The 104,741-nt window shown below is 51.7% G+C and overlaps 2 protein-coding genes and 2 long non-coding RNA genes across 17 annotated transcripts; 1 reads left to right on the top strand and 3 right to left on the bottom strand.

The window, feature by feature from the left end:
• Positions 1 to 11,640: 11,640 nt before the first annotated feature.
• On the bottom strand, positions 11,641 to 13,191 carry LOC144331937 (uncharacterized). The gene is made up of 2 exons (XR_013399556.1): positions 12,673 to 13,191; positions 11,641 to 11,795 (listed from the first exon to the last, which is right to left on the bottom strand). It is a non-coding gene; the product is annotated as an uncharacterized LOC144331937 (long non-coding RNA).
• Positions 13,192 to 39,710: 26,519 nt separating this feature from the next.
• Positions 39,711 to 73,039, bottom strand: PPM1F (protein phosphatase, Mg2+/Mn2+ dependent 1F). 2 transcript variants are annotated; one of them, XM_001089477.5, is made up of 8 exons: positions 72,983 to 73,039; positions 65,781 to 66,046; positions 59,415 to 59,566; positions 53,992 to 54,194; positions 53,359 to 53,547; positions 50,711 to 50,854; positions 45,904 to 45,997; positions 39,711 to 43,797 (listed from the first exon to the last, which is right to left on the bottom strand). In XM_001089477.5, exons 2-8 carry the CDS (start codon positions 65,984 to 65,986, stop codon positions 43,418 to 43,420), a joined length of 1,368 nt encoding a protein of 455 aa, XP_001089477.2. In that variant the 5' UTR covers positions 65,987 to 66,046; positions 72,983 to 73,039; the 3' UTR covers positions 39,711 to 43,417. The 2 variants fall into 2 exon arrangements, with proteins under 2 accessions (XP_001089477.2, XP_077806865.1); XM_077950739.1 differs by lacking the exon at positions 59,415 to 59,566.
• A 4,425-nt stretch (positions 73,040 to 77,464) lies between these two features.
• TOP3B (DNA topoisomerase III beta) lies at positions 77,465 to 104,134 on the bottom strand. 13 transcript variants are annotated; one of them, XM_077948207.1, is made up of 19 exons: positions 104,073 to 104,134; positions 103,757 to 103,792; positions 97,226 to 97,393; positions 95,926 to 96,057; positions 93,850 to 93,956; positions 92,798 to 92,872; positions 91,177 to 91,373; positions 89,595 to 89,751; positions 88,588 to 88,701; positions 86,250 to 86,340; positions 84,889 to 85,043; positions 84,651 to 84,756; positions 83,468 to 83,614; positions 83,148 to 83,321; positions 81,054 to 81,182; positions 80,320 to 80,469; positions 79,578 to 79,678; positions 78,938 to 79,139; positions 77,467 to 78,035 (listed from the first exon to the last, which is right to left on the bottom strand). In XM_077948207.1, the coding sequence occupies exons 3-19, from the start codon at positions 97,293 to 97,295 to the stop codon at positions 77,554 to 77,556; spliced, it is 2,589 nt and encodes an 862-aa protein (XP_077804333.1). In that variant the 5' UTR covers positions 97,296 to 97,393; positions 103,757 to 103,792; positions 104,073 to 104,134; the 3' UTR covers positions 77,467 to 77,553.
• Positions 78,981 to 82,262, top strand: LOC144331926 (uncharacterized). The gene is made up of 2 exons (XR_013399526.1): positions 78,981 to 79,757; positions 80,101 to 82,262. It is a non-coding gene; the product is annotated as an uncharacterized LOC144331926 (long non-coding RNA).
• Positions 104,135 to 104,741: the final 607 nt, after the last annotated feature.

The raw sequence follows: 104,741 nt of genomic DNA, 5'->3' as shown, positions 1-104,741 counted from the left end.
ATGTGACCTGATTCAAGCCAATGATATTCAGCTCAGACTTTTGCAGAAACTATTAGGAAAAAGGTGTTCCCTTTCTGCTGGGGTGGTGGACAGTGAATGTGAGTCTGTGGCCAGACATGCCATGATGCAAGAAACACACTCCGAGAGGAAGACAGAGATGAAGACAATTAATTCATGCCACAGTTTGAGGCTGGATATAGCTAAGCCTGAACTTTAGGTTTCTGTTACTTAAAACCATAAGAGTTCTGACTAATGCACTACCGAATTAACTCATTTTTCTGCAGAAACTGCTCAGAACTGTGCAATAAATCACTGAGACATGAATCAGAAACTCATGAATGATGAAATGAGAGAAAAGAACTGGCAATGAGCCTTGAAACTAGCTAAAGATAGAGAGATAACTGAATAAAAACACCACTCAGTAGAGACTGATACTGATAAGTTGAAATAATTGTTGTTGCTATGGTAACAAAATGCAAAAGAAAAAGTTGAGAACGAAGATAGGGTTTTAAACCTCAGATTATGCACTGAAAACCAGGGGAGAAGAAAGAGGGTAGAAAAGCCGGAGACTATGTCTTTGTTTTATGTAACATGAGGATAAAAGTTATTTTAAAAAATATATAAGTTCATGTAATTTTTCTGTGTAAAAAGCCTTATAATTCATTACATGAGATGAAAGGAACAACATAATTCATAGAGCAAAAATCAAGAGTCTTAGGAAGTATACTAGATACTTTGCTCACATTTGTAAATTAAAAAAGAAATGGCAAGGAATTATAAACAAGAATATCAAAACACCAGAAAATTAGAAAATTAGATGAGCAAAGGTTGAATTAGGTATAATAAGCCAGATGTAAACAAGTAAAAATGTAAATTTCTAAAATTACTATTTAAAATATTAAAACCTCAGATCACATCAAAAAGCAAACTGAATGTATACTGTTGTTTAAAAAGATATGCCTATTTATATGTGTGTGTATGTATATAGTATGTATATGTATATATACACATATTATATAATAGTATATATATATTAATAATATATATAATATAAAAAGGCTTTGTTACTGGGCATGGTGGCTCACACCTATAATCCCAGTGCTTTGAGAGGCTGAGGTGGGAGGATTACTTGAGGCCAGGAGTTCAAGACCAGCCAGATCAACGTAGCAAGACTCTGTCTCTATAAAAATAAAAATAAGGCCGGGCACGGTGGCTCATGCCTGTAATCCCAGCACTTTGGGAGGCCAAGGCGGGGGGATCACGAGGTCAGGAGATCAAGACCATCCTGGCTAACACGGTGAAACCCCGTCCCTACTAAAAAATACAAAAAATTAGCCGGGCATGGTGGCGGGTGCCTGTAGTCCCAGCTACTCGGGAGCTGAGGCAGGAGAATGGCGTGAACCCGGAAGGCAGAGCATGCAGTGAGCCAAGACCGAGCCACTGCACTCCAGCCTGGGTGACAGAGCGAGACTGTCTCAAAAAACAAAACAAAACAAAACAAGCAAAAATAAAAATAAAAAAATTAACTGAATGTGGTGACACATACTTGTAGTACCAGCTACACAGGAGGCTGAGGCAGGAGAATCCCTTAAGTTCAGGAGTTAGAGGCTGCAGTAAGCTATGATCACATCATTGCACTCCAGCCTGGCCAACAGAGCAAAATCCTATCTCAAAAAAAAAAAAAAAAAAAAGACATTGTGAAACTAAAGGCACCAAATAACATAACAACACACAAAACAAGAAGCAGAGCTGGGTGTGGTGGCACATACCTATCGTCCCAGCTACTCAGGAGACAGAGGCTGGAGGATCACTTAAGACTATCAAGACTAGAAGTTTGAAGCTGTAGTGCCATATGATCATGCTTGTGAATACGCACTGCATTCCAGCCTCGGCAACATAGCAAGATCTTGTCTCTTAAAAAAGAAAAAAAAAGTCTATAGGAACACAACTAATAGAAACACAGTTATAGGCTGGGCTCAGAGGCTCACACGTGTAATGCCAATGCTTTGGGAGGCCAAAGCAGGAGGATTTCTTGAGGCCAGGAGTTACAGATCATCCTGGGCAATCTAGCGAAGCCCCCCTCTAAAAAAGAAAAAGTTTTAAAAATTAGCCACATGTGGTGGCATGCATCTGCAGTCCTATCTACTTGGGAGACTGACATGGAAGGATGGCTTGAGCTCAGGAGTTCGAGGCTGCAGTGAACTATAATTATAATAAAATATTATGATATACCATTATTAGACTGTGACATATAAACAAAAATAAAGATGAGTTAAACAGCAGAACTAGTAAGGTATAAAAACTTATGCTGTGTCCTCCACCTACATAAAATACATGACCACCACTCCCGGTATCTCTGGAACGTTTACAACAATTTATCTCTTATTGGACCACAAAATTTTTTTTTTTTTTTTTTTGAGATGGAATTTTGCTCTCTCACCCAGGCTGGAGTGTAGTGGCATGGTCTCAGCTCACTGCAACCTCTACCTCCCTGGTTCAAGCAATTCTCCTGCCTCAGCCTCCCAAGTAGCCGTGAACACAGGTGCCCGCTGCCACGCCTGGCTAATTTTTGTATTTTTAGTAGAGATCAGGTTTCACCATGTTGGCCAGGCTGGTCTCGAACTCCAGCCCTCAGGTGATCTGCCCACTTTGGCCTCCCAAAGTGCTGGGATTACAGGCATGAGCCACCATGCCCGGCCCACAAAATTTTTTTTTTTTTTTTTTTGAGGCGGAGTCTCACTCTGTCGCCCAGGCTGGAGTGCAGTGGCCGGATCTCAGCTCACTGCAAGCTCCACCTCCCGGGTTCACGCCATTCTCCTGCCTCAGACTCCCGAGTAGCTGGGACTATAGGCGCCCGCCACCTCGCCCGCCTAGTTTTTTGTATTTTTTAGTAGAGACGGGGTTTCACCGTGTTAGCCAGGATGGTCTCGATCTCCTGACCTCATGATCCGCCCGTCTCGGCCTCCCAAAGTGCTGGGATTACAGGCTTGAGCCACCGCGCCCGGCCACAAAATTTTTTAATAAATCCAAATAAGCAAAAATTGTTGAGGTCAAATCCTCTGATCACAGCACAGTTTAACAAATGAATAGTCATACAAAGTTTAAAATTAACGAACATCCTACTAAGTGCTTTATTGGAACGTTAGCAGACATTCTACTGACTAAGATTTCAGTCAGATGGCTGGGCACGGTGGCTTACACCTGTAATCCCAGCACTTTGGGAGGCTGAGGAGGGCGGATCAGCTGAAGTCAGGAGTTTAAGACCAGCCTGGCCAACATGGTGAAACCCTGTCTCTACTAAAAATACAAAAATTAGCTGGGCGTGGTGGTGCATCCCTGTAATTCCAGCTACTTGGGAGGCTGAGCAAGGAGAATCACTTGAACCTGGGAGGCAGAGGTTGCAGTGAGCTGAAATCATGTCATTGCACTCCAGCCTGGGTGATGAGAGTGAGACTCCATTTAAAAAAAAAAAAAAAGGTTTCAGTTGGGAAGCCAGGCATGGTGGCTGATCCCTATAATCCCAGCACTTTGGGAGGCGGAGGCAGGTGGATCACTTGAGGTCAGCAGTTCAAGATTAGCCTGGCCAATATGGTGAAACCCTGTCTCTACTAAAAATACAAAAATTAGCCGGGCATGGTGGCAGGTGCCTGTAATCACAGCTACTTGGGAGGCTGAGGCAGGAGAATCGCTTGAGCCTAGGAGGCGGAGGTTGCAGTGAGCCGAGATTGGGCCGTTGCACTCCATCTTGGGCAACAGAGTGAGACTCTGTCTCTCAAAAAAAAAAAAAAAAAAGGTTTCAACCAGAAAGGAAATAATACAGTAACAGGCCAGGAGCATGATGGCTAACACCTGCAATCTCAGCACTTTGGGAAGCAGAGGTGAGAAGATTGCCTGAGGCCAGGAGTTTGAGACCAGCCTGGGCAACAGAGTGAGACCTTGTCTCTAAAAAATTCAAAAAATAGGCTGGGCACGGTGACTCACGCCTGTAATCCCAGCACTTTGGGAGGCTGTTGTAGGCAGATCACAAGGTCAAGAGATCGAGACCATCCTGGCCAACATGGCGAAACCCTGTCTCTACTCAAAATACAAAAATTAGTTGGGCATGGTGGTGTGCACCTGTAGTCCCAGCTACTCGGGAGGCTGAGGCAGGATAATTGCTTGAACCCAGGAGGCGGAGGTTGCAGTGAGCCGAGATCATGCCACTGCACTCCAGCCTGGCAACAGAGAGACTCCATCTCAAAAAGAAAAAAAAAAAAAGAGAAAAAAATTTTAAAAACCCTACAGAATATACAAAGAAACATGAATGTATGGCCCATTGAAAGGAAAAAATAATTTGATGGAAACCATCCCTGAGAAAGCCCAGACATCAAAATTATTAGTGAAATACATTAAACCAACTGTCTTTAGTATGTTCAGTGAGCTAACGGAGGATATGGAAAAGAACCAAAGTAAAAAAAAAAAAACTGTTGTCTGAACAAAATGAGAGTATCAATAAAGAGATAGAAATTAGCAAAAGTGACCAAAACGAAATTGTGAAATGAAAAGTGTAAAAACTGAAGTGAAAAACTCACTGGAGAGATTTAACAGCAGATTTGAGCAGGCAGAAGAAAGAAACGGTGAATGTGAAGACATTTGAAATTATCTAATCAGAGGAACAGAAAGAAAAAAGAATTAAAAAGACTAAATAGGCTTAGGGAACTGTGGGACATCATTAAGTGGGTAAACATATGCTTTATAAGCATCCCAGGAGGAGAAGAGAGAGAGAGAAAAAGGGGCGGAAAAATACTTTGGGGAAATAATGGCTAAAAACTTCCAAAATCTGATGACAGACATGAAGATACACACCCAAGAAGCTCAAAGATTTTCAAGCAGGCTATCTCAAGAAAAATCCACACTGAAATATTATGTTCAAATTGTGGAAACTGAAGGCCAAAGAGAGAATTTTGAAAGCAGCAAGAGAGAAGCAACTCATCATGTACAAGTGATCTTCAATAAAATGAACAGCTAGTCTCTTGTTAGAAGGCATGGAGGCCAGAAGGTAGGGAATGGCATAAAGTCCTGAAAAAAAAAAAATGTCAACCAAGAATTCGATTTCCAGCAGAATTATTATTATTATTATTATTATTTGAGATGGCGTCTCACTCTGTCGCCCAGGGTGGAGTGCAGTGGCACGATCTCAGCATCTCAGCTCACTGCAAGCTCCACTTCCTGGGTTCCCACCATTCTCCTGCCTCAGCCTCCCAAGTAGCTGGGACTATAGGCTCCCGCCACCAGGCCCGGCTAATTTTTTGTATTTTTGGTAGAGATGGGGTTTAACCGTGTTAGCCAGGATGGTCTGGATCTCTTGACCTCACAATCTGCCCACCTCGGCCTCCCAAAGTGCTGGGATTACAGGCGTGAGCCACTGCACTCGGCCCCAGCAGAATTTTTCTTAAGGAATGAGAGAGAAATTAAAATATTTCAAGATAAACAAAAGTTGAGCGAATTTATTACCAGTAGACCTGCCCTACAAGAAATGCCAATGGTAGTTCTTTGTGCTAAAATAAAGATGCTAGGCCTGGCATGGTGGCTTACACCTGTAATCTCAGCACTTTGGGAGGCTGAGGCAGGCGGATCACTTGAGGTCAGAAGTTCAAGACCAGCCTGGCCAACATGGCAAAACCCTGTCTCTACTAAAAAAATACAAAAATTAGCCAGGTGTGGTGGCATGCGCCTGTAATAATCCCAGCTAATCAGGAGGCTGAGGCAAGAGAATCGCTTGAACCCAGGAAGTGGAGGTTGCAGTGAGCCAAGATTGTGCCACTGCACTACAACCTGGGAGACAGAGCTAGACTCTGTCTCAAAACAAATAAATAGATAAAACAATAAATAAAAAATAACTGCCAGGCACGGTGGCTCACGCCTGTAATCCCAGCACTTTGGGAGGCCGAGGTAGGCAGATCACAAGGTCAGGAGTTCGAGACCAGCCTGGCCAATATGGTGAAACCCCATCTCTACTAAAAATACAAAAATTAGCCGGGCTTGGTGGGGCATGCGCCTGCAGTCCTAGCTACTTGAGAGGCTGAGGCAGGAGAATCGCTTGAACCCAAGAGGTATAGGTTGCAGTGAGCTGAGATTGTGCTACTGCACTCCAGCCTGGCCGACAGAGTGAGACTCCGTCAAAAAAGAAAAAAAAAATTGAAATCATTCAGAACATATTTTCTAACCACAATGGCATGAAACTAGAAATAAATAACATGCAACACCAAAAAAACTCACAAATATGTGGAACTTTAACAACCAACTTTAAAAAAAAGCAACAGGTCAATGAAGAAATCACAAGGGAAATTAGAAAATACCTTGAGAGGAATGAAAATGAAAATACAATACAGTTGACCCTTGAACAACACAAGTTTGAACTGCACAAGTCCATCCATGTGCGGATATTTTTCAAACATGGATCAAAAATGCAGTATTGAAGGGGATACAAAACCTTCATATACAGAGGGTCAACTTTTCTTTTCACTTATTTATTTTTTTCAAGATCTCAGCTCTTTTTTCCCCCAAAGAACCAACTTTAGGTTTCATTGTTTTTCTCTAGTTTTTCTATCCCCTGTTTCATTTACCCGCACTTTAGTTACTATTACTATTATTATTATTCTTGAGGTGGGGTCTCACTCTGTCGCCCAGGCTGGTGGTGCAGTCTCCACTCATGTCAACCTCTGCCTCCCAGGTTCAAGCGATTCTCCTGCCTCAGCCTCCAGAGTAGCTGGGATTACAGGCGTGCACAACCACGCCCAGCTAATTTTTGCACCTTTAGTAGAGACAGGGTTTCACCGTGTTGGTCAGGCTGGTCTCAAACTCCTGACCTCAGGTGATCCTCCCGCCTTGGCCTCCCAAAGTGCTGGGACTACAGGCGTGAGCCACGATGCCCAGGCTCTAGTTATTATTTACTTACTTCTACAAGCTTTGGGTTTTCTAGCTCATTAAGACGTCTAGTTAGGTTACTTATTTCAGATCCTTTTTTTTTTTTTAATGTAGGCATTTACAGCTATACATCTCCTGAGGACTGCCACATCCCTTCAGTTTCAGTATACAGTCTTCCCTTGGTATACTTGGGGGATTGGTTCCAGGATCCCTGCATATACCCAAATCTGAGTACACTCAAGTCCTGCAGTTGGCCTTAAGAAAGCACCGGAACCCTTGTGTATGAAAAGTTGGCCCTCGTTGGGTGCGGCAGCTCACGCCTGTAATCCCAGCAATCTGGGAGGCCGAGGCGGGCGGATCACCTGAGGTCAGGAGTTCAAGACCAGCCTGGCCAACATGGTGAAACCCCATCTCTACTAGAAATACAAAAATTAGCCGGGTGTGGTGGCACGTGTCTTTAATCCCAGCTACTCGGGAGGCTGTGGCAGGAGAATCGCTTGAATCTGGGAGGCAGAGATTGCAGTGAGTCAAGATCACGCCATTGCACTCCAGCCTGGGCAACAGAGCGAGACTCTGCCTCAAAAAAAGAAAAGAAAAATAAAAAAAGAGAGAAGACACAAATCAACCAGAAATTGCTACCATCTTTAAAGAGATAAAAAGGATTATGAAAGAATACTATGAAGTTGTATGCCAACGAATTAGATAACGTAGAAGAAATGAACCTTGAAACACACATATTATCTAAACCAACACAAGAAGAAATAGAAAATCTCAGCAAGTCTATAGCATGTCAAGAGACTGAATCATCAACCAAAACATCCCAACAAAGAAAACTCTTGGACCAGATAGCCTCCCTGGTAAATTTTATCAACATCTAAAGAATAATAAATAGCTTTTTTTGTTTGTTTGTTTTTTTGAGATGGAGTCTCTGCCTGTCGCCAGGCTGGAGTGCAGTGGCGTGATCTTGGCTCACTGCAACCTTTGCATCCTGGGTTCAAGCAATTCTCCTGTCTCAGCCTCCCGAGTAGCTAGGACTACAGGCACATGCCACCACGCCCAGCTAATTTTTTTGTATTTTTAGTAGAGACAGGGTTTCACCATGTTTGCCAGGGTGGTCTCGATCTCTTGATCTCGTGATCCGCCTGCCTTGGTCTCCCAAAATGCTCTGATTACAAGCATGATCCACCGCACCCCACCCCCCCTTTTTTTGAGACGGAGTTTTGGTCTTGTTGCCCAGGCTGGAGTGCAGTGGTGCAATCTCAGCTCACTGCAACTTCTGCCTCCCAGGTTCAAGTGATTCTCCTGCCTCAGCTTCCCGAGTAGCTGGGATTACAGGCATCTGCCACTATGCCTGGCTAATTTTTGTATTTTTAGTAGAGATGGGGTTTTACCATGTTTGTCAGGCTGGTCTCAAATTCCTGACCTCAGGTGACCCGCCCACCTTGGCCTCTCAAGGTGCTGGGATTACAGCAGTGAGCTACTGCGCCCGGCCCCAGCTAATTTTTTTAAAAAACACTTTCTTTTTCTTTTTTTTGAGACGGAGTTTCGCTCTTGTTGCCCAGGCTGGAGTGCAATGGCACAATCTTGGCTTCCTGCAACCTCTGCCTCCCAGGTTCAAGCCACTCTCCTGCCTCAGCCTCCGGAGTAGCTGGGATTACAGGCATGAGCCACCAACCACATCGGGCTAATTTTGTATTTTTAGTAGAGACGAGGTTTCTCCATGTTGGTCAGCCTAGTCTCAAACACATGACCTCAGGTAATCCACCTGCTCGGCCTCCCAAAGTTTTGGGATTACAGGCACGAGCCACCGCGCCCAGTCTAAAAAACTTTTTCTATACGGGGTTTTGCTATGTTTCCCAGGCTAGTCTTGAACTCCTGGCCTCAACTGAGCCTCCCACCTCCGCTTCCCGAAGTACTGCGATTACAGGCATGAATCACTGCACTGGCTCTGATTTTAAGATTTACTATAAGGCCAGGTGCGGTGGCTCACACCTGTAATTCCAGCACTTTGGAAGGCCGAGGCGGACGGATCACCTGAGGTCGAGAGTTCCAGACCAGCCTGACTAACATGGAGAAACCCGATCTCTCCTAAAAATACAAAAAAATTAGCCGGGCGTGGTGGCGCATGCCTGTAATCCCAGCTACTCGGGATACTAAGGCGGGAGAATCACTTGAACCCGGGAGGCGGAGGTTGCAGAGAGCCGAGATTGCGCCATTGCACTCCAGCCTGGGCAACAAGAGCGAAACTCCATCTCAAAGAAAAAAAAAAGGCCGGGCACAGGGGCCCACGCCTGTAATCCGTACACTTTGGGAGGCCGAGGCGGGCGGATCGCGAAGTCAGGAGTTGGAGACCATCTCTACTAAAAATACAAAAATTAGCTGGGTGTGGTGGCCTGCACCTGTAATCCCAGCTACTCGGGAGGCTAAGGCAGGAGAATCGCTTCAACCCGGGAGGCGGAGATTGCAGTGAGCCGAGATTGCACCACTGCACTCCAGCCTGATAACAGAGTGAGACTCCATCTCGGAAAGCAAACAAACAACAACAAACTTACTGCAAAACAACAGTAATCAAAACCATGGGTACTGGCATGAAGGCAGACATAGACAAATGAAATTGAATAGAGAGCCTGGAAATAAACTCATATATGATTAAATGATTTTTGACAAATATAACAAGACCATTCAATGGAAAGGACAGTCCCTATAACAAATGTCACTGGGAAAACTGGATAGCCATAGTCAAAAGAATAAGATTGGACTCCTACCTCACAGCATGTACAAATATTAGTTCAAAATGAATTAAAAACCTGAATATGAGTTAGAACTATAAAACTTTTAGGAGAAAGCATAGAAGAGAGGCTTCATGACACACCAAAAGCATAAGCAACAAGAATAAACAAATAAATAGATTGGACTTGAGCAAAATTAGAATCCTTTGTGTACCAAAGGATACTATTAAGAGAGTAAAAAGGCAACCCACAGAATGGGAGAAAATGTTTGCAAATCATATATCTGAAAAGGGGTTAATGTACAGAATATATAGAGAGAATTCCTACAACTGAACAACAACAAAACAACCCAATTTAAAAACGGACAAAAAATCTGCCTGGCGTGGTGGCACGCACCTGTAGTCCCAGCTACTCAGGAGGCTGAGGCACAAGAATCACTTGAACCCGGTAGGCAGAGACTGCAGTTAGCTGAGATCCTGCTACTGCACTCCAGCCTGGGCAACAGAGCGAGATTCTGTACCAAAAAAAAAAAAAAAAAGGCAAAAAAATGGACAAAATACTTGAGTAGGTATTTCTCCAAAGAAGACATATGAATGGCAAATAAACACATAAAATTATACGGAGATATATTGGAACCTTGATACATTGCTGGTGGGAATACAAAATTATGCAGCCACTATGGAAAACAGTTTTAATGGTTCCTTAAAAAGTTAAACATAGGGCCGGGCGCGGTGGCTCAAGCCTGTAATCCCAGCACTTTGGGAGGCCGAGATGGGCGGATCACGAGGTCAGGAGATCGAGACCATCCTGGCTAACACGGTGAAACCCCGTCTCTACTAAAAAAATACAAAAAACTAGCCGGGCGAGGTGGCGGGCGCCTGTAGTCCCAGCTACTCGGGAGGCTGAGGCAGGAGAATGGTCTAAACCCGGGAGGCGGAGCTTGCAGTGAGCTGAGATCCGGCCACTGCACCCCAGCCTGGGCGACAGAGCAAGACTCCGTCTCAAAAAAAAAAAAAAAAAAAAAAAAAAAAAAGTTAAACATAGAATTACCATATGGCTCAGCAATTTCACTCCTATTTGTATACCCCAAATATTTGATAAAAGGGACTCAATGTTCATAGCACAGTATTCATAATAGCCAAAAGATGCAAACAACTCCAATGCTGATCAACAAATGAATGGATAAACAAAATGTGCATACAGATACAGTGGAATATTATTCATCTAAAAAGGAATGAATTGTTATAATTCTTTTTTTGTGTTTTTTTTTGAGACGGAGTCTTGCACTGTCGCCCAGGCTGGAGTGCAGTGGCTTGATCTCTGCTCACTGCAAGCTCCGCCTCCTGGGTTCAGGCCATTCTCCTGCCTCAGCCTCCCGAGTAGCTGGGACCACAGGTGCCGGCCACCACGCCCGGCTAATTTTTTGTATTTTTAGTAGAGACAGGGTTTCACCATGTTAGCCAGGATGGCCTCGATCTTCTGGCTTTGTGATCTGCCTGCCCCGGCCTCCCAAAGTGCTGGGATTACAGGCGTGAGCCACTGTGCCTGGCCGAATTGTTATAATATTATGCTAAGTGAAATAAGCTAGTCACAGGCCAGGTGCGGTGACTCATGCCTGTTATCCCAGCACTTTGTGGGGTCGAGGCGGGTGGATCACCTGAGGTCAAGAGTTCAAGACCAGCCTGACCAACATGGAGAAACCCAGTCTCTACTAAAAATAAAAATCAGCCGGGCGTGGTGACACATGCCTGTAATCCCAGCTACTCGGGAGGCTGAGGCAGAAGAATCGCTTGAACCCGGGAGGTGGAGGTTGCAGTGAGCCGAGATCATGCCATTGCACTCTAGCCTGGGCAACAAGAGCAAAACTGTCTCAAAAAAAAAAAAAACCAGAAATAAGCTAGTCACAAAAGAACAGTTTATGATTCCACTTATATGAGGTATCTAGAATAGGAAAGAAAATTCTAGAGACAGTCAATTAGAGGTTACAGGTGTTGAGGGCAGGGGATAGAAGGGAGTTACTGTCTAATGGGTAAACTTTCTGTTTGGGATGATGAAAAAAGTTTTGAACATAGACAGTTTGCTCAACATTGTGAATGTATTTAATATCACTGAATTCTACACTTAGGAATGGTTAAGTGGGCCAGGCGCGGTGGCTCATGCCTGTAATCCCAACACTTTGGGAGGCCGAGGTGGGCAGATCACCTGAGGTCAGGAGTGCAAGACCAGCCTGGCCAACATGGTGAAACCACATCTCTACTAAAAAATACAAAAATTAGCTAGGCATGGTAGAGCACATCTGTAATCCTAGCTACTTTGGAGACTGAGGCAGGAGAATCACTTGAACCCGGGAGGTGGAGGTTGCAGTGAGCTGAGATTATGTCACTGCACTCCAGCCTGGGGGATAAAGTGAGACTCCGTCTCAAAAAAAAGCAACAAATGGTAAGTGGTAAGTTTTACGTTATGTATATTTTGCCACAAAAAAAATACTAAAAACTGGTTACAATGGGAAAGTATGTTGTAGTGTATATTTCATTTTTTATTCTATTTCATAGTTTTTTGTTGTTGTTGTTTTGAGACAGTCTCGCTGTACCAAGTAGCTGGGATTACAGATGTGTACCACCACGACTGGCTAAGCTTTGTATTTTTAGTAGAGATGGGGTTTCATCATGTCGGCCAGGCTGGTCTTGAACTCCTGGCCTCATGTGATCCTCCCATCTTGGCCTCCTAAAGTACTGGGATTACAGGCGTGAGCCACTGTGCCTGGCCTACAGTATATATTTTAACACAAACAAATCAATTAGCTATAGTAGTGGGAGTCTATTTTTGGACTCTTTTCAGTTCCATTGATCTGTGTCTACCTTGTGGCAGCACCACATTGTCTTGATTATAGCAGCTGTATGGTAAGAATTAAAATCAGGTAGTGTCAGTTCTCAACCTTTATTCTTCTTTTTCTAAATCATTTTGACTCTTCATTCCTTTGCCTTCCCATATGAATTTTAGAATCAGCTCGTCTATGTCTGAGCAAGGTGGCTAACACCTGTAATCCCAGCACTTTGGGAGGCCAAGGTGGGCCGATTGCTTGAGCTCAGGAATTTGAGACCAGCCTGGGCAACAAAATACAAAATACAAAAAAAAATTAGCCAGGCGTGGTGATGCACGCCTGTAGTCCCAGCTCCTCGGGAGGCTGAGATGGGAGAATTGCAGTGAGCCATGATCATACCACTGCACTCCAGCCTGGATGACAGAGTGATACTCTGTCTCAAAATAAGCAAATTAATTAATTTTTAAAAATTGAGAACCAGCTGGTCTATATCTTCAAAAAATTCTGCTGGGATTCTAATTGGAATTGTGTTAAAGTTGTAGGTCAATCTGGGGATAATTGACATATTTGAGTATTCCAATCCATGAAAACAGTATGTCTATCCATCTATTTAGGTCTTCTTTAATTTATTAGTTTATTTCACCAAGATTTTGTAGTGTTGTTTTTTTTTTTGTTTTTGTTTTTTTTTTTTTTTGTTTTTGAGACAGTGTCTAACTCCATAGCCCAGGCTGGAGTGCAGTGGTGCGATCTCGGCTCCCTGCAGCTTTGACCTCCCAGGCTCAAGTGATCCTCCCACCTCAGCCCTTTAAGTAGCTGGGACTACCGGCACGAACCACCATCCATGGCTAATTTTTGTAGAGACAGGGTTGGTTTCTTTCTTTCTCTTTCCTTCTTCTTTCTCTCTCTTTTCTTTTCTTTTCTTTCTTTTCTTTCTTTCCTTCCTTGACAGAGTCTTGCTCTGTTGCCCAGGCTGGAGTGCAGTGGCACAATCTCAGCTGACTGCAACCTCTACCTCCCAGGTTCAAGGGATTCTCCTGACTCAGCCTCCCAAGTAGCTGGGACTACAGGCACGTGCCACCATGCCTGGCTATTTTTTGTATTTTTAGTAGACACAGGGTTTCACCATGTTGGCCAGGCCTGTCTATATTTTGTTAGATTTATATGATATGTTTTATGTTATTGTAAATGATATTTAAAACATCTTTTGTTTCCAATTTTCAGTATATAGAAACACTGTGAATTTTCCTATATCAGCCTTGTCATTGGTTAGTTTTTTTGTTTGTTTTTTAGAGATGGGGTCTCCCTATATTACTCTAGCCTGTGCAACAGGAAAATCCCAGCTCTAAAATTCACAGGCACTGCAGTGCCTGCAGTGTTGATCTCCTGGGCTCAAGTGATCCTCCTGGCTCCACCTCACATGCCATGGCATCTGGCTAGCTCACAGAGTTTTGGAGTTTTTAGCAATCATGTCATCTGCAGATAGAGAGAAATTCATTTCTTCCTGTCCAATCTGTATTTCTTTCTTTTTCTTGCCTTATTGCACTAACTAGAACTTCCATTACAATGTTGTTTGTTTGTTTGTTTGTTTGTTTGTTTTTAGAGACAGGGTCTCATTCTGTTGTCCAGGCTGGAATGCAGTGGCCTGATTATATCTCACTGCAGCCTCAAACTCCTGGGCTTAAGCCTCAACCTCAGCCTCTCAGAGTAGCTGGGACTATAGGAATGTACCACCATGTCCAGCTAATATTTTTAAATTTTTTGTAGAGACAGGGTCTTGCTATGTTGCCCAGGCTGGTTTCAAATTCCTGGGCTCAAGCAATCCTCCTGCCTCAGTCTCTCAAAGCACCTGAATTATAGGTGTGAGCCACCACACCCTGCCTTAAAATGTTGAATAGGAGCCATAAGAGTATATCTACCTTGCTTGTTCTCAAACTTAGGGGGAAAGTATTTTGTCTTTCACTATAAATTTTAATGTTGAGAAAGTTCCCTTAAATCCATAGCTTGCAGAGAGTTTTTCTCATGAATGGATGTTGAATTTTGTCAAATTTTTTTCTGTATCAATGGATATGATCATGTGTATTTTTTTCTTTAGGATTTTAATATGGTAAATTACATTAATTTTTGAATAACAAATAAACCTTGCATTGCTAGGACAAACTCCACTTAGTAGTAGTATATATTTTTTTTATATATTGCTGGATTTGATTTTCTGATATTTTGCTGGGGGGTTTTGTATCTATCTTCATGAGGGATATAGGTTTGTGGTTTTCTTGTACTGTTTTTGACTGGATTTGGCATTAGAGTAATACTGGTCTCATTAAATGAGTTGAGGAGTGTTCTTGCCTATTTGTTTTCTGAAAGTGATTGTGTAGAATTGGAGCTATTTTTTCCTTGGTTTTTTGTTTGTTTGTTTGATTTGTTTTTTTTTTTTTTTTTTTTTTTTTGAGACTGAGTCTCACTCTGTCACCCAGGCTGGAGGGCAGTGGTGCAATCTTGGCTCATTGCAACCTCCATCTCCTGTATTCAAGCGATTCTCCTGCCTCAGCCTCTTGAGTAGCTGGGATCACAGGCATGCGCCACCACGCCCGGCTAATTTTTGTATTTTAGTAGAGATGGGGTTTCACCATATTGGCCAGGCTGGTCTTGAACTCCTGACCTCAGGTGATCCGCCCACCTTGGCCTCCCAAAGTGCTAGGATTACAGACGTGAGCCAGCGCACCTGGCCTCTATCAAACATTTAAAGAAAAAATAGTTCCTAGTTTGATAGAATTCTCCAGTGAAACCATTGGGGCCTGGAGATTTCTTTTTCAGGAAGGTTTAAACTATTAATTTAATTTTTTTTTTTTTTCTTTTTTTTGAGACGGAGTCTCGCTCTGTCACCCAGGCTGGAGTGCAGTGGCCGGATCTCAGCTCACTGCAAGCTCCTCCTCTTGGGTTCACGCCATTCTCCTGCCTCAGCCTCCCGAGTAGCTGGGACTATAGGCGCCCGCCACTTCGCCCGGCTAGTTTTTTGTATTTTTTAGTAGAGACGGGGTTTCACCGTATTAGCCAGGATGGTCTCGATCTCCTGACCTCATGATCCGCCCATCTCGGCCTCCCAAAGTGCTGGGATTACAGGCTTGAGCCACCACGCCCGGCCAATTTAATTTCTTTAATAGCTCTAGAACTACTCAGCTTATCTGTTTCATCTTGGGTGACTTTGGTACTTTGTGGGCCTTGGGGAATCGAACCATTTGATTTAATTTGTTGAATTATTATTATTATTATTATTTTTTTTTTTTTGAGACGGAGTCTCGCTCTGTCGCCCAGGCTGGAGTGCAGTGGCCGGATCTCAGCTCACTGCAAGCTCCGCCTCCCGGGTTTACGCCATTCTCCTGCCTCAGCCTCCCAAGTAGCTGGGACTACAGGCGCCCGCCACTCGCCCGGCTAGTTTTTTGTATTTTTTAGTAGAGACGGGGTTTCACCGTGTTCGCCAGGATGGTCTCGATCTCCTGACCTCGTGATCCGCCCATCTCGGCCTCCCAAAGTGCTGGGATTACAGGCTTGAGCCACCGCGCCCGGCCTAATTTGTTGAATTATTTGTGTGTGTAGAGTTGTTTGTGGTATTCCCTTATTATCCTTTTAATATCTTTAAGGTTTGTGATGATATCTTCTCTTTCATTCCTCATATTGGAAATTGGTAATTTTGTGTCTTCTCTCTCTCTTTTTTTTTTTTTTGGTTCATCTCACTAGAGGTACCATTCATTGATTTCCTCAAAGAACCAGTTTCTGGTTTCATTGATTTTTCTCTGTTGTTTTTCTGTTTTCAGTTTCATTGACTTTTGGATTTATTTTTATTTCATACATCCTGCTTGCTTTGGGCTTATTTTGCTCTTCTTTTGTCATTTCTTGAAGTAGGAACTTAGATTATTGATTTGAGACTTTTCTTTTTTTCTAATGTAAGATTTAGTGCTATAATTTTTTAAGCACTCTTTAGCTCCCATACATTTTGATATGCTGTACTTTTTTGTTCAGTTTGGTATTTCATTTGAGACTCCCTCTTTGACTACTCATGGATTATTTAATAATAAGTATAAGCTAGGCATGGTGGTGCACACCTGTAGTACCAGCTACTTGGGAGGCTGAAGTGAGAGGATCACTTGAGCCTGGGAAGTTGAGGCTGCAGTAAGCCAGGATCACATCACTGCACTCCAGTCTAGGCAATATATTGTTTAATTTCTAATAGTTTGGAAGGTTTTTTGTTCTATTTCTCTTACTGATATCAAGACTAATCAGGAAACATACTTTGTATAATTTCCATTCATATTTGTTAAGGCTTTTTTTTTTTTTTTTTTTTTTTGACGAAGTCTCACTCTGTTGCCCAGGCTGGAGTGGAGTGGTGTGGTCTTGACTCACTGCAACCTCTGCCTCCCAGGTTTTAAGCGAGTCTCCTGCCTCAGCCTCCCGAGTAGCTGGGATTATAGGCACTTGCCACCACGCCTGGCTAATATTTGTATTTTTAGTAGAGACAGGGTTTTACCATGTTGGCCAAGCCGGTCTTGAACTCCTGTCCTCAGGTGGTTCACCTGTCTCGGCCTCCCAAAGTGCTGGGATTACAGGTGTGAGCCACCACGCTCAGCTGCAAACATTCCTGTTTTTTCTTTTTTTGACATGAAGTTTCACTCTTTTTGTCCAGGCTGGAGTGCAATGGCGTGATCTCGGCTCACTGCAACCTCCGCCTCCAGGATTCAAGTGATTCTTCTGCCTCAAGTTCCTGAGTAGCTGGGATTACAGGCATGTGCCACCATGCCCGGCTAATTTTGTATTTTTAGTAGAGACGGGGTTTCTCTATGTTGGTCAGACTGGTCTTGAACTCCCAACCTCAGGCGATCCGTCCCCCTTGGCCTCCCAAAGTGCTGGGATTACAGGCGTGAGCCACCGTGCCCAACCGCAAAAATTCTTAATTTCACTTTCATTCCTTAAGGGTATTTTCACTGCATACAGAATTCTGGGTTAATAATTTTTTCTTTCTTTCAGCATTTAGTAACTATTGTTGCACTTCTGATAAGAAATCTTCTGTCACTTGAATTGTTCTCATTTAAGTAATTCATTTTTTTTAACTGCTGTTTTCAAGATTTTTTTGTCTTTAGTTTTCAAGTTTGATTATTATGTGTCTGTCTGGTCATAAGTTTATTTGAAATTATTCTATTTTTGGTTCACTGAGCTTTTTAAATTTCTGGGCTTATATCTTTTACCAAATTCAGGAAGGTTTTTTTTTTTTTTTTTTGGTTTGTTTGTTTTTTGAGATGGAGTCTCGCTCTGTCACCCAGGCTGGAGTGCAGTGGTGCAGCCTCGGCTCACTGCAACCTCTGCCTCCCGGATTCAAGTGATAAGTGATTCTCCTGCCTCAGCCTTCTGAGTAGTTGGGATTACAGGTGCGTGCCACCCTGCCTGGCTAATTTTTGTATTGTTAGTAGAGAGTGGGTTTCACTCTGTTGGCCAGGCTGGTCGCGAACTCCTGACCTCAGGTGATCCGTCGGCCTCGGCCTCCCAAAGTGCTGCAATTACAGGTGTGAGTCACTGTGGCTGGCAAAATTCAGGAAGTTTTCAACCAGTATTTTTAAAATTCTTTTTTCTGCACTGCATGCTTTTTCTTCTCCTTCTGTAATTTAAATAACACAAATACTAGACTTTTCAGCTTTGAACATGTCCCTGACACTGTGTTTTTTTTTTTTTCAGTTCATTTTTCTCTCGTTGTTCTGATTGCATAATTTCTTTTTGTCTATCCTGAAGTTCACTGGCTCTTTCCCTGTCATCTCCATTCTATTACTGAGATCATTCAGTGAGGTTCTTTTTTTCAGTTATTGTATTTTTCAGTTCTAGTTTTCACTTGGTTCTTCATTATATCTTCTATTTCTTTGCTGAAACATCTTTCCAATTGTTTCAGTAATGTTTGCCCTTATTTATTGGAGCATTTTAAAAAATAGTAGCCGCTTTAAAGCCTTTGTCAGATAATTCTATTGTCTGTGTCATGTCAGCACTGACGTCTGTTGATTTTCTTTTCCCAGGCAAGTTGAGACTTTCCTGGCCTTTTGTAAACTAAAGATTATGTTCTTGGCTGGGCATGGTGGCTCACGCCTGTAATCCCAGCACTTTGGGAGGCTGAGGCAGGTGGATCACCTGAGGTCAGGAGTTTGAGACCAGCCTGGACAACATGGTGAAACCCTGTCTCTACTAAAAAATACAAAATTAGCTGGGCGTGGTGGCGCATGCCTATAATCTCAGCTACTCGGGAGACTGAGGCAGGAGAATCACTTGAACCCGGGAGGCGGAAGTTGCAGTGAGCCGATATTGCACCACTGCATTCCAGCCTGGGCAACAAGAGCGAAACTCCATCTCCCAAAAAAAAAAAAAAAAAAAAAAAGAGAATATACTCTCATTGTTAGACATGTACTGGATTACGTTTTGTTCTGTTTGGGTTGCTATAACAAAAATATCATAGGCTGGGTGGCTTATAAACAACAGAAAGTTATTTCTCACAGTTTGGAGGTTGTAAGTCCAAGATCAAGGTGCTGGAAGCTTTAGTGTCTGACGCATGCCTGTTTCCTGGTTTGTAGATGGCCTTCTTCTTGCTGTGTCCTCACATAACAGAAATTGTGAGGTAGCTCTCTCTGGGGTGTCTATTTATTTATTTTATTTAGACAGAGTCTTGCTCTGTCGCCCAGGCTGGAGCGCAGTGGTATAATCTTGGCTCACTGCAACCTCTGCCTCCCGGGTTCAAGCAATTTTCCTGCCTCAGCCTCCTGAGTAGCTGGGACTACAGGTTCACGCCACCATGCCGAGCTAAGGTTTTATATTTTTAGTAGATTTGGGGTTACACTATGTTGGCTAGGCTGGTCTTGAACTCCTGAACTCAGGTGATCCACCCACCTCGGCCTCCCAAAGTGCAGGGATTACAGGCATGAACCACTGTGCCTGGCCAGGGTGTCTTTTATAAAGGCACTAATCCCATTCATGAGGGATCCATCTTCATGATCTAATCACTTCCCAAAGTCTCCACCTCCAGATACCCTCACGTTGTAGATTAGGTTTCAACATATGAATTTTGAGGAGACACAAACAGTCTATAGCAGATTTTATCCCGGACACTTAAAATATTATATCATGGGATTCTGGGTTCTGTTTAAATCCTATAAGAATGTGGAAATTTTTGTTTAAGCAGGCAATTGACTGGGTTGGTTTCACGCTGCAAGATTTGACCACTCCTCTGTGGGTTATGGTTTCAATGTCAGCTGTGTTTTCAAAGCCTTTGTAGAGCTATTCAGCTCTATCCCCTAGGTGCACCACCCAGCGGCCAGTATGGCACTTAGGCATGGTCAGTCCCTTAATTCAGTTCTCAAAGCCTATGGTATGCTGTTTATTTTATTTGCAACAGGGTCTCACTCTGTCGCCCAGGCTGGAGGGCAGTGGTGCAATCTCAGATCGCTGCAACCTCTGCCTCCTGGGCTCAAGCGATCCTCCCATCTTCGCCTCCCAAGTAGCTGGAACTACAGGCACGTGCACCATGCTCAGCTAAGTTTTTTATTTTTTGTAGAGACGGGGTTTCACCACGTTGCCCGGGCTGGTCTCGAACTCCTGAGCTCGAGCAATCTGCTTATCTCAGCCTCCCAAAGTGCTGGGATTACAGGTGTGAGCCACCGTGCCCGGCCTGGTTTAGAGTCAGGTCTATACATACACATCTTTGGGGTGAGTCTAGGAGTTCATAAACAACTTTTTTTTTTTTTTTTTTTGAGGCGGAGTCTCGCTCTGTCGCCCAGGCTGGAGTGCAGTGGCGCGATCTCGGCTCACTGCAAGCTCCGCCTCCCGGGTTCCCGCCATTCTCCTGCCTCAGCCTCCCGAGTAGCTGGGACTACAGGCGCCGCCACCACGCCCGGCTAATTTTTTTGTATTTTTAGTGGAGATGGGGTTTCATTGTGTTAGCCAGGATGGTCTCGATCTCCTGACCTCGTGATCCGCCCGTCTCGGCCTTCCAAAGTGCTGGGATTACAGGCTTGAGCCACCGCGCCCGGCCCATAAACAACTTTTAATCCTCCTGGTCCTTTCCAGTTTGTTGGGGTTCCCTTTTCCAGTCTTCTGTCCAGAAAGGTATGGCTTTATTTCCTCAATTTCGCCACATACTCCCCATGACTAGATCCATACTGGGAGCCAAGCAGTGGAGGACAGAGAAAAAAAGCCCCATCATCTTGGAAATAATCTCTTCTGATCAAAGATGAGGTTTCCTTCTTTCAGAAGTTTAGGCTCCCAAACTCCCCCAATGCCACTGCTATCGCTGTGGCTGCCACCAACACAAAGTTGCCTACAAGATGGTACAAGAAATACTGCGGAAAAAAAAGGAAAAAAGACTAATGGGATATTTCCCTATTAGCTCTGCATGTTAGGAGGCTCCTTCCTCATCCCTCTAGCCAGAGCTAGTGGGCTTCTCTTGAAGCTCTCTCGGTCCACAAAGATACATACTTCGGGTTTCAGGCTGCATTAAGTCTGGACTGAAGGAAAAAAAGTGGGAGGGAACTCACTATCAGGTCAGTAACGCTTAGAATTCAGTATTCTTCCTCACTGTGCCCATATCATTTGCCATTTCAAGTTCTTAGCAGGATGCCCTTGCAGCTGTCCAGGTTTTCTGGTTGCATTCGATGGGAGAGACACAGGGAAGTGTGCTGACTCCATCTTCCCTGGCATATTTTATTCTGCAGGATGTCCCCAACCCAGGGATGCATGATGCCTCTAGGCTCTATGCATTTTTGCACTTTTCCGTCCCTTCTTACACACACACACACACACACGAAAAAAAGAAACAATTTCAATACATTTCATATTGCATTGGCATGAAGATAAATATAATCAAGATTGGATTCATTATTGTTATGCTTTTTTTTTTCTGATTTCAAAATAAATTAAAACCAAAGCAGCCCGGCGCGGTGGCTTACACCAGCACTTTAGGAGGCCGAGGTGGGCGGATCACTTGAGGTCAGGAGTTTGAAACCAGCCTGGCCAATATGGTGAAACCCCATCTCTACTAAAAATACAAAAATTAGCCAGGTATGGTGGCGGGCGCCTGTAATCCCAGCTACTCGGGAGGCTGAGGTATAAGAATCACTTGAACCCCGGAGGTGGAGATTGCAGTGAGCTGAGATCGCGCCACTGCACTCCAGCCTGGGTGACAGAGCGAGACTCCATCTCAAAAAAAAAAAAAAAAAAAAAAAATCCAAAACCAAAACCAACTAAAGCATTTTTTGTGTGCCTCTGAAAGTCTCCAGGATGAGTCGGCCCGGTCTCAGTCTGGGTCTGTTCGGTGTATCCTCGTGACTCATCCCGGCCCTGCATTGCTGGTTATAATCCTACAGAAACAATGCCACATTTCCCCAGTGATTTGTGTCAGGAGGCACACGATAATGACTTGGGCATCATGGTGACCCTGGTTACACGGCGAAGTCGGCGTTCACCAGGTCTCTCCACCATGCAGCTCTCCTTGTCTCCTCTGCATTGGATAAGTATTTTGTGGAGAGATATTGGAGACTATACCAATACTCCAGTTGCCTATTTTTGCCTAATTAACTACTCCCAAATTTAGCAACATTACCAAAACCATTTTTTTTTTTTTTTTTGAGACGGAGTCTTGCTCTGTCACCCAGGCTGGAGTGCAGTGGCCGGATCTCAGCTCACTGCAAGCTCCGCCTCCCGGGTTCACGCCATTCTCCTGCCTCAGCCTCCCGAGTAGCTGGGACTACAGGTGCCCGCCACCACGCCCGGCTAGTTTTTTTTTTTTTTTTTTTTTTTTTTTTTGGTTTTTTTTTTGAGACGGAGTCTCGCTCTGTCGCCCAGGCTGGAGTGCAGTGGCCGGATCTCGGCTCACTGCAAGCTCCGCCTCCCGGGTTCACGCCATTCTCCTGCCTCAGCCTCCGGAGTAGCTGGGACTACAGGCGCCCGCCACCACGCCCGGCTAGTTTTTTGTATCTTTTAGTAGAGACGGGGTTTCATCGTGTTAGCCAGGATGGTCTCGATCTCCTGACCTCGTGATCCGCCCGTCTCGGCCTCCCAAAGTGCTGGGATTACAGGCTTGAGCCACCGCGCCCGGCCCCAAAACCATTTTATTGTGCCTGTGAGCTCTGTGGGCTAGGACTTCAGGCAAGACACAGCAGGTCCAGCTTCTCTCTGCTCCATGATGCCTGGCCCTCCACTGAAGTGACTTCAACTGCCAGAAGTGGCTCCCATGGCTGGTGGATGGGGCGTCCATTTCCCTGATGGCTCCTGGGTTGGGTGGCGGAAGGAAAGGTTCAGCAGGGATTATTTGCTGGAGCCACCATCATGTGGCCTCTCCTTGTGACTTGGGATATGGGCAGCATGGTGGCACAGCTCTGAGAGGGAACCTGTCAAGAGAGAAGAGCTCCAAGAGACAAAGGCCAAAGCTGCAAAGTCTTCTGACCTGGCCTTGGAAGTCACACAATATCATTTTCGCCATGTTGTATTGGTTATGGCCAAGTCCCTGCCGTCTGCTCAGATTCAAGGAGGGAAACCAGACTCTCCTCCTGATGGGAGCTTGGCAGGAGACCTGTGTGTGGGAGGAGATTTTTTTTTTTTTTTTTTTTTTAGATGGAGTCTCGCTCTGTTGCCAGGCTGGAATGCAGTGGCGCGATCTCAGCTCACCACAACCTCCGACTCCCTGGTTCAAGCAATTCTCCTGCCTCAGCCTCCCAAGTAGCTGGGATTACAGGCAGGCGCCACTACAACCAGCTGATTTTTGTATTTTTAGTAGAGATGGGGTTTCACCATGTTGGCCAGGATGGTCTCGATCTCCTGACCTTGTGATCAACCTACCTCGGCCTCCCAAAGTGCTGGGATTACAGGCGTGAGCCACTGTGTGTGGCCAGGAGATTTTTTTTCCTTTTTTTTTTTTTTTTTTTTGAGACAGAGTCTCGCGCTTGTCACCCAGGCTGGAATGCAGTGGCTCGATCTTGGCGCACTGCAACCTCTGCCTCCTGGGTTCAAGTGATTCTCCTGCCTCAGCCTCCCAAGTAGCTGAGATTATAGGCGCCCACCACCACACCCAGCTAATTTTTGTGTTTTTAATAGAGACGGGATTTTACCATGTTGGCCAGGCTGGTCTTGAACTTCTAACCCCAAGTGATTCGCCCACCTTGGCCTCCCAAAGTGCTGAGATTATAGGCGTGAGCCACTGCGCCCAGCCGTATTTTGCAATATTCTGTACCTCATCCACTCTGTACCCACCAGCCGGAGCCTCCCTAGGTCTGTAATCCTCCTGCTTGAATCAGCCTATCAGAATGATACTTACCAAGTGGTGGTTTATCTATTTACATCACCCCTCTCCATTCATGGATTGGCACTGTCCTGTAAGGAAAAGCCTTCCCTTAGCTTCAATCAGCACCGACTCATGGACGCCTATATTATGCAGTAGTTTGTAGTCTCTCTCTCTCTCTCTCTTTTGTGTTTTGAGACAGAGTCTTGCTCTACTGCAACCTCTATCTCCTAGGCTCAGGTGATTTTCGTGCCTCAGTCTCCTGAGTAACTGGGACTACAAGCACATGCCACCACACCTAATTAAAAAATATATATATTTCTTGTAGAGACAGGATCTCCCTATGTTACCCAGGCTGGTCTTGAACTCCTGGCCCAAACGATCCTCCTGTCTTGGCCTCCCAGAGTCCTGGGAGCACAGGTGTGAGCCACTGCACCTGGCCATCTGGTCATTTTTATTTGGATGCTCCAATTGTCCTAGACTTGGCCAATGAGAGCCCCTTCAAGCTGGCTCCCATATCTTTATATACTCATGTGTGAAGAGTCCACACTGACATCTCCAATGCCTCAGGGCTCTTTTCAGCCTTCCCTCTTTCCATATTAGTAATTCTCATCTCCAGCAGTGAGAAACCTGGCTCCCATTATCCTCAATATATTTGCTTGATTTTTTATCCACACCAGCTGCCTCCTCAGCTTCCAGCCACGTTGCCATCTCCAAGGAAAGGGATGGGGGAGGAAGAGAGGAGACAAATGTGGAGGAAGAGGGTTTTTTTTTTGTTTTTTTTTTTTTGAGACAGTGTCTCCCTCTCTCACCCAGCCTAAAGTGCAGTGGCGTGATCTCGGCTCACTGCAACCTCCACCTCCTGGGTTCAAGCAATCTCCCTGCCTCAGCCTCCCTAGTAGCTGGGACTACAGGTGGCCACCACCATGCTGGGCTAATTTTTGCATTTTTTAGTAGAGACAGGGTTTTGCCATGTTGGCCAGGCTGGTCTTCAGCTCCTGACCTTAGGTGATCCGCCCTCCTCGGCCTTCCAAAGTGCTGGGATTACAGGTTTGAGGGACCACGCCAGGCGAGGAGTGTCTTAAATACTTAGCAACCCAGCCCTCCACTCTGTCCCCATCTATTCTGCCCTGCCTGTTGCTCACCTGGCCTGTCTGTGGCAAGTAGCCCTCAGCCTCTTCCTCAGCTCACTGTCTCCATCTGAGGTTTCTTTTCTTTCTACTTTACGATTTTTTTTAAGTACAAAAACATTTCATGCTCATTTTTACAAATTCAGTAATGCAAGGCACATAAAGCACAGCATGAACGTCCTCAGCCACCCTTTCCATGCCACCTCCAAGAGCCAGTCAGAGTTCTTCCCTGTGCGCCCAAGAATGCCCCCATTGCTTGTGCCTAGGATTTGGAGGCTGCACTGAGCTATGAGTGGGTCACTGCACTCAAGCCTGGGAAACAGAGAGAGATCCTGTCTTTAAAAAAAAAGCACAAATATCACTTTATTTATTTATTTATGTATTTATTTTGAGACAGGGCCTTGATCTGTCGCCCAGGCTGAAATGCAGTGGTACGATTTTGGCTCACTGCAACCTCCACCTCCCAAGTTCAAGTATTTCTCCCACCTCAGCCTCCCCAGCGGCTAAGACTGGGTAGCATACGCCACCACGCCCAGCTAATTTTTGTATTTTTTGGTAGAGACGAGGTTTCACCATGTTGGCCAGGCTGGTCTCAAACTCCTAACCTCAGGTGATCCACCTGCGATTACATAATCACCACCTGGGATTACATAATCACCACCTGGGATTATAGGCATGAGCCTCCGCAGCCGGCCCTCAAATACATGTTTTTTGTTTTGTTTTGAGTCACGGTCTCGTAATCACAGTCTACTGCAGCCTCAGCCTCCTCGGCTCAAGTGATCCTCCTGCCTTGGCCTCCCAAAGTGCTGAGATTATAGGCGATGAGCCACCACACCTGGCCTTATCCATGTGATTTTCAAGGGACATTGTCCAGGAGGCAGCTGGAGATGTGGTCCTCACCCACCAAAGGTCACTGGGGCTGGCAACCCCTGGCTCTTGCTTTACGAGGGTCACTCAGCAGCACAGTTGAAGTATGAAGTATCTCAGCAATGCCTATGTTAGGGCATTGGTGAGTTAGGGAGAAGGGGAAGGAACATGGCAATTTCTAATCATTTGTCATGTTCGTGTCCCTGAGCTTATCACACACAGGTCTCAGATGCTCAACCCTGAAATACAATGTCCTGTAAATTGTATCTTAGTTAAAAAAAAAAAAAAAAAAGAAAGAAAAGAAAAACAGTGGGGAAAAATATGTGGACCATCTCAGCCAGAGCTCTAGCTTGATGGGATTTACCTTTTCTTCCTGTGACCCTTCTACCTGGCAGCTCTGTGGCCCATTGGTAGGGAGTTGCTGGGGGTCACCCTGCCTTGTTGACAAAGAAAAGACCTGGGGCTCAGAGAGGTGTGACCCTCAAGGTTGGGCCTGTGCAATGCACCTGAGAACTTCAGAGGTTGAGTGTGAGGACTAAACTCTGATTTTTTTTATCTTGCCCAATCTCCTATCTAAGGGGTCTGGGGAGTCAAGCCCTACAAACCACAAATTCTCATCAGAGGGGTTTTATTTAACCCTGTGTATCATGACTTATTTCCAGCCTGACTCTGGCATAGGATTATGAGACAAGGAAGCAAATAAAAATATTTTACCCCAAAACATGTATCTTTGCCATATTTTGAAATGACCCTGCAAAGCTGTTCTTTGAGGTAGAAAATTTGCATCTGTAAAGAATCTTGGTCCCGCGTGGTGGCTTACACCTGTAATCCCAGCACTTTGCGAAGCCAAGGCAAGTGGATCACCTGAGGTCGGGAGTTCCAGACCTGCCTGACCAATGTGGTAAAACCCCATCTCTACTAAAAATACAAAAATTAGCCAGGCATCATGGCACATGCCTATAATCCCAGCTACTCAGGAGGCTGAGGCAGAAGAATCACTTGAACCCAGGAGGTGGAAGTTGCAGTGAGCTGAGATCACACCACTGCACTCCAGCCTAGGCAACAAGAGCAAAATTCCGTCTCCAAAAAAAAAAAAGATCTCTATTAATATACCTAGATCTTTTTATTCCAGAACCTCCCAATCCTAAAGAGATTAACTAAGTAGGCCGGGCGCGGTGGCTCAAGCCTGTAATCCCAGCACTTTGGGAGGCCGAGACGGGCGGATCACGAGGTCAGGAGATCGAGACCATCCTGGCTGACACGGTGAAACCCCGTCTCTACTAAAAAATACAAAAAACTAGCGAGGTGGTGGGCGCCTGTAGTCCCAGCTACTTGGGAGGCTGAGGCAGGAGAATGGCGTGAACCCGGGAGGCAGAGCTTGCAGTGAGCTGAGATCCGGCCACTGCACTCCAGCCTGGGCGGCAGAGCGAGACTCTGTCTCAAAAAAAAAAAAAAAAAAAAAAGATTAACTAAGAACTAAGATCTGAGGCCAGGCCTGGTGGCTCACACCTGTAATCCTAGCACTTTGGGAGGCTGAGGCACGCGGATCACCTGAGGTCAGGAGTTCGAGATCAGCCTGGCCAACATGGTGAAACCCCGTCTCTATTTAAAATACAAAAAAATTAGCCAGGCATGGTGGTACGCACCTGTAATCCCAGATACTCGGGAGGCTGAGGCAGGAGAATCGCTTGAACTGGAGAGGCAGAGGTTGCAGTGAGCTGAGATTGTGCCATTGCACTCCAGCCCGGGGGAAAAGAGCAAGACTTTGTCTCAAAAAAAAAAAAAAAAAAAAAAAAGAGAGAGATTAAGATCTGAATAGGAAACATTTGTCATCTATTGTCTCTAAGGGCAGCCACTATAAGACTTCAAAAGAACTTTGGTCTCCACAATCTTTATCTTAACCCGAACATTCCCTTTTTTTTTTTTTTTCTTTTGAGACGGAGTCTCGCTCTGTCACCCAGGCTGGAGTGCAGTGACGCAATCTCAGCTCACTGCAAGCTCCACCTCCCAGGTTCACGCCATTCTCCTGCCTCAGCCTCCTGAGTAGCTGGGACTACAGGTGCCCGCCACCACGCCTGGCTAATTTTTTTATTTTTAGTAGAGACAGGGTTTCACCGTGTTAGCCAGGATGGTCTCGATCTCCTGACTTTGTGATCTGTCCGCCTTGGCCTGCCAAAGTGCTGGGATTTCAGGCGTGAACCACCACGCTCGGCCGCAACATTCCCTTTCTATGAATCCCAGGTTTTTAGACAAACTCAACCAATTATCAATCAGAAATTTTTTTAATTCACCTATTGCTCGGAAGAGCCCCCCCCCCCGGCATCTTTGAGTTGTCCCACCTTTCTGGACCAAACCAATGTATTTCTTAAATGTATTTGATTGATGCCTCATGCCTCTCTAAAATGTATAAAACCAAGCTGCGCTCCAACCACCTTGGGCACATGTTCTCAAAACCTCCTGAGGGCTGTGTCGTGGGCCAAGGTCACTCATATTTGGCTCAGAATAAATCTTTTCAAATATTTTGCAGAGTTCAACTCTTTTCATTGACAAGTGGAAAGAGCAGCCACCATGTCTGCATCTATTCGATGTCAGCATCCCCACCTGCAGATGAGGGGAAGGTCCCTTGCCCAAGGTTGCCGAAGTTGGCAGAGCCGAGCCTTGAGCCAGGTTTTTCCCTTCTGCCCCTCTGCCTGCCCTGCCTTGCACATGGGAGCTTCCTCCCCATCCTGCTTTTGTTGATGCTGACAGATCAACTTAGTGAATTACATCCTTCATTCAATAGACACAACAGAGTCATGTGGGCATCTACTCTGGGACCCGGCCCTGTGCTAAGGATACCGAAGATGATGAGAACATGGGCCCTGACCTGAAGGGATTATAATCCAATGGTAGACAGGTACATAAAGAAATAAAAAAACAAGGCCAAGGCAGGAGGATCGCCTTGGGTTACCGTCCAAGGGGTTAACCTTGCCCACTGCCTAGACAGAGCCGACTCATCAAGACAGGGGAATTGCAATAGAGAAAGGGTAATCCATGCAGGGCTGGCTGTGCAGGAGACCAGAGTTTTATTATAACTCAAATCAGTCTCCCTAAGCATTCCGGGAGCGGAGTTTTTAAGGATAACTTGGTGGGTGGGGGGAAGCCAGTGAGCCCGGACTGCTGACTGGTCAGAGATGAAATCATAGGGAGCTAAAGCTGTCTTCTTGTGCTGAGTCAGTTCCTGGGTAGGGGCCACAAGATCAGATGAGCCAGTTTATTGATCTGGGTGGTACTAGCTGATTCATCAAGTACACGGTCTGCAAAATATCTCAAGCACTGATTTTAGGAGCAGTTTAGGGAGGGGTTAGAATCTTGTAACCTCCAGCTGCATGACTCCTAAACCATAATTTCTAATCTGTGGCGAATGTGAGTCCTACAAAGGTAATCTAGTCACCAGGCAAGAAGGAGGTCTGCTTTGGGAAAGGGCTGTTACTGCCTTTACCATCTTTGTTTAAATTATAAACTATAAACTAAGTTTCTCCCAAAGTTAGTTCAGCCGGAATGATCAAGGACAGCTTGGAGGTTAGAAGCAAGATGGAGTCGGTTAAGTTAGATCTGTCTCACTATCTCAGTCATAAATTTGTAAAGCGATTTCACCAGGAATTCGAGACCAGCCTGGGCAACATGGCAAAACCCCGTCTCAATTAAAAAAAAAAAAAAATTAGCTGGGTGTGATGGTGTGTGCCTGTAGTCTCACCTACCTGGGAGGTTGAGGTGGGAGGATCACCTAAGCCCAGGTTCACGAGGCCACAGTAAACCATGGTCGAGCCACCGCACTCCAGCCTGGGTGACAGACAAATTTAAGATTAAGTTTGAGACTCTCTCAAAAAAAGATGAAGAAAGAGAGAAAATGAGAGAGAGAGAGAGACAGAGAGAAAGAAAGAAAACGGCGTATCTCTATTGTTCAGATGAGAAAAATGAGGCCCCAGGAGGAGGGTGACCCACCCATACCCACGTGGTTTTTTAGGGGCAGGAACAGACCTAGAGACAACTCTGTCCTCTGATCTTAAAAAATAAAAGTCGGCCGGGCGCGGTGGCTCACGCCTGTAATCCCAGCACTTTGGGAGGCCAAGACAGGAAGGTCACTTGAGATCAGGAGTTCAAGACCAGCCTACATGGTGAAAACCCATCTCTATTAAAAATACAAAAACTAGCCAGGCGAGGTGGTGGGCACCTATAGTCCCAGCTACTTGGGAGGCCAAGGCAGGAGAATCACTTGAACTCAGGAGGCGGAGGTTGCAGTGAGCCAAGATCTCGCCACTGCACTCCAGCCTGGGCGACAGAGCAAGACTCTGTCTCAAGAAAAAAAAAAAAAAAAAAAGGTCAGCTGGGTATGGTGGCTCACGCCTGTAATTCCAGCACTTTGGAGTCCAAGGTGAGAGGACTGCTTGAGCTCAGGAGTTTGAGGCCAGCCTGAGTAACAAATAAGAACTCATCATTACTTAAAAAGAAAAAGAAGCCACCCACAGCCAACACACTCACCAACTGCTCACCCTCTTGGGTAACCAAGGAAGTACCTATTGAAACCACAACACGATGCTATTTTACATTCATTACATTGACAAAAATTTAAAAGTTGGATGGTCCCAAGTGGTGGTGAGGATGAGAAACAATAGAAATGCTGTGAGCACTGACATTGGGTACAAGCCGACGCACGACCTAGACAAGTGGGAAAGAAGACTCAGGACTCAGTGCAGACTGGCCTTGTGGCTGCACACCTGTGTGGTCCTATGGGGCCTGCACCTGGTTTAATGCAATGCTGCTGTTGCTGTCCAGAAATCCCTGATATTTTATCAGGGAGTTTTTTGTTTTTGTTTTTTTTTTTTTTTTTGGAGACAGACTTGCTCTGTCGCCCAGGCTGGAGTGCAGTGGTGCCATCTCAGCTCACTGCAACCTCTGCCTCCTGGGTTCAAGCAACTCTCCTGCCTCAGCCTCCTGTGTAGCTGGGACTACAGGTGCACATCACCACACCTGGCTAATTTTTTGTATTTTAGTAGAGATGGGGTTTCACCGTGTTGCCCAGGCTGGTTTCGAACTCCTGAGCTCAGGCAATCTGCCTTCCTTGGCCTCCCAAAGTGCTAGGATTACAGATGTGAGCCACCGCACCCAGTGAGCTTAAATATATATATAAGCCACCACGCCCAGACCTAAACATTTAAATTTAAAATTGTTAAAATTGGCCCGGTGGCCAGTCGTGGTGGCTCATGCCTGTAATCCCAGCACTCTGGGAGGCCAAGGCGGGCAAATCACGAGGTCAGGAGTTCAAGACCAGCCTGACCAACATAGTGAAACCCTGTCTCTACTAAAAATACAAAAAATTACTGGGGCGTGGTGGCGGGCGCCTTGTCATCCCAGCTACTCAGGAGGCTGAGGCAGGAGAATTGCTTGAACCTGGGAGGTGGAGGTTGCAGTGAGCTGAGATCGTGCCACTGCACTCCAGCCTAGGTGACAGAATAAGACTTTGTCTCAAAAAAAATAAACAAATTAAACAAAAATGTTTAGGCCAGGTGCAGTGGTTCTCATGCCTGTAATCCCAACACTTTGGGAGGCTGAGGCAGGTGGATTACTTGAGGCCAGGAGTTCAAGACTAGCCTGGGCAACACAGTGAAACCTCATCTCGACAAAAAAGTAAAAAAAATTAGCTATGCATAGCGGTATGCACCTGTAGTCCCAGTTACTTGGGCAGCTTAGGTGGGAGGATAGATTGAACCTAGGAGGTCGAGGCTCCAGTGAGCCAATTGGACTCCAACCTGGGCAAGAGAGTGAGATCCCGCTTGTAAAACAAACAAACAAAGAAACAAACAAACAAAAGACCAGGTGCAGTGGCTCATGCCTATAATCCCAGCACTTTGGGAGGCTGAGGAAGATGGATCAGTTGAGGTCAGGAGTTTGAGACCAGTCTGGGCCGGGCGCGGTGGCTCAAGCCTGTAATCCCAGCACTTTGGGAGGCCGAGGCGGGCGGATCACGAGGTCAGGAGATCGAGACCATCCTGGCTAACATGGTGAAACCCTGTCTCTACTAAAAAAAAATACAAAAAACTAGCCGGGCGAGGTGGCAGGCGCCTGTAGTCCCAGCTACTCGGGGGACTGAGGCAGGACAATGGCGTAAACCCGGGAGGCGGAGCTTGCAGTGAGCTGAGATCTGGCCACTGCGCTCCAGCCTGGGCGATAGAGTGAGACTCTGTCTCAAAAAAAAAAAAAAAAAAAAAAAAAAAAAAGAGACCAGTCTGGCCAACATGGTAAAATGCCATCTCTACTAAAAACACAAAAATTAGTGGGGCATGGTGGCAGGCTCCTGTAATCCCAGCTACTTGGGAGGCTGAGGCAAGAGAGTCTCTTGAATCCAGGAGGCAGAGGTTTCAGTGAACTGAGAACATGCCATTGCACTTCAGCCTGGGAGACAGAGTGAGACTCCATCTTGAAAAAACAAACAAACAAACAAACAACAAAAAAAGGAAAAATTAGAATAAAAATGTAAAATTTAATTAATTTAATTTTAATGCGATTAATTTAATTTTAATTTATAAATCGTATAGCCTACTTTGCCTAGCATTTTCACTTTTTGGTGTATAGCCTAGAGAAACTCCTGTGCATGGAAACCAGGAGACCTGACAAGAATGTTTATGGCAGCTCTGTTTCTGCAAAGAGCCAGAAACCCACACAGCATGGATGAATTCAAGAAACATATGCTAAGTGACACAAACATGAAGTATAAGAAAGCAGATAGTAAAATGTCGTTTTCAGAAAGTTAAAAGACAAGCAAAACTACAGAGCAGTGTGTAGGGGTATACACACAGTGGTAAATCTATGAGGATGATTCTAACAGTTAGGATACTGGTTAGAGAGCGAGTGGTGGGGGCAGCCGAGGGCAAAGTCTAAAAGGATCTTATTATGGTCAAAGTTGTATTCATGTCGGCTGGTGGGTCTGTTTCACTGTTAGGCTTTGGAGCTGATCTGTAACATCAGTTCTCAAGGTGTTGATGTCAAAGACTTCGTGTTTTAAAAATGGAAGAAAGCCAGGCGTGGTGGCTCACACCTGTAATCCCAGCACTTTGGGAGGCCACGGTGGGCAGATTGCCTGAGCTCAGGAGTTTGAGACCAGCTTAAGCAACGTGGTGAAAACCCGTCTCTACTAAAGTACAAAATATTAGCCAGGCATGGTGGTCCACACCTTTAGTCCCAGCTACTCCGGAGGCTGAGGCGAGAGAATCGCTTGAACCTGGGAGGCAGAGGTTGCAATGAGCTGAGACCGCACCACTGCATTCCAGCCTGGGTGATAGAGCGAGACTCTGTCTCAATTAAAAAAAAAAAAAAAAAAAAGGAAGAAGATTTTTGTCTTTCGTTTACTGAAATAAAACAGCACCTGATGAACTGTTCATACAGGATTGTCAGGGCTGGATATCTGTGTCCTTATAGTCACATATGGTATAAGAAACTTTCATTATTTTCTTCTAAATGTCTGCCTACAAACTTTCCTTAGTGTGAAAATCTTTCACTTACTGAAAGAAAACAGACCATGACAAGCTGTTTGGAAAAGTCTGCTGCATTGTCGGGATCAGGCATTGAGATAGCAGGTGAGGGCTCTGCGGCCTGCCTGTGTCACCGCTGGTCAGCCCGAAGCCCTGTGGAGCAGGGCAATGTTTCCTGGTGGGGGCCAAACCCTCCTGGACATGATGTCAACAGAGGAGAATTATTGTCCAGGGAGGATGCTAAATGCACCAAATTCTAGCCTGTTTTTGTCAATAAAATATGTACATGTGGCTGGGCGCAGTGGCTGATGCCTGTAATCTCAGCACTTTGGGAGGCCGAGGCAGGTGGCTCACAAGGTCAGGAGCTCAAGACCAGCCTGGCCAACATGATGAAACCCCGTCTCTGCTAAAAATACAAAAATTAGCTGGGTGTGGTGGGCGCCTGTAATCCCAGCTACTCGGGAGGCTGAGGCAGGAGAACTGCTTGAACCCAGGAGGCAGATGTTGCAGTGAGCCAAGATCGCGCCACTGCACTCCAGCCTAGGTGACAGAGCAAGACTCAGTCTCAAAAAACAACACAACAACAACAAAAAAGTACATGTAGTTCTGACTCCAAAATTTATAGCTCTTACACTTAGTGCTTTTTCATCTTCAGTAACTAGTAACTTCTCTGTGTTATTCCTGGACAAAAAAGGGTGCCTTTTATTGCAAGAGGTTTTATTTTTTAACTGCATTTTTTTTTTCTTTTGAGACGGAGTCTTGCTTTGTCCCCCAGGCTGGAGTGCAATGGCACAATCTCAGCTCACTGAGATCTCAGCCTCCTCCTCCTGGGTTCAAGCTATTCTCATGCCTCAGCCTCCTGAGTAGCTGGGACTACAGGCGCCCACCACCATGCCTGGTTAATTTTTGTATTTTTAGTAGAGACAGGTTTCAGCATGTTGGCCAGGCTGGTCTTGAACTCCTGACCTCAAATGATCTGCCTACCTCAGCCTTCCAAAGTGCTGGGATTACAGGTGTAAGTCATCGTGCCTGGCCTTAAACTGCATTTTAAAACATCTCGGCCGGGCGCGGTGGCTCAAGCCTGTAATCCCAGCACTTTGGGAGGCCGAGACGGGCGGATCACAAGGTCAGGAGATCGAGACCATCCTGGCTAACACGGCGAAACCCCGTCTCTACTAAAAACACAAAAAATTAGCCGGGCGAGGTGGCGGCGCCTGTGGTCCCAGCTACTCGGGAGGCTGAGGCAGGAGAATGGCGTGAACCCGGGAGGCGGAGCTTGCTGTGAGCTGAGATCTGGCCACTGCACTCCAGCCTGGGCGACAGAGCGAGACTCCGTCTCAAAAAAAAATAAAAATAAAAATAAAAAATAAAATAAAATAAAATAAAATAAAACATCTCAATTATTCTGTTCCATGCTTGAAACTAAATCTTGTTTTTCTTTTTCTGTTTTCCAAGTTTTGTCATGTTTACTTTTATAATTTAAGAAATACAGAATACATTTTAATCACTCTTTATATCCTTTAAAGTTTCTATATCCATTTAACATTTTACCTGGAAATACGCATGTAATGGTAATTGTTTAGATAATAGTTTGAAGGAATGCCACATTGTGCTGGAGTGCATGTGGCTTTCATAAAAGTGAGTGTGGACAGAGGCCATCCAAAAGCTGACAATGGATGGGTACAGTGGCTCACGCCCATAATTCCAGCACTGTGGGATGCTGAGGTGGGAGGATCACTTGAGGTCAGGAATTCGAGACCAGTCTGGCCAACATGGTGAAACCCCATCTCTACTAAAAATACAAAAATTAGCTGGGCATGGTGGCATGTGCCTATAATCCCAGCTACTCTGGTGGCTGAGGCAGAAGAATCGCTTGAACCCGGGAGGCAGAGGTTGCAGTGAACCGAGATGGCACTACTGCACTCCAGCCTGGGCTACAGAGTGAGACTCTGTTTCAAATCATCATCATAATAAAAAAGAACCTGACTAGGCCAGTCTGGGCAACATAGCAAGACCTCATCTCTGAAGGAAAAAGAGAAGGAAAAACTTAGCTGGGCGTGGTGGTGCACACCTATTGTCCCAGCTGTTTGGGAGGCTGAGGTGGGAGGATCACCTGAGCCCAGGACGTTGAAGGTACAGGGAGCCGTGTTCACACCGCTTGCATTCCAGCCTGGTGACAGAGACCCTATCTCTTAAAAAAAAATAAAAAAATCTGAGTAGAAGTGAGCTGGCATTCCTTTTGTAGATAAGGTCTGGGAAGAGGGAGGAAGTGGATCCCAGAGGCGGGCCTTTTGAGCCTCCTGGGGCTGGGCAGTGTCTGAGGAAGAGGTCCCCTGACTATGGCCAGAGTGACTGCCTAGGATAGTGGTCCAAGGAGAGGCCTACCTGTGATGGGGCTCTGGTGCCACCATGGCCCCCTGCGCTGCTCCTGGAGCGAACACACCTGGCCAGGACCCTCTATGGGGGTAGGACAAATCCTCAGGACTGGCTCTTAAGGGCTTGTGCCCACTGCTTGGCTGTGGGAGGTCCAGATGTCCAGAACGCCGAAGTCCAAGTCCCAGGAAGCAGATTCAAGACAGTTTTGCGTATGGAGCACACCAGCTGAGGTCCTGTCCTCAACTGGTTCAGAGCCTGGCTCCACCCAAGACCAGCCAGGTGAGAACAGGAAGGATCTGCAGGACCAGAAGGCAGCTGGGATTCTGGGACCTTCTGAGGGAACTCTGGGGCAGGCCGGGCATCAGCCCTCCCAGCCAGGATTCTTGCCTGTTTCCCCGGCTCAGCCTCACATCACCTCTTGCCCGGGAGACCTTGGTTTTGGGCTCCCTTCCACCAGCTGAAGCCCCCACTTGGTGGGTTTGAGGCCCAGTCCCAACGTCCCGGCTCCCCACCCCTTCCCCCAGGCAGACTCCATGGCCTTAGCTATCTGTGCTGGACTTAGCTCCAGGTTTTTCCCCCTCCTGACTGAGGGGCTGGCTCACACCCCTTTCACCTCCAGCCCCACCCCCACCTGCCACACTGTGGCCTGCTCCCATGGGTGAAGGGTGAACCCCCTGTAGGTGCCAGGCAGCTCCAGCCCCTCTGCCTGCCTGTGCACCCTCCGTCCCTTGGGCCTCCCTCACCTCCACCCCGCGGTCCTGAGAGAGGGTGCTCTCCGGGATCCAAGCTCTGTGAAAGTGAGGGGCAGAGGGAGAGCACCCAGCCACCATCTGGCTGTGAAGACGAGTTTCAGACACATAAGCCGGTTCACTAGGGAACAGTCAAGACAGGAGGTATTTAGGAAGGAGATCCTGCTGGGAGTTTCAGAGGAACAGGGGTGGGGAGAGGAGGACATGGATGATTGAATAGGTGCGGTGGGGGGCCCAGGGCCTGGTCCCAGCTCTTGCATCTGGGGCTAGTTCCCCTGCTTCCCGAAGGATGCCCTCTCTGTGACACAATGGACACATAAAGCTTTCTTTTGGCCGGGCGTGGTGGCTCACGCCTATAATCCCAGCACTTTGGGAGGCTGAGGCAGGTGGATCACAAGGTCAAGAAATCAAGACCATCCTGGCCAACATGGTGAAACCCCATCTCTACACAAAAATTAGCTGGGCGTGGTGGTACAAACCCGTAGTCCCAGCTACTCGGGAGGCTGAAGCAGGGAAATTGCTTGAACCTGGGAGGCGGAGGTTGTAGTGAGCCAAGATCGCGCCACTGCACTCCAGGCTGGCAACAGAGCGAGACTCCTCTCAAAAAAAAAAAAAAAAAAAAAAAAAAAAAAGCTGCCTTTCTGGCGCTGGTCCTGGAGAGTTGGAGGCTGCAGCCCTGGACAGCAGGCACTGCGGGGTGCAGGGGGAAGGGACTGAGAGCTCTCCCAGGTGGCTTGGGAAGGACTAGGAGAAAATGCACAGACAAGGCTACAGACAGGAGAGAGGAGGCCTGCAGGCAAAGCAGGAGTGGGGAAGGCACTGGGTTCAGACAGCTCTGGGCCAGCTGCTCCCACGCGCCCACAAGCTCGAGGGCCTCCCTCCACATTTTAGGGAGAAGTTCAGGGCAGCACTTTGGGCTGTGGCTGGGCAGTGTCTGTGGGGAGGCATTTTTGATGTTTTCTGTGTGCCCTTGAAGCCTGAGCTCAGCCAGGAGCACAAGGGCGAGTCTCCCGGCCCCTGCTGCCTTGCTTTCTCTTGATTGAGAAAGGAACCAAAGATCAAAAGGCAGTGAAGAACTGGGGACTCTGAGAAGGGTGACTTTCCAAACCTTGGACCCCTTAGCAGCTTCGCGGCCTGGGGCACTTGACCCCTGTGTGATAAGCCGAATCCTCTGTCTTAGGTAGTGACATGGTGGCTGGCTCGTGGGCTGCTTCGTCATCCCTTGTCCCAGCACCTGCAGCAGCGTGGCAAACACTTGGCCAACAAGCGCTGAAGGACTGGACGACGGAGTCCCACGACTGGCTGTTTCAATACTGACCCCCTGAGGGCACTGAGAAGGCTCTGAAGTTGTCTCCAAGAGCAGTTTCATGTGTGCTAGGAGCTGCAGCCACATGGGACTGGGCCCGGGCGTGCCATCCTGTGGGTTCGGGGGAACCAGTGCTGCAGTCTGCTAAGCGACCAGCAGCAGTGCTCGGGCCAAGGCCCTGCACTCTGCTGCCGGCCGCCCTTGGGTGGGTGAGGCTACAGAGGTCTGGACTGGAGGTTGTGGTTGGGGGCCACAGGTCTAGAGCAAAGGGAGGCAGGTGGGCAGGCCTTGTTGGGGGTTCCCTAAACTCCATCAGATGTGGTGGTCCTGAGGTGGGTTCCCGGTATCTGTCCAAGCAGCCATCAGGGGCCAGTCCCTTTCACCAGGAACAGTGAGGCTTGCCCACCACTGAAGCACTGCCCCCCACCCCCTCAGGCTCACTCCTCCACCTAGTGCAGCCACCAAGGCCATTCCTGTTCTCTACCAGGACCTCAGGGCTTAGCACTGCCCACCCCAACTGCTGGTGGATCTCTCCAGGTCTTTTGTTAAGGGATTTTTATTTTATTTTTTTCCTTAAAATTCCCATGACAGATTACATAAAAGCATTTTTAAAGCATGTTTACTGTACTAAAAAAATTAGGATTTAGGCCGGGCGCAGTGGCTCAAGTCTGTAATCCCAGCACTTTGGGAGGCCGAGACGGGCGGATCACGAGGTCAGGAGATCGAGACCATCCTGGCTAACATGGTGAAACCCCGTCTCTACTAAAAAAAATACAAAAATCTAGCCGGGCGAGGTGGCAGGCGCCTGTAGTCCCAGCTACTCAGGAGGCTGAGGCAGGAGAATGGCGTGAACCCGGGAGGTGGAGCTTGCAGTGAGCTGAGATCCGGCCACTGCACTCCAGCCTGGGTGACAGAGGGAGACTCCGTCTCAAAAAAAAAAAAAAAAAAAAAAAAAAAAAAATTAGGATTTAGAAGAAAACCTAAAGCAGGGAGGAAAAAAGAACCCCCTGTAATCCTGACCCTTGGGAAGCACCAGCAGTGAACCTGCAGTGGACTTGCTTCTGGGCAGCAGCCGAGCTCCCATGTGGGACAAGTGCCACACAGGCTTTGAGGATTGGGGAGTGGCGTGGCGGGAGCGGGGTCGGGCAGAAGAAAGGCTCAGTGCTTTGTTCTTTGAGACAGGGTCTCGCTCTGTCACCCAGGATGGAGTGCAGTGGTGCAATCCTAGCTCACTGCAGCCTCAAGCTCCTCAAACTTAAGCAATCCTCCTGCCTCAGTCTCCTAAGTAGCTGGGATTACAGGCTTGTGCCCATGAGCCAGCCACCAAGTCACCCCTAAGACAAAGAGGATTCGGCTTATCACACAGGGGTCAAGTGCCCCTAGGCTGCAAGGCTTCTAAGGGGTCCAAGCCTTGGAAAGTCGCCCTTCTCAGAGTCCCCAATTCTTCACTGCCTTTTGATATTTGGTTCCTTTCTCAATCAAGAGAATTTTTTGATTATTTGTAGAGATGGGAGACTGCCTATGTAGCCCAGGCTGGTCTCAAACTCCTGAGCTCAAGAGATCCTCCTACCTCAGCCTCCCAAAGTGCTGGGATTACAGGTGTGCACCACTGCACCTGGCCTCAGGAGGTGCCAGGAGGGTATAAATGGTGGGTCTCAAGAGCCTCATGTCAGAGGGTCTCCATCCTCAGGATGGAACCACCTGGGGCACATCAGGCTCCTGGATAAAATGAGGGTCCTCAATGCTCCTGTGGCTCCCCAATGTGATGTCCAGGGGCTTAATCCCTTTCCTGTTTGTCACCTTCCTGCTGATGGTGGGATGGGCTCAGAGCCCCTCAGGGAGGAAAATAAGGCTGCCGGCCAGACCAGGGGGGTGCAGGCCACCAGGGCTCTCTCCAGAATTTGTCTGCTTGCTTCACAAGACTTGCAGATGGTCCCCAATATTAAAGCAGCTTCCAAACACATCCTGGACATCAAAGGGGATAAGATGCTCAGAAGCCAGGAAGAAGGCAGGACTCGGGCGACAGAGTTCAGAACTCGTGGTTTATTGACACTTCTGCATGGTGGGCCCTTGGGAGACTGCCTTTCTGGCATCTTGGGACTTGTCCCTAAGAACAGGGAAGACAGTCATCCTGTCCTGGAGCAAGGCTACCCCTTGCACAGGAACACAACTCCCATGCAGGACAAGCCCACCGAGACGCATGCAGATAAACCCTTGGCAAGGCCTGCACCACACTGGAATGGCAGAGCTCCGTGCATTTGGCAAAGCTATGGACTTGGCATAGCTTTTGGCAGAACGCACAGGACTCTGGGGGCCGCCCCCTTTGAGCTACAGAGGCAGAATCGAACCCAAAACACTGCTTCCTTTAACAGAGTCCAACTGGGTTACATTTAGCTTGGGGTGAGGCTAGGCCTAGGAAGGGCCAGAGCTGTCCTCCCAGCCCCGGGAACACGGCTGAGGTGGCCCGGTGCCCATGCTGGGCTCACCACGGGAGAGGAGGGGAGAGGGAGGGGGCTGCATGCTGGCCCTGCCACCCACACCCTGTCCCTTTCCCCACTAAACACACCCATTTCCTATCCTGGGTTCTGAGGTTGGGGCTGCCTCTGGGATTCTGAGGGACCGCCCCCACCCCTGCAGGCCTGGGCTCAGAGTCAGCCACACCTGTAAGGCAGGCCCCACTTCCCCAGCTTTTGTATTTCATATACAGTGCTGGTATCTGGAGCTCCATTCTTTTTCAGCCCACTTAATTTTAATAATAGACACTAATAACACTGAACCACTCCACCCCGCTGGTGCTGGTGGCGGGAGGGCCCCGTGTGCTGGCAATATCTCCCTAGGACATGCTGGCTCACCTGCACCCACAGCGTTCCAGGAGGTCACGGCCTCTGCAGACTCAGTGCAACCCCGGGGCCTTACAAAAGGGACACTCAGAGGTGCACCGCCTGCTCAGCTCACACAAGGAGCAAGTGGAGAGCCGGGCTGGAGAAAGGATTACAATTTACAGACAAGTGTCCCTGGCTAGGGGCCCTCATGGGACTGTGGCTGGAAGAGAAGGTCGCCCAGGAGGCTGGAGGCTGAAGACACCTGGTGCTTCTCGGTGCAGTCCTGGTCAAGATGGAAGAGCGCTCCTCTGTGCCCAGCTGCTGTGCGGGGGTGGATGAGGGCTCCCTCGGCCCCAAAGCAAGGACAGAGCAGCTCCCAGTGCTGGCACCAGACCTCTGCCAGGCATGGGGCATGGCCATCCTCTGGGGTCCTGGCTCAGGGGTGGGGAGCGGTGGCACTGGCACAAGCCTGGGGAAAGGGTTTCCCATACACTGAGGCTGCAAGATCTTCTGGTGGAGCCTCAGGCTAAGGTATGAATCAGACCACCAGGTGATATGAGCCGAACCTCCACAGGGTGAAACTCTACTCTTGGCAGCCAGGAACATAATTATTAGCAAAGAAAAGAGAAAAGCAGATGCCAATCATTCTCTCCCTTCGTCAAGGTTATGCCCACAGGCAGGGTGGGCTGGTGGTGAGGGTGGAGCTGCGTCCCTGTGTCTGACTGGGCCTGTGCTGAGAGGGCACCGGGACTCTGGATGCTGACCCCCAGAAGGAGACAGCAGGCCTTCAAGTTAAGCCAAGCAATATTTGGTCATTGTTGGTGGCCAACCATTCTCTGAATGTCTGAATGACAGTGACTATGTTTAAGGTGGTTTTTTTTGTAAGAGACCTTAAGCAATGCATCAACTGCACGGTCTCAACCTCATCTGTGCTATGAGAATGCAGGGTAAGGCTGGGTGTGCAGGTGGGGCCCCAGCAAGCCTGGCTCCCCGCTCCTTATGGGACAGAGTGCTCCTGTCAGGAAGGTGGCTCTAGTGTGCCTCCTCAGCAAGCTGAGAGGAGGCCGAGGCCTTGGGGTACAGTTGTGCAGACCTTCCTGGGGCTCCCGCTGTCTGCAGGTAGACTCTGAATGCCTCTATGGAGACCACACAGCCCAGCTTCCTCCCTTTCTCCTCTCCTCCCCCTGCCCTGCTCTGACCTGCCTGGAGCAGCCCTGCCAACCTCCAGCTCAGCCCTTTCTGCAGTGCTTGGCCCTGCAGGAGGCCTCTGAGTCCTCCCCTAGCCACCTGACCTCTTTCCTCTACCTGACAGCCTTGCCACTTTCAACTTCGCACACCCTCAGTGAGCTCCCTGAGGCACCCAGGACCGTCGCTTGTGAGCCCCGTCTCAGGGTGCGCTAGGGGACATGGAGCTCTCATGCCTGCTCAGGGCATGGGGCAGAGCAAGACAGGCGTGCTACCAGCCACCATGGCAAGGTGAGGGGCTGTGGCCTGTGCCATGGACTCCCAGCAGCATCCCCGCTGCCTCCAGACTAAGCCAGAGACACACGGGCTGCCTCTGCGCTTGCCTGAGTCTCTTAATTAAGTGTCTTTCCCAATGAGACCAATTTGATTACAAATTCACAAGACATTTGGGAATGTTCCAGTCACACAGCAGCAAGGTCCCTCTGCCCGGGATCCAGCCAGGCCCGAGGGGGTGGGAATGCAGGCAGATGGGCCAAAGTCACCTGGGATGCCCAGAGCCCCGCTGTCGGGCCCAGGCACCACCACACGGCAGTCGCAGCTCCTGCCAGTCACCTGGGGTTGGGGGGAACCTTGGGGGTGCTCAGCATCACAAAGAGGCGGAAAACTCTTCCAGAAATATCTCACCAAAATCATGCCTCCCTAACAAAACAAATCCTGCTTTTCTAAAAACCTCAGTGGGCCTATCCGAGCCCACTGCAGTCCTAGTTTCTTCAAAGCTGTGTAAGGCACTTGAATGGCTTATTAACACCACCTGGAAAAATTCCTGTTTCAATCCTGATTTAGAAAATAAATTCAATAATACTGCAAAAAAACGTTCCTTGAAAAATAGCTTTAAAAAAGTAAATAATTAAGTTTTCTAAAGAATAAAATAAATGCTAAGCTCTGCTTAAATTATATGACACAACAGGTCATCTTGGCACTGATAAAGAGAAAACCTTGAATACTGCTTCTGAATTAGACCTCCCTGGAAAAACAAACAAACAAACACACCAACAAAAAAGACACATGTGCATCGCCAGTTCTGAGCTCAGGGAAGAGAGCAGCCCGGAAGGCCCTGGTGGGCCCAAGCACATCACGGCTGCCGTGGAGCAGGGGCAGGGGGGTGGCTGCTACAGAACAGACCCTGGCCCTGCTGCGCTCTCCTCTTTGGGACACCGGTGTGGCCGACCAGGACTGGCTGGGCATATCTGTAAATATGAACCCACCCAGCCCCGGCCGCAGAGAGGAGCAATGGGAAACTGGGGCTGGCCACCCCGCTGCTGGGCCTGACCCAGGGGGTGCTTCAAGAGTTTGGCTCCTGGGACCGCCCCAGGGTCCCACATGCATGACCATGCTGCTCCACGCACACCAGTGTCTTTGGTTTGGCTGCCGTTGGGCACCTATGACCTCTGGTCCCACCCCGGGCCCCATGGGAGCTGGGAGTAAGAGCCGGTCCATCTTCTCTTTGGTGTGGTCTCCTAGGCTGCCTTCCACCATCTGCCTGCCACCCAGTGCAGTTCCACAGCCACCAGGACGGGCTGTGGGGGGCATCCCGAGTGGCTCTGGAGTGCTGGGGAAAGCACTGTGGTGCGGGCGCCCTGTCCACTGCCTGCCACCTGTTGGGTCCTGAGGCCTCTGAGGGAGAGAAGGACAGGGCGGGAGGAAGGGGAGGGCAGGGGCCTGGACCACCTAGCTTCTTGGTGGAGCCTGGGTCTCAGGTTCTGGAAGGCTGGAGGGCAAGTCCTGGCTCCTCCCACCTGCCTGGGGGTCCCCTGCTCCCTGGTTCCCGCCCTCCAGCAGCTCTTGGGGGTCCCTGAGGAAGACCACCATGACCGTGATGTTGTCGTGGGACCCCCGTTCCCGGGCCGCAGACACCAGCTCCTCAGCAACATGGAGCCCGCTGCCCTGCTGCCTCATCAGGTGGCTCTGGACGAGGCCAACAACTTCCTGGTGGGGTACGACATCAAAGAAGCCATCGCAGGCGAGCAGCAGGTAGTCCTCGGAGCCTGTCAGCGCCCGGGAAGCTGCATCGGCCTCCCCAGACACGTAGGGCTTCTGGAAGACATCCCCTGGACAGGCAGAGAAGAGCCCGGGTCAGAGGACCACAGTGTCCGCAGCTTCCTCCCCACCCACCCAGGCCCAGACCTCACGTCCTGCGGGGACAGAGACTAACCTGCTCTCACGGGGTCTATCGCTCCTTTATGCAAACTGCCCAGTGCTTCCTGCTTGCCTGGGAATGGAACCCCCTGACCTTGGCCTGTGAGCTCCCCCTTTCTCTGCCCTAGCTGCCCCATCCTGGCCTCGCTTCCTGGAGTGTCCAGAGACACAAGGAAAGACACAGCCTGAAGAGGGGCTGTCAAGAAGGTGCCACATCTGCCAAAAAGGACAGAATGTTTCAGAGGGGTCAGAGGGGTAGGTGCCAAATCCCTGGCAATCAGCTGGGGAGGGAGAGATTTTTTAAGTACCAGGAAGGAACAGGTGTGGTCACGGGGCGCACAGCCTGAGAGCTGGCAGTGACTGCATGCTGAGACAATGAGATGCAGACTGGACCCACTACTTTTTTTTTTTTTTTTTTTTTTTTTTTGAGACTGAGTCTCGCTCTGTCGCCCAGGCTGGAGTGCAGTGGCTGGATCTCAGCTCACTGCAAGCTCCGCCTCCCGGGTTCACGCCATTCTCCTGCCTCAGCCTCCTGAGTAGCTGGGACTACAGGCACCCACCACCTCGCCCGGCTAGTTTTTTGTATTTTTTAGTAGAGACGGGGTTTCACCATGTTAGCCAGGATGGTCTCGATCTCCTGACCTCGTGATCCACCCATCTTGGCCTCCCAAAGTGCTGGGATTACAGGCTTGAGCCACCGCGCCTGGCCATTTTTTTTTTTTTTTTGAGATGGAGTTTCGCTCTTGTCACCCAGGCTGGAGTGGAGTGGCACAATCTTGGCTCACTGCAACCTCTGCCTCCTGGGTTCAAGGGATTCTCCTGCCTCAGTCTCCCGAGTAGCTGCGATTACAGGCATGCACCACCATGCCTGGCTCATTTTTTTTTGTATTTTTAGTAGAAATGGGGTTTCACCATGTCGGTCAGGCTGGTCTCGAACTCCTGACGTCAGGTGGTCTGCCTGTCTCGGCTCCCTAAAGTGCTGGGATTACCAGCATGAGCCACTAGGCCTGGCTAGTTTTTTTTTTTCTTTTGAGACATAGTCTGGCTCTGTTGTCCAGGCTGGAGTACAGTGGCACGATCTTGGCTCACTGTAACCTCTGCCTCCAGGTTCAAGTGCTTCTCCTGCCTCAGCCTCCCAAGTAACTGGGATTACAGGCGCGTGCCACCACACCCAGCTAATTTTGTATTTTTTGTAGAGAAGGGGTTTCACCATGTTGGCCAGGCTGGTCTCGAACTTCAGACCTCAGGTGATCCACCTGCCTTGGCCTCCCAAAGTGCTGGGATTACAGGTGTGAGCTACCACGCCCAGCCAGATCCATTACTTTTTAAAATTTTTATTATTATTGTTTTTTGAGACGGAGTTTTCCTTGTTACCCAGGCTGGAGTGCAGTGGCATGATCTCAGCTCACTGCAACCTCCACCTCCTGGGTTCAAGCGATTCTCGTGCCTCAGCCTCCCGAGTAGCTGGGATTACAGGGGCTCACTACCACGCCTGGCTAATTTTTTGTATGTATGTATTTTTTAGTACAGATGGGGTTTCATCATATTAGACAGGCTAGTTTTGAACTCCTGACCTCAGGTAATCCACCCACTTCGGCCTCCCAAAGTGCTGGAATTACAGGCATGAGCCACCCTGGCCAGCAAACCCACATTTTTCCCAAAAGAGAAAAAAGGATCGTCAGCATGAATGCGGGAGGAGGATAAACCTCATTTCTGGAATATTGGAAGCTTTACTTCCAGCCCACAGGGTAGCGAGGCACAGGTTTCTACGAGATTTGTAGGAGCTGTTTTAGGTGAGATAATAACATACAGTGTAACTTACACTCAATTACTCGTGCTGCAGTCTCTGAATCTGCCCTGTTCCCTTCACACTAGGAGGATATCACCCCAGTGCATGACAAATCCCCTCGGCCCACCGCACTGCCTCCCTGAACCCCTGGTGAGCTGCGGGCCACACTCCAGAGGCCTGGGCTTCTGAGAGACCTTCTCTCACTTGGGTCGGCCTCTTTGGCTCTCACCAATGGCTCTGGAGACGGCCAGGGTCCCGTTGACTCTCCAGCAGTCCATGTGAGACACAAAGCCACCCAATGCTTCAATGCGTGCCTTCTCATCCTGCAGAAACACAGCCAGAGTCGGGGGCCAGGGCCGGGGGATGGGGTGTGGAGCTCCCTGCTGCTACCTGAGCAGAGGCAGAGCTGCTTCTAAGATGGCATTCAAAGCCGCAGCACTTGAACAAAGCCAGGAGGCTCAGAGATGCACCCAAACTAGGGTCATTAAAAACAGTGAGAAATTATACACAACCCACAGTCCTTTAGTTGCACAAATGGTAAAATGAACGGACCACCTGAGGCCACCTAGCGGTGCCTGCGCCCCTGTGCAGCATTCTGGGTCAGGGAGGCACTCACCAAGCTTGCGAGCCTGACACAGACAGCAGATCCCTCTGCTTCCCTGTCTCTAGCTCTGGGACACTGTCCCTGCCCTGAAAGCTGCTGGGCCAAGACAGAACATGTGACATGAGTGGTCACACAGCAGGGAAGCCTGAGCCAGGCCCTGACGGCAGCCTGTGCCCACCCAGTTCTTTTTTTTTTTTTGAGACAGAGTCTCGCTCTGTCGCCCAGGCTGGAGTGCAGTGGCACGATCTTGGCTCGCTGCAACCTCTGCCTCCTGGGTTCAAGTGATTCTTTTGCCTCAGCCTTCCAAGTAGCTGGGACTACAAGGGCCCGCCACCATGCCTGGCTAATTTTTTTGTGTTTTTATTAGAGATGGGGTTTTGCCAAGTTGGCCAGACTGGTCTCGAACTCCTGACCTCAAGATCTGCCCTCCTCGGCCTCCCAAAGTGTTGGGATTCAGGTGTGAGCCACTGTGCCCCACCTAGTTCTTATCCTCCTCTACCCAAGCTCAGCCCAGGCACAGTCTCCACTCACCTGGGGACCACAACACTCCAGGCCTGGGTTCCTCCAGGGACAGGACAGAGGCTTGGTCCAGCCACAAGTCCTCTAGAAACCTCTTTGGTCCTATCAGCCTCTGCCCGAGGGAGAGGCTGCCCTGATGACAGCCTGCTGCCTGAAGCCTGCACAGCAGCATCCCTGACAGAGTGACGGAGGCACCCTGGGAGTGAGGTACCTCCCAGGTCTACTGGGGAAAGAGGGCATCCTTTACCAGTTTCCCTTATCAGGTAAACCTCCTGACCCCACGCAGCACCAGCCCTTCTAGTCCCCAAGCACAGCACCAGCTGGGCATGAGAACTCTGATGCCCCAGGTGATGGTGTCCCCTAGACAGATTGGGGTATCAGCCAATCCCCTCCCCAGAGCAGATGGACATGCACTGCGGGAGGCCTGGGGGAGGGAACCCTCTCCAGACGCCTGCACCAAGGAGGAGGCCTCCTCGTGTGGCTCCCCTGCAGAGGGCATCATGGTGGGAATGATGTGGGTTTGCAGGAGTCCTGGCCTTCCTGGACGCCGCAGCCATGAGCCTGTGTGGCAACTGGACCAGCCTGGTGGGCTGGGTGCTCCTGTCCCAGCTGAGCTGGGGAATCAAGCCATGAAGGAGGCAGAAACAGGGACCTCAGGGCTCTCTCTGGGTCTAAGATCTGCCACCTCTGGGGTCTGAGCAGGGCAAGGGAAAGGCAAGGAGGACCAGGAAGGAGGGAAGAGCAGGAGAGAGCGAATAAGAGGGGAGGAGAAAGGGCGTGGGGAGAGGCAGGTGGACGAACACACAGTACGCACGAATGTTCACACATATATGTGCCCACACACGCGTGAAGACGCCTGCAGACAGCAAGGAGCTGCACAGGAAGCAGCGCCTCCTCCCCTTGCCTCAGAGGCATTCCCTGGGGAGGGGCTGTGAGTGTGGGAGGCTCCAGGGAGAATCAGGAGCCTTTCTCTGCTTCTGTCTCCCACACACCCCAGCCCACTCCAGCCCCTCAATGTCCTAGAGGCAGGCACGTGGGCGGGTGATGGAGGATGAACTGCAATCTGCTCCCCATGCCCTCTGGAGGTGGGCTCTCCCCAGCAGGGGGCCATGCAGGCTTTCTCAGCTGAGAACCTTCCTACCTGAAGCCTATGATCCCCTCTCCCACCATGCCCCATCTCCTGTGCTGGACAGGCTGCACCAACCCTGGCTGCGCAGGTTCCCCGGGCTCACCCTTCTAACCCTGGCCCTGCACCTGGGTCCTCCTCCCCTCCAGTGGCTCCTGCTTCCATTACACACTAGCCAGGCTCAGCCTGGTCCAGGATTAACACATCCCCAGCTAAGGGGTCTTCTCCCGGACTTCCCCATGAGTCTCCTACTCACTGATTTTGGTTGTTTGTTTGTTTGTTTTTGGAGACAGGGTCTCGCTCTGTTGCCAAGGCTGGAGTGCAGTGTCATGAACATAGCTCACTGCAGCCTCGACCTCTAGGGCTCAAGCCATCCTCCTGTCTCCTAAGGCTTGAGAGGTGGGAGGATCACTTGAGGCACACCACCACACCTGGCCCCGATTCTAGCATAACCTGCCCTTTCCTCCTGGCCTCTCCCCTGGCCTGCAGGAGTTGCATCTGCCTGAGATGCGACTCCATTCCATTCATCTCTGCTACATCCTACCCAGGTCGTTGCCCTCCTCCTGCTCCCCCATTAGACTCAGAGGCAGGAAGTGGATCCTGTGTTATCTCACTGCCTCTACAAAGTATCCTGTGCAGAGTGGGTACTCAGTGCTTGGAGGCTGAACTGAGTGCAGAGGCAGGAGACTGTTCAGACAGCTGCAGAACAAGGCAGAGCACCATGAACTCCCCATGTACTCCTCGAAGCTGCTCTGGGCCGCTGCTGGACCCCTGTTGAAGCTCACCAGGTTGAGGCCAGTTTCTTGCCCTTGTAACCGACATGATGCTTGCTTTTGTGGCAGAACCTTGGCCTGGATCTGTGATTAATTCTCTAGGGTGGAGGGCTGTGATCAGCATCACAGCAGGAGGGGCCAAGCCTACAGAGCATGGTGGCAGGGCACTGGATCTGAACTCCTTGGCCCAAGTAGGCTGCAGCCAAGAACACAGACCCTTGCGTGTGCTTCTCTTGTGCAGGCTCTGATCTCTGCACTCCACATGCACTGGCCCACACAATCCTTAGCCCAAACCTCCAGGGACCCCCGTGTGATGGACTTGGAAGTGGTGGAGCTGGGACCAGGCAAGGCCGTCTGTCCATGCTCTGCCATGGCGCCATACTGCAGGGCTCAGGCAGTGTTTGAACAAAGTCCCCACTGGGCTTTAAGGGGGTGCTGAATGCTGAGCCTGCAGGTGTGCAAGCAGCAGGTGGGAGTGGGCCCAGCACGAATCCTGACTTGGCCACATTTTATCTGACTGCACGTCCTGGGAAGGAGAGCCCACTAGGCAGCAGGTGCCAAATTCCCCGACGGCGGAGGCAGAGGAGTGGCAGAGACTATCTGTGACTTTGGCAGTGTGCTCTGGGCAAGTGACTGAGCCTCAGTTTTCTCCTCCGTACAATGGGGATACCATAAGCCGCGGTGAAAGGCCAAGGAACGCGGCTGCCCCGACTGTTACAATCATCGAGTCCCGGTGATCTCTGCCGTGCTTTCCAAACCCAGAAGCCACAAAAACAAAGACTACTCAACTCAACTACAGAAAAACAAAACTTCCATGTAGCAAAAGCCCATACACAAAAATAAAAGAGAAAAGATGCATGGAAAAATATTTGCAAATCACAGATAACGAACCAACCTCCTTAACATATACCAGGAACCTATAAACTGGTAAGAAAAACAGGCAAAGGAAAAAACAGTGTTTGCAGGAAAGGCTGTGTAAATGATCTTCAGCTTTTGAAAAGATGCTCAAACTCACTCTGTAACAGAAAAGCAAACTTAACAATTGCCCCAAGACAGCCTTCTTACCTGACAGGAAGAATCCTGCAGGCTGGTGGGACTGTGGGGAAATGGACCTTCTTGGGCATGTAGTGCCAGCCCAGGCTGGCATGGCCTGAGGTGGGCAGCTTGACAAATCTACCCAGACTGTACATGCATCAGTTCCAACCCAGCCATCCCACTTCTGGGGATGTGTCCTACAGATACAGATACACTTGACTCTTGAGCAATTAATGCTGCACAAAGTAGGTACAGATGCATTGTTTTCAACACCGAAAGACTGAAAAGATCTTCATGCTCACCCACAAGGGACTGCATGATGCATGCAATGTCCACAGCCCCAAGAAAGGATGAGTGCTCCTATGTGCTGATGTAGAGTTATCCACCATGTGCATGGTTAATCCAACATAACTAGTGGAGAGCAGCATGTGGGAAAAGTGGGGTTTGAGGGATAAACAGTCATTCCATGGTATCTAAATGCTCGCAATCTGACCTCAGGAGACACATGGACGAGACAGTCTTGTGAGAAGAGGTCTGAGTGGGACTGTCATCTTCATGTCCAGGTAATGACCTGAGTGCCAGCGTAGCCTCTACTCAGTACAGCCCCAAGCCAGGTTCCCTCCAGTCCCGGGGCAGCGTCACTTCCCCGAGGCCCCCTCATCCACAGCCTGTGGCCTCCTTGTCCGTGTGTTGGACAGGTTCTGGTCTGCACTAGGCTGCGCTGACTGCACTGGGATGCCTGTCAGTGCAGAGGGCTCTGCTTTCCCCTGGAGCTCTGGGCTTCATGTAGCTGTGACCCACAGAGCTCTCAGGAAGGGCTCACGTGGGACCCCTTGGGACTCAAGTCAGGTGGGGAGCCCTCCCTCTTGAAAGGTGCCAGGATTAGTACTTCCTGAGGTTCCCAGGCTGGGGTTCCCCTGTGGGTCCAGCATGATGGTGGCTGGGAATATCCTGGGCCTGGGCAGAGGGATCCCCTTACCTGCCGTTCTGGTCTGTGTGGCTCCATCAGCTTCACCACCTGTCCCTGCTGTACCAAAATGACCTGGGAGTCCCCGAGCCAGGCGACGTGCAGGGTCACTCCTGCAATGAGTGCACACACACCTGTGGTGCCGCTCTGCAGCCGCTGCAGGGAGAAAGGGCCCATGAGAGTTGACAGGAGGTGGGGACGGGTCTGCACTGCAGGCACATGCGGTACAGGCTGAACCTTAGCCAGAAATGGGCAGAACCGCTGAGCCACGCAATGGCTCGTACTGAACTTCACACTGAGGGACAGGAGAGTGCATCCTGCAGCTCCCCATTCACATCCACCTCTGGAAAATGCAAACTGTCTGCAGTGTCAGAAAGGAGATGAGGGGCTGTCTGGGGAGTGCACAGGGAAGGGCAGAGGATGACACGGGGCAGGATGAAGCTTCCGGGGGTGATAAATACGCCCGTTACTGTGGTGAGCAATCCACAGGCGTACATGCGTATAAGCCAAAACTTGCCAAATTGTGGACTTTAAATATGCACCACTTAAATTGTATCTCAATAAAGATGTTTATTTATTTTTTTGAGACAGAGTCTCGCTCTGTCAACCAGGCTGGAGTGCAATGGCGCAATCTCGGCTCACTGCAACTTTCGCCTCCCAGGTTCAAGTGAATCTCCTGCCTCAGCCTCCTGACTAGCTGAGATTACACTGTCACCCGGGCTGGAGTGCAGTGGCCGGATCTCAGCTCACTGCAAGCTCCGCCTCCCAGGTTCACGCCATTCTCCTGCCTCAGCCTCCCGAGTAGCTGGGACTACAGGCGCCCGCCACCTCGCCCGGCTAGCTTTTTGTATTTTTTAGTAGAGACGGGGTTTCACCGTGTTAGCCAGGATGGTCTCGATCTCCTGACCTTGTGATCCGCCCGTCTCAGCCTCCCAAAGTGCTGGGATTACATTTTTTGTGTTTTTAGTAGAGATGGGGTTTTGCACATTTGCCGGGCTGGTCTTGAACTCCTGAGTTCAGGCAATCTGCCTGCCTTGGTCTCCCAAAGTGCTAGGATTACAGGCATGAGTCACTGTGCCCGGCTATTTATTTATTTAGAGACAAAGTCTCGCTCTGTCGCCTAGGCTGGAGTGCAGTGGCACAGTCTTGGCTCACTGCAACCTCCATCTCCTGGGCTCAAGTGATTCTCATGCCTCAGCCTCCCGAGTAGCTGGGACTACTGGCACGTGCCACCACACCTGGCTAATTTTTAAAATTATTTTTAGTAGCGGCAGAGTTTCACCATTTTCGCCAGGCTGGTCTCAAACTCCTGATCTCAAGTGATCCACCGACCTCAGTTTCCCAAAGTTCTGGTATTACAGGTGTGAGCCAACACCCGATTTTTGTATTTTTAGTAGAGATGAGGTTTCACCACATTGGTCAGGCTGGTCTCAAACTCCTAACCTGAAGTGATCCACCAGCCTCTGCCTCCCAAAGTGCTGGGATTACAGGCATGAGCCACTGTGCTCAGCCTCAATAAAGCGGTTATACCTGCTTCAGAGAATCCCTTTTCTACTCTGAGAGGCAGCCTTGAGCTCAGAGGCCTTTGTCACTTCCTGGGGGGTGGAGTGAGGTGAGGGGCCAGGAGCAGAGGCCTGACTGCTTTTCAGTGGGGTCCTTGCAGCTGCAGAGACTGCACGGTTTTCTATTGAGATGCAAAGCCCGGCTCTGCTAATTTCCACGAAGGTCTGTGCTCAGCGCGTGTGACAAAAGTGCACCTTTCCCCTGGTGTCTTCTCATTAGGGCAATCTGAGCCTCAGTTTCCCGATGTCTACAATGGGTACAATGTTAGTATTCACCTCACAGGGCTACAAGGAGGACCTAGTGAAATTCTGCTGGTGAGGTGCAGAGTGTGTAAGTTCACAGAGGAGGGGCCTGATGCATTTGTGTTCTTTCTTCTTTCAGAAACAAATGCCTCATCCCTACACGTGGCTGTAACTCCCAAGGAAGGAGTGTTCCCAGAGGACATCGGTAGTCTGCTGAGACCCTGCCTAGAGGAGAAAGGGGAGGCAGGCAGTAGATTAATCACGTTTTACATATTCCCCCTTTTACAATGCTTTGACATCTTGGGGCCTTGCTGGTCCTGGAGGGGCTGCCCCTTCCTGGGCCAGCTGATTCCTCGAGACAGCCAACACCTGGGGAGGATGCAGAGAAGGCTCCGACCCAGCTTCCCTCTCTTCCCTCTGCGTCCCGACTACCTCAGTGCTTCCCATGCACAGCCCTGTGAGGCGTGGCCCCTCCTCTCGGGAACTATGAGTAATAAACTCTTTGCTAAGGTACCAGTCTGTGTCTGTCACCTTGCCATATCTCATTAAAACAAAATCCCAGGAACACTTGACCACAGGCTGTCTTCCCTGAGGCCAGCAGACCCTCTACACCAGGCAGGTCTATGTGGCCTGGAGGCCCAGCATGCTGGATTGGGGCAGGCTTTGTGCTGCTTCCGTTCAAGTGAGAACCAAGCCCCTTTAGCCCCATACTGTAAGAAGAAACGGCAGCACCACCGGCAGTGTTTAGTGAGGACCTTCTGGCACCACTAGCCCCTTTGGCGTTTTTCCCGCTGCAGAGGTCAGGACTCTCACTGGCCTCCAAACTGCACCCGAGGCGCAGCTGCCAGTCCTCACCTCTCGCTTGGCTTTCCTGAGAAACATCTGGTCAGTACGCTGGAAGGCTTCTCTGAGGGCTCCTGCAGGGTCTGTGGGCAGCTTTGGCTGGCGGGCAACATTGGTGTGCACGTGGACAGCAGCGTACCTCGCAGCATCCACGCCTCCGTGACCATCAAACACAGCAAAGTAGGCACGGTCCACAGGGTCCTGGTGGGAATGCGGTGGGAGTCACAGACCCGCAGGACCCAGGCTGCTCCCAGGGGGGTGTGGCACCAGGCACTGATGGGGTAGAGTCTGGGAGAATCAGTATGGCCTTCGCCCAGCTTATGTGTGTATGAGCTGGGAGGTTTGGAAAAGGACAGCTCGTGGGAGCCTCGGTTTCACCATCTGTTCTGAGTTGCTACAAGCATAAAATGAGGGGCTGCCCCAGGTGACTCCCGGTGCTGGAGTCAGGGGAACATGGCACCCAGGCCTCCCTCATAACAGACTCACACTGTTGTCCTTCTTAGTCTCTTGCTGGGCAAGCTCAGGGGCTGACAGGTGTCTCTCCTGTCTCGGCCTTGGTGGACAGCTCTTCTCGGTACCTGGGGAGCCCCCACCCTTGCCCCAGTCCTCCGAAGCTCTCCCCAGGGTCTGGACAGGAGCACTCACAGACAAGCCGAAGAGCTGGTTGAAGGAAGGGAGGGACACGTGCCGGTCCTCCATCTTGCGGCGAGTGTTCCGGATGGCGTGGATGGAGACCAGCCACTGCCGCTGTGAGGCCCGGGCAGCCAATGGGACCTGCTTCTGCCACTGGCCGGCAACTTCCCAGAGCCGGTTAAAGAAACTCCGTGCCAGGCTTTGGGCATCCAGCACTGATGGGCACAATGGAGGGATTGTCAGGGAAGTGCCAACCAAACCAGCTGAGGCCTCGCTGGCTCCCCGACAGCTCCCACCTGGGCCCGCACAGCCCCCATCACCTCCCAGGGCATGGTGAGCACATCAACTCAATAATGTGCACATGGCAGCCTGTTATCAGAATTAGAAACGTCTAGTTTGGTAGATTGTCCCTTGAAGTCTCCCATCCCACCATGGAGCAACTCTACTCATGGGAACCCACCCTAAAGAAATCATCAGAGGCCGGGTGTGGTGGCTCATGCCTGTAATCCCTGCACTTTGGGAAGCCGAGGCGGGCGGGCGGATCACGAGCTCAGGAGATCGAGACCATCCTGGCTAACACGGTGAAACCCTGTCTCTACTAAAAATACAAAAAATTAGCCGGGCGTGGTGGCGGGCACCTGTAGTCCCAACTACTCGGGAGGCTGAGGCAGGAGAATGGCGTGAACCCCGGAGGTGGAGCTTGTGGTGAGCCGAGATTGCGCCACTGCACTCCAGCCTGGGCGACAAAGCGAGACTCCATCTCAAAAAAAAAAAAAAAAAAAAAAAAAAAAAACACAACGAAATTATCAGAAACACAAAAATAATTTAAAGGCAAAGTACAGAATCACTTATAATTGCCCATTAATTAGAAATACTATATATCTAGTCTCAGCCAGGCGTGGTGGCTCACACCTGCAATCCCAGCACTTTGGGAGGCTGAGGCGGACAGATCACCTGAGGTCAGGAGTTCGAGACCAGCCTAGCCAACATGGTGAAACCCCATCTATACTAAAAATACACGGCCGGGCGCGGTGGCTCAAGCCTGTAATCCCAGCACTTTGGGAGGCCGCGACGGGCGGATCACGAGGTCAGGAGATCGAGACCATCCTGACTAACACGGTGAAACCCCATCTCTACTAAAAAATACAAAAAACTAGCCGGGCGTGGTGGCGGGCGCCTGTAGTCCCAGCTACTCGGGAGGCTGAGGCAGGAGAATGGCGTAAACCCGGGAGGCGGAGCTTGCAGTGAGCTGAGATCCGGCCACTGCACTCCAGCCTGAATGGCAGAGCGAGACTCCGTCTCAAAAAAAAAAAAATTAATTAAAAAAAAAAAAAAAAAAACAACACACAAATTAGCCGGGCATGGTGGCGGTCGCCTATAATCTCAGCTACTCAGGAGGCTGAGGCAGGAGAATCGCTTGAACCTGGGTGGCGGAGGTTGTAGTAAGCCGAGATCATGTCATTGCACTCCAGCCTGGGCGACAGAGCAAGACTCCGTTTAAAAAAATAATAATAATAATGAGCGAGTCTCTTGATGAAGAATTAAGCTGCTATTAAATATGGTTTTCATAATGAAATATCCATATGACCCCACTGTGGCACTCCTGCGGACTTATCCCAGAACAATGAAGACTGTTCACATAAAAGCTTGAACACAAATGTTCACAGCAGCTTTATCTGGAACAGCCAAAATCTGGAGTCGGCCTAGATGTCCTTCAGTGTGGAAATGGTTAAACCGTGGTCGACCCATACCTTCGAATACCACTCAACAATGGCAAAGAATGAACTCCTGACGCATCAAACAACCTGGGCTAATCTCCAGAGAATTAAACCAGTCCCCCAAAGTTACACATCATATGCTTCCATTTATATGTGTTCTTGAAATAAAATGGTAGAAGCCAAGAAGATTAGTAGTTGTCAGTGGTTAGGGATGGGGTCTGTGGGGGTGGAGGCATAAGGATGGCTTTAAAAGTGTGACAGGAGGGATCCTGGTGATGGAACTGCTCTGTATTTTGACCATGTTAGGATTCTGGTGGTGATATTTTATTATAGTTTTGCAAAATGTTACCACTGGGGGAAACCGGGTAAAGTGTACATGGAATCTCTTTGTATTATTTCTTACAACTCCATGTGCAGCTATGATTATCTCAAAACAAAAAGTTTAATTAAGAAAAACTAGCCCAGGCATAGTGGCTCATGCCTGTAACCCCAGCACTTTGAGAGGCTGAGGTGGGAGGATGCTTGAGGTCAGGAGTGCAAGACCAGCCTGGATAACATAAAGAGACCTTGTCTCTTAAAAACAAACAGGCAGGGTGCAGTGGCTCATGCCTGTAGTCCCAGCACTTTGGGAGGTCAAGGCAGGCAGATCACTTGAGGTCCGGAATTCGAGACCAGCCTGATCAACAAAGAGAAACCCCGTCTCTACTAAAAATACAAAAATTAGCTGGGTGTGTTGGCATGTGCCTGTGGTCCCAGCTACTTGGGAGGCTGAAGTAGGAGAATCACTTGAACCCAGGAGGCAGAGGTTGCAGTGAGCCAAGACTGCGCCACTACACTCCAGCCTGGACAACAGAGCGAGACTCTGTCTCAAACAAACACCACCAAACCAAATAAAATAAAATAAAATAACAAATAAATAAATAAATTAGCTGCATGTGTGTGGTGGTATATGTAATCCCAGCTAGTCTGGAGGCTGGGGCAGGAGGATCCCTTGAGCCCAGGAGGTCGAGGTTACAGCGATCCCTGATTACACCACTGCATCCCAGTCTGGATGACAGAGGGAGACCTGGTCTCTTAAAACAGAAAACTAAAAAATGGATTTTTATAAAGTTTAAAAGCATGTAAAATGCTTATGTCATGATACTAAGTGAAAAAAGGAGGAAAATTACATATGCAGTTTAACCACAAGTCCATGAAAACCACCAGGGCCAGAAAAAAAAGGCAGGAACAGCACACAATCAAGGAGTCAGAGTGGGTCTGCAGGTGGCAGTTCCATGGACAACTTTTTCCTGAAGTATACTTTCTTAATACTTTCCCAATTTTTCATTACAAGTGTTAGTCTCATATGGCAGTGGCTTTAAAGCACGTCCACAGATTCTTTGACTTCTCCTTTCACGAGGTGGAGCTCACTTCTCACTGCTGAGTGTAGGACTTGGCTGTTTCTGATGAAGAGAGTGGCAGTGACTGCGTGTGCTTCAGCTGCTATGAAACAAAGAGGCCCTGCACCTCCCGCCTTGCATGTTCTCTCTTCCTCCCTCCCTCTCATCACTCAATCTGAGCTGTGAGGACGCTCAAGTAGTGTCATGGTGAGTCTACATGGGACGGGACCAAGGCCTCCTGCCAATGGCCGTGTGTTGGAACCACCTTGGAAGGAGGCCCTCCAGCCCAGCCGGCATCCATGTGACCACAACCCAGTGAGAGACCCTGGACCAGAACCAGCTAAGCTGCTCCCAGATTCCAGACCCGCAGAAACTGGGAGAATAAATGTCTGCTGTTTTAAGCCACTACATTTTGGGCAATTTGTTACGTAGCAACAAATAATACAAGCTACAATATTCATTTGAAAAGGAAAAATACCCAAATCCTACCTAAGCCTGACTTCCTAAGAAAAGATCAACCAGTAACAGGCCCAAAGGAGACCATGGGGGCTCTGGCTTCAGGGACTCACATCACTTCAATGCACAAACTCTCCTGGAACTCCTACCAGCCCAGGTGCATGTGGCAAACACGGTGAGTCAGGGCCAGTCAGCCGAAGGCAGGAGTTCCAAGCCAAGTAATAGAAAACAGGGCAGAAGCTGAGTGTCACAGGCTACACGCCAAGGACATGGGGAACTGAGAGAAAGAAAGAGCTCCCGCTCTTTCTTATAATACAATTCCCACTCTGACGCAATTTTGTTAGAATGGCTTGGAGTCCAAAAACTTGACTACATTCTACTTCCGTGACAGGGAGCGCATGATCAAGGCTGCTAGGCAGGCCTGCATGCCAGGCGCTCTGACAGGGAAGCAGCGGCAGGCGAGACTTTTTCTGGCTGCGCGCTCCCTCCTTCCCAGGCCTGCAGGAGCCCCGGGCGAAGGACTGGGCTGGTGCCGGCGCGGCAACACTCCTTCTCACCGGCAGGTGGCACTGTCTCCCGCGTGGACAGACAGACGCCTGTCAGGCGGGGCGGGGCTGGGCGGTGGCGGTGCCCCCTTGGTGGGGCCGCAAAGCCGAGGAGCAGCAGCTGCCACCGGCCGGAAGCCCGCTGGCTCGGCCGAGAACAATGGCCGCCTGTCACTGTGGACAGCTGTCTCCCAGGCTAAGGCAAGGCTGCGCTCCCAGGGAATACGGGCAGGGAGCCAGGGCGGAGGCAGGCGACGACAGCGAGGAGGAGAGCGCCGGCACCGACTGATGCTGGCCGCCTCGGGTATTCGCCTTCTCTCTCTTCTCCCACCTTGTGCCTTGCTTTTCCCTGGATGCACGCATGCACTAGTAATGCAGAATTTAGAACAGGGAAAGGAAAGGAAATGGCAAAGGAATGGAAAGGAAATGGCAGACAGGAAATGGCAAGGAAGGGAAAATCCACTGCGACTCTGCTGCCTGCTGGCCTGTCCAGGGACAAGTTTTCAGCTGGGTGGGGGGTTGCTACCCCCTTGTGGCACCCCTGCTGCAGCCTGCGATTCTCACTCCCTGTATTTCTGGTCCAACATCAACCAATACTTTGGCGAAATACAATAAAAAGAAATTACTAGAATGAAAGAAAGTCACATGAAATAAAAGCCCTGCTTTTTAATGATTAGATCCTCTGTGAAATGGCTCTGCAGCCCTCTCCATTTCTGGGTTCCCCTGGCCACACCGTGCTTATGGCTGTCCCAGGAGCAGGCTGACAGACAAGTTTCCACCAGCATCTAACCATGGGGCTCACGGACACCGTAGAGCTTCTCCATCCAACAGAATCCTGACTTGGGGCAGCTGAGGCAGGGGGCCTGAGTGTTGAGGGGACCATGCTGCTGTCCCCCGAGACCTGCTGGCATGCCACCTGGCTGACCCTGACTTCGCCTGCCTGGGTGCATGTTAACCGAGTTATAACACTGAGGGCACTTGAACCTGGCTGCGTGACCAGAAATCGCCTGTGAGATCCTCTGTGAAATGGGACAAGCATTTTAATTTCCTGGGCTGCTCTGGAACTTCAGTTAGACAGGACACAGGAGGGTGTCTGCACCACCCACCCCTGCCTCCTGGGTTGACTGGGAACCACGTGTCCTGTGGAGGGCTGTGACCACCACCCTCCACCTCGCTGGGGCCCCAAGCCTTCTCTGCTCCTTGATTCTGCTGCTGTTGTGAGCAAGGGCCCCAGCACCCTTAGGGACCCCAATCAATGGGCTCCCCACAATGTCCTCACCCTTTGTCTGTTGCCTGCTAAGCAGCCCTGGGGCCGCCTCAGAAGAAAGAGAACTCACAGGTCACAGGGGCCTTTTCCTCCTCGTCGTCATCCTCCTCCTCCTCTTCTTCCTCCTCCCTGGGCAACTTCCTGAATTCGGAAAGGTCTGTCTGTAGAAGCTGTGAAACCGCTTCATGAGTCAGAGCAGCGGCAAGTGGTGGTGGGGCCTTCCTAGGGATGAGGAGGGGGAAGTGAGGGGCAGCACCCAGCAGGAGACTACACCTAGCACCCCTTCCCCAACTGTCAGCCCACACGCTGAGGGGTCAGGACAGCCAGCAGGGCAGCCCCTGTCCTTGGGGAGCTGGGACAGGAAGGTCACACGACGGCAGAGGCAGACGCGCAACCATCTGGTGGGGAGCTGGACCAAACTTGGGCCTGGGGCTGGCGGGGAGGGGGCTGTTGATGGTCAAGCAAACTGCCTGACATCCAAGCTGATGACAGCTCCTGGCCACAGGAGGGCAGAGGAATCACCCATGCCAGTTGGGGACGCTGGAGGGTAGGGAGTGTGCTGGGTTGAACTATGTCCCCCACCAAATTCATACAGAGGCCCTAACCCCCAGTACCTCAGAATGGAGCTAATTTGGAAACAGGGTCATTACAGATGGAATTAGTTGAGGTCATGCTGCAGCAGGCTGGGCCCCTACTCCAATGACTGATGTCTCTATAAAAAAGGGCAATTTGGGTTGGGTGCAGTGGCTCTCGTCTGTAATCCCAGTACTTTGGGAGACCAAGGTGGGTAGATCATGAGGTCAGGAGTTCGAGACCAGCCTGGCCAACATGGTAAAACCTCATCTCTACTAAAAATACAAAAATTAGCTGGGTGTGGTGGCGCGTGCCTGTAGTTCCAGCTACTTAGGAGGCTGAGGCAGAAGAATCGCTTGAACCCAGGAGGTGGAGGTTGCAGTGAGCCAAGATTGTGCCACTGCACTCCAGCCTGGGCGACAGAACGAGACGCTCTGAGTTGAGGGAGGAATTTGGACACAGACACACATACAGGGAGAATGCCATGGGAACATGAGGCAGAGACCTGGGGGATGAGCCTACAAGCCAGGTAATGCCAAGGGTTGCCCACAAACCACCAGAAGGAGCCAGTTCTGTCAACATCCTGATCTCAGACAACAGCCTCCAGCACCATGAGGCACACTTCTGTTGTTTAAGCTGCTGGGTCTGTGGTCATCTGTACAGCAGCTCCAGGAAACTGATCCTGGGCTGTGGGACCCACAGGCACACTCAGCAGAGCAAGTGGCTGTGCGTGGTCCATGACGTCCCTGAGCAGACGGGGCCATAGGGGCTGCCAGGGTGAGGGGCTGTCAGCAGAGGAAGTGGCTGTGCGTGGTCCATGAGGTCCCTGAGCGGACGGGGCCATAGGGGCTGCTGGGGTGAGGGGATGTCAGGGTGAGGGGCTGTGGGAACAGGGCAGGCCAAGCTTTATGCTAACATGGAAGCACTGCCATTGGTCTGGGTTTTATTTATTTATTTTTAGAGACAGGGTCTTGCTCTGTCTCCCAGGCTGGAGCACAGTTGTGCAATCATGGCTCGCTGCAGCCTCAAACCCCTGGGCTCAAGAGATCCTCTCACCTCAGACTCCAGAGTAGTTAGGGCTACAGACATCACCATGTCCAGCTAATTTGTAAAATTTTGTACAGGTGGGGTTTCGCTATGCTGTCCAGGCTGGTCTTGAACTCCTGCCCTCAAGTGATCCTCCCATCTCAGCCTCCCAAAGTCCTAGGATAATGGCATGAGCCACCGCGCCTGGCCGCCTTTGGTCTGTTTGAAGAGGGACATGGCATGATCAGATGAGGCTTTTATGCCTCTCTGACCCTGGTGTGGAGGGTGGGCTGGCAGGGAGGGGATGACTGTCTAGAGGAGAGAGTCCAAGACCTGGGCTGGGCAGGGCCGTGGAGACAAACAGGAGAGGACAGAGTCGGGCAGTATAGATGGAGGGGCAGGGACAGTGTTGAAGTTTCTGTTCCGAGCAACTAGGAGGCTCGTGGTGCAGTCAATTACCCTGATGGGGATGGAACAGGATCAGGCAGGGGATGGGCAATGGGCTCTGTTTCCACAGCGGTCAAGAGGCCTGAGGGCCTGCAAGAACATGGTCTAGGCAGGAGATGGAGCTTCAGAATGAATGAGGATAGGGGGCTGAGTCCAACAGGGCCAGAGCATGGCTAGCAAAGTGGGGATGACCCCAAGGGTGGCCTTCTGGGTGCCACGAAGGAAACGTTTTAAGAAGTGAGACTGGGTCACTGCTTTCAATGTCACAGAACAGAGCTGAGCAGTCGAGGAGGTGTAGTGGGTAGAAAGGGAGGTCGCAGCAAGCTGCAAGCAAACCGACGGGAGGAAATGTTAACCTTGGGTTAGCGTCTTTCAGCAGGTAGGCAGGGCAAAAGACAGCCATGGGGCAGATCAGGGGAAGAAATTTGGAGGTAGGGACACTGAAGCCAGCTGTGGCCGAGGAGGGCTGTGGGAAGAAGTGTCTAAAATTCTGAGCCATCCCTGGCTTTTCTGGGCAGAAGGGGTCACTCCCTCAGTGGCCCTATGGCCTCTAGCATGCATTTTGACCCCTGGAATCTGCCTTCCCACCCAGTGGGGGCCCTGGAAGCTGGATGACACACATTCACCCCTGTGTGCCTGTCCCTGAGAGTGGGGGCTGGAGGGCATGCCTGGGGTGACGAGGTAATTCTGCACTGGGCTGACACTCCCGGCTTTCACTGGAAGGCGAGGACCTTCCAATGGCACAGGCTGGCTGGTCTTATTCCGTGGGGGCTGCGCACCCCAGGCATCTACTGATGATCTGAGGAATCGACCGGGATGGATTCCTGATTTTTTTTTTGAGACAGAGTTTCGCTCTTGTTGCCCAGGCTGGAGTGCAATGGCGTGATCTTGGCTCACCACAACCTCTGCCTCTCGGGTTCAGAAAGTGATTCTCCTGCCTCAGCCTCCCGAGTAGCTGGGATTACAGGCGTAAGCCACCATGCTCAGTGGATTCCTGATTTTTTTTAAATGAAAGGGTGACTCATGGGAGAAGCCTCTGGAACTGCCTTTGAAAAACAACCAGCCAAGACATGAGAAATGAGTTCCTCTGCCATTTGGGGGTTTCCTGCCAACTGCTAGGTTTTCCTTTTGCACAGCAGAGAGGAGGGACGCCTGTTTCCCTTGGTCCCGGTGAGGCCAGGCCTCAGCTTCCTGCCCACTCGACACTGCTGCTGGGGGCAGGGAGGCAGCTTCCGGCTGTGGGGACCCAGACAATGCCTGGCCAAGGGCCACCATCGTCCCCTTCCTGGACACAGCTCCTGCCTCATCCCAGGGTCTGGCCTGGGACACGCCCTAGAGGCCCTCAGCCCTGAGTCACTGCACCATGCAGATCCACCCTGATTCTGGTCCCTGCAGAGCAGGCTCCTGCACAAGGCAAGAAGATGCTCCAGGGACAAGCCAAGTTGTGTGCAAGGCCCAGGTGCCTGAGAAACACTTGTCTCACCGACTTTGGGGCAGGGGTTGTTACAAGGGGTTTATAATCTAGTGGCAGAGATGAAAACCACACTCAAATCATTAGTGTATGGTATGCACTGCTCAGGGACTCAAGTATGTGACAGGAGGCTACAAACAAGAGGGGAGACAAGGCATAAACAGCCCCCTGCAGACCGGGTGTTGTGACTCCTGGATAGCCTCCAGAAGGATACCTTTTGCAATCTGTGAAAGAGCTCAGGGACCAAGATGCTCAAAGTCCTTCATGCCCAAGAGCCCATCCTCAGGCTGGGACACAAGAAGCAGAGCTGGGAGGTGGAACTCGTGACTATGTATGAGCACATGTGAGTGCGTGTGTGTGGACAGCCGGACTTAGTGTAGACAACATGTGAGACTCAGACCCCAAGTGCTGACTACACATACGCACATCCACACCTGCATGTGAAAGAACGTGCTAGAAAAGAACAAAACTAACTTAAAAAATAAATCCAATACGACTGCTGGAACAAATAACACCTTCAAATACTCCATTTTAGTCCATCATGTAAGGTGGGTTCCCGGGGGCTGAGGAGGCTCAGGAGCTCTTCGCCCCTCCTGGTCACACCCATCACTAGGTGGCTCACACAGCAGCTGCTCAACAAGTCCGGCTGCTCCCGCATCAAAACCAAAACCCACTGCCCTCCCCTGTGTCCCCAGCACTGACCCCAACTTTGGTTCAGGGCCCTCCTGGGCAGGTCACCTGCACTGCCTACTCACTCCTCAGCCCTCCAGGCCCTCCCACCTTGGATCCTTCCCTGGGGCCCTGCTCCACGCCCTTCTCCCCCTGCCCAGGAACTGAAGGCTGATGTGTCACCCCGGTGCTATGGCCTGTCCGTCTTCAGCACCTGTGCCCCACGCAGGCCCAGCAAACCCCTGGGCTCTGTCGTTCCCCAGGACGGCTTTTCCACCTGATTCCCAGTTTGGGGCTGGCACCACTTGGCTCTGCCTGGTCACCTCACGCTTGGGCCAAGGTGCATCAACTTTTCTGTCCCGGGCCTGGCTTTTCGCCTCAGGGCAGCGATGGCCCCATGCCACCTCCACGAAGACCCAGTGGCTGCAGAACTCCCTGGTCTGGACTCCCCTGCTCCCTGTAGAGTGCCACCTGCTCCTCTCAAGAAGGCAAAACATGGGGCCTTCCCTCACCTCCCGTGTGCAGCACCCCCGCTGGGCCCACTCTGCTCCACCACTGGGGGCCGATTCACTCCGTGCCACATCTCTAAAATAGTTCCTCAAAACAAGCCAATAACACCCTTTGTGCATGCCACGACCTCGTGGAGCGTGGTCACTGGGCCTTTCCTCCTGAGCTCTAGGCGGCTGTGGGGAATGCTGGGTGGCATGGCCCTTGCATGTGGCTGACACTTAGCAACGTTTGCACCCATGCCGCACAGGGAGAGCACAAGTCACTGATTGCTGGGGCCTGGGGTCAAGGAAAATAGGTCAGTGTCAGGAACAGAGTTGATTTGCTGCAGGGGCAAAGGAAGTGCACACTTGGGGGATACTGAGGCAGCACCAAGGACAGAGGCTCTGTCAGAGGGAGCTATAGCTGAGGGCCTGTCATGGCTTCAGGTGATATTTCAGGTCATCTGGGTGATGCTGGGATTGGGGACCATGGGCACATCCCCTCAGCAAGGGACTAGGTTCACAGAAACAGCATGTGGCCCACCAGCCTGCTCACCTCCATGAGCTGTCCCCTGTGCCAGACAGACAGCCTGACTCCAAGACCCCATCTGAGCAGAGAGGGTTCGAGAAGAGACCTTGTCCTTTACTATCTTTCCTGGGACAAATACTTCCAGAATGAATGAATAAATGGAAGGGGAGGGCAAAGGTCTTCCAAGGAAGGGACCTCTGAGGTCAGCCTAGGAGACAGCTACACTGTCTGCTGGTGGACACATAACTCTCTATCTTCCCCGAAATCTGCTAAGCTGGTTGTGCTACCTCTCTGTGCCTTGGCTTCCTCACCTGTGGAAGGGGTACAGCGCCAACTACCTCTCAGATCATGGTGGCCGGGGTGCCATGTGGGCCTGCCACTCCTTGACTGTAAGGCCTCAGACCAGCCTCTTAATCTACCCACCTCTGCCTCCTCATCCATCACATGCATCAGAAACAGGACTTACTGCTTATCACCTGTTATGCATTAAATTGTTCCCCAAAAAGGTATGTTGAAGTCCCAGCCCTTGTGGCTCAGAATATGATCTTATTTGGAGTTAAAGTCTTTGCAAATGTAATTAGTTATGTCCATATGAGGTCACATTGGCTGGGCACAGCACTCTCATGCCTGTAATCCCAGCATTTAGGAAGCCAAAAACATGAGAATTCATGGAGCCCAGAAGCTCGAGACCAGCCTGGGCAATATAGCGAGACCCCATTCTCCATGAAAAGAAATACAGATGAGGTCACACTGTAAGAGGGCAGCCCCTGCTCCAAAATGCCCATGTCCTTACAAGAGGAGGAGCCACAGACACACAGCAGGTAGAGTGGGGAGGTGTGAAGGCACACAGGGAGATGCTGCATGCAAGAAGGTCAGCTAGGAGGAATGAGTCTACAAGCCAAGGACCTCCAGGAAATCAAGGCCAGGCACTAACAGAAAGGCCTGGAGCAGACTCTTCCCTACAGCCTTTGAGAGAGCATGGCACAGCCACCACCTTGATCTTGGACTCTGGCCTCCGGCCCTGTGAAAGAATGAGCTTCGGCTGCTTTGAGTGCCCAGTGTGTGGTGCTTTGCCACAGCAGCCACAGGAAGTCCACACGGTGCTGCCATAGGGATCTGGGGCTGTGGATCCCCATGTGGGGCTGGACGTGTGGGGGAACAGCCACCACATCCCTGGTAGGCCCTGGCGCCGTGCCCTCGCTCCCTGTCCCCTTTGGGGTTGCACAGGCTTACCTGCTGCCCAGAAAGCCCATGGCCAGCTCAGCCAGCTCGCCCTCCACCTCCTCCTGGCTGAGCACCATTCCCGGGGCCTTCCATGGCAGAGGGTCCTCTGGGTTCAGTGGGGCTGGGAAGTCTTGAAGGAGCATGTCCAGGAAGCCTGGGGTCTCCTCAGCTCCACTGGCCATCTGGCTGCTCTTCTGTGGGGCTCCAGAGGACATGCCCAGAGCATCCCGGGGGCCTGCAGCTGGGCCAGGGCAAGAGGGTCTCCAGGCTTCACCCTGGGGAGAAATGTCAGAGTCAGCAGAATCAAGGAGCCACGGCACCAGCAATGAAGGTGCCCAACTGCAAGCACCATGTAGCAGGTACATGGCCTCACGGTTCAGGGCCACTAGTAAGTGGTGGGACAACCCTGGCCGCTGTCCTGACATGAATCCAGATGGGGACTTGTGGGCATCCAGAGATCCGGTCTCAGGAGATGGTGCCAGGAGCAGCAGCTGGGTGGACGTTGTCAAGGAGAAGTGACAAGAGGAGGAAGACTGCTCCTGGCAGAGGGTGGCCAGCATGGCCAGAGATGAGCAGCACAGGGATGCTGAGGCCAGGCACTGAGGCAGGTGAGGGGGTTCAACCTGATCGCAGGTCCCAGGCAGCCAGCAGGGCTCTGAGGTGAGGGAGTGAAGCCACCAGGTCTGTGAGCCTGGATGTGGTGACCAGATGGTAGGAGGGACACCTGCTGGGGCTCTAGCAGCGTTCAGGGGAAGAAAGACAAGAGCCAAGATGCAGGAGGCTGGCCCAGGGCTATTTTGGAGACAGGCCAGAGTGGGAGCAGAAGGGATCCCCAGAGGCTGCTGGGGCCACCCAAGGGGTGGCCAGGAGAGAAGCAGAGGGTTAACCCGGGACAGACAGGAGGTGCTCTGGGACACCATCGAGTCTATTCAATGCTCTCTAATAGGAGGAGGGAATTGTGAGCCTAGAATGGCTCAGGCCTGCTAAGCGCTGGCTGGAACAGGGGCACTGTGGACAGTTCCAGGCGCTGACCCCACTGTAGGGCATGTGGGCTCTTCCTCTCTAAGTCCTTAGGAATGCCCAGAGCTGACCAGTCCTGTGAGTTGCCCCTAACACCCCAAGAGCCAGGACAAGCCCCCATTTCACAGATGAGAACCTCAAGGTTTGGAGAGGGGTAGTCCCTTGCTTGAGGTGTCAGGAAGGAAGACAGGGCTGAAGAGGGATCCCAAAGCCTGTGCCTTCACTCCCTCACCTGCTTCTCTCTCACCGGAAAGAGGCATTTGGTGCCTCAGAGCCTCCTTGCAGGTTGGCTCTGACTCTTCTTCTCTCCCAACTCAGAATCTCCACAGTTGCCTCCCCAGCCTGCCTGCTTGGCCTATACCCAAACAGTTCTCGAGCACCCCCCTCTCCATGTTCTTTGCATCGTCCCGGGGATTCACCTCCAGGTCCCACACCTGGGCCTCCCTGCCAGCACCCGCTCAGCATAGACCCTTCTCTCTCCTGCCCCCTTCCCCTCGGGTGCCTGACCCCTCCAAACCCTCCCACAGTGGGGACTCCACTTTGGGCTTTGTCTAACAGGCAGGCTGGGAAAAAACTTTCTTCAGCGAGTCCTACGCAGTAGTGGATGAGACTGAATACAGAAAAAAGTAAAAAAGAAATCCTACACAGTTACTAAGCTGGGGAGAAAAACTGCGTTCTTCTATGGTGACAAATGGACATGAGACTGAGGAACAGCCCAAATTCTAGGGTGGAGAATTTGGGGAACGGTTTCACAGCCCATCACCTCCATGAGGACTTCCATGTTCTGAAAACTGAATGAAGGCAAGGAGAATCTTCTAGAATCATCAGTCTTAGAATAGCCACAGACTCTGCCTACAAACTTTGCTAAAAGGACGGCTGCGACAGGGGCCTGAGGTGCAGGATGCAGAGAGTGGGAAGTAAGAGATGCAGGGAGCTCACAGCCCACAAAAGGGCTGTCCTTATCAGGAATTGCTAACTTGAAACAAGCCTTCTGGAAGCCTAAAGATAAAAAACACAAAAGAAAATGGGGCGGGCAGAGCGAAAGATCCCAGCATCAAGTCTGATCAATGGATTTGGAATGCAAGGGGTGAAGGGTGGTAAATTAACAAAACACAAAACCCCTCTCTTCTTTTAGAGGCAGGAATTGAAAGGTAATTTAAGTAGACACATACAAATAATGTAGAAATAGGGATGCTTGCTACTGAAGGTTCTGGGGATAGACTAAATTCATTGTTAGGGTTCACATTTATTAGCAAGGAGTAAATTTAATGCAGCCCAGGTTACAAAAGGCAAGCAGGTAAAAAGATAAGGAACATAAAACAACTGGCGAGGCGCTGTGGCTCAGGTCTGTATCTCAGCTCTTTGGGTGAGGCAGGAGTGCTTCAGTTGCAGGAGTTCAAGACCAGCCTGGGCAACATAGTGAGACTGCCACCCCCCATCTCTACCAAAAAAGAAAAAAAAAAAGAACACAAAACAAATAAGGAAAAATCACTCTGAGAGGAGGAGGGACACTGACATTCAAACCACAAAGGGAAGACTTTGTGAGCTGGAGAAATGAGCAGAGGCTGGGAGCCCTAGTGGGTCAATGAGGAGGCGGCAAGGCCTGCCAGCCATGCCCCAGCAGAGCTGCAAGGCATTTGAAGATGGCGTGAATTTCCCAGCAAGCTTGGCTGCCCTCAAGCAGTGAAAGCGGCCAAGGGCCCCTCTTCTGCCTGGCACTGCCCTGGCCCCCTGGAGCTTCTGGGAGAGAAATGTGAACAATGCAGAGCTGCCCCCAGTAACTGCCAGTGCCTGGGGCCTCCGCCCACTCCCTTGCAATTCCAAGTGATCTGGACGCTCTGTCATCTCACCACAAAATGTGCTCATGTGAATTTATGATTAGGATCCAAGTGAGAGGACAGCATGCTTCCTGCTACAGCACACAGAAACCCCTGCCCACAGTGTAAAGCCCCACGGTCAAGGGCAGAATTCAAGACCCTTCACTTTCACCCCACTTGCTGGTGACGTCTGCTGGACATTTTGGGATGCAGATGCCTCCTTCTTGCCTCCTGACCTTGGGGTACTCTTTCCTGTGCCGGGAGCTCCTCCCCACAATCTGCCTGTTCCCTCAGGGAGGGGGGCCCTTCCTGTCTGCACTGCAGACCCTGATTCACTGTGGCCACCTGCTGCTCTCCCTGTGCCTTGTGCCCGCTACCCGCACAGGCCTCAATGGTGCCTGTGCCATGCGTGCTAAGTGAGGTCTCAGGGGATGTGATGATGCCTTGTGCGAAGCTCTGTCTGCATTTGTAGAGGGGACGGGCTGGCTTACTCTCAGGGCCTGTGCCAATTGCCTGCCCTTGTTAGAAAGGCAGGGTGCCCAGGGCCATCTTGCTTGCTGGGGACCAAGCGCCCTTGTTTCTGCATCACCAACCTAAGGCAAGGGGTGAGGAGAGAAACCAGGACACAGCTTTCCCTCCCTGGAGCCCAGAAGTCGAAAGGGACAGGAATCATTTCCTTCCTTTTCCCCATAAGCTCCTGAATCTGAGGTACACCATGGGACATCCAGCAGGAAGGAGAAATTCTTCACCCAAGGGAAACCAGAGGCAGCCCTGGGAGTACCTGGAGGGGTAGGGGACAGTGCCGTGGTTCTTTGAGGGATCAACTGGAGGAGACAGCATCAGGAATGGCGTGGAGGCCGGTGGCAATCCGCAGGGAGGAGTCAGGGCTGGGAGAGCACCAGAGGTGGCAGGGCCTGGTGCCAGGCTTTCCTGACCAGGGCACACCAGTGAAAGATTCAGAGTGAGAGGGATGTGTGCATGAGCCTGTGCAAGTCACCAAGAGCCTGGGGTGGGCATGGGAGGGACAATGGACTCCTGCCTCCCAGCGCTGCCTGCCTGGACCAGTCTGGCCAAATCCAACTGGCAGCTTGTTCCTCCTGGATCAGGGCCCCTCTGCACACCAAATGGGTGCTCACCCTCCAAGAACCTATTGAAGGTCTCACACAGGTGGGAAATGGCAAAGCAAACTCATCGGGCGGCAGCTGCAGGGGTGGGGCTGACGGTGCTGCCAGCTGCCATCCGCCCCTGCTCCGAGCACTCTTCCTGGGATGGTTTTTAGCCTCCCAACAACCTCTTGTGGTTATCCCCACTTCACAGGGCAGGATGTAGCAGAAGAGCTAAGGAACTTGCCCAAAGTCCCAGGGTGGGGTTCATGCCGGAGAACCTGGGCCCTAACTGTGAAGACACCCGGGAAGTCATTCTGACTCCTTCTTTCCCTGACCTGTCCCTCATTGGCCACCAACTCTGGGCTTTGGCTCTCTCATGGCTCCTCCTTCCATTTCTGTGTCCCCCTGACCCTAGGGCAGCCCCTCCCCTCCTTGTTTTGTGGTGTCCTCCTTCCATTTTGCCTCCTGAGATCTCTTGGATCCTTCCAGGCTTTGCTGAAATCTCCCCACCTTTGGATCCAGCATGCTCTCTCTCATGTCTCTATGGCACTTTTGCTCACATCTGACTTGTAAAACGTTTTTTTTTTATGAAATTTAAAATATTTATTTTCCTCTAGTGCATTAGTTTTGACTCCTAAGCTTAACGAATGCAGGGTTTAACCACCAGTTTTTTAGGGAACACAGAAAAAATACTTAAGTCTTGCTTAACTGCAAAACCGGGGTAATGAAAAAAACAACAACAACCAGTAATCCTTAGAAAAGGAAACTGCATCACTATGGTGTAACAAAACTATCATATTCACTGTTAACTGTTTTTTTTTTTGAGACAGTCTTGCTCTGCCGCCCAGGCTGGAGTGCAGTGGCGCAATTTCCACTCACTGCAAGCTCCGCCTCCCAGGTTGAAGCGATTCTCCTGCCTCAGCCTCCCTAGTAGCTGGGATTACAGGCACCTGCAACCACGCCCGGCTAATTTATTTTTGTATTTTTAGTAGAGATGGGGTTTCACCATGTTGGCCAGGCTAGTCTCGAACTCCTGACCTCAGGTGATCTGCCCACCTCAGCCACTGAAAATGCTGTGATTACAGGTATGACCCACCACGCCTGGCCAACTTTCTCTTTCTACCAAAGCAGATTCTTACTCCTTTATTCATAACTACTGATACTAGTTAGATGTAAATCCTTCTAGATGTTTTCCTACATATATAAATTTTTTTGTTGTAAAATATACATACCATGTATCCTTTTAACCACTTGTAAGTGTACAGTTCCATGGCATTAAGCACAGTCACACTGTTGTGCAATGACCACTTTTTACAGGCCTTTCTTGATAGACTGTAAGCTTCCTGCGGTCAGAAAGCCCACAATGGCCCTTTGTGTACAGCAGGTGGTATAAGTGTGATGGCAGAGGGAAGAGTGACTGGTGGGTGGCAAGGGCTGAGGAAGCTACATCACTCTGAAGGGTGCAGTGGGCAGCAGTGCCGGGTCTTAAGACTCGGTTGGTTGGCCGGGCGTGGTGGCTCAAGCCTGTAATCCCAGCACTTTGGGAGGCCGAGACGGGCGGATCACGAGGTCAGGAGATCGAGACCATCCTGGCTAACATGGTGAAACCCCGTCTCTACCAAAAAACACAAAAAACTAGCCAGGCGAGGTGGCGGGCGCCTGTAGTCCCAGCTACTCGGGAGGCTGAGGCAGGAGAATGGCGTGAACCCGGGAGGCGGAGCTTGCAGTGAGCTGAGATCCGGCCACTGCACTCCAGCCTGGGTGACAGAGCAAGACTCCGTCTCAAAAAAAAAAAAAAGACTTGGTTGGCTTCAGGTGGTATCCTTTTTTTTTTTTTTTTTTTTTTTTTTGAAAGGGAGTTCCGCTCTTATTGCCCAGGCTGGAGTGCAATGGTGGGATCTTGGCTCACCGCAACCTCCGCCTCCCGGGTTCAAGCAATTCTCCTGCCTCAGCCTCCTGAGTAGCTAAGATTACAGGCACCTGCCACCACGCGTGGCTAATTTTTGTATTTTTAGTAGAGATGGGGTTTTGCCACACTGGTCTGGAACACTTGACCTCAGGTGATACGCCTGCCTCCGCCTCCCAAAGTGCTGGGATTACAGGTATAAGCCACCGCGCCCAGCCTTCAGGCGGTATCTCAAAGGAATTCCACAAATGAACTTGTGTAGAGGTTCATGGCTTTCAGAAAGGCATTCATTTTGTTTACCTCTCACAACTACGCTGAGAAGTACATACTGTCAGGCTACACTGCAGACGAAGAAATAGGTTCTAGAAGGGCAAGCACCCATTTAAGGTCTCACACAGGTGGAAAGGGCAAAGCGAACTCAATCAAGGTCTCTGGATGCCAGGTGCCTTTGGTACTTCCACCTCGGGTGCAGGAGGAAAAGAGCGAAATTTGACAACAGAAGAGACTGGAGATGGCCTCAGAGTGCTGGCCGGCCCCACTTTCTATCCCCCGTGGTGAGAGCTCATCTGGGCCCAGGGAACTTGTCCCGGGGAATGCCACCACGACATGTGTGACTCTGTCCCGCAGCGTGGAAGGCTTCGAAGGAGCCCGCCACCATGCAGTGGACCTCACCGTGTGTCAAGCCCTGTGCTGAAATCCCTGCAGTCGGAGCCAGTTCTTCCTGTTGCAGACAGGTTCAGGGGCTTGCCTGACCGAACCCAGCGGCAGTGTGCCCGGCCTCCGCGCCTGAGGCTCTGGCTCACAGACCTGTGGCTGAAGCCGCTGCAGCCCAAGCACTTGTGCAGCTGACGCTCGCTTCACAGACGCTCGGGAGGCCGCGGGGCAGGGGGCCCTCAGGCAGAGACTGGGCCCCTGAAGGTGGAGGGACTGGGGGCATATGGGGCAACGTGCCGGCCTAGAGGCTCCTGGGGGGTGGGAGAGGCCAAATCTCGGAAAATGGGGCGCGTCCCCCCTCAGCACCCCATTCTGTCTCATAAGCCTCGGTCCCTACCAGGCCCTCGGCTCGGTCACACCCCCGCCGGCCCCCCAGTTCTGCCCTCTTGGCTCGCCAGCCCCCAACTCCCAGCCTCGGATTCCTCAGGTCCGCAGCGGCCCCTCTTGCTCCTCGGACCCCCGCATTGCACCCCCGCACCGTTTGGGTGCCCCCATGTGAGCCTCGTCTCGGCCTCCTTGCCTCCCCAGCCCTCTGATTCCATCCCTCCGGTTCCTCGGTCCCATTTCACCCCTGTGCGCCTTGGGCGCTCGCCTGACCCTCGTCCCAGGCCCGTCAGCCCTCTAATCCCGTTCCCCCGGCCGCCTCACCCCAGGTCTCCGCGGGCCTCAGCAGTCTCCTCGCCGCTCCGCGTCCAGCAAGCCGCTGCCGGTCGGCCCCGCCCACTTCCCGTCCCCGGCCGCTGCGGGCGCCGCGCAGGCGCAATCGGGACTCCAAGCTGGCGGGGCCGGACCTCTGCTGCCCCCTGGCGGCTACGCGGACCGTGACTGCGGCCCTTTAGTGGTAGGCGAACTGCGGCTCCACCTGGGCTCCGGAGCCGCCCCAGTCACCGGCCTCTTGCTTCTCTTCTGCAGCTTTGGGTGGGCGGCTGGATGGTGAAAGCAATCCCTAGGTCACAGCGCCCAGAAATGAAGCAACTTGTGCCGTCAACAGCTGGTACATGACAGCAGGGATGCAAATCCAGACTGCCTAGGCAGGCTCATCCGTCAGGGAAGGGGGCATAGTCCCCGGCCTATTGTGAGTTGTTTGTTTCCACAAACGTTAAGGCTTTTATCTTTCCATTCTGGAGGTCAGAAGTCCACTTAGTCCCAGTGGGTGAAGATCCATGAGTCGGCAGAATGCGTTCCTGTCTGAGGATTCTAGGAGAGAAACTGTTCCCCTGCGTTTTCCAGCTCCCAGGGGCTCCCCGCATACTTTGGCTCGGGCCCCTTCCTCCAGCCTCGAAGCCAGCAATGGCCAGTTGAGCCTTTCTCACACTGCCACCTCTGGTTCCCTCCTCTGCTTCCTTCTGCTACTTCTAAAGACCCTCCAGATGCCACTGGGCCCACCCAGATAATCCAGGATCATCTCTCTACTTTAAATCAGTTGATCAGCAACCTTAATTCCCCTTTTCCCCATAATTTTTTTTGGAGACAGTCTCACCCTGTCACCCAGGCTGTACTGCAGTGGCACGATCTCGGCTCACTGCAACCTCCGCCTCCTGGGTTCAAGCAATTCTCCTGCCTCAGCCTCCTGAGTAGCTGGGACTACAGGCGTGCACCACCACACTCGGCTAAATTTTTTGTATTTTTAGTAGAGACAGGGTTTCACCATGTTGGTCAGGCTGGTCTCAAACTCCTGACCTCAAATGATCTGCCTGCCTCGACCTCCCAAAGTGCTGGGATTACAGGTGTGAGCCACTATGCCTGGTCTGCCATGTAATCTAACACAGGCACAGGTATAGCACATGAACATCTCTGAAGGGTCATTCTTCTGCCAACACAGAGGCTCATGGAAATACTCTTTTTCTCTCTTTTTAGAGACAAGCTCCTTCTCTGATGCCCACACTGGAGTGCAGTGGCATGATCATAGCTCACTGCAGCCTCAAACTCCCGAGCTCAAGCGAGCCTCCCCTCCTGCCTCAGCCTTCCTAGTGTCTGGGACCACAGGCAAGCACCACCACGCCCAGCTGATTAAAAACTTTTTGTAGAGATGGGGTCTCACTATGTTGCCCAGGCTGGTCTTGAACTCTTGGGTTCAAGTGATTCTCCTGCCTCAGCCTCCCCAAGTGCTGGGATTATTGGTGTGAACCATCACACCTGGCCAAAATATTTTAAAGGCAGAAGAAAGAAACCTTTAAGTAAAAAAAAAAAGGTTTTAATATATATTAATATATTCATCTTTATACCAATGCAGTTGTAAAGTATAATTTTTTAAATGGAGGATGGGACGCCCAGATCTTCTGTGGCCCTGCCCACCTGGCCTTCAGGTCCACAGGCCTGTGTCCTTGCCAGGAATGAATGTCTCTGGGATGCTTCTCTAACAGGAGCAACCTGGAGTGAGACCAGTAACCTGGAGAACTAGCAGCTGGGTGATTGGAAAGGAAACCATCTGGGGTGGGGTTGGGTCTGCAAGGCAAGAGGTGTCTGGGCAGAGACAGCAGGGCTGGGACGGAGAGTCCTGCCTCATCCCACTCTCCTGCTCACTCCTTCCTAGATCCCTGTCAGGGCAGTAACCATGAGCAAGGCTTGAGGCTACTTATTATAAACGGTGGCCCTGGGCACATTCCTTAGCTCACCTGAGCCTCAGTTTCTTGATCAGAAAAAAATGGGGACAATAGCAACCAACCTATCTCAGAGGGCTGTTGTGAGACCCTGGGCCACTGTTTCTCAAAACTGCCCCTGAGATCACCTACAACAGAATGGCTGTGGGGTGAAGTTTGAGAAGCGCAGCACAGGTGAGGTGGTGCGTGGGGCAGGCCCTCCCACATGGTAAAGTGCAGTAAAAGCTGATATTCCCGCAGGCATCCTCAGAGGGGGCATATTAGACTCTTGAGCACTGATTCCATTTGAGATCTGCGGCTTAGAGAGGACAGCAAAGTGAGGCACCACCAGGAGCTTGTCCCTATGGGCCAAGGACGTGTCTGGAGATGACTCCTGCCTTGTGGTGCTGTCAATGCCTCACTGTCCGCATTCCATCACGCCTCAGCTCCTGGCTTCCACCCTGGTGAAAGGAATCTTTCAATATCACCCACCCAGCCACAGACGCTTCTCTGCTTCTCTGGCAAGGCTGCACCCCTGGCTAGGTGGGCAGGGCCAGGGGCTCCTTGAGCCAGTCTGCAGCCACTGACCTCTCCAGCCTCCAGGGCAGAGGTACAGTCCCATGGAGTGTGGCTGATCTGAAGGCAGTTCTGGCCTAAAAGGGGCCTTGTCCCTTCCTTGTCCTCATTGCTCTCAAGGCCAGGTTGGCAGCAGTAGCAGCGGGGTTGGATGCTACCGGATGGGAGAAGGTGAATGGACTCGGAGTGCAGAATCAAGCTGCGGACGCCAAGGGCCTTGGAGGGTCACGTACAAGGGACAACTGCAGAGGAAAATAAAGGAACACTTTGTGATTAGCCCCGCCTCTGGCTGAAATCGCAGTGCAGAAGCATAGTAAGGAAGGACTGGGTTGTCTGGGTTTAAGGCCTATGAACCGTCTCCGCTCCTGTAAGCCTGAATTAGCTCTGTAACCTAAGGGTCCTGGAGGTCCTAAAACCTTCTGCAGAGAAGGCTCCAGGTCCACTGGGCATTGTGGGTGGAAGAGCAGTCACAGCCCTGCACTGGGGACGTAACAGGTGTGGCCTTGCTAGGGCCCCAGAATCAGACCAGAGTGGGTGGGAGGGGGCAGAAGCTCCGAGAGCACCCCCTCCTTCCTGAAGCCTGTACCTGTCAAGACACATCCCAGGACCCATTATGTGGTTCCCCATGTCTCTGCGTATTTTCATTCAGCTTCGAGTAGCTCTCCAAACTGCGTTCCAGGGAACCCCCGTGTTAACCTGTGAGGGCCTCCAGGAAGGGGGTCCAGGTGGGGCATGCTGGGCGGGCTCTGGGTTTCTTTCTTTTTTTTTTTTTTGAGACGGAGTCTCGCTCTGTCGCCCAGGCTGGAGTGCAGTGGCTGGATCTCAGCTCACTGCAAGCTCCGCTTCCCGGGTTTACGCCATTCTCCTGCCTCAGCCTCCCGAGTAGCTGGGACTACAGGCGCCCGCCACCTCGCCCGGCTAGTTTTTTGTATTTTTAGTAGAGACGGGGTTTCACCATGTTAGCCAGGATGGTCTCGATCTCCTGACCTTGTGATCCGCCCATCTCGGCCTCCCAAAGTGCTGGGATTACAGGCTTGAGCCACCGCGCCCGGCCATCTGGGTTTCTTTACAGGAGCTCTCATATACGTCCTGGTGTGGCCTGGGAATCTACTACTGAGTTGGGGGGGGGGTCTGAGTCTGAAACATTCCTGACCTGCCCCTCAAAGAAAGGTCCCACTGAACAGTCTGGAACGCTGTTTTGCTGAGCTCCTGTCACCACTCAATGAGGCACGGGTGGAGTGTGGAGGGAGTTTCCAACACACAGTGGACCCCGCACAGGTGTCTCTCCTTGGGTGGTTGGGGAGGGGAGCACAAGAAGGCACTGAGGTCAGAGCGCAGCTGCCACCAGCACCTGGCACCACAGGGCAGTCTGGCCTACAGGGTATTTTCTAAACCTGGTATGTGAATGGGTTCCATGGGACACCCAGCTGCCTCTAAGACAGTAAGGGCTTGTTGTGAGAATAGGAATTGCAACAGGCCCCAGGAAGCTGCCAGACGCACACGGGCACCACGTACAGGGCTTCTCAGAGACGAGAGCAGGGGATGGAGAAGCGTGGGATCAAGAGGGTAGCCCTGAGCAGGGGGCTGAAGCGAAGACCAAGGGGATTCATAAGCCAGATCCAGGGAGGGGGTCTCCCAGCCCCGCCTGCTCCACTAGACTCCTCTCCTGCCGGAGCCATGGCTGTCAAGGCTGCCTTCCTTAAGGCATTAGGGCCACTGCTTGTGCACACAGCTACCGTCAGCAGCACGGATTGAGATGGGGTGTGAGTGCAAACTGGGTCTACTCCCCAGGGCTCCAGGGTTGGGGCATCCCTGCCCGTACTGCCAGGGTGTAGGGATAGCAGGGAGCACTTGGGGCACATGTGTGCAGGCTGAAGGGAGATGTATTGGGTTTCGGAGAGGGAAAGAGGGCCCCACAGGTGCCCAGAGACACGGTAACCCTCTGACGTCGCTGCACCAGCAAAGGGGCCCCAGCTCTGGAGAAGATAAAATGCATTTTAATAGTTTGAAGTGCCATGAGGTGTCTGCATAGCACTGCAGCCTGGGTGAGGGAGGACAGGGCCATCATACGAAGTAGGCGGCCAGGGCTGACATCTTGTCCTTGGGCCGTCTGGGGTTGGGCTTCCCAGGGGGCCTCCTGGCCCGGCCCCGCCCTCGACCCTGCCTTCTCCCTGGCCCGCCGCGGTGCATGGGGTGGCAGGAGGCTGCATGCTTCAGCTCCACCAGCTCCTGGAAGACGGGGTCACAGAAGACACAGCCCATGTGCTGCGTCTCGTCGCCCGGGAGTGGGGACTTGGCCTTGTTGAAGTCCACGTCAAGCAAGGCGGCCTCACAGACACTGCAGGTGTCGGTGGACACCCGCACGCGGTGGGCGTTCTCGAAGCAGTGCGCTACCACGCTGCACTTGTTGCAGGCCACCTTCCACTTGGGGCCCGAGGTGGGGTCCAGCACCAGCACGCCGCTCTCGCATTCCACACACTGGCCGATGCCCAACATGCTCAGCGAGTGCTGGCAGGAGGGGTGCGTACACTCGTTGCAGCCCATGCCTGGTGGGAGAGGGGAGCCCCGTAAAGGCATGCCCACTGTGCCCACCTGCCCTCTGTGGCCTGCTCCCAATGCCTCAAGCTCCTAGATCCTTTGTCCCAGCAGAAGGAACTCTTCTTGGTCTCGCTCTTGGGGACAGCCTCGCTCATGCTTTGGCTCCTGGTTGCCAGTACCCCTGTTTTTTGCTTATCTGAAACCTTCTCAACTTTCAAGGCCCCTTGCTGGCGCCATCCCAGTGGGTTTCTGTCGACTCCATCCCCGCTTTGCTTTGCTGCCACAGCTCGTTACTGGTAATACCACATGACCCTCGTGTCACTGGGCCACATGGGACTACCCTGTCAGCTGCTCTGGAGGCAGGAGGAGAGCGAGCATGGGGTCTCACTTTCCCAGAAGCATGGGTGCAGACTGAGGCCTGAGGGGGCTCTCTGCAGAGCACATGGTGAACGTGGGCAGACACCTCACTCCTGCTGGTTCCTGGTCCGGCTTGGTGCTCTCTGTCCTGCCTGCCTGGACACATGCACTCCCTCCTCCAGTAATGAGGATGAGGATGAGGATGGAGGACAGTGGTGGACACTGACTGGGGGTGCCTGTTCACCGGGTGGGTCCCTCGACTGTTCCATCCTTTTGCTCACTCAGCTCCAGAGGGAGCACTGCACACCTGTGCCCAGGTCCTGAGGGTGGACTAGGGTTGCCTGCTCAATTCTGACACAGAGAGGGGGTGGCAGCACTGCCTGAGGCCTGACCAGTGCCCCAGCTACATCCAGGGTCTCTCGTCTCAGTGCCAATGAGTGCAGGAAAGGCCAGGGTGAGGGGTCCCCTCAGAGTCCGTCCTGGTGCAAGGCAGCGGTTGGCACTGAACAGAGACTGCTGTTACCCATGGGCAGGAGGGAGCGGCCGCACTCACCTTTCTTCATGTCTCGGAAGGGTGGGTGGTTGTAGCAGTAGGGGCACAGTGGGTAGCTCTTGCCCCGAGAGCCTGATGACCACAGGACCAGCTCGAAGTCATCCAGAGGGCAGCGGAGCTCCTTGTAGAGCTTGATGGTGCCGTTCTGGGGCAGTGTGTAGGTCTCATCGCAGTGCGAGCAGTGCAGGCGGCTTGGCTTGGCCTGCGGCAATGCCAGGCAGGGGGCGTGAGGGTCACTGGGGCTACCACCTGGCCTCCACCCCCACTCCTCTCATAATACAAAATATGTAACCTTTCATGCAGAACTGTGACACACTGCCAGGCAAGGAGCATGAGTCTCCAGCCCTTGCTCCATGCGTGCAGATAAAGGCAGTTCTAAAATCTCTGTGCGTACGTTAATGCCCATGATGGCAAGTGGCATGGTGTTCGGGAAAAACGAACCACGTGTGTTTGCGTGGCCTAATGGCTGTGTGTTCTAGGGGACATGGGGACACTGGATATTTTTTGGCAAGGCTGCTTTATGCTCAATCATTCTTCTGTGACAACCAGGACAAAGAACATGATTCCTGCATGACCAGCGATAAAGCTGAGGCCTACAGGGGTGAGGAAGCTTGCCTGAGTTAGTGTTCCCTGCACCTACCTGGATGTACTTCATGAAGCGGTGGCACTTCCCACAGCGTGAGAGGGGCTTGCCTGTGGCCGCCAGCGGCGAGAAAGACACCTCCATTAACTCATCCATGCCTGCGGGCAAGCAGAGTGCAGGAGTCATCTCCCTCCCAGCCTCCAGCAGAAGGCTCCGAGTATGAAAGGGTCCCTATAGGTAGTGGTTTCTTTTTTTTTTTTTTTTTTTTTTTTTTTTTTTTTTTTTTTTTTTTTTGAGACAAAGTCTCGCTCTGTCGCCAGGGCTGGAGCGCAGTGGCCGGATCTCAGCTCACTGCAAGCTCCACCTCCCGGGTTCCCGCCATTCTCCTGCCTCAGCCTCCTGTGTAGCTGGGACTACAGGCGCCCGCCACCTCGCCCGGCTAGTTTTTTGTATTTTTTTAGTAGAGACGGGGTTTCACCGTGTTCGCCAGGATGGTCTCGATCTCCTGACCTCGTGATCCGCCCGTCTCGGCCTCCCAAAGTGCTGGGATTACAGGCTTGAGCCACCGCGCCCGGCCTAGGTAGTGGTTTCTACTGCCCCGTGTGTCAGGGGCGCATGCTCCTGACCGTGTATGGTGTTCCTGCACCTGCTCTTTCAACCCAGCCAGGAGGTGTCACTGCCCTCGCCTATGGAGCCCAGATCTGGGAGCTGGTCCCATGTGGGGACCTAGGTCCCCAGGTATTGGTAGTGCTGACAGAGACACCCCGCTGGTGAGGGGCAGGCCGGAGGCAGACTCTACCGGCAATGGAGTCGACAAAGTAGTGGAACTTCCTCTTGAACACGTCCAGGGTGTGGCCCAGGACCTGGCGGTAGTCGGCCTTGCCCTGGGCGATCAGGTTCAGCTGCTTCTCCACTGCACTGCGGATGGTGGGGAGCACCAGCTCTGCATCTGCAAGCGGGCAGGGGGCAGATGTTGCCCTGAGCACTCACACCCAGGGCCATGCCACCCCCTCCCAGGCAGGGCTACTGCCCTGTTCACCTCTCCCGCTCTGGCCCATCCTCCTGGCCTCTGCCTTGCCCACCAGTCCAAGGCCTCAGATGGTACCAGGCTGGCTCTTATGACCCCAGACCTTTCCTGATTTTCCACCTGGAAATCTCAGGCAGAGTGGCCAGGGACATCCTGTGGCTAGAACCACGTCACAAATGAGCTCCAGGCCGCCCTCGGGCCAGTTCTGTGTTCTTCCCTCTCCCCTTGGCCCCTGGGGAACCTCCAGGGAACAGGGCTGAGGCACCTTTGCCTCCCCTTTTGGTTCCCTCACACGTCTGTTCAGCCTTCAAACACACTGAGCTCCTGCTCTGGGCAGGTCCTGGGGGTCCTGGGGCAGCGCCCCTTCAGCGGGTATTGAGGGAGTGTGTGTGGGGCTGGGGGATCACTGCAGGGCAGGGGCCTGTCTGGAGCGGGCAGCAGAGCCGACACCCAGGGAGAAGTCAGGGAGCTTCTGTGGGCCCTGGAGGCAGGACTGAGGAACTCACCAATCTTGTAGTAGCCGTGCACCAGGACGATGCCGAGGTTGGTGGGCTTGAGCCGGCGCCCGCTCTCCACGGAGACGTAGTTGCGCTGGCAGATGTTGTTGATATGCACAGGGATGCTGGCATCTGTGCCTGCAATGTACAAGGCCCCAGGGTTCCTGGCCTGCCTTGGGCATGCCCCATTGAACCACGTGCTGTAGCACCTGTCATGGGGCTGCTGGTGGTCAGGCCCTCTCACTGCTTCTGGGCCACAGGAAGGAGGGCTGTGCCCTGAGCACCCCCTGCACTGTGCTGGGCACCAACTGCATGCATTTCATGTTCTGCCTTGAGAACACAAAGGCAGCCCGCCCTGCACGGGGTGCCTACTCCTGCTTTGCGGCAGAGACGACAGGCTCAGAGGTTAAGGAACTCTCCGAGGTCACAGCGCTTATTCTGTGCCTGGTAAATGTGACTTCTATGGCTTCTCCTGCCTGGATCCTGTGGCACCCACCTGCTCCCGGAGCCAGAGCCCCATTCCACCAGAACACGGAGGTGCTTACAAGCTCACTGCAGAGCTAACCTCCCCTAAACCTGGACAGTTCTGCCCACTTCCTGTTTCCCACCTCCTCCCTCTCTGCAATGCCCGTCACGATCCCCAGGGCAGGCTCCCAGTCCTCAGGATTCCACTCTCTCACCCAGAGGAACTCTCCTGGCAGAGGGGCGCAGCAGAGGCTGAGGCGTTCTGACTATGGCAGGTGCCAGTCAGAGGGGCTGAAAGGAGGCTCAGGCTCCCCACAAGCTCACCAGAATGGGCAGGTGACACACACCTTCCCAAAGTAGCTCAGAGAGAATCTCACATGGAAACTGGCCTTCAGGGGCTAGGGAGCCTGCTGAGGGCCCATGGCTCTTGGCACGAGGCCAGTTCTGCACCCGGTGTGGCAGGCTGTGGGTGGTGTGTGCCGCTACCACCCCAAGTCTGCCAGGCGCCATGACGCGTGGTGTGGGCTCCTCTGCAGTGGCTCTGGTCAGGCCCTTTTTACACACTCCTGGGGGCTCAGTCACAGGGCCACCCTGACCACTCTCCTGTTGCGAAGGTAACACCAGAGCCCTCTTCACTGTCACAAAATTGTATTGCTGATTGGGTCTGGCTCACTGGCTAGCACAGGGCTGCCAGGAGCCAGTGTCCCATCAATGGGAGAGGGCAGAGGACGCAGAGGAGCAGAGCCCACACTCCACAGTGGGTTGAGGGCTATTTCAGGACCCTGGCAAGTGTCCTGGACCCGAGAGGAGCAAGTCCAGAGCTCTGCTCTCCCGCCAAGGTCGCCATGGTCACCAGGACCCCAGCCTGGGGAGGGACACTCCCTGAGAGTCCACCTGCTGGAGCAGAGCCTGGACACAGTGGCTGTGACATCCCACAGACCTCCAGAGCCCGTCAGCCAGGGCAGTGCCACAGGGAACAGGCAGTGCCCAGCAGCACGAGCACCACCTGGGGAGAAGGCTCCAGCAGTGAGGCTGGCCCCCAGCACGTGAGACATCACTCATAGCCCCAGGCCTGGGGACTTGTGAGGCCACCTCTCCTATGAGGAGTGTGCACTGGTGACTACACTTTTGCTTTGATAAACTCCCCTGGGCTGCCTGTTTTTGCATGGAAACTTCCTGGTCACCCTTTGGGGAGCCCTGTCCCTGGGACAGGCATTTCTGTTCTCTCCCAGGGAAGCAGCTCCTGTTAGACCTCATTTCCCTGTCACCTGATTTCAGGACAGACCAGGTTGGCTGTGTGGACTCAGGAGACTGCCAATATGATTTCTATGAGTCACTTGGCATCTGGGCCAGTCTTCAGCCTTGTGGGCGTTAGTCGGCGTGTGCACATCCCACAGTGCACGAGGGCACATCTGGGCCTTCACAGGGAAGGCCAGGTCCTGAACGCAGGCCTCGGGAGGGGATGCCAGCTGTGGACCTGCCTGGCTGGCCACACACTGGGTCACCAGTTTCCAGACACCAGCCTGTGGACAGGTGCTGGGCTGGGCACACAGGGGTGGCGGGGCAGCTTTGTAAGAAGACTCGAAGCCTGAGTACTGGAGTCGGAGCCGGCTCTGGGGCCTGGGCAGGCACACCCACCGATGCCATGCTTCTCCATGAGCGTGATGAGCTCAGCCTCTGTCAGGTAGTCGGGCGGGCTCGTCTGCTTCTCCAGCATCTTCACCTCGCCCACAGGGAAGGTGTCACCCCGCTGGCAAGTGGGCAGGCTCTCCTCCAAGGGCACGCTCTGCCAGGGCATGATCTCCGTGAAGCCTGGAGAGACATGCGCCGCCACTCAGGGTCCCCAGCCTGGGTGACCCGGGCCTCAGACCCTGGGCCTCCCATCCCCAGACACGATGTAGAATGTTTGTTTTGTCTGCCCGTGAAGGCGGGGAGGAAAGCTGGGCCCGCGGTGTGACCTGGGGAGAGGACAGTCTTCCCAGAGCAGGTGAAGAGCTCGGGCCCGATCCTGAAGGAGATGGTGCTCTGCAGGTACTTGCAGTCATGGCTGACCGTGGCGATGAAGTGTCTGGTGATGTACTCATAGAGCCGCCACGCGTCACCCCCTGCAATAGGCCAGGGCTAGTCAGTTGGGAGCCAGCTGGGGGCTCTGGCTGTAAGGAGCCCCCAGTGCTCTTGCTCGAGCAGCGAGGTCCTGCTTACAGAGCCGCTGTGTGGGACACGCTGCAAATCCCGGGGAAGGAGGAAAGAAAATGTGCAGGAAGGCCGGGCGCGGTGGCTTATGCCTGTAATCCCAGCACTCTGGGAGGCTAAGGTGGATGGATCACTTGAGGTCAGGAGTTTGAGATCAGCCTGGCCAACATGGTGAAACCCCATCTCTACTAAAAATACAAAGAAATTAGCTGGGTGTGGTGGTGGGCGCCTGTAATCCCAGCTACTCAGGGGGCTGAGGCAGGGTGAACTGATTGAACCTGGGAGGCAGAAGTTGCAGTGAGCCGAGATCGGGCCACTGCACTCCAGCCTGGGTGACAGAGCAAGACTCTGTCTCAAAAAAAGAAAAAAAAAAAAAAAAAAAAAAAAAGAAAGAAAATGCAGAGGAAGGGAACACAAGCCTCCATACCTCAGTGGTTCCTTTCTGGCTGCAGCTCCCACCACCCTGCCCGACCTCCTGCCCCTGCTTCTGGTGCCAGGCGTTGGCCTGTCCTTCCACTGTCTCGTGACATGACACCATTGCTTCAAACTCAGACTGTCCACAAGTGGCCCCTGTCTCGACCTGCACTGCTTTTCCTTCCTCATTTGCCTTCTCCTGGCACTCGGACCACGGGTACCACCTTAGGCCAGCTGGGAGGTAGGAGGTGCACCACCCCCTCCCCCACGCCACCACTCTCTGCCTTGGTTTCATTCATGTCCCTGTGGTGTCTGCCCCCTCGCCTCCCTGCAACAGCACCTGCTGCCACCTCTTCACTCCTGTCCTGGCCCCACAGTAATGGAGTTCATCTTCCAGGTGGCCCCCCATCCCCACAGCCAGGGCAGGCAGAGGCTAAAGGTGCCCCCACATTGCCAACAGGGCCTGCAACCTTCACTGTCGCAGGTCGCCTTTCCCTCCCTGGAAGCACACCGCGTATGGGGTGAGAGCGGTACCTAATTCGGCCTCTGTGGCAGACTTCATGGGGGTGATGGGGGGATGGTCGCCAGCGTCGTGGCCTTTCCTCGGGCGGTTGATACCTTCTGCTAACAACCGCTTCACCTGAGGGAGAGAAGACAGAGCAGAGTCTGCGGCAGGGCTCGGCTGCCTGCCTAGGTTTGGCTGAAGTACCAGACCTGGTCCCAAGGCCTCAGTGACACAGACACATGCCAGGGCCGGCCTGGCTCTACTCACCGTGTCGGCCCAGTAGGGGTGGTTGGCCTGCTGCCGCAGAGAGCCCTTCAGGTCAAAGTTCTCAGGGTAGTGGGTGGTCTCTGTCCGTGGGTAGCTGATGTAGCCTTGCGTGTAGAGCCGCTCGGCCGTCTGCATGGCGTGCTGCGGCCCCATGCCTGCAAGAGACAGGAGGCTCTCAGAGGGCCAGGTACGTGGGGACGGCCAGGTGCCTGCCCTGGCCTATGCACTGTGGCCTATGGACACAGTGGCTGTGACACCCCACAGGCCTCCAGAGTCCGTCAGCCAGGGCAGTGCCACAGGGAACAGGCAGTGCCCAGCAGCGCGAGCACCCCCTGGGGAGAAGGCTCCGGCAGTGAGGCTGGCCCCCAGCATGTGAGACATCACTCATAGCCCCAGGCCTGGGGACTTGTGAGGCCACCTCTCCTATGAGGAGTGTGCACTGCTGACTACACTTTTGCTTTGATAAACTCCCCTGGGCTGCCCGTTTTTGCCGTTTGGGCTCCCCCATTGTGGCCGGCCCCTCCTGGAGGGCGAGGGTGGCTCTGAGCAGGCATGGCTGGAGTGCAGAACTGCTGGCCGGGTGGACACCTGTGCCACACAGCCTTGTCTGAGGCTGAATCCTACACCCAGGATGGGCCTGATGGGAAACGCCGCTCACTCTACCCCACGGTGCATCCTCACGGGGCTCATGGCCATGGGGATGAGACACGGCCTTCAGAGCACCACTTCCCATGCACTGGCCACGGAGCCATAACCATGCCTCAGGGCTGGCTGATGACAGAGCTCCACGCAGCCCCATTTTGAGCCCTTGGGCGTTTTTGTCCTCACAGCACTTTGGGGCCACTGAGAGGGGCTCATCCTGCTACTCCCTGACCGGCAGAGGCTGGCGCTTAGCTAGCAACCACACCCAGCATTGCTGCCCTCTGAGGACGCTGGAGCCACCACTCTTGAGAGGACACTGCCAATAGTTCCCTGTGGGGGGAGGCACCAATGCCTAGGGGCTGACAGCTGCCAGAGACCACCAGCTTTCCAGACACCCTCCTTGCTACTAAGGAGAAAAGGCTGAGGAGATGAGGCTGAGGGGCAATGTTCACACCAGTTCCTTCAAGGTGACATCTGGCTGGAGCCTCTTCCCTCACCAGGGATAGCTGCTCAGGGACCCGGGATGTCCCCTCAGGTGGTGACCAACTTTACCACCTTTACAACCTAAGGAGAAGTGAAATCCTCATGAGGCTCAGATCCCCTCGAAGCCTCGGGCACCATGCTGCATCCCTGGGCGCTCGCTGCTCCAGGCTGAACCTGCCTCCATGAACCTGCCTCAAGATGCCTTCTGGCAACTTGAGAGAAATGTCCCTACATACCCAGAGAAGAGCTGGCCACACGCAGCATCTCCACGGTGTTCAGGGCCAGGGGCCTCTGCTTGGCCTTTTCTTTCCTGCTTGTGGCCTCCACCTGGAAGACAGGACAGTCAATGATTTGGAGGAGGATGAAGACACCACCATAGAGGGAATCAAGATGTGTGGACGAAGGGGCTGGTTTCATTCATTTGGTCTCCCTGTTTCTCCAACTCATTCTTCCTAACAGTCTAAAGACTTGATTGAGTATTCAGGACCAGGTAGGGAAAAAGAATGAAAATTATTTAAAAAAAAAAATTTTGGCTGGGCGCTCACGCCTGTAATCCCAGCACTTTGGGAGGCTGAGGTGGGTGGATCACCTGAGGTCAGGAGTTTGAGACCAGCCTGAACAAGATAGTGAAACCCTGTCTCTACTAAAAATACAAAAATTAGCTTGTATTTTATGTACAAGCTAATGTACAGGCATGGTGGAACGTGCCTGTAATCTAAGCTACTCGTGAGGCTGAGGCAGGAGAATTGCTTGAACCCAGGAGGTGAAGGTTGCCGTGAGCTGAGACCACACTATTGTACTCCAGCCTGGGTGACAGAGCAAAACTCCATCTCAAAACAAACCAACCAACCAACCTTTTTTTTTTTTTTTTTTTAAGAGACAGGGTCCTGCTCTGTCACCCAGGCTGGAGTGCAGTGGCACCATCAGAGCTTACTGTAGCCTTGAACTCCTAGGTCAAGCGATCCTCCTGCCTCAGCCTCCTGAGTAGCTGAAACCACAGGCACACACCCATCATGTCTGACCAATTTTTTTTTTTCAATTTCTTTTACAGACAGGGTCTTGCTATGTTGCCTAGGCTAGTCTTAAATAAACTCCTGGCCTCAAGTAATCCTCTCGCCTCAGCTTCTCAAAGTGCTAGATTACAGGCATGTGCCACCATGTCCGGCTACTTTTTAAATTATTTTTTTTAGAGACAGGGTCTCCCTGTGTTGTCCAGTCTGGTCTCAAACTCCTGGCCACAAGTGATTGAATATTCTTTTCTGGAGAATTTTCTAGTGAGAGAAAACCTGGAAGATTGAAGAGTCAGAAGGGCTGCAGATGGAAATCCTACAGAAGCCGGCATCCGCCAAGCTACAGGGATGGCAAGTGGGGCCCGTCCCAGGGGAAGTGCCACTCCTTGCTGTGGGGAAGGCTGCTGCCTGCACCTGCTAGTATTGCTACCTCTTCTGCTTTTTCAAGAGAAGCTGGAAGGCAGAATTTTCGTATGGAATCTCATAATTTTTAAGTGCTGGTAACTATTCTGGAATTTGTGTAAACACCATACAGGTTAGTGGAGTGTATCCGTGAGCTGTGCTTGGTTGGGGTCCTACCACTCTCTACCTCTGCTGAACACTTGTTGGAAGAGACAACTCTTTGTTTTGCCTGTGGCAAAAACAATCCAAACAACTCAACCCCAGGCCCTTGCCCTTGTCAATCCCAAGGAGGCTGGTCATGGCAATGCCCTCTGCATTCCAGACCGACAGATGTGGGTGGTAACACAGAGGCCAGTTGTTACGTGCAGCAGTGAAGCTGGGCTCCCTGGCATGAGGCCTGGAGGTGGCTAACAGTGTCTTTGCAGGAATGTGATCAATGCTGACAGCCTGGAGCAGCTTTAGAAGTCTCAGATGCCTGAGACGATGGCATGGCAGGCAACAGGGCACTCAAGGAACGCCGGAGAAGGACAAGGAGAAGGTGGCTAAGTAGGCCAGGCTGTGTTTCAATGGATCTGGTAGCTGTCACACCTGTAGCATGTTTACTTCAATAGCCACAGATGTGGCCCCACCTGTGCAGCCCAGTCACCTCGCCCTTTTCCTAACAGCCAAGCAGCATGTCCTTTCAATTCATGGAAACCCTGAGTAAGAAACATAATCCCATAAAAGCATGCAAGCTGATTGAAATTGGAATCCCAAGCCTATCCCCTGCTAGCTGTGACCTTGGACAAGTTCATCAATTTGCACGCAGGTCCCTCAACAGTTGTTAGCTTGAATCTCTGTGTGAGATGGAGTCCTGCCACACAGAGGTAATGCCTAGTGGGTCACGCGGAAAGGGGAGGGTGGAAGGGGTCTGACAAGGTCACAGGCGTGGAGAGTGCTTGGTATGGAGCGGGCATGCAGTACACTGTGGCTATTGCATCGGGCAGAAATATCTTAGGAGTATATGGGGGAGTAAGCTTTCGGCTTTCCAAAAAGATGTCTGTGTTTTAGAAAGGGGGACGAAGACATGGCCTAGGATCACAGGCTGTTCCTCCAGCAGGAGGCATCCAAGGGCCACCCTCACCCAAGGCAACTGTGGTAGGTGTGGGTGGAGCAGGCGCACCTGGGCTTCCTTCTCCAGCTTTGTCATGTTTAAAAACATCTGTGCAATCTCCCGGTCAAACACTCTTACTCGGTCCCAGTCCAAAAGGAGAGATCTGTCTTTGTCAGTGTTAACCTGCAGGAAAAAGCATAAAGGGTGAACGCACAAGAAAAAGTCTCCAGGTGAACCCAAAGCCAGGAAGAACCAGGACAGATGAAGCTGTTCCTTGTATGGGAGCAAAACAGCCCTGGCTCTAATGGCTCACAGCTGCACCTGTTCAGGCGGGCAGATACGCAAGCTGACATCTGGCCCTCTCCACCCCGTGCCCTGAAACCAGGCAGTCAGTCTCAGGAAGGCAGCCCAAAGCTGAGGCTGATGTGTCCTTAAGAAGCACATGAGCCCCTACTTCTCACACCACCCCTGCCTATCCCCAGTGCCTGGCCAGTGGTAGGTATGGCCACCACCGGGGTCCCAAGCCAGAGCAGCTCCAAGACAGGGTCTCACTGTGTTGCTAGGCTGGAGTGCGGTGGCACAATCGTAGCTCACTGTAGCCCTGGACTCCCGGCCTCAAGCAATCCTTTTGCCTCAGCCTCCCAGGCTGTTGGGATTACAGACATCAGTGACTGTGCCTAGCTGTATTAAGTCTTACAGTGAGCTTCCGTGGAGGTTTTTATTTGAAGAAAGGGTTCCAGGAATTTTAAAAAGTTTGAAAGTCAATGGCCTCAGCCCAGTGCTTGGACCTGACCACTGCAGCCACTGTGATTCATGTGAGGTGACCTCACCCTGCACTGCCAGAGCTGAACTCGTTCCCCCTTATCCAGATTCAGCGCATACAGGCCCAATCTCTTCCCACTATCCCCATGAAGGCTGGGGTCCCTCAGCCCTGGGCACCACAGACCACTTCCAGGTATACCTGTCCACGCTTCTGCCCTCAGCCTGGGGCCTGCCAGCTGATGATGATGGAAGACTCTCAGAATCCGTGCCCCAAACCCAGAAAGCCCCAGCATGCATAGAGAAAGGCAAGGAACCTTGGCCTGCAGCACCCAGTAGGTCTCTGGTTTGAAGGACTGGATTTTATCATGTCTCTCCACACAGAATCCCAGGGTTGGAGTCTGACACGGCCCAAAGGAGATGAGAGAGCTGTCTAAATCACCGTATTTCCCCTGGAAATATTTAGTCTGAAACCTGGAGGGAGTGGAGAGAAAGGTATTTTGGTCACTGATTCACTCAAGACACTATTATGGCCACCCATGTGAGTCCAGCCCAAGGCCAGGGGTGGTGCGTGAGGGAGGTGGCACCAGGTGGTGTCCCCGCTTAGAAGTCAGTGGGAGCAGAGTGGGCATAGCCTTAGGGAGGATTCATATGTGTACATGGGTGACAGAGCCAGTGAGAGAGTAGACAGAGGTTTCTACTGTCTTGGGCCAGGGAGCCTTCTATTCTATTCTATCTACCGCACACTCTCCTCAGGACCCCCAAAGCACAGACAAACACACTTTATCGAGCAGGGCATAGGTGATCTCTGTCAGCTAAATAAACAGTTTTCTTTAGGTCTTTTTGGTTTTTGTAGAGACAGGGTCTTGCTGTGTTACCCAGCAGGAATGCATTAATGGGGATTCACAGATCATTGCAGCCTTGAACTCCTGGGCTCAAGTGATCCTCCCACGTCAGCCTCCCAAGTAACTGGGACTACAGGCTCACGCCACCACACCCAGCTAATTAAAACAAAATGCTTGGACAGGCACAGTGGCTCATACCTGTAATCCCAGCACTTTGGGAGGCTGAGGCAGGCGGATCACCTGAGGTCAGGAGTTTGAGACCAGCCTGGCCAACATGGTGAAACCCCATCTCTACTGAAAGTATAAAAATTAGCCAGGAGTGGTGGCGCATGCCTGTAATCCCAGCTAGTCGGGAGGCTGAGGCATCAGAATCACCTGAATGCAGGAGGCAGAGGTCGCAGTGAGCCGAGATTGTGCCACTGCACTCCAGCCTGGGTGACAGAGTGAGACTCTGTCTCAAAAAACAAACAAACAAAAAAATAAATTTTTGTTTAGCCTGGGCGCAGTGGCTCCCATCTGTAATTCCAGCACTTTGGGAGGCCAAGGTGGGCGGATTGCTAGAGCTCAGGAGTTTGAGACCAGCCTGGGCAATACAGTGAAACCCTGTCTCTACAAAATACACAAAAATTAGCCAGGCATAGTGGTGCATACCTGTAGCACCTGTAGTGGAAGGCTCAGGTAGGAGGATCTCTTGAGCCTGGGAGGCAGAGGTTGCAGTGAGCTGAGATTGTGCCACTGCATTCCAGCCTAGGCAACAGAGCAAGACTCTGTCTCAAAAAAATAATTTTTTTTTTTGTAGAGATGGGGTCTTGTTATGCTGCCCAGGCTGGTCTCAAACTGCCAACTTCAAGCAATCCTCCCATCCTGGCCTCTCAAAGTGCAGGGATTACAGGTGTGAGCCACTGTGCCCGGCCTTCTTCAGGGTTGGTGAAATCCCCTGTTGCTCATCCTGGCTCTGGGAGGCCTAGGGGCTCCTGAGGGGGACCAGTAGAGGCAGGTCTCTGGCTGAGGGAGAGTGAGGGTGTGCCCAGGACTCCGCGGGTGTGGCCAGCACCTGGTGAATGCACAGCCGATTCGCAGGTCCAGTTCCTGGCGAGCATCCACTGAGAGCGCCTCGTTGTGGTCAGGCTCGCCCAGGCAGGCCATGGCATTACAGATGTCTGTGTCTGTGATGGAGCTAAACCTGGCCCGGAACACGGTCTTCTCACCACCATAGGCCTTGTTCATGACGGGCAGAACAGCATCAAGAACCTGGGGGTGGGGAGTGGCCAGCTGTGACCCACCTCCCAGATCCCTGCCACAGCTCCCCACCCCACTGTGAAGCCTGGCTCCTTCCAGCAAAGAACACGTGTGCTCAGCCCCCTCTCCTGCCCGTCAGACCCTCCTCTATCCCCCTGGCTTTCCAGAAGCCCTGAGCACTCCATACCACCCCACCACATGGCTTCCTTTCCTCCCATCTAGAACATATTCGAACACTCCCTTCTTACTCCCGCACTCTCTCTTCTAATCCTCTGCTTTCATCCCCACCAAATCAGGAAATGCTACTGCCAAGTACATGAGGGACCTCTTAGTCCCCAGACCCATCCCACATGACCCGATTCCCTGCCTTCTAGGAGGGAGGGCTTGGAGGGGTGGGTGGAAATTTTAAGAGGCTGAAGAAAAGACAGGGAAGGAGAAAAGAATGAAGGGGAAAGGAAATGGGCAAGAGCAGGAAGGCCACGGGTGGTCCCAGCTTGTGGTGGGGGCAGCTCGGGCTAAAGCACAGCAGGGGTCCTGGAGCCGAGACTCACTAGGAAGGCCGTGCAGTGGGACTAGGGTCGCCGCCGGAGCCTGGCCACGCAGCTTCCTTACTGGGAATAAGTGGCTTCATTTCTGAAGGGAGAAAGCCCCATGAGCTGCCCCCATTCTCCACTCCCAGATGCAAAGGCCCCCAGGGAGGAGCCGCCCTGCAGGGGAGGAGGGAATCTGGGAAGAGACAGAGTGTGATCGCATTTGCTGACGGTGCTGTACTGCAACGCCAGGTGCCTCAGCTCTGTCTCACTGACCACCTCTTGAGCCACAGGCGAGAGCTGGGGGTACAGGAGCACAGGGGCGACCCATAGGGAACAACAGCCTGAAGGGCACCAAGTGAGACCAGCAGGCATGGCCACTGTGAGGGCACCATGGCCAGGGCAAGCATGGGGCATGGGGTGTGCACAGGGAGCTGCCACCTGCTTCTCTGCAGGGCTCCCGGGGTTGGCTGGAGGCGGGAGGCATCCTGGGTGGGGCAGGAGATGAGCAGAGCGAGGCCTGCAAAAGGAGCTCAGTGCTGAGGTCGGGAATCAGCCAGCATCAACCCAAGGTCCCTGAGAAGTCAAGCTGGGCACAGGATGCTGAACACCAAGCTGCCCCATGACAGTCCCATTCTGAAACCTGCATCCACCCAATTTCGCCCCTCCTATGTTCACTCATACTGTGTGGCCCCAGCAAGCAGAGGCACAACTGACCACCTTTAATACAGCCGATGCAGTTAAAAATATCTATGGAATTTCAAAATAAAGGGAGGGGAGAGGTGTTTTTAAACCAGTACAGTTTACTCCCTCCTTTGGCCCCAGGAATGGTGTGACTGCTGGTGTCAGTCTGGGGCTGGCGTCAGAAAGGCCAAAAGTGAGGACCAAACTGAGCCTCATACTCACCTCAAAGCAGATGTTCTCCCCCTCCTTGTCGCAGTCCAGCCACAGCACGATGTAGTCGCAGCCTCTGCCCTCCACCTGCCACACAGCACACGTTCACATGCACCTGCTGCAGACCCAGCCCATGCCACCTGCCCCGTGCTCCCATCCAGGACAGGGCTTGGTCCCAGGCCCTGAACCTCAGCTAGGACGACTGGTACCTGGGCTCAGGTAGGAGGACTGGTAGCTGGCTGTGGTGAGGCTGGCTCAGCCAACAGCAAACAATTGAGTTTATAATTGATGTTTTTTGGACCAAAAAAAAAAAAAAAGTGTAAGTGCAACATGATCTTAAACCCCAAAACTGCCCAGAAAAAGGGTTCCAATGAAATAACCCTAAATGATAACAGCAGTTGTCTTGGCTAATATGATTATGAATAATTTTTTTGTCTTTATACTTATCTGCACTTTCTAATTTTCCATAATCTGTATGCATTTGTTTTAAAATTAAGGGGAAAAAACCCCCAGCCAAACAAGCTTTTTTTTTTTTTTTTTTGAGACGGAGTCTCGCTCTGTCGCTCAGGCTGGAGCACAGTGGCGCGATCTCGGTTCACTGCAAGCTCCGCCTCCCTGGGTCATGCCATTCTCCTGCCTCAGCCTCACCAGTAGCTGGGACTACAGGCGCCCGCCACCACACCTGGCTAATTTTTTGTATTTTTAGTGGAGATGGGGTTTCACCGTGTAAGCCAGGCTGGTCTTGAACTCCTGACCTCAGGTGATCTGCCCACCTCGGCCTCCCAAAGTGCTGGGATTACAGGCGTGAGCCACTGCGCCCGGCCCAAACAAGCTATTTTAAAAGCAGAAGGCCTGCTCTCCAGGACTGAGGGTTGGCACTGGCAACTGCCTTGTGTGTTGGGGGTGCCTGCAGGTGCCTCATGGGCCAGCAGGGGGCACTCACAGAAAGAGCTAGCAAAGGCCCCCCTGTCCAAGGGGGATTAGGACTCACGCAAGGGTGGGCAAGGACAGCTGTGGAGGGTGGGGAGCCCGGGTGTGCTCATGCCCAGGCCAGCCCCACGCACCTGCAGGAACTTCACCATGTTCAGCTTGGGGTTAGCTTCCTTCTTCTCCGTGGGAGCTTGGCTGAACAGTTCTGCGGGGTCCACTTTGTCCCATTTGTTGTATTTTCCTACAAACCAGTCACAGTGACATTGAGTCACACCTCACAGTTCACAGGGGCTCAACCTCCGAGACCATCATAACCCCAGGATGATGTTGGTTTCATCCCACAAATGAGGAGGGGAAAGCTTGGAGAACAATTTGCCCAGGGTCATCATGATGATCAGAGGCAGAGCCAGGATGTGGGTTCAGGCCTTTGGTAACCCCCTTCCCTCCAGCCTCCTTTCTGCTCGGCTGCTGAGCTGACACCACACTCCGGCCAACCACAGGAGCCAAGCAAGCTCTCCGGGGGCTGCCACTCTGGCCTCACTTCCGGGACTTTCCCTGTGGCTGGGAGCATCATTCCTGGGCTGGCTTTCTTTGCCTGAGCACTGGACCCCACCACTGGTGTCTTCATTGACACTTCCAACCTGAGTTTCTGGAACTCCATCCTTCCACCCAGCACTCTGTGGGGGCACACATGTGCGCAGTCATTCCTGTTAAAGGACCCATCTTTTTGAGCCTCATGCCCAGCACATTCACCTACTCATCTACAGAGGCCCAGTTCTTGCATGCTCAGCTGTCTGGCTTTCTTTTTTTTTTCTTTTTTTTTTTTTTTTTGAGACGGAGTCTCGCTCTGCCGCCCAGGCTGGAGTGCAGTGGCCGGATCTCAGCTCACTGCAAGCTCCGCCTCCCGGGTTCACGCCATTCTCCTGCCTCAGCCTCCCGAGTAGTTGGGACTACAGGCGCCCGCCACTGCGCCCGGCTAGTTTTTTGTATTTTTTAGTAGAGACGGGGTTTCACCGTGTTAGCCAGGATGGTCTCGATCTCCTGACCTCGTGATCCGCCCATCTCGGCCTCCCAAAGTGCTGGGATTACAGGCTTGAGCCACCGCGCCCGGCCTGTCTGGCTTTCTTTTAGGCCCATTTCTTTTTTTTTCTGAGACAGGGGTCTCGCTCTGTCATCCAGGATGAAGTACAGTGATACGATCATGGCTAACTGCAGTCTCGACCTCCCAGCCTCAATCCATCTTCCCACTTCAGCCTCCCAAGACTACAGGTGCGCACCACCATGTCGGCTGATTTAAAAAGATTTTTTTTTTTTTGTAGAGACAGGGGTCTCACTATGTTGTCCAGACTGGTCTTGAACTCCTGGGCTCAGGCGATCCTCCTAGGCCCCATTTCTTGCATCCTGGGAGAATGGGGTCAGACAGAGCCAAATTCAAATCCCAGCTCCCCACCTGTCAGCTGGAGATAAAACTTGGGGTCCAAATGCTCAGCCACACAACCCAGTCACCATCATTGTCATCACTGTCATCAATGAGCAGCAAGAACAAGGGCTGAGGCTTTGCCGTGTGCTCTGCCAAGTGCCAAGTGCTCTGCCCTCACTGTCACACAGAATCCTTACAGTCTTGGGAAGCAGATGGCATTGCTGTGAGACCCATTTCACTACGAGAAGTGTAAACTCACAGAGGCTGTCAGTGCCCTCGTCTCCAGCCAGTGAGCTGGCAGAGCAGGGGGAAGAGCCTGGATCAGACTCTTGCCAACCACACGGCCCCACACCTATACCCAGCAGGTCACTAACACCAGCACTTCCAAAGTAATTGATAACAGTAACAATATAGGAATGACAATGACAGCCACCAAATGACCGACAGACGATGGTCAACTCGGCAACAGCAGCAGGCTTCTCTCAAATGCCTGCACAGGTCAAGCCCTTCCTAAGATAGGTGCCGCCACTTTGTCTACATAGGACGGTGCACAGGGAATGCAGTGACTAGGGGGTGCTGCTATGATGGGGACCCAGGGCTGAGCTCCAGAGCCTGGGTTCTGGGCACCGCACCCAGGAACCCTCTCATCACCACTCCATGATCTGCTGGCCTGATGACTCATGGAGTTGGGACAAACTTCCCTGCCTAGAGGAATCTCCTGGCTTCAACTGGACCCCGGCCAGCGCCACGCAGAACTCCCTTCTGTAGGATGGAGGGTAGAGGGGCTTACCCAGGAAATCCAGGGTCATCACGTGACCACAGACAGACGTCATCTTGAAGCGCACTGGCTGGCCAGCAAAGGTCCCAGTGTACTCGTGGACTGAACAGGCCCCGTTCAGCCCTTTATGTGAGGACAGGCTCCCTGGGGATGAGGAAGCACAAAGTGACTGGCTGCTTCACTGAGCTGAAGACACTGTGGAGACCCCGGCCTGGATGCCACCTCCCAGAGGGCCAGCGTCCTTCCTCAGAGTGGTGAGTGACAGCATTCCGCAGACTGCTGAGGGTAATTGGGCACTAAGAGATGGGACGGCACTCAGGGAAAACAGCATCTGCCAACAACCTAGCACAGAGCACTCTTGATGCAGAGCCCCAGGCTGCCAGGAGCCAGGGGCAGGCAGGCAGAGGTGGGATCTTCCTCTGTATTTATGTTTTCACTCTTCAATTCCATTTTTGCCTCACTTCATTGAAACGTTATTCATCATTTACTAAAATGGGACTCTAGATCTACTCTAGGTTACCAGGGACCTTCTAATTATTGAATTCTCACCCTCTCCACTGACCACACTCAGCCGTACTTTCTCAGGTTCTGGGCACCGGGCACCACTTTTGGGGCCTCCCGTCCTCTGCGGACCATGCCTTCTCAGCTGAACGAGGGTCTCTTCCCCCCTCAGCTGCTGGAGCCAGGGGAGGTCAGGTAGGTGCCTGTCATTTCTGGGTACCCAGCATCCAAACTCTTCCTATTTGGAGGGAATTCAAAGATGGGGGGAAACAGCACCCTACCAACCACCCCAGTGGCCAGAGTTGGGGGTGAGTGGCAGACATTCCCTCTCCAGTTCCCTGGTGTCTCAGTAGTGTCTGTGGCCACAGCTCAGTCCATTGGCTACTCTGGAGTGACGTGAGGTCCACAGGACAGTGGGAGTATCCAGGGATGACGATGCCTGGGGCATAGCCTCATCAGACCTCAACTGGGGTGTGGTCCTGGCTGTGTCTCCTTCCTTCCAGGGCTGGTTTCTGCTACCTGTACCTAACAGCCCTGCCAGGCCCGGCATGTGGACAATGACTGTCCTTCCACTTCATTGTAAGCTGTGCCTTGTGCCTTCTGGGAACCCCAGCTTTGGCACACTGCCAGGAATGGAAGCAAATGCACCCCACTGTGACATTCTGAGATGCTTCATTACCACCTGCTGACCGAACCAATCTACCCCAGCCAGGGTAGAGTCACATTAGGAAAAAGAAATGTCCTGTAACACATAAACGGCCGTGCTTACAGACCAAAGCAAGAAAGCATGCGCAGGGCTGGTCTCTCCTACCTCTAGAGAGGATTTTGGCAATTGACTGTGCCAAGGACGGCTTTTCGGCAACCATGAGCACAGTCTTCATCTTGTCTCAGCCCTTTACGCTCCAGTTTCGGGGCAGTGGCAGTGAAAAAGTTTACACTCCACTCTTCTGCAGCACAGCACTATTATCAATGCTGACCCCTAAAGAGAAGAAAAGACACTCAGGATAGCAATGCTGTCAAAAGAACCTATACCACTACAAGGAAACTCACTTTAACAAAGAAAAAACAAGACCAACCTGAGGCAAGAAGAAGAAAAATTAGGGAATTAGGGACACCTGAAGACATCTGAGATTAAAAAAACAAAAACAAAAACAAAACTACCAGGTCAACTGAAGTGGCTGAGATAATCCTGGGAATCTGGCTCCTTAGGTCCATTTGATTCCTAAATCCATGCTAGGAAGATGCCGGGACCTGGGGATCTCCAGTGATGGGTCAGGCCGGGTGGATGCCTGGCCCTCCTCTCTGGACTGGCTCTTCCACCTACAGGTGGACTCACCTGGAGAGAGGAACCATCATGGCCGAGAGCAGCACCACCCCCTCAGCTAAGCACTTGGATGCCCCAGGACACTTTACAAAATGCAGATGTCCAGGCTGGGCTCCCCAGGTCCTTCTGATCCATGATGGGCCTGAGACCCTCTGGCTAGTCGGTCCAGCACCAAGCAGATATCAGGGCTCTGTCACATCTATCTCCCACCTATTCCACTCCACCTTTTGCTTTGCAGGCCATGCTCTGGCCAAATTAAATCAAATATCATCATTTAAGCAAACACTCACTTGAAGCCTCTGTGCCTGCGCTCCCCTGCCTGAGAGAAAGCTCCACCAGGCCTGGAGGGTGCAGCTGGACGGCCCACAGGCCCAGCTCAAGTCTCCCAACACCACCGGCAGGATAAGTCAGCCCTCCTGTGCTCACGGTTCTTGGGCTAGGTCACCATTCCAACCCACTCACATTATGCCATCATCAGCGACTACCTCACCCCCGAAATAGGACATGATGGACTTTGTTCTGAATCACTGTTGGTCTTTGCAACAGCTTTCTGTGCCTGACACATGACATTCAATACTTGCTAGCCAAGTAAAAGAAAACCACATGAACCCTTTTTGTTTTTTCAATCATTATAAATGTAGCACTGATGTTTATAAACATAGCATTGTAGGCCGGGCGCGGTGGCTCAAGCCTGTAATCCCAGCACTTTGGGAGGCCGAGACGGGCGGATCACAAGGTCAGGAGATCGAGACCATCCTGGCTAACAAGGCGAAACCCCGTCTCTACTAAAAACACAAAAAATTAGCCGGGCGAGGTGGCGGCGCCTGTGGTCCCAGCTACTCGGGAGGCTGAGGCAGGAGAATGGCGGGAACCCGGGAGGCGGAGCTTGCAGTGAGCTGAGATCTGGCCACTGCACTCCAGCCTGGGCGACAGAGCGAGACTCCGTCTCAAAAAAAAACAAAAAACAAAAAACAAAAAACAAAAAACATAGCATTGTATTTAAAAAAGAAAAAAAGACTTGTATTGAGACAACTGGGAAACCTGCTGGGAAAAAAAATAAAGTTAGACTCCTGTTTCCTAACTCCCACTAAAACCGATTCCAGATCTAGCAAAGGTTTGAGTAGAAACAATGAAACCAGAAAAATATTAGGAAAAACATGTGCTTTTAAAATAAATCTCATGAGCCGGGTGTGGTAGCACATGCCTATAGTGTCAGCCACTCAGGAGGCTGAGGCAAGAGGATCGCTTGCTTGAGGCCAGGAGTTCAAGGCTGTTGTGTGCCATGACTACACCTGCAGATAGAACAGCCACTTCACTGCAGCCTAGGTGACAGCAAGACCCTGTCTCAAAAAAAATAAAAGCAAAATAAAATAATCTCCGCATGAAGAAAAACCACCACCTAGATGGGCACGGTGGCTCACTCCTGTAATCCCGGCACTTTGGGAGGCCGAGGCGGGCGGATTACTTGAAGTCAGGAATTTCAAACCAGCCTGGCCAACATGGCAAAACCCCGTCTCTAATAAAAATACAAAAATTAGCCAGGTGTGGTGCTGGGTGCCTGTAATCCCAGCTACTTGAGAGGCTGAGGCATGAGAATTGCTTGAACTCAGGAAGCGGAGGTTGCAGTGAGCCGAGATCATGCCATTGCACTCCAGCCTGTGCAGTACAGTGAGACTCCATCTCAAAAAAAACAAAACAAAACAACAACCACGTAAATACCTTTGTGGTATCACATCATGTCCAACAACACTCACGGAAGAAACTCAGAACTATAATGAGCTTGTGCTTATCATATAGGGAGAGACTCAAAGTCGTTGCACACACAGCAGACGAGGGTGTGGGGAAGTTAAATGGGAACAACCTCTATGTGTAGCAATTCAGCGATCCCTCTCAAAGTACAAGTGCACATCCCAGCAATTCCACTCCTTGGAATGAACGTAATAGTCCAGTTATTTATTGAGCACCTACTACATGCTTGGCCTAGTCCAGGATGCAGGGAACACAGCACAAAGCAACACCAGGTCCTGCCCTCCCAGAACGCGTGCTGTAGTATGGGAGCAGGGGAGGGACAGGGCAGGGCTGGGTGACACCTAGGAGAAGAGTCCAGGCAGGAGCAGGGAAGGTGAGGTCCTTGGGGAGGAGATGGGAGGGACATGGGAGAGGGAGGGGAAGGTGAGTCAAGAATGATCTGAGGCAGGGGCTGGGCATGGGCTCGCACCTGCCATGGGCTCACATCTGTAATCCTAGTGCTTTGGGAGGCCAAGGCAAGAGGACCACTTGAGGCCAGGAGTTTGAGAAGAGCCTGGTTAACACAGTGAGACCTCTTTACAAAAAAGCAAAAGGGACAACCCATGGCTTTGGCTTAGGCATGACAGGAAGGGACTGGCAGTCTGAAGTGAGACTTCAGGTGTGTTAAATGTGACCTGCCCATTGGACAGCCTGGGTGGCCTGGAGGAGGTGGCAGCAATGTGGAAGAAGCCTAGGCTGGGGGTCGGGAGATGAGGAGCTAGCAGGGCGAGTCAGGAGGGGTAGGGTCCCGAAAGCCACCGGAAAGAGACAGGAATTACAGAGGGGCCCGAGGTTGGCATGCTGACCCAGGGAGGGCAAGGGCTGTGAGACAGGTGGAGAGTGAAGTCACCCGGTGAGAGTCACAGGAGTCAGTGGTGGGCCCTGGCAAAACTGTCCATGTGGACTCTGAGTCCCCAGGAAGCAGGACAGGGCAGTGCTGGAGTAGACTCAGGCTGGGCATGGTGGTGCCTGTGATGAACCACATCACTGGGGAGTTCTCTGCAGCATTATCAATCATGATAAAAGATTAGAAACAAGCTGATGTCTGTCAACAGGGAGGTGGTTAAATAAAAGCATGGCATTCTCTGGCCGGGCGTGGTGGCTCACGCCTGTAATGCCAGCACTTTGTGAGGCCAAGGCGGGAGGATCACCAGGTCAGGAGATGGAGACCACCCTGACTAACACGGTGAAACCCCATCTCTACTAAAAATACAAAAAATTAGCTGGGCTCAGTGGTGGGCGCCTGTAGTCCCAGCTACTCAGGAGGCTGAGGCAGGAGAATGACGTGAACCCAGGAGGCGGAGCTTGCAGTGAGCCAAGATTGCGCCACTGCCCTCCAGCCTGGGTGACTGAGTGAGACTCTGTCTCCAAAAAAAAAAAAAAAAAAAAAGCATGGCATTCTCTACAGTGGAGCATCTGGCAGCATTAGAAAGGAAAGCATCTGCTTGGTACATACTAACGTGGATCCGATCACTGAGATAAATCATGCTAAGAAAGCTGGGCACGTAACCATGTGTAAAGAGCACTGCCATCTGTGATCACACATATATGTGCACACGTGTGCATTTGATTATGAAGAGGCAATATGTCTGGATAGAACATAAAACAAACAGTCCAAGCAGTCACCTGGAGTGGGTGTTAGGGCCTGGAGGTCAGGGCTGGGGAGGCCTCCTCACCACATTCTCTTTTGTACCTTTTACATTTAGCACCTGGACACAAGTGACTGAGGAACAAGAACTAAGACAGGGGACTTTAAAATAAAATAAAACCAGAAGAATAAAGGAGGGTTGGAAAGGGCATTGTTCAGAAAGGATGCCAAAGGAACCTCCTTCACTAAAGGGGCTTCTGCTGCTTGTTATGCTGTGCGGGGGAAGAAGTCTGAGGTGGGCCTTGGGCTGTCAACCTTGTCCCCCACTTAAGAGATCACAAGACCACAGTGAAATCAGTAAGCTTGACCAGAAAGCTGCCCCAAATAAAATGACAATTTACTTTTTTCCTCAAAATAAGTAAGTGGATGCTTCCCCTAAATACACAACCATCCCAGAGTGAGAGCCGAGGCCTTGAGGAATGATGGCACTGTCTGCAGATGTGCTCTCCGGCCCATGACAGCTCCAGCTGCATCTTCCACAGCTCTGCTGCGCACCCACCTTTCCTCCCCATGTGCCAGCAGGCTTCGGCCTAGGCCACTTTTCCCCCTTAGTCTACTTGCTCTGACCCCTGCCCCTCCCCCTCCTGAAGACTGCATCTGGCCTCAGCCGTCTGTCTCTCCCACAATTGTCCCTCCCCCTCCTGAAGACTGCATCTGGCCTCAGCCGTCTGTCTCTCCCACAATTGTCCCTCCCCCTCCTGAAGACTGCATCTGGCGTCAGCAGTCTGTCTCTCCCACAATTGTCAGGTTCATTGCCGTATTCCTGGCACCCAGCACGCATTAAATGCCTGCTGAGTGAACGAATGAACAACCAAGGTGGTTGTGACTGGCCTCTGCTCTCTGTTCTGGGGAAGTTTTGATTCTACCAAAATCAGAGGCCCAGAAGTGAGGTTTAAAAGAGACCTAGGTACTCCCCTTCCCTCACCCTGGGAAGCCAGAGGCCAAAAGGGAAAACTCGAAGCAGAGGCGGATTGTTCTGTGAGGGTGTAAGTTTCCCATCTCTTCCAAAGTAGGAAGTTTTGTGTTAAAATGTTTCCTCAGATTTTCTCATGTCTATGCCACAGAGTAGCCAGCAATTATGTATGACATAACGAGGACACACCAGGGACCAGGCAGTTCTGCCAGCATCCTAGACAGGGACTGTGGGGTCAGAGAGACCAGATCTCCAGTGGCTGGACTTGGTTGTTCTAGAACCCGTGCCCCAAGCCTGATCCTGCCCTGCCTCTGTGAGCATTCTGATGGAACAGCAGCCCAGCTATGCTTCCCTGTAGCACTCACCACTACACCTGGTACAGCCTCCATCTACTTATTTGGCTCGTCCTACAGCTTCTAGAATGTAAATAAGCAGCACGAGAACAGGGGTTTTGCTTTCTTCATTCTCATGGTAAACAGACGGTGAGCAAATACTTTGGGAGGCTCAGGCAGGTGGATCACCTGAGGTCAGCAGTTCAAGACCAGCCTGGCCAACATGGTGAAGCCTGGTCTCTACTAAAAATACAAAAATTAGCTGGGGGGGTGGGGTGGTGCGTGCCTATAATCCCAGCTACTCAGGTGGCTGAGGCAGGAGAATCACTTGAACCCAGGGGGCGGAGGTTGCAGTGAGCAGAGATGGCGCCACTGCACTCCAGCCTGGGCGACAGAGTGAGACTCGGTCTGAAACAAAACAAACACAAAAAAAGAAACAAGCAGATGTGGCTTGGGAGTAGGCCTAGCAGTGGTCTGAATAGCATTAAAATTCCTAGGATTTACCACCTCAGTAACTTTACCAAATACTTCTAGAATCAGGAAAAGAGGGAAACAACCATTTATTTATTTATTTTTGAGACGGAGTGTCGCTCTGTCGCCCAGGCTGGAGTGCAGTGGCCGGATCTCAGCTCACTGCAAGCTCCGCCTCGCGGGTTTACGCCATTCTCCTGCCTCAGCCTCCCGAGTAGCTGGGACTACAGGCGCCCACCACCGCGCCTGGCTAATTTTTTGTATATTTTAGTAGAGACGGGGTTTCACCGTGTTAGCCAGGATGGTCTCGATCTCCTGACCTCGTGATCCGCCCGTCTCGGCCTCCCAAAGTGCTGGGATTACAAACTCGAGCCACCGCGCCCAGCAACAACCATTTCTTAAGCTCCCCCTTTGTACTAGGCACACCATAGTTACAAACACTATTCAATCTTGCTAACAACCCCATAAGGCAGGTGTTGTAATTTTTTAAAACCGTGAGTAAATGGAGGTTCAGAACAATTCACACTAGCGTCAGGCGACCTTGGCAAAGGAATCCCAGGACTGGCTAGCCATCAAGACCAAGTTAGGCTGGCCTCTCAGGTCCTGTTTCCAAAGGTGAGAAGATAAAAAGGCAAGACGAGGAACATCTTACCTTTCACTACTGCGAGAAATTATTGCCCCTGGATTCCAGCTAATTCGTTCACAAAAGTACCCCACTTCATTTTTAGATAACAGGTCAGAGAACCTGGGTGCCCTCAAAACCCAGCCAGGGCCTAGGGGGCGGCGAGTGGAAGCTGCCTGGGCGTGTACCGCACCAATCTGGGCCCCGGCGGCTGCACAGCCTCCCTGAGCCTCAGTTTCCCTACCTGTGAGACTGGGACAGCAGACCTCACCTCAAATTGCTGTGGGAGGGTTCGGAAAACAAAAGTATTAACCACAGCGCCTGCTCCCTGCAGGCACAGGGCGGGCCCATCTCCACCTTCCTGAACCCCTACAGCAAGCCCCGCGGGAGAGGATCACCCCCGCCAGGGAAGAGGCAACAAGAATGCAGAGCCCGGCCCGGGCCCTCTCCCGAGCTCGCGGGTCCTCCGCCGGCCAACGTTGAGGAAACAAGCCAGAAAAAGGCCTGCGCTTCCCGCCTTTTTGAGCCGCCCGGCGAGGGGCCCACAGCCTGCCGCTCACCCGCAGCTACACCTCGCATCCAGCTCCGGTCCTTGCTCCCGGGGCGGCCACCAGCAACCCCTACTTCCGGGTCCAGCCGCTTCTGGCGTCCCCGCGTCCGGTGTGCCAGCGTCTGCCCTCCGGCTTCGGCGGGTCGGCGTTCTTAGGTTCCGTGGCTCACGGATTCCGGGAGCACCCCAGGAAGCGGCACTTCCACGCCGCGGACCGCAGGGGTCCCCAAGCCCTGCACCCAGATTCTTCCCCCCGACGGAGAGACAATCACGACAATTATCATTACAATGATTATGAAAACTGGCATGAAAACATCTATGCTGTTAATAATTAAAATAATAAAAATGTACCGATGTGTGTATAGCAAGCTTCTTTCGATGCTGTAAAAAAATCTGTGGAATGAATGAATGATCTCTGTAAAACATATCTGGAAGACGAATTCTAAAATTAAGTTATTGATTGATTGATTGATTGATTGATTTTGAGACAGAGTTTTACTCTTGTTGCCCAGGCTGGAGTGCAGTGGTGTGATCTCGGCTCACTGCAACCTCTGCCTCCGGGGTTCAAGCAATTCGCCTGCCTCAGCCTCCTCAGTAGCTGGGATTACAGGCACACGTCACCAGGCCCTGCTAATTTATATGTGTGTATATATATGTGTGTGTGTGTGTATGTATATGT

This window comes from Macaca mulatta, chromosome 10, assembly GCF_049350105.2.
Source record: "Macaca mulatta isolate MMU2019108-1 chromosome 10, T2T-MMU8v2.0, whole genome shotgun sequence".
NCBI classification, from domain to species: domain Eukaryota; kingdom Metazoa; phylum Chordata; class Mammalia; order Primates; family Cercopithecidae; genus Macaca; species Macaca mulatta.
This window is presented reverse-complemented; position numbering and strand designations above follow the sequence as displayed.

Bases quoted from the DNA above. Each gene is read 5' to 3' on its own strand.
- PPM1F (XM_001089477.5), bottom strand. From the start codon at position 65,986: ATGTCCTCTGGAGCCCCACAGAAGAGCAGCCAGATGGCCAGTGGAGCT. The intron at 53,548-53,991 runs GTGAGTGCTCCT...CATTCCCACCAG, and splicing joins ACCAGCTCTTCGGCTTGTCT to GACCCTGTGGACCGTGCCTA. The intron at 43,798-45,903 runs GTGAGAGCCAAA...CTGCCTGTCCAG, and splicing joins GGCCGTCTCCAGAGCCATTG to GGGATGTCTTCCAGAAGCCC.
- TOP3B (XM_077948206.1), bottom strand. From the start codon at position 97,295: ATGAAGACTGTGCTCATGGTTGCCGAAAAGCCGTCCTTGGCACAGTCA. The intron at 85,044-86,249 runs GTATGTAGGGAC...TGTCTCTTGCAG, and splicing joins TGTGGCCAGCTCTTCTCTGG to GCATGGGGCCGCAGCACGCC. The intron at 83,615-84,650 runs GTACCGCTCTCA...GGCCTATTGCAG, and splicing joins TGCCACAGAGGCCGAATTAG to GGGGTGACGCGTGGCGGCTC.